The 140774-nt window shown below is 52.1% G+C and overlaps 5 protein-coding genes and 1 pseudogene across 6 annotated transcripts; 5 read left to right on the top strand and 1 right to left on the bottom strand.

The window, feature by feature from the left end:
• The first annotated feature begins 20001 nt into the window (after positions 1 to 20001).
• ZNF688 (zinc finger protein 688) lies at positions 20002 to 22942 on the top strand. The gene is made up of 3 exons (XM_075564764.1): positions 20002 to 20485; positions 20770 to 20880; positions 21858 to 22942. The coding sequence occupies exons 1-3, from the start codon at positions 20317 to 20319 to the stop codon at positions 22355 to 22357; spliced, it is 780 nt and encodes a 259-aa protein (XP_075420879.1). The 5' UTR covers positions 20002 to 20316; the 3' UTR covers positions 22358 to 22942.
• Positions 22943 to 31189: 8247 nt separating this feature from the next.
• LOC142462665 (zinc finger protein 764-like) lies at positions 31190 to 39882 on the top strand. 2 transcript variants are annotated; one of them, XM_075564762.1, is made up of 3 exons: positions 31190 to 31573; positions 31713 to 31826; positions 32456 to 39882. In XM_075564762.1, the coding sequence occupies exons 1-3, from the start codon at positions 31378 to 31380 to the stop codon at positions 33355 to 33357; spliced, it is 1212 nt and encodes a 403-aa protein (XP_075420877.1). In that variant the 5' UTR covers positions 31190 to 31377; the 3' UTR covers positions 33358 to 39882. The 2 variants fall into 2 exon arrangements, with proteins under 2 accessions (XP_075420877.1, XP_075420878.1); XM_075564763.1 differs by having other exon boundaries at positions 32459 to 39879.
• Positions 39883 to 41236: 1354 nt separating this feature from the next.
• ZNF768 (zinc finger protein 768) lies at positions 41237 to 43820 on the top strand. The gene is made up of 2 exons (XM_075564760.1): positions 41237 to 41514; positions 41754 to 43820. The coding sequence occupies exons 1-2, from the start codon at positions 41427 to 41429 to the stop codon at positions 43286 to 43288; spliced, it is 1623 nt and encodes a 540-aa protein (XP_075420875.1). The 5' UTR covers positions 41237 to 41426; the 3' UTR covers positions 43289 to 43820.
• Positions 43821 to 49337: 5517 nt separating this feature from the next.
• On the bottom strand, positions 49338 to 96879 carry ITGAL (integrin subunit alpha L). Its single transcript, XM_075528131.1, has 32 exons — positions 96822 to 96879; positions 95468 to 95570; positions 94694 to 94785; positions 94521 to 94588; positions 93847 to 93964; positions 93561 to 93691; positions 92135 to 92280; positions 86666 to 86798; positions 86354 to 86504; positions 83813 to 83886; positions 83593 to 83725; positions 76729 to 76880; positions 76221 to 76358; positions 75424 to 75621; positions 75147 to 75277; positions 73302 to 73465; positions 73050 to 73201; positions 70269 to 70339; positions 65891 to 65903; positions 64031 to 64093; positions 63862 to 63935; positions 63456 to 63597; positions 62236 to 62325; positions 61770 to 61849; positions 61567 to 61653; positions 60252 to 60327; positions 54120 to 54233; positions 53821 to 53883; positions 53633 to 53731; positions 53136 to 53228; positions 52118 to 52228; positions 49338 to 49523 (listed from the first exon to the last, which is right to left on the bottom strand). Exons 1-32 carry the CDS (start codon positions 96877 to 96879, stop codon positions 49338 to 49340), a joined length of 3504 nt encoding a protein of 1167 aa, XP_075384246.1.
• A 21651-nt stretch (positions 96880 to 118530) lies between these two features.
• LOC142422917 (dnaJ homolog subfamily A member 1 pseudogene) lies at positions 118531 to 119380 on the top strand (annotated as a pseudogene).
• A 13401-nt stretch (positions 119381 to 132781) lies between these two features.
• SEPHS2 (selenophosphate synthetase 2) lies at positions 132782 to 135028 on the top strand. The gene has a single exon (XM_075564758.1). The coding sequence runs from the start codon at positions 132917 to 132919 to the stop codon at positions 134240 to 134242; it is 1326 nt and encodes a 441-aa protein (XP_075420873.1). The 5' UTR covers positions 132782 to 132916; the 3' UTR covers positions 134243 to 135028.
• The last annotated feature ends 5746 nt before the right edge of the window (positions 135029 to 140774 follow it).

Genomic DNA, 140774 nt, shown 5'->3' with positions numbered 1-140774 from the left:
GTTATCACAATCCATACATACATCAATTGTGTAAAGCACATTTGTATATTCATTGCCCTCACCATTCTCAAAATATTTGCTTTCCACTTAAGCCCCTGGCATCAGCTCATTTTCCCTCTCCCTCCCTGCTTCCCCCTCCCTCATGAACCTTTGTTAATTTATAAATTATTATTTTGTTATATCTTATACTATCCGAGGTCTCCCTTCACCCACTTTTCTGTTGTCCGTCCCCCAGGGAGGAGGTTATATGTGGATTATTGTAATTGGTTCCCCCTTTCCACCCGACCCTCCCGGTATCGCCACCCTCACCACTGGTCTTTAAGGGATCATCTGCCCTGATTCCCTGTGTTTCCAGTTCCTATCTGTACCAGTATACATCCTCTGGTCTAGCCAGATTTGTAAGGTAGAATTGGGATCATGATAGTGGGCAGGGGGAAGGAAGCATTTAGGACCTAGAGGAAAGTTGTATGTTTCATCACTGCTACACTGCACCCTGACTGGTTCGTCTCCTCCCCGTGACCCTTCTCTAAGGGAATATCCAATTGCCTACAGATGGGCTTTGGGTTTCCACTCCACACTCCCCCTCATTCACAATGATAGGATTTTTTGTTCTTTGATGTCTGATACCTGATCCCTTCAACACCTCGTGATCGCACAGGTTGGTGTTCTTCCAGGTGGGCTTTGTTGCTTCTGGACTAGATGGCCGCTGTTTACCTTCAAATCTTTAAGACCCCATACGCTATATCTTTTGATAGCCGGGCACCATCAGCTTTCTTCACCACATTTGCTTTTGCACCCATTTGTCTTCAGCGATTATATCGGGGAGGTGAGTACACACTGATATGATATTTTTTGTTCTGTGATGCCTGATAACTGATCCCTTTGGCACCTCATGATCACACAGGCTGGTGTGCTTCTTCCATGTGGGCTTTGTTGCTTCTGAACTAGATGGCCACTTGTTTATCTTCAAGTCCCCCCACGTCAAGACCCCAGACACTATCTCTTTTTATAGCTGGGCACCAGCAGCTTTCTTCACCACATTTGCTTATCCCATGGATATCTTGCTGAATGCTTCATTTTCACCTTACATTAGTTTTACTGGGAGCCCGGGTGGCATAGTGGTAACTAGTTGGTGCGATCCGCAAGGTCAGCTGGTCCAAGGGAGAAAGACAGGGCTCTCTGCTCCTATAAATAGTTACAGTCTCAGAGACTCAAAGGGGGCAGTTCTACCCTGTCCCACAGGGTCGCTGTACGTAGGCACTGACCTGATGGCAGTGAGTTTGGTTTGGTTTTTAGTTTTCCTACTTCTTTTTGTTTTGTTTTTAATTTTTTTTTAGTTTTCCTACTTCTTAAGCTCTCTACTCATTTAGCTTTTACACCGTATACTGCCCTTGGCTTCCTAAGGCCCTCGTGGTTCCTCTTAGTGTTTCCATGTGGGAATGCCTTCCCAATATTTCTTAGAATAGTTACATTTTTTCCCCAAGTCCCAAGAGCAGTCAATAAGAAATTGAGAAAATATACCCAACTATGATAATTCTGCAAGAATTGAAGTTTAATAGTCAACCTAAAGGAGTTACTGGTTTGAAGGACATCACGGAGCTGAAGAGTGCTGACATGAGTCCAAGGTTAACGTCAACGCTCCTGGGAAGGGGCAGGAACCCAAGAAGAGAAGTGGCCGTGTCATAAGAGGAAGCCATGTTCAGACTTGTGGCCATGTCAGAAGTGTGTGTGTTCCTGGCCCTGTTTGCTGCTAACAGTGAATTGTTCTTGTAAATACATCTATTATACTCACAGATACTTTGTACAAATTCTATCAGTGGTGTTTTAGAAAGAACATGTTTTAGAAGCAAGATAAGTTCTTGATTTGGCAATTTTGAGTCTGTGTAGTATGGTTAACCTTGGTGGTGGTGGTGGCAGCTATTGCCAAGTTGGCTCATCCTGTGTACAACTGAATAATACACACCTTAGTCCTGCTTCGTTCTCTCAATTGCTGTTATGTAGGAGTTCCAAATATTATGCTATTCAACTGATCCATATGATCGAGAGATCAAATGACATATTGTATTGGGTAAGTCTGCTGCACAGAACTTCCTTAGAGTGTTGAAGAGCAACGATGCTACTTTGAGGACTACGGTGCACCTGACACAAGCCATGGTGTTTTCAGTCATCTCATATACATGTGGAAGTTGGACAATTGTATTCGTCTGGGTCAGTCTTACACACAAATTCATATGTATGTAAGAGAGAACTTTATGTCAAAGAGAAATTGTACATTAAGAAAATATCCCAGCCCAGTCCAAGTTAAGTTCATAAGTCCGATATGACCCCATATGTCGATACTAGTCCATAAATTCATCTTTAGACTCATACAGCCATGCAATGACCGTGAATGCAGGGAGATCACAGGCCAGTGGGTGGAAAGTCTTGTGGATCCAGTGGCAGTGGAAGCATCTCAGCGCTGGTGTGGTCTCCACATGGCTCCTTTAACTCCAGGGCTCTGGCTCTACCAGCGTAGCTCCATGTGGCTTGTCAACAGGAATGTCTCACAGGCAGTGAGCCTTTATCTGGCCTCCAGTGAGCTATTTATCTCTGTGTGCGCCTCCCAAACAAGATAATCAAGCCACGACCTGATTGACAGGCTAGACTCCACCCCTCCGCGAGTTGACAGGAGATGATGTAACTGCCACACAATAAATAAAGGAAGACCGAGGAAGAATCGATACATTAGAATTGCGGCACTGTCTTGAAAAGGATGGGGGCAGCAAATGTACACATGTGCTTGACCTGATGGGTGGATGCATGGATTATGATAAGAGCTATAAGAGCCCCCCAAAAATGATTCAGGAAAGAACTGTGGCGCTCACAAAGAACACTGAAAGCACTGTGGGCGACCAAGCGAACAAGCACCTTGGTCTTGGAATAAGAACAACCAGCGTGCTCCTTGGAGGCAAAGATGGCAAGAATGTGTTGCATCTGTGTTGGACAAGCTGCCAGGACAGGGCATCCTGCTTGGCAAAGTAGAAGGACAGTGAAAGCCGCAGAAGACTCTTGACAAGATGGATTGACACCATGGCTGCAATAATGGGTTCGAGCGCAGTCAAGATGAGGACGGCTCAGACCTGGGCAGTGCTTTGTTCGGTGTCCACAGGACCGCTATGAGTGGGAACCGACCCGGCAGCACGTAACGGAAACATTTCTCCTAAAACCAGTAGCCGTTGAATTGATTCTGACTCTGCTGACTCATCCCTATCACGTTAGAACCGGACTCCGTTGGAATTTCAGTGGCTCGTTTTTGCCAGCCCTTTCTTCCCAGGTTCCTCGAGGGGAGCCTGAACATCCAACCTTCTGGTCAGCAGTCAAATGTGCTGCTTGTGCCACCCCGAGGTTCTAAAGAGCACATATGAATGGCCAGACTTTTTAAAAATGAAAAGACGTTTAACATCATCCACTCTCAAGGAAGTGCAAATTAAAATCACACTGAGATACCATTTCACACGCACCAGGTAGCTATAATTTTAAAACAAAAAAAAAAGGAAAGACGTGATGGGGAGGATGTGAAGAAATCAACCTTCATCTACTTCTGGGGAGTGTACGATGGTACAGCCACTGTGGCCAACAATTGGATAGTTCCTCAAAGTATTATATCTGACCCAGCAATTCCATTTCCAGGCATCTACTGAAAACTGCAATTACGGGTCTACTCCAAAGCTTATGCATGAATGATCATAACAGTATTACTCATAATAACAATAAAAAGTAGAAACAACCCAAATGGGTGAACGAATCAATAAAATGTGTTCTACCCATACAATGGATTCATCAACGCAAAGGAATTAAATACCAATCTGTGATAAAATATGGAGGAGTCTTAAAAGCACAATGAAAGAAACAGGGCATTAAAAACCCCACATAATGTACGACTCCATTTCTATGAAATACTCAGAAGGGGTCATTCCACGGGGGTTGGGAGGAGGGAGGACTGGGGTGTGCAATGGGGGTAATGAGTGTTGTTTTTTCTCTATAGAATGAGGAGAATGTTTTGGAATTTAATAATGGCGGTGGATGCACAATAGTGTGAATATAGCAAAATCTACTGAAATATACACTGTAAAGGGGTGACCTGTAAGGCATATAAATTATATCTCAATACACCCCCAGGGGCAGTCAACTATACCTTCTATCTGGGATATTAACATGTACACATCCATTCCCTTTTAATTCCATTTTCCCACAAACTTTTTTGAGATATCATCATCTAAAGTAAGAATGGATTTCCAGAAACGGAACTAAAGTGAAAACCCTGGTTTACACCTGAGTATGGACTGAATCTCGAGTCAACAAATGAGCATAAAGACTGGTCTCGGGCCCACGAAACTCCTGCAGCTCTAGCAGAGGCAAAGCTCCTTGTTGGGGTCTTTCCAAAACCCAGAAGCCATAGGACTCCCACCGGGGCAAAAATAAAACCTGCTAAAGAGGCGCGGATAGAAACGATTACGAGGGTTTACCAGCAGACATTACAGAAAAGCCAACATTAGATGACAAAATATGCTTTCAGTGCTGAAAGACTCACGAAGGCTTGAACAGAGGCATCTGATGGGTGCACTCTGCAGTCAGGAAAACACACACGCGTTAAATGGCAAAGTAATCGTAATAAATGCTAAACGGGAAACTAGATCCGAAGAAACCAGCTAGCATGTAGCCCAGGCAGATAAAGAAATGGAATACATAACAGAGATAAAGGGGGAGGGCAGTTGCAAACATATACCAATGAGAATTCCACAGTAAATCCTCCTGTAGTCATAGCCTAGCTCCAAGGATCAACATCGTAGTACACTGGCTTTATCACAGAACTAACCATCTCTCCGTCCCTCTAGTAACCAATTCATCCTCCCATGTTACTTTTGGTGCATTTCATGGCACTATGGGTACATTTCGCTCTTAATCATATATATATGTATATATATATAAACGTAACTTGTTCTTTGTTCTGCCATGTAGTACTCCCCTTTCCTGCTCCCGGGGTCCTTATTATCAGAAGAAAATACTGTCTGGCCATGACCATGGCCATGATCTGTTGCAGAAAAAGCCATTGTTACCCGTAGAGTTTCCAGTGGTTGATCCTTTGACATAGACCACCAGGCTTTGCAGGCAGGATGCTCCATGGAAACCTGGTCAGAGTCCCAGCAGCACAAAACCCTCCACTGACAGGCAGCTGGTTGGCTGCACTTGAGGTGCGTTGGTCGGGAATTAAGCTTGGGTCTCCTTCATGGACAAACAGACGGTCTACCACTGAACCCCCGCTCGCTGCCCCTCACACATTGGTGCCGTTAGGGGTCGCCCCATAGTTCTGATTCACAGCCCACCTATCTACAATGAAATGAAGAATTCCCCAGCCCTGCACTATTATTCTAAACTGCCCTATAGGTCCATTCCAACCTCTAGCAAACGTAGAGGGCAGATTAGAGCCGCCCGTGTGGGTTTCCAAGGCTGCGCGTGTTTCCAGGAACAGACACCCTCATCTTTCTCCCGCCCAGTGGCCGGTGGGTTAGAGTGGCTGAACTGGTGGTTAACATGCCACGTGCCACTTGGATCCTTATATCTACCACTAACTTGCGTGCAATATTTCACATGAGATAAAAACCACATCAAGCCTTGAGTGAAGTTATTGAGTGGCAAAGGCATACAGTTGTCAGCAGAAGGGATATGTACCCAGTACTTTACCTCAAGTACTCAGTATGGGATCTGTGAGGACCTGGGTCCCACACAAGACTGGCATCCCCAGCTCATCCTGCCCCTCCAAACCCCAATCATCCTATCTCCAGAAAGGTTCCAATCCCATTGCAACATGACCCAACCCCCCAAAACCCAAACCCGTCGCCATTAAGTTGATCCCAACTCAGCCACCTTATAGGACAGAGTAGAACTCTCCCTTCTGGTTTCCCGGGACTGTCAATCTTGACAGCTGAAGACAGCTTCATCTTTCTCCTGTGGAGAGGCTAGAGGTTGCGAGTTACTGATTCTATGATTAACAGACCAATGTATAGTTCACTATGCTATCTGGGCTTCTGTAAAAATGACCCAGTGTTGTTGTTATTGACTTGGTTCCAGCCCATAGCAACCTTCTGCACAACAGAATACTGCCCGGTCCTACATCATCCCCACAATTGCTCCGATGACCGAGCCTCTGGTCGCAGCCACAGTGTTGTTGAGCCATCTTCCTGAGGGCTTTGTCTTATTCACTGCCACTCTATAAAACACAATGTCCTTCTCTAGGGACTGGTCTGTCCTGACAACATGTCCAAAGTATGTCAGACAAAGTCTCACCATCCTTGCCTCTAAGGAGCACTCGGCTGTACATCTTCCAAGACTGATCTATTTGTCTTTTAGCAGTCAGTGGTACATGAATATTCTTCTCCAGCGCCCTAATTAAACTGCGTCCATTCTTCTTTGGTCTTCTTTATTCAATATCCAACTTTCGCCAGCATATGAGGCAATGGAAAATACTGTGGCTTGGGTCAGGTGCACCTGAGTCCTCAAAGTAACATCCCTACTTTTCAATCCTCTAAAGAGGTCTCGTGCAGCAGACTGACTGAATGCAGCTTGTCTTTGGATCTCGACTGTTGCTTGCATGAACGTTGATTGTGGATCCAAGCGACACAGAATCCTCGATGTTATCTATTGGTCCAGGTGTGAGGATTTCGGTCTTCTTTACATTGAGTTGGAATCGATAGTGAAAGCTAAAATTCTTGATCTTCATCAACAAGTGTTTCAAGTCCCCTTGATTTTCAGCAAGCAAGGTTGTTTCATCTGCATATCTCAGGTGTTGATGAACCTTCCTCCGATCCCGATGCCACGTTCTTCTTCATAGAAGCCAGTTTTTCTGATGAGTTGCCCCGCATCCAGATTGAGTAAATCTGGTAAGAGAAAAGAGTGTCTTTCAATAAGAGAAATTTGTCTCTAACAAACATATTAAAATTAAATTTAGAAGAAACCAGGTTTCATATGGTTGTTATAAAGGTTAAAAAGGAATCTGAGAGGATCAACTTTGTGCTAGGGATCTTATTCGACTCGGGGAAACCAGAGTTTCACCCTAATTCTTAATATTCTTGATAATTAACCCTGAATTTCCCCCCTATCAAGAAGCTGTTTCAAAATTATTATTTTAAATTGAACATACTATTAATCACTTAGAATTTCAGTCACCACTTTGACAAATGAGTTTGTATCTGCTCTTTAGCTTCCCCATTTTAGAAAAATGTGTTCTTGTTTCTGTTGCCTTGTCTTTCCCCTGAGTAACTTTTGCTGAATTCTCAGGTTTCATCAGAGGACTTAATTGCCCTCCTTTGAAGACTTTGGTAAGTTAATAAGTTGATCTAGAGCCTGTTTTTGGTTTTTTTCCCCCCGTTAAGTTCAATCAATCTCATGCCAAAAAAAATTGCTATATACATTTAAGAAGCAGGGTTCCCATAGTACTGTGTAAATCTGTTTTATTTTTGGGTGGTCCTCACAGTGAGTGTGTGTGTGTGTGTGTGTGTGTGTGTGTGTGTTTCTGTTCTGTTTGTTCGAAGAGTTTGCTCCTAGTTCATTTTTGTTTAGGTTTCTGACCTGTAGTGAATTAAAAGCCATGACTGGTAGATACTATTCTCCCCCTCCCTCATTTTTGTTATTCTAATGAGGCTGTCTTTTCTCTTTCAAGAAAAACTACTTCCTGCACTTGGGCATTTAGTAACGATTCTGAGAATGTTTCGTATAAATTGGTCTATTTGAAAAGCGCACTAAGAAAAAAGTTGAATTGTTCCTTTTTATTGGCTTAACAGGTCTTAAAGTGATAAATTGTTCTAAATTGCTTCTCTGGAGGAGCCTATGAAGCATGCAAAATGAAGGATTATGCGATATTTCGTGGACGCTAGGCATGCAGGAGTGGAGGCAAGCTGGAGAAGACCATTCAGTAAAGCCTCTGCGTCGGCAAGATGAGATCTCAAACAGCATCATGATTCCCGTCCACTGGGCTGTAAAGTACATGTAAGTCACCTTGGGAACACTGGCAACAAAACTGCATTGGTACGGGCGTTTGGATATGACGGCCACTCTGAAGTGTGGGGGTGCTAGACACACCCCGGCTTTGCTTTTGTTGAATTTGAAGATCCTCAGATGCAGCTGGTGCTGCCCGAGACTAGGTGAAAGGACACTGGCTGTGTGGCTGCCAAGTAAAACTGAACTGTCAAATGGTAAAAAAGGAAGTGGGAATCGTCGCCCACCTCCCTGCTGGTGATTATGGGAGAAGAGTCCTCCACCTGGCAGCAGGTCCCCAAGGACGAGGCCCCTTTCTAGAGACGGAGAAGAGGGAGACCACCGCCTCGTGGGAGAAAGCACAAGCGCCTTCTCCAGGTCTCGGCGCCGATCCGGGTCGAGTGGAAGAAGAGGGATTTGCAGACGGAGTGTGGCATGCACAGGAAATGCGTCATTGGACAGGGCGTACAGACAAGCCACCTCCTGGCGTCTTCAGAAGCCCTGGTGCGTTCAAAGATGGTTAGCTGTTGGATTTTGTTTATTGTCTCCTGACAGTCTTGAATAAGACGGATAATAAACTTGCTCGGCGATAAAGCGTGATGTTTTAGTACCGAGGAAACAAAACTGGCAACAGGTGAACATTTTGTTTGGTCCCTGGCTGGGAAAAAGCAGGTGGCTGTAGTGGAATGAGCAGTCTTTCAGAGCAGCAGAGAACATAGAAGCCACCGATAAAAGTACGTAGCTGCACCGTTAAAGTAGGTTAGAGGTTTTAAAAAATCCAACCTAGTCTTCAACCATGCGCAGAAGAATTGACTTATTGATTTAGGATTTGATAGGTTTAAGGAGTTAATTTTGTTTTACTTTTGCTTTAGGTCCTAAATTCTTTGGGATTGCTGTGTTCAGATAGATATTTGTAACATCATATATTTGGAAAATGGAGGCAATCCAAGGTTATGCCAGTGTCCTGCGAGTTTAAAGGACCCGCTCTAGAGCTGAGCTTTGAGGCACGGTGGGAGATTTGCTTATGTGCTTGTCATTTGTAACATGTTTTGTGAGAGTCTTGGGATTAAAGTTTTGTTTATTTTAAAAAGTGAAGGATTATCAAAATAAAAACAACTTCCTACATCCTATGGCATTATTAAATTATATTTCTAAAGAATTTCTCTTGTTAATCATAAATACTTATAAAAATTAGATAGTTCTACTAGTCTCTGGAATCAGTGAAAATAAATGTGTTCTTATAAAGGCTTTTCTAAGTTTATGTTAACTTCGAAACCAAAATCTTAGAAACAAAACCTTTTAAAAATAAATTAAGTTAGATATCATAGGAAATATATTTTTGTGGTGCATTGAATTACTTGAGACGAGTCTTGTAGCCATAGTCCTCCAGTGTATGATGTGTTGTGAATCTAGCCTCTGTGTTTGTGGCTATTGCAATGTACGGTCTGTTGCTAATTGAGTAGGATTAGGGTGGGATGCATCTGGAGCCACCACCTTCCTAAGGAGTGAGACGGAAGTCATCTCCTAGCCCAGTCACCATCCTTCATACCCGGGCACTGCCTTGCACAGCCTGCATCCAAACTCAAAGAACCTTGAGAAGGAGCATGGCTTAGTTCCCTGAAGAATCCCCAAACTTCTGTTTTGATGTTGTGTGTGGGGAGCAGAGAACAGGCAGAGTGTATTCGGGGGAATCCTTTATTCTCATGTATTAATAGGCCTGGCAGGCTGGGTCCATTCTGGGGTGGAGGGAGGCCTTCACCCTTGAGTTGGAGGTGAGTCCCATATTCTCATAATTAATAGTTCCCCAGTATATCCTCCCACTGTAGTGCTACCTTAAAGTCACCTCTTCAAGCACCTGGCTGACTGCTATGTAGCCGGCAGCTCTAACTAGAGGAGCAGACTCGGGCTAGCGCTCTCTAGGCTCTGAAGACAGCCCCCCCCCCTTACCTGCCCTGGGTACTGAGGTTAGGCTACTCCACCAATGTGCTCAGGGACCTTTAGGGTTAGGGTACAGCCCACTTTGTTACATATGTGGCTACCTGTAATTAGGGGGGCTTGCATGTCCCCTGTGTTGGACAGGGTTCTCTAGAGAGACAAAACCAGATTGCTAGTAATTATATATAAATATATTTATAAAGATAGATATATAATACAAGAAATGAACCGCTAAATTATATACAGATAGATAATACAAGAAATTAACGGTTAAATTATAAAGCAGTGAGACACTAGCAGTCCTTTAAGGCTTGAGAGCTGCCAGTTGCCAGTCCCCTTCTGTAGAGAGAGCTGGGCTATATATACCCAGGCAGCAAACAGCAAGGCAGGTCCCCAACTGTCATCAACTGTTGGTCCCCAGCTCCAGAGATGAACATTCCAATCTTGTGGGATTAAAGGGACCTCAACTTACAGCGACACAGTCCACAGGCTAGGCGTCCCACAGGTAGTGTACCCCTTTAAATTGAGGCACAGAACAAGCAAGGCGAGGCTCACCTAGCCATTTATCCCTCTGCCCTTCACTTAATCCTACTTGTGCTTATCGGCCAGGCTGGCAAAATAAACTATCGCAAGTGTATATAAGTCTTGGTTGGAAATATATTCTCTCTCTGCATGGACCTGGCTCTGAAGTCATGGGGTCCCGGAGGTGAGACTTGCACGCTTTATCTTGTCTGGTGTCTCTTTAATTTTACCCCTCAATCACACAGATGCCCCTTGGGTCCATTCATTGTGGGGCTAGTACCCCACCGTTGCGTATACGACAGCACATGCCATTCTTTGCGGGAAGGACTGGTGAGATAGAAACGTCAGCTTCAGAAGTGCATAGACCTAGATGGAGGAGATGTTGAGAAATAATAGCTTCATATTTTGCTATTTTTGTTTAATAACAGGTTTTATGATTTTGTAGTAATACTTTTTTACTTACCCTCCTGTGTGTGTGTGTGTGACTTATATAAAGAAGCTTCCAAAAGTTCATGGGAATGTGGAATTAGAAGGTAACGGTATTTAAACCATTGAATAATGTGATACATGAATTACATGCCAACCAAAACTGCTAAGAAAGATCATGGAAAACCTATCAAATCACCACTTGTCTGTCAGCTCAGTGTGCTCTGGTGGCCTGTCTGTGGCTGGGATGCTGGAAACTGTGTCGATGGTATTTCAAATGCCAGCAGGGTCATCCGGAGTGAACAGGTGTCAGGAAAGCTCCCAGGCTAAGAACAGACAACAAAGAAGGAATCAGCTGCCACTTCACAGGAAGTAACTGCTGAACACATTACCCATGGTCTGGCAGCTCCCTAATCTCCTGTCAACTTGAGTGAAGGGGTGGAGCCTGTCAATCAGGTCATAGCCAATGGTGCCTCCGTGTGGCATTCTCCTGAGGATTCTGGGAACTCTGGTCTTCCTCCCTGGAGATGGGACACACACACACACACACACACACACTCTCTCTCTCTCTCTCTCTCTCTCTCTCTCTCTCTCTCTCTCTCTCTCTCTCTCTCTCTCTCTCTCTCTGTCTTCTCTTTACTGCTTTGGAGACACTCAGAGAGCTGCAGGAGCCACATGGAGACCCATGCCAACGCTGAGATACTTCTACCACCACGGGATCCACAAAACTTTCCACCCACTGGCCTGTGATCTTCCTGCATTTGGCGTCATTGCATGTGCTGCATGAGTCTAAAGAGGGATTTATGGACTAGCATCAGACATATGGGCTAATATCGGACTTATGGACTTGATCTGGACTGGGTTGGGATGTTTCTCAATATATAATTGCTCTTTTATATAAAGCTCTTTCTTATATACATATGAGTGTAAATGAATTTGTTTCTCTAGTCGACCTGGACTCACATACACACAGCTTCGAAGCACTGTCAGATACAGAAAGCTTAATGAATGGATGCAGAACATTGTCAGAGATAATGACAGACATGACAGGGGTAAAACATGTATGAAAACAGGTATGAAACCTGTATGGAAAAAACTCCATGAATGGAGTGAAGCCTTTGGGATCCTAATTTGCTGGTGGTGCACAGCTCAAGGTAAGGAGAGACAGCTGCAAACATCTGCTAATGATCGTAACTTTGTGCAAAGTATACATCTAGGAAAATTGGGAGTCATAAAAAATGAAATGGGACACATAAAGACTTATATCCTAGGCACTAGTGAGCTGAAATGGACTGGTAGTGGCCATTTTGAATATGGTCTACTGTACTGGGAATGACACAACCATGAGGAACGGCGTGGCAGTCATTGTCAAAAAGGACCTCTCAAATCAACCGTGAAGTACAGTGCTGTCTGCAGTAGGATTTTATATCTATCCACTTTCAAGGACATCCAATCAATACAAGTATTATTTACATTTATGCATCCGCCACAAAAGCTAATGATGAAGAAATTGAAGAATTCTATCAAAGACTTCAGCTGGGAATTGATTAAACATGCAATCAGGATGCCTTGATAATTATTGGTGATTGGAATGCAAAACTTGGAAACAAATAGTAAGAAGCAGTAGTTGGGAATATGGACTTAGTGACAGAAATGAAGCTGGAGCTTGCAGGAAAGAATTTTGCAAGACCAACGACTTGTTCATAGAAAAAACATGTTTCAATAACACAAAGGCAACTATACACATGGACTTCTCCAGATGGAAGACATAGAAATCAAATCAACTACATCTGTGGGAAGAGATAATGGAGAAGCTCAATATCAGCAGCTAAAACCAGACCAGGGGCTGACTGTGGAACAGACCATCAATTGCTTCTATGTAAGTTCAGGATAAAGATGAAAGGAAGTTAAAACAAATCCATGAGAGCCAGAGTATGACCTTGAGTCTACCCCCCTGAATTTCAAGAACAGATTTGACACATTGACCACTAATGACAGAAGACCCAATGAGCTGTGGGAGGGCATCAAGAACATCCTTCATGATGAAAGGAAAGGGTCATTAAAAAGACAGGAAAGAAAGAGAAAATCAAAGTGGACGTCAGAAGAGACTTCAACCTTACTTCTAATCCATTTGCTAAAGCAAATGGAACAAAAGATGAAGTGCAAGAACTGAATAGAATTTTCAAAGGGAAGCTCAAGAAGGCAAAGATTAGCAAGATGATTGAATCAACATTTATGATTAATAAAAAAAATCCTTAACGAATCTCATCACTGTCTAGTGGCTGTGAAAGCATGGTTTTATAAATGTGAACTCACGGGACTGAGTAAGAGATCCAAGCCAAGACTTGTTCCCAAAACAAGGATATCATGAGACAGAACAGGAGCAGCACTGAGACTGGGAGGCACAGCAGCGGGCCAGCTCCTGGAGGCAGAGGCCAAAGGACCGTAGGGCTGAGAGGTTAATGTCTGGAGAGAGCCTTGGCTACTGGCTGAGAAGCGTGGACCAATGACTGTATCCTTACTAGTTACGGATTCTGACTTACAGTAGCCCACCATTGTAAGTACTGTCTGTGAGTTCTGTGTGGCCATTGGAATGGATGATCAAACCCAGCAGAACGGTTGGCGTCAGAATAGGGTAAAGAGGGGCGGAGGGTGGAGGCCTGCCTGACTGCTGCCTTGTGGCGCTGGAGTTGGGCTGGTGAGGAGTTGGGGTCTCCTTCTCCCCACACCTTCTCGCACTTGCCAAAAGCCTCTTGTCAGTGTCAAAGGCCACACCAGCCCCTTTCATTCAAAACTGCCAATCGGGAGGGTGCAGGAGGCTCTGCCAGCCTGAGCCACAGGTCTCCACCCTTGAGGGGATATTTGCTCCTGCCTTCTTTGTGTCCGGCTACTCTTCCCATCCTCGGAGTAGTCAGCAGGCTGCGCTTCCCAATAAAGCCTGGAACTTGATACCCGCACTTCCGCTCAGTTCTTTTTCTGTCATTTGGTGCTGAAACCCAAAAGGTTGCAGGTGGCTCTCTCTTGGATCAATTGGTCTCCTGGCCCCACTCCCAGACCTTCTTTGCTTGCCATTTTAGACCCTGCATCTACATCCCAGCTGATTCTTGGTGAGTGCCCGTCGGAGTTTCCTTTCTCAAGACCTCCATTGTCTCTCTACACAGTGGCTCTCAACCTTCCTCATGCCTCGCTCCTTAAATACAGTTCCTCATGTGGTGGTGACCCCCAACCATAAACTTATTTTCGTTGCTACTGCATAACTGCAATTTTGCTACTGTTATGAATCATAATGTACATATCTGATGAGCAGGATGTATTTTCATTGTTACAAATTGAACATAATTAAAGCACAGTGATGAATCACAAAACAATATGTCATTATATATTGTGAAGTATTTGTGTTTTCCAATGGTGAAACGGTTTGACCCCCAAAGGGGTTGAGATCCACAGGTTGAGAAACGCTGCTTGCTCTACAGCCTTTTGGAAAGCCCCTTTCCTGGCCCCGTCTTGATATCCTGCTACCTGATCAGTTGACTCTAAGCCCCTGGGGCTTGATGGTGGACTCAGTGGGAGGGAGGGGGCACGCTCTTGATTTGGTTCCTATTTCTCCCTTCACAGGATCCCGAGTATAACGAACTCACTGAGGATGATCCCTGAGCCCGTTATTCTTCTCAGGAGCTCAAATTTCACCCACACACCACCACCCCCTACCACTGCGGGAAGAACTCTATATAAGGCGCCCCCAAATTCACCTCTGGGGTGTCTACTTGCTAATCCTAAATCTCTGAGTCTACACACAGTCGTTAGATCTAAATGCCTAATTTTCTTTTGTAGCCACATTTGGCCTCAATAAAAATGATACAATTACTCAAAGTAACCACAAGACGGCACACTTGATTTTTAAATCATCTGGGACTTTGATCATCTCGGTGGACACAATAGCAAATTCCTAGAAGTCCCCTATATACAGGCGTGTCTCTACCTTGGTTCTCACCTCATCTCTGCCCAAACCCCCCCACCCCCCAACTCCGACTATGCCCGTCTGGCCAGAGATGCATATGCTACCCCACCTCCTCCGTCTGCTCCAGATATTCCTCCTCTTCCTCTTTATAATCCTCCTCCAGTCTGGTCCTTAGCCCCGCCCCCTCCTTCTGACTCCTCCCATCTATCTGCCATCTGCTGTCTTCTCCTCCATTGTCTCCTCCCTCCTCCAAGCAGCCATTCTCTGATTCGACACCATCTCCCCATTGTCCCTGCCCCCTTCTTCTTCGTCATCATCTTCCCTCCCACCACTCACTTAATCTCCCTACTCCCCTCTACGGCCATGGTCTCCATCCCACACTGACAAGGCTGACTCCCTGTGAAACATCCCCAAGGAGAAGCCACATGGACCTACCCTGATGCAGCCCTGGGAATTGCAGAAGCCACATGGAGACCCCTGCCAGTGCTGAGAGGCTTACAATGCCACTGGATCCACAAGACTTCCCACCCACGGGCCTCTGATCTTCCTGCACTTGGCATCATTGCATGTGTTGGGTGAGTCTGAGGAGGACTTCATAGGCTGGTATCAGACATGCGGGCTAATATCAGACTTATGGACTTGATCTGGACTGGGCTGGGCTGTTTTCTCAATATTCAACTGCTCTTCTATGTGAAGCTCTTTCCTATACCCATATGAGTGTCTTATGGGTTTATTTTTCTAGTATAACTCTGCTTCAGGCCTGGTGTTTTCAACACTTTTTACAGAAATGCATGTGTGCCTTGACCAGTCGAATCTACACAGAGTTGTATATGGCTAGGGTTCCACTCCCTAAAGTGTTCACCAGACTACGCCTAGACAGGACAGTTGTAAGCCGCTCATCACCCTGCCCAGTTACAGAAGATAAGACCGTTGGTCCTAATCCCTATGATCAAAAGGCAGGAATGATGGAGCCAGCTGCACCTAGTCGTCATTCCAAGCATTTCCTTCCCATGTTTCTGGCTCAGACTCTCTCTGACCCTTACCCCTTCTCATCCTTGGAGTAGCCGGCAGGCTGCGCTTCCCAATCAAACCTGTTCCTTGTTAGCCAAGTTTGGGCTCCGTGCTTTTTCTAGCACAGAAGCGCAAAGGGAATCTGGAAAGTACAATGTTGGATGAGAATGGAAACAGAATACAGCATGACGTGGGCGGGGATAATTGTTTCCACTTTTCATCATAATGTCGTGGGTTAACTATGTTGGGTTGGAGAGAGGTGAAATGGGACTTTAGCTGCTAGGATTGGAGCAGTGTGAACACTGATTCAATCCAGGCAGAAGTCGGCCAGGCCTCCAGCCATTTTTTTTAAAACCAATTCTGTTGCCAGCTGTCCATCCCAAGGCACTCTCTCCTCCACTGTTGGGATCGATAATTCATTGTCATGGCAATACAGCACTCAGACAAGATCCATGATTATGAGGCTTCTTAGGGAAATAGCAGGTGACGATAGTCAGGAAGATTTAGAATACAATTCTTTGATGGAACAGCTTGTTCTTAGCATTGCCTGCAGCCATGCCTTTCAAAGCCCCCACGCCTCTGCCCGGCTTGGGCAATAGCACACAGTTTTTAACTTTGTCAATAAACGTCCAGAGGCACCGTCTCCCACCAGTATGCCTGGACCCAAAGGCACTTTGCTCCAGCCCTGTGCAGCCGTAAACTTAGCTCCACCATCTGCCCAGGAGAACCCTGTCCGCCAGTAAGCTGCCCGTACACAGCACTCAGCTTTCTGACCCCCGGGGTGCAGAAGCCCAGCACTGCCTTTCTCTGCCACGGCTCCTTGCTGTCTCCAGTGTCACAGCTCCGGCTCCTGGAGTGAGGGAGATTACCAGAACAGGGATCCCAGGACCAAAACACAACAAAAAGCTCACTGTCACTGAATCAGTGCTGAATCGCAGTGACCCCCTGTGAGGTTCCAACACTAACTGGAATAGAAAGCCCAGTCTTTCTCCTTTGGAACTGCTTGTGGTTTTGAACCACTGACCATGGGGATCCCAGTTCAACTTGTAACCGCTATGCCACCAGAGCTCCCGGACACACTCTATTCCAGGCGCTGTTTTCATTTGTTGGTTGTGAGATCCACCTTTCTGCCTATGGGATCGTTCATTTTCAGTCTGGCAAAGCTGACCAATCACCACACTAGAGTTCCATCATACATTTGATCTACATGCTTCCACCCCCACGAGCGCCATGCACCTTATTTACATTATTAGCAAGCTATCCAATCCCCTTGTAGAGCACACAGCACCCCATATTTGCATAGTCCCACCCAGTCATTCGGTGGGCGTTACAAAGCCTAGACATATTCATTGCGCTGCAGACTGACTCTGGTTTCCGGAAATAACGCCGGCAAGCCTTAGTTTTCCACTCTAGCTGGGCAAGTAGGGACCACGCAGGCTCCATATCTATCTAATGGATTCCAGGAATGGAGGTGACCTCATACAATCATGCATATTAATTGATTGCATCAAGGTCCAGATCATGCATATTCATTTTGGTCCCAAATCATGAGGGGACCTGAGACCTTGGAATGCTTTCCTCTGTGGCCTCAGGGATTGATCAACTCATCTATGCACAGAAGAGAGAGAGGTATGCTCCTGGAAACAGAGAAAGCCGTGTGGGGCGGGGGCCTCTTCTAGATTTCATGATCGGCTCTACACTTGTGTCCTTCGGGTAACATAATAAATGAGTAACTGGACGTATTGCATCCATGAGTTGTATGAGTAATTTTATTGACTCAGAGAACCCACAGGGGCGATGAGTCAGCAGACACTGGCAGAGCACAGTTGATCTGTATAGAGAAGCTCTTGGTGGCTGGTGACAAGGACTGCAGGGACCTCAAAAGGAGTGACGCCTTCTAGCTTGCGACCTAGCCTCTGGGTATGAGAGTGAGAGTCAGAGAGAGACAGGCCAACTGGTCTGAAGGGCAGGAACTTGTGCAATCTGGGCTCCTGACAGCCTGGCCTCAGGTGGTTAAGGGCATTTTCATCTTGTTCAGTCAAGATAGCTGGGTAAGAGATGTGATGTAACTCTGGGCAGTCAGGGTGGGGAGCAGGGACCACCAGGTAAGTGACTGGTTTTGGAAATGGAGAAGTGGGAGGTCAAAAGCATGAATGACCTTCATACTTTGGGGATCTGATAAGCTTTGTGTCAATTCTTTTTGTCCCCCTTTTAATCATTTAATTGGGGGCTTATTACAATCCATCCATTCATCTATTGTGTCAAGCACATTTGCATATTTGTTGCTATCATCATTCTCAAAATATTTGCTTTCTACTTGAGCCCTTGGTATCAGCTCCTCATGAACCCTTGATAATTTATAAATTATTATTTTGATTTGTGTCAATTCTTATCTTAACACTCATATAGAGTGTCTAAAACGAGTATCCCAAGACTCTTGTATATATTTAAGACTGAAAGTCCCAAAGGCAATATCTAATAGTGAAAAGTCTATTGACTGAAATCCAATCTTTAAAACAACGGGCACCAGTTGAAAGAGCAGTTCTTGAAAGACGCTATCTAAATGGCCAACAAGCACATATATAAAATCTCTAGAACTGGCAAGCGTATGAGACCAAAGCTTATTAGTGGTTCGCAGAGTGGGCAGGAGGGAGGAGAGGTGGAAGACTCAATGGGCAGAGACACTGAGCTACTAAGAGCCATGATTTAATCTGGGGACAGAGAGTAGTGATGCTCGAACAATGCGATGCACACAGTAAAGACTGCTGAAATGGCAAATGTGTTGTTACACGTATGTATAGATGTGTGTGGACTATGAACATTTGAAACATGCTTATCTTCTTATTTGGAGCCCTGAGAGCTATTGACTACACACTAGGCTGCTCACCACAAGGCCAGCGACTCAAAACCACCAGTACCTCTGCAGGAGAAAGATGAGGCTTTCCATTCCCATAAAAAGTTAGTCTTGGGGTGGAAAGGGGAACCGTTTACAAGCATCTATATATAACCTCCTCCCTAGGGGACGGACAACAGAAAAGTGGGCGAAGGGAGACGTTGGACAGTGTAAGATATAACAAATAATAATTTATAAATGATCATAAGATATGACAAATAATAATAATTTATATTTCATTAAATTATCAAGGGTTCATGAGAGAGGGGGAGCAGCGAGGGAGGGAAAAATGAGGAACTGATACCAAGGGCTCAATCGGAAAGCAAATGTTTTGAGAATGATGATGGCAACAAATGTACAAATGTGCTTGACACAATGGATGGATATATGGATTGTGATAAGAGTTGTATGAGCCCCCAATAAAATGATTTTAAAAAAAAGTTGGTGTTGGAAACCCACAGGGGCAGTTCTACCCGATCCGCCAGGGTCCTTACGAGTCAGAATCGACTCGATAGCAGTGAGTTCTATCTTGTTTGGGATGATGGTTACAAACGGTGTCCTCTGTCAATAATCAATGCATTTCACACTAAAGATCTGTGTATCATTCTGTAAGTAAGATATAGCTTAATACATAGAGTTGTTTTCAGGGAATAAAGAGTACAGTGGGGCTGACTTTCTTTTTTAACAAATCCTAAGGATTAAATAAATAAATATATACACACACATACACATTAACTAATTTGGCAGCGAACTTAATGTGACTTAAAATAGCATCCCCGAGCTCCACTCTCACCCAGGGCAACCCTCGGCGGGCAGCTCCTACCCGGAGGCAAGAAGTCCCCGCTGTTCGGCCGCGGTGGGCAGTACGCAGGCGCCCGCTTTCTACCGCGGCTGTGCCCAGCGCGCCGCGTGGGTGCGGGCGTCTTCCAGATGCCCGCGGGGCAGCAAGCGCGTCGCGGGGCACGATCCCGAAGGAGCTCAGTGGGCCAATGGCGGGTGCTTTTAAATCCCGCAACCAATCACGGCCCAGCGTCAGCTCGCCGGCAGCCAATCAGCGGCCGCTCCCTGCTCCGGGCCGAGACGGGTCCTGGGAGGCTGGCGAGCCGCTTCTCTGCCGTGCGCTGGCCGGCGCCCCGGTCCCCCCGAGGGCGGCCATTGTGTTTATGGGCAAGCGCGACGCTGAGGCCGGGGAGGCCCGACAGGCGCCGGATTTGTTGTGATCAAGGAGTCGCGTCACGGTAGACGCTGGTGACAACTGAAGCCAGGCTGTCGCCATATTTGTGCAGGCACCTTCCGGCTCTCTGAAGCGGACTCCCCAAATCCAGGCGGGCGTGCAGTGCACAAACACCCCCCGCCTTCCCTTGTCTCGCACCAGAACCCCGCATTCCCAGCCACCCGTCCCGGGCCCTCGAGGTCCCCGCAGCGCGGTCGGACCCCAGGCTGGGCGGAGCCCCGGCCCGGGGCAGCCCTCCCCGGGGACCACGACCGCCCAGGCCGGCAGCGGGGCGGCAGGCGGTGACCCGGGGGCCCGGCGGCCGCCGCGCGGGGCTGGGACGTCCCCATGGCGCCGCCTTCGGCCCCGGGGCGCGGGGGCCCGAAGGCGGGGGCCGTGCGGTTCGCGGACGTGGCCGTGTACTTCTCCCGCGAGGAGTGGGCGTGTCTGCGGCCCGCGCAGAGGGCCCTGTACCGGGACGTGATGCGCGAGACCTACGGCCACCTGGGCGCGCTCGGTGAGGCCCCGGGTCCGAGCCCCCTTCACTGGCACTCACGAGATGCTGAGTCCCGACCACCGCCCATCCACCTCCCATTCCCAGGGATTCAGATACCCCTGGGTGGGGGTGGGGTGGGGTCCATTCCCGCACCCACCTTCCTCAGGCAGGGGCATTGCTGGCCCCTTGGGGGTTGAGTCTGTTTGCTCCCGGGAGACGCCCTCCCTCCCTCTGGCGGGGGTGGGGGACGCCATTGCCTCAGGACAGCCTCTCGGGCCAGAGCTATGACCCCCGTTCTCTCTCAGGACTCCTGGGCCCCAAGCCAGCCCTCATGTCTTGGATGGAACAGGAGCTAGAGGCTTGGAGCCCCGCCGCCCAGGAACCTGAGCAGAGGGAAAAGGGAGGAGCTCCGAGAGGTGAGGGATCGTCCCAAGTCCCCCCTCCTGGGCTCCTGGGGCTTCCTCTTGAGCAAAGGTTTCTTTCCGATTCCTTGCTTCCAACAATTGCATTGCACAGCAGAGACGGAAAGGCGGCAGACCGAGCCCCACACGTTGAGCACGTGGGACAGTAGCCATGTGGAGACGTGTCTGAGCTCAGAGGATCCGGAGCACAGCTGCAGACCCCAGGCCTTCCACAGACCTCTGGGCACGAGCCCCATTCATTCTCCTTTAAGGCCCAGCTAAGAACCACTCAGACGGAAAGAGGAGGCCGCTGGCCTGCCTTTCGTCCGCCGCAAGGAAGGCAGAATGAGTCCCAAGAAAATGCCCTGTAATTGGCAACCGATTGTTTTTTTTCCTCACGACCAACCAACTACCATCCCCGCCTCCAAAATAGTGTCCTCATTTGTAAAGCAGTCTTCATCAAAATCCAAAACGAACGCCCCAGGTCCTCTGCCTTTGAATCCATTGAGAATCCACAAGACTGACCCACACAAAAGAAACCAAACGCACAGCCAGCGAATCGATGCCAACTCCTTAGTGACCCTTTATGAACAGAGCAGACCTGCCCTGGGGAGAGTCAGGGTCTGTAACCGGCCCAGAGTAGGGAGCCTCGTCTTTCTCCCAAGGAGTGGCTGGTGGTTTCGAACTGCCGCCCAATGTACAACCATTCTGCTAACGGGGCTGCAGTACCGACAGTCGCCGCTTAGCAAGCACTTAGTGAACGGTTAGCACGAGCCTTGCGTCTTGGGAGGTAAAGCCGTGATTATTCCCACTTTAAGACCCTTCCTCCAAGTTCCTCACTGGGCAGTCCCGTGACTCAAACCACCTTATCACCGGGGCCGATTCAGGCAAACCGGTTTAAAAATGTAACGTCTCCAGTTACATTTGTAATGTGGAATGTAACGTCTCCTGTTACATTTGTAATGTGGAATGTAATGTCTCCTGTTTCCCAGGAGACGCGGCAAACGAACAGATGGAAAGGGCCGGAGTGGAAGGATCCGGAGACAAGCCATCTGAAGGGCTGGTGAAGCCCAGTCCTGACCCGACTCCCCACCGAGCCCGGCCAGGGGCACAGCCACCCCCGCTGAAAGCTGCCTGGGACCAGAGCACCGGTGCGCAGCCCTCGGCCTCGGAGCCCAGCGTGGACGCCCCGGCTAGCCAGCGTCGCCACGTGTGTGCAGACTGTGGCCGGCGCTTCACCTACCCCTCGCTGCTGGTCAGCCACCGGCGCATGCACTCTGGCGAGCGGCCCTTCCCCTGCCCGGAGTGCGGCATGTGCTTCAAGAGGAAGTTCGCTGTGGAAGCCCACCAGTGGATCCACCGCTCCTGCTCCGGGGGGCGGCGGGGCAGGAGGCCTGGCATCCGGGCTGTGCCTCGGGCCCCTGTCCGCGGTGACCGGGACCCGCCGGTGCTGTTTCGCCACTACCCAGACATCTTTGAGGAGTGTGGCTGATCGGCTGCCCGCTGGCCGGAGCTGCGCCTGAGCAGTGACCTTGGCGGCGCTAAAGAGGGACTTGAGGCCTGGAGGAAGGCTCTTGAGGTCAGGAACTTGGAAAAGGAAAATTCATTCCCGAGGCTTCCTTCCAGGAGCCGGCAAGAAGTGCCTGTCAAGACTGGGACAGATTCAGCCTCCTCCCCAGTCTTCCCCAAGAGGAGGGTGAGATGCTGGACTTTTTGAAAGCGCATCTCAGCCCCAGGTGTTCTCAGGAAATGGCCCCAAGTTACAGGCGAATGCTGAGGAGGTGGGGGGGCGCAGGGGGACTCAGGCCTGGGGAGAGGGACCCGCATGAAGGGCCGACAGCCCCTCCTCCCCTGGGACCTGAGCCAGTGGAGTGGGTGGAAAGAGGCCATAAGCACCTGGCACAGATCTAGTCTGCACCTTGATGCAAGTCACATCCCCGCCCTTGACCTTCCTGAGCCCTAGTTTCCTTGTCTGTAGAATGAAGATTGATATTATCTACCTCAAAAGGTTACTCTGGACACGGACACTTTTACAAGGTATGTATGGCACAGTATGTGTGCAATAAACAGCTGTTGAGCGAGGGAGTGATTGCTGACATGGCCACACGCTTGCCCCGGGGTCTCAGTGGGCTCAGAGAAATGAAGAGAGGGCAGCGACTGACCAGAGGGGTGGGGCAGGTCTACGCTGCCCTCGAGGGTCGCTCTGCGTTGGGATTGACCCGACAGACCAACAGTTTGGGCTTTTGGTTTGGATCTGTGTCGGCAGAGAGCAGGGGAAAAGAGAGCTCGGAAGTCAGGCCCTGGGGTTGTCATGAGGAGCTCTGTAAAGCAAATGCCAGCCCCCACTCCCGGTGGGGGCAAAGGTGAGTGGGAGGGGCTGCCAGCTCAGCGATCTGGCCATTCAGGTCCACCCACTCTGACACCCTTAGCAGCATCGTGTGTCAGTCATCGTGACAACCGCTAATGCAGTGGACAAAGCAGGTAGCACGGGAAGGTGATGAATGTGTCACGTGTAGGTCCAAGTGATGAGAAGGAGCCGATGACAAGGACATCCGGATGGAGGGAACAGCACGTTCGGATCTTTGGAAGGGCCGAGTTAGAGGTGGTTGAAACATGAAAGCACACTTGTGGCTGACCTGGGGAAGTGGCACTGAGGACTCACACAGGCGCTCCGAGGGAACCTGCCTGCCAAGATGTGACGTCTGGGTGTTGTCAATGGCTCCGGGGAGCAATACCTGACCTCCCTTGGCTTCCCTGTTGCCACCAGGCAGAGGCCAGGCAGGCCTCTACCCTTCATCTCTGTCACCAACCATTCCTCCCACGGTACTCTGCTTCTCCGATCGCCACACAGGGCTCACGGTCAGCACTCACAATGATGGGGTTTATGTTAGGGGAATTCACAGGTCACCACAAGCCAGGATCATAAAACTTGAAGGATACAGTCATCAGTCCCCGGCGACACCTGGTCTCTCATCAATCCGCAGTCGCTCCGCCATGTGGCTTCTTGGTCTAGGCCGGTCCGTGGACCAGGACGCCTGCCTGTGACTCTCTCACCATCCCGTCGTCTCGACGCTGCTCCTCTGCTCTGTCTCATGGTCTCCTTGCCTCGGCCTCTGGCTCCTGCACTGTTCCACAGTCTCATGCCACCGTCTCTGGAGCCACGTCAGATGGAGATCTCCAGTGTGCTCTTCTTCTGTTGGCCCTGGGATTGCTCTCTCGGCTTTTGCTTCAAAGATGGCTCATCCTTAGAGCCAAGAGAGTGGTCACTAAAATGGGACAGTCCCCTTACTAGTGTCACACATGACAGACCCTATTCTCCCAGTCCCACCCAGTCATTAAGGAGCCCTGGCAGCACACAGGTAGAGTGGCTGCACAGTGGGCTGCTAACAGCGAGGTCAGCAGTTTGAAGCCAGCAGCTGCTCCCCTGGTTAAAAGACAAAGCTTTCTGCTCCCATAAAGAGTTCCAGGCTCGGGAACTCACAGGGCAGTTCTACCCTGTCCTACCGGGTCACCACGAGTCTGCATCAACTCAAAGACAATGAGTTTGGTTTCTGTGTGTTTGGACCCAATCATTTGGGAGTTACCGGGTGCTGGGTGAGGAGAACCCTATTAAGAAATTGCTCTCCCACATTGGGATTCTAATTAGAATGGGAAGCCGCTGGAAGGAGAGTGTGTGGATGTGATGTGAGCTACAACATGCAAACACAACCCTGGCTGCTCGGAGGGCCACCTGTAGAGGTGACAGTTGAGGAAGAGTGGTGATGGAGTGTCGTGGATGGATTGGAGGTTACTTCTGAAAGTTGAATGGACAAGAGACCCCAGCATGAAGGCTAGGTTTTTGAGGTGAGAATGGAAGAGTCTCTGGGCATGGCGCTGGCGTGGGGCAGGGTGAGGCAAGGTGGAACTTCAGAGCCAGAAGGGAGGTCCTGGAAAGATTTCAGAACGGATTCCTTGCAATAGATGTTTGGCAAAAGAGAAAGAGGATGGGGGAGGGAGTGTGTTCTTTGTTTCCACGAGACTGGGCCGTGGTGGATGGAATATGTTTCTTTACTAGGGTCTCCTGATCAATGTGCAGAAGGAGACTCTCCAAAGGACACAGGAAAGAACACTGGGGTTTTTTTCCTCATGAAATACTGCTCTACAGAATCCACCCTGAGAAAGGCTGAGGTCTAGGAAGGGGCATGGGTTTGGCCTGGTGATCATGTAGTTGATGGGCAATCATTTCCCTACAGGCCCCCCCCCCCCCCCGCCGAGCTCCTTATTCCCACAGGAAGTGAGTGTGGAGTGGGAGTTGGTGCCGTGGCTCGGCCGTGGGCTCTGCCCTGGTTCTTTGGCAGGTGGGTCACAGGTTCCCGTGAGTGTCAGACACTACCCAGAGTTCTCCTTGTGGAGGATGGTCACCATGGTGGGAAGTGAGGCAGCCACATCCATCTTTGGCAGTGGGTTTTTATAATCACCTCGTGTGCCCTTCAGGCGTTTGAGGGGCCATGAGGGCTAGGGCCGGGTCCAGACGCCCTGGACAGCTTTTCAGCCTCCCCGTTTTTCAGCCCACCCTCCAACAAATCTTTCCCTTGGACCAGGCTGACTCCTCCCAAGTTTCCTGTTGCCGTCCCTGCTGTGATCCACTCTTCCTCCTCCAGCTTCCCTGGCTGTGGGAAGAAGCACTCATTAGGTGCAAGATGTCAGGCTGCAGGCTTAGGAAGGCCTTTGAAAGGTGGCCGATGGGCAGACAGGAGCTCCAGGCTAGACTCCAGATGTGCTGAAGACGTGAAGCTCTTCCCCGGCATGTGCGCGCCATGCTTCCCTGGATTTAACTGTCCAAAGGAAAGAGAACACACGTGGTCCTAAACCAACAAAAAAACTCCCCGCCATTGAATCCATACGGGCTCATTCCTAGGGCAGGGCATTCCTGAAGGTTCCTAAGAGCAGTCAGCACACGTGCTGGCAGGAGGCTGAATGCGAGAGGACTGTGGGTAGAAATGGGGGAAGAGTGCCATGCTTCAATTCACCGAGTGTGGCTTTGCGTCTTTTCTCCTTGGCATCTTGATTCTAGCTCCCTCCCGCTGTGAGGCTGTGTGGTCCAGAGAAACAGAACCAGTGACCCTGGTGGAGGCAGAAGAAAGAGCTTCATACCAAGAAGTGATTGTATTATCAAGGAAGCCCCTGAGCCCAATCCAATTCAAGCCCATGAACCCGATGCCAGCTGAAGCCCTCTTCAGACTCCCTTAGCTGCAGGCCATTGACACAGCATGACGGAATGAGAAGCGGGCCTTCACAGGCCTGTGGGTGCAGGGTCTGGTGGAGACATGGCAGGGGGCTGACCTGTCCGGGTAACCAGCCCCTGACAATATCACAGGTCTGTAGGCACAATTGTACGGCGATAACATATAAAGATTATAGTAAAGTCATAGAGAATAAAAGAGATAGGAGCGAGAGTGAAACACAGGAGTCAGACACATTTCACGGTAGCATGCTCACCTCCATGATCTCAGGAGCCAGGTCTGCAGGAGAGGGGAGGAGAAGGAGGGAGAGGGAAAGAGAGGAGAGAACTCTTTATTGTTTGGGGGCTTTTATAGGTAGCATTAGTCATGCATAGTCAGGAGTTACATCCCTTACAGGTGATCACAGTGAGCTCACAGGTGAAGAAACCTAATACCTGTGTTGGGGGAAGGCATGAGTGGGGCTGGGCGCCACAATGGGAGGAACTAACGAGAATGCCTGCTTCTGTAGGGAGACAGAGTCAGCCATGTGCTCACTGTAAGGAGGCACAGCTGTCGGGATCTCTGGGAATGACGTTTGTTAGTTTCCCACACTGACCCAGGTCGGCAGTTCTCCAAATCAGCAGCCCACCTGGGGGCAGACCCAGAGTCTCAGTGAGGCCCCACAAGCAGAGAGCTGCAGGGAGAGGGAGGGAGGGAGAGAGAGAGAGACATGCTCCCAGCGTCCCTCTCATAAAAAGACCACACCTCCCGGGCACCATTTGGTCCACAGGGTGGACTCCACGCCTCCACGAGTGCCAGGTGACATAAAATCTACTGACCACACTCCCCTTGGATTTCTCATGCCAGGACCCACGGCGCACACCAGCAGGGTAGTGTTTGTGAGCATGCAAACAGGTGAGAATGCCGGGGGCACATGAGGACCAGAAAGAAGAAGTCATCTGGGCACAGGTCAAGGGCAGGCTAGTTTGTGTGGTTGTCTCTTTCTCTTGATGGACCTGGAGAGGCAGCTGGTTTCCCCAGGGACCTCCCCAGTGCATCCAAAATGGGCAGGTTCTTGGAAGCAAACCGGCTGCTCTGCCTCCAGAAACTAGCACCAGCACGGAGAGGTCTTCCATTCCAGCATCTTTGAGAGTCCAAGTGAGAGGCAAGCACTCCCGGGGAAAGCCGAAGAACCAAATCAGACCCATCTCTACCGTCCCAATGACAGGATCAAGTGCTCCTGCTCTGTGCCCCAGGGGAGGAGGTGACATGTAGCGGCTTCCAGAGGGAACAATCGCAGCTGCCACGTGAGGCTCGGTGAGGCATGGAGGAAGATGAATCTGAGTTGGGTCGGTCATTGAGGTCGGCAGTCAACAGAGGGCATTTCAGAGGAGCCAGAAGGACTGCAGACAGGAAGTGGGGGGGGGGCGGGTGTTGATGGAGTCTTTAAGGAAGCTTAGGAGAAGATCACAGAAATCCTCCGTGGAGGAGACACAGGTGGCAGCTGTGGTGAGGTTGCAGAGAGGAGGGAAGAGGTGCCAGCCAGTGCGAGCCACTCCTCTTTAAAAAAAAACAACATTGTGCATTTGTTGCCATCATCATTCTCAAAACATTTGCTTTCTACTTGAACCCTTGGTATCACTTCATTTTCCCCTCCTCCCCCCACTCTTCTCCATCATGAACCCTTGATAATTTATAAATTATTTTTTTCATGTCTTACACTGACCGTTGTCTCCCTTCACCCACTTTCTGTTGGCTGTTCCCCTGGAAGGGAGTTATATGTAGAACATTGTGATCGCTTCCCCTTTTCCCCCTTTCCCCTTACTCTTTCTGATTTCAATACTCTCATTATTGGTCCTGAGGAGTTTATCTGTCCTTGATTTTCTGTGTACTGAGTTCTTATCTGTACCCATGTACATGCTCTGGTCTAGCTGGATTTGTAAAGCAGAATTGGGGTCATGATAGTGGGGACGGGGAGGAAGCTTTAAAGAACTAGAGGAAAGTTGTATGTTTCATCAGTGCTACACTGCACCCTGGATGGTTCATCTCTTCCTTGTGACCCTTCTGTGAGGGGATGTCTGACTGTCTACAGATGGACTTTGGGTCTCCACTCCCTCCTTTCCCCTTGTTCGAATCAATGTGATTGCTTGTTCTGGGTCTCTGATACCTGATCCTGTCAACACCTCATGATCACACAGGCTGGTGTGCTTCTTCCATGTGGGCTTTATTGCTTCTCAGCTAGATGGCCACTTGTTTATAGTCCAGCCTTTAAGACCCCAGACGCTATATCTTTTGATGGTCTGGCACCATCAGCTTTTTTCACCATATTTGCTTATGCACCCGCTTTGTCTTCAGCGATCATGTTGGGAAGGTGAGAGCCGCTCCTCTTGTATTGTTTGGATTTAAAACCCCAGCAGCTGTCATAATCTGACTCCTCTAACACCAGTCCTCATCTCTCCATTCAGGAAACATTGACCCCTGAGGCATGCGATGGGCCAGGTTGTCCAGGATCTCATTTTACTGGAATCCATGCTCAACGCCCCTGGAAACATTAGTCTAGAGATCAAGTGATGTGTCACATTGGCAAATCTGCTGCAAAAGACCTCTAAAGTATGAAAGAACAAAGATGTCATCCTGAGGACTAAGGGGTGCCTACCTCAATCCAGGGCAGTTTCTATTGCATTATAAGCATGTGAAAACTGGACAATGAATCAAGAAGATCAGAGAATTGGTGCCTTTCCATTATGGTATTGGTGGGAACATTGAATTTCAGAATCTTGAACATAACTACCTTGGAAGAAGTATAGTTGAAATGCTCCTTAAACATGAGAATGGGCTCTCCCTTTCTCCACCATCCTGAGTGCGGCGCGTTTCCGACTTCACCACGTCGTCTCCTAAGACTTTCTAGATCGAGATTCTTGGCCAAGAAACAGAAGTAGAATCGGCCTATTCCCCAACGCATGCGAGTGAAAACCGGTGATAAGATCAGGTAGAACTCCAAGAGAAGACACTGGAGAAGAACATAGCTGGGTCTGTCAGGTGTCCCCCGGCTGATGGAACTCACGGCCACATTTGCCCAGGCTCCCTAGCCGTCTGTCATGCTGAGCTGGATTAAGACCTGCTACCATCTGATCAATCGAACTGGTATTGGCAAATACCTAGTTTCTTCCTTGGTTTTTATAGTTCTGCATTGAGAGCTTAACAAATAATGTAAGGCCGTTGGTTTGAGAAAAAAAGCGAGAATGACAAAATTTCATCTCATAATCTTTGGCCATGTCATCAGGATGGACTGACGCCTGGAGAAGACTATCACACTGGGTCAAACAGAGGGTGAGCAAAGAAGAGGAAAATCCTCAAGGCGATGGAGTCAAACAATGGGCTCATCCGATGTGGTGCCGTCCGCGCTCTCCCGGTCCAGACCACAGCTGTGCCAGTCAATGGACAGACATTCACGCGAATGGACTGCTCTTCAGCTCTGCCCTTCTGTCAGTGGGCCCCTCACCTCTTCCTGCCATCTGCTGGTGCAGTGTGGGAGGGCAGCGGTGTGGAATCCGGCTCAGCCTCACACACTCGCTCCTCTGCTTCCTGGCATGGGCCCTGAGGTGTGCGTGTGTATCTGTGGACCGAAGCGCCATTTCATTTCTTGGCGATGGGGATTCCCTGTGGCAGGGAAGTGATCTAACAGAATGCTCAAATTACAGAAGACTATCAATGTCAGATGCAAGTAAAAATTTACTGAAACTGACTCACTGTCCATGTGGCTCCTCAGTTCAGGACACTAATGTAGCTCCAGGTGTCTTGTCAGCGGCAATGTCTCCCAGGCAGTCAGCCTGTGTCACACCTCCAGCGAGCTCTTTATCTCCTTAGTGCTTCTGAGGTCATCAAGCTGCTACCTGATCTATAGGCTAGACTCCACCCCTTCACTCTTAATCCTCTCAAATTGACATTTTATGTAAGTACCACAAGAACTAAGGTGTGCCTGATGCAAGCAGGGATATTTCCACTGCCTTATATGCATGTGAAAGCTGGATATTGAATAAAGACTGAGGAAGAATCGATGCGTTTGAATTGTGGTGCTGGAGAAGAATACTGAAAGTACCCTGGGCTACCAATCTATTTTGGAAGAAGTACAATCACAGTGCTCCTTCGAAGCAAGGATGATGGCAAGACACATTTTCAGGAGCTCAGTCCTTGGAAAAGGACATCCTGCTTGGTAAGTAGAGGGGTGGCGAAGAAGAGGTAGACCTTTGACGAGGTGGATTGACACCACGGCTGCAACAATGGTGAGGATGGCGCAGGCCTAGACAGGATTTTGCTTTGTTGAACATGGGGTGCTGTGGGTGGGAGTCAGCTCGATGGCACCGTACAACAACTACAGCAGGTGGTGAACAAGAGAAACCAAGGCTGACAGTTGCAGTGCCCTTTGCGGAGACACCCCAGGAGGGGCCAGTGGGGGTAGAAAGGGATGCGATCCGTTTGGGCCACACCGAGTCTGGGGGCCTTTCTGACCTCTATGCAGGGAGAAGGAAGCAAGCAGGTGACTTTATTAGCTGCTCCTGCCCGACTCCTAAGTGAAGACACACAGAGGCCTCAAACTAGTGACCTGCAGGGCATGGCCAGGCCCTGGTGAGCGGGTGTGAAATAGGGTCCCCCTGACCTTCTCCAGGCCACATTCCCACTCCGTCAGGTGCCCCTCGAGTCTAGCCCCTGATGGAAGGTGCCAGGATTTCTGGTTCAACCAGCATAAAATGGAGAAGGTCCTTTCGGATTCACTTGGATCTTGAGTTTTGTGAAAAGGTTGCTGTCACCCAGCTTTTTGCAGTAACGAGACAACCACGATAAGCGGTCGATCAACGCTTCGGGCGCCGAAAAATAACGGTGAGTTCACAGCGGCAGGGCCGGCAGGGCCAGAGCTCCCTTCTCCTCTGGGCGCTTCTTTGTTCCCTCGAGTCGGGGCCCGGGGTCCAGCCATGCTGCGTGCCCCGTCGGTTTCCGGGTCAGCCGCAGTCGCCTGAAGCCGCCGCGGCCATTTTGACTGAGGGCAGACGGGCGGGCAGCGCGACCGGGCCCGGCGGTGACGTCATCGGAGGCGCGACGGCGTGCGGGCCGCGTGCGGGAGCCGCGCGCCGCCGTACGTGGGGAGGGCCCCTTCCACCGACGTCCTCGTCCACTCCCGGGGGTCCTCGGCGGCCGGCGGCCCCGAGCGCACCCCGACCCCGCGCAGGGAGGCGCCCCCAGGGCTCGCGAGGCTCCGCCGTGCCAGGCGCGCCCTAGGGAGGCGGCGGCGCCGGCACCGGGGCTGGGGGTTCCCATGGTGCCGCCGCTAGCTCCGCTCGCCGCCCCGGAGTCCAGGGGGCCCGGGCCACCGAGGGGGAGCCCCGAGCCCGTGCGGTTCGCGGACGTGGCCGTGTACTTCTCCCGCGAGGAGTGGGCGTGTCTGCGGCCCGCGCAGAGGGCCCTGTACCGGGACGTGATGCGCGAGACCTACGGCCACCTGGGCGCGCTCGGTGAGGCCCGGCGTCCGCCACGCCCCCCGCGCCGCCCGGCGTCCTGCACGCGCCGTGGGCGGCCTTGGGCCCCGCCTGTCGGGACCCGAGTGGGGTGCCTTCCGCTTAGCGTGGCCTCTGTTCCCCCCCCCCCCCGCAGGCTTGCGAGGCACCAAGCCAGCCCTCATCTCCTGGGTGGAGGCCGAGGCCGAACTGTGGGGTCCCAGTGCTCAGGATCCAGGGACCGGAAAATGTCTGACCCAAGCAGACACAGGTAAGGTGTTGGGTTCTCTGCCCCTGGGGAGTTCCTCTGTGCCTGACCCATCCGCGTACCCTGCGTATCCGTGGCTCCTGCGTATCCGTGGCTCCCAGCGTTGCATTCCCAGCGGCCCGTTTGGTTCCTGGCCTCCGCCTGGAAAGGGGCTGTGATGGTGATTCCGTTCGTAATGGAATGCGGGAACCAGGCAGAGCCCCTCCAGCCAGTTGGCCCCTAAACTCAGTAGGTGTGCATTCAAGCATCCCTGCTGCCACCCAGGTGCGCTTCTTCCTTTTTGGCATTATTTTGGGAGCAGCCTTCTTTCTTCACTTCCAGCGTCTCTCCACCTCGACCATCTTTTCAGACCTTACCCAGTTCCCGGGCCATCTGAACTCGCCCTTGTTCAGCCTTTTCTCCTTGCTGCCCTGATCCAGCTCGGAGCCCTCCATGCCCCATGCCCTTCCTTCCTTCACCCCACTTTTTGGCCCTGTAGCTGAGGAGGTGTTACTCCATCCAGAGCTGGGTAGAGTTCCAGAGGTGGCTGTGGGCCAGGAGGTGGCTGTATTTGAGAGTCTTCTTCTATGGCACTGTGTGGGGTCTGGGACCCCAGGAGGCTCCACAGTCTGAGCTCTGCCTCTATCTTCCAGCAGATTCCAGAGGTGACCAGAAAAGACACAGGGAAGAGGCTGGGGCTCTGGAAACGGCCCTTTTTGTGACTGCTTGGCCACTCAAACCCTCTCCTGCTGGACCCCCTGACAGCGTGGAGCAGCCACCCAGGGCACCTCGCCGCGGCCGCCCCCCACTCTGTGCCCACCCTCCTGTCCCGAGGGCAGACCAGCGTCATGGCTGCTATGTGTGCGGGAAGAGTTTTGCCTGGCATTCCACCCTGGTGGAGCACCTCTATACCCACACGGGGGAGAAGCCCTTCTGCTGCCCTGAGTGTGGAAAGGGCTTCAGCCAGGCTTCCTCACTGAGCAAGCATCGGGCCATCCACCGTGGGGAGCGACCCCACCGCTGCCCTGACTGCGGCCGGGCCTTTACCCAGCGCTCTGCCCTTACCACCCACCTGCGGGTCCACACGGGCGAAAAGCCCTACCGTTGTGCCGACTGCAGCCGCTGCTTCAGCCAGAGCTCTGCTCTCTACCAGCACCAGCGGGTCCACAGTGGTGAGACCCCTTACCCCTGCCCGGACTGCGGCCGCGCCTTCGCCCACGCCTCGGACCTGCGGCGCCATGTGCGCACCCATACGGGCGAGAAGCCTTATCCATGCCCGGACTGTGGGCGCTGCTTCCGGCAGAGCTCCGAGATGGCCGCCCACCGGCGGACCCACAGTGGCGAGCGTCCCTACCCCTGTCCCCAATGCGGCAGGCGCTTTGGCCAGAAGTCAGCTGTGGCCAAGCACCAGTGGGTCCATCGGCCTGGTGCTGGGGGGCGCCGGGCCCGCCAGGGGGTCACTGGGTTGCCCATGGCCCTGGTTTCTGGCCAAGGGACCCTGGACCCACCTGTGGGCTTCCAGCACTACCCCGAGATATTCCAGGAGTGTGGGTGATGGGCTCGAAGGTGAGCAGGTAGGTGAAGGTGAAGAGCTAGATGTTGCCCGAGGCCCAAGGGGGGTCCTCAGGGCCCAAGCCTCCCTGGCAGCCTCCAAGGAGGAGAATGCCAGGACTCCAGGCAAGAGCTGGGCCGCCTGCCCGATGAGGTCAGTCTTGCCCGCAGCCCTCACCAGTTTGCTGCCTCTGTGCTAGGACTAGCCCCATTGGCTGAAGAGGTGATACCACCTGCTGAGGTAGGCACCACCACTGGCCTCAGCTCTGGGGAAAAGAGGCTGCTCAGCTCAGCAGGTTCGAGAATCAGAGCAGGAGGGGCCTTAACTCACCTATTGTCTCCTTTATTGCAGAAGCTAAAAATGGATGGCTCACATACTGCATCAACCTTGAGCTGACACCCTGCCCACCCACAGCCCCCCCCCCCCCCCACACACACACACAGCCCATGGCCTCGATGGTATTTTTAAATGTGGCAAATTAGGGATCCAGGTGTAAAAGTTGCGCTATTTCACAAAATCCAGGGATCTGGCTGCCCTAGAAATTTGGCCAAAACACAACTCGTGGGAGCTAAGTAGCTGCTGTTCCCCCATGCCCGTGCCTGGAGGAGGGACAACCAAGTAAAGTGGATGGCCCAGTCAGAACTCCCGGGGCTTTCAGACCAGGTGGTATTCCTGCCTTCCAATAACCCCACCCTTTCGCTGTAACACAGCGAGGAAGGCTCCATCAACGTTTAGAATCGGAGGACCCCCTACTTTACTTTTTCCATTGGTGTCCGGGGCCTGAGGTCAGGCCCAGGGCTTGTAGTTCTCGGTTGCTTTCCCCATCTCTCCTGAGCTACTTGGAAGTGTCTCATACCCACTCTGGGATGATGCCAGGACTGACCTGAACTTGGACTGACCAGTTCGTTGTTGGCAGAGATCAGATACAAGAGGGGTCAAGATGAAACCGCCTCATAACAGGCTACAGCGAGGGAGACGCCAGCCAGCCTTTGCGTTCCAGAGTGAAAACAAAAGTCTAGGTGCCCCTCCCCCCATCCTAAACAACAGGGAACCGAGCCAAGAACATCGCGGTGCTTGGATCAGTAGCCAGAGGGACTGAACCCGTCTTAGCTCCAGCTCTGCACAGCATCCCCGCTGCCTCCTCCCTGATGAGTAGCCTGTCCCCTCTGCCACTGAGTCCATTGTGGTCAGAACCCAGTCTTGTCCATGTGACGGGACCAGCCAGCCCTGTGTGTGCCCTGCCCTGTTTGCCCAGGATGACCCTTCATCACACCACAACCGTACACCGGTCTGGTTCTCAACACTGGGACCATCTTGTGCCATCTCAGCCTAGGAGGTTCTCTGGGCAGGGACCCCCAGGTCGAAAGGATACACTGTAGGCCCCCCACTAAACTCTGAGATGGTCTCTTTAAGCTCAGCTGATGGCAAAACAAATTGGTCCCCCAGCAGGCCTCCGTCACCTATATGCTTGGTAGTCAATCCTCGTATGTACCTTATTTGCATAGTAAACGGTCCAATTCTGTTGCAAACTTAAAGCAAATTGTCCTGGCAGAACAGCAGACCAATGCCACAGAGGCCACGTCAAAAGAGGACCCCATTGTGCTGCATCCGTCGACCTGGAGAGACTTCTAAAGAAAAAGGTAGAGCTTTTCAGGTGAAACAGTGAACTGATTTGACTCGTCAAACCTAGCCCCACCAAGGCCTCCCTCCCCCTAAGCTTTCCTGAGGAAGATTGCTCCATGTGCCACTTGGTCACGAAGGGGCACCCTGGCAATAGGTACTACCTCAGTGCCAGTTCTTAGCCCCCAGCTCGCCCTGTGGAAAGCCCAGCCTGTGACCCCAGTTCTCAGCCTGGCATCAAAGCCAGATCTGGGCCCCACCCTCCGCTTGCCAATTAAAGGTGCCATAAAGTTTGCAATTAAAAATGCTTTGAATTTTGCAAGGTTTAATTACAGCCCAGAAACCAGGCCCAGCTGTGTCCTGCCCTCCTGACCCAACTCCTTGTCATCCGCTCAAACTGCGTATCGGGAAGCCTGTCAGCCGCGTCCCTCATTCCTTTCTTGACCTGGGAAGGCTACCACAGGCTTTGGAGGTTGAGACCCAGAAGCAATTGAAACTAGGACATTCTCGATGTTAGGACCAGATTGGGAGAAGGCTGGTCTGTATCAGGCGGAGTGCGTGTTATCTACACGACCAGGTAGTGAGAAATAGAGGGCATGACCACATGACCTCCCCTTAGCTTGTTCAGCAAAAGAAAGGGCTGTTCGTCTGTGCTCTTAAGGACCCTTGCACCCCCTGGGATGTTTTGTGTATGTGTGTTTTTCTAGAAACTGGATGTGAGAAGTTCAAGTTCAAATGCTGCTCTAGTCTCCTGTTTTTCAAAGGCCTGTGTCAGAATCACCTGGGGTACCTTTCACACATTCCCTGGGTCCTGTTCCGTCTAGTGAACTGAAGTCCAGGAGGGATGACTAGGGGTTGAGCAGGGAGATCTTACACCTGTTGAAGTTTACTTATACCTATTAAAAGATTAAGAACCACCGCTCTGGAACGAAGTCTTGCACCTCCTGTAGGGGTTGGCTGCAATACATGTCCCAGATTGTCAGACCAGGGGATGCCCTAGCCATACACAAAGGGCTTCCTGGGGACCTCCAGTCTTGTCGAATGTACATGGGTGAGTCAAAAAGTATCACTGCAGAATGAGAGAAACCTTTATTAAACAAAACAAGTATCTCAAAATGTGAAGCTAGTTTCTCGACATATTCTTCATCTTGGTCTATCCATTTCTGAAGACAAGCATTTCCATCCTTACCCTAGAATTCTGTGCCCTGGATTTACACCACATTCAAGCAGTTTTGGCATTATATTAGCCTGGGTGCTTTAGAGAAACAAATCCACAACATGTACAAGAGAGAGCTTTATATAAAGGCTAAGTGCGCTTCAAGAAAACATCCCAACTCTGCTGCCCAAGCCCACAAGTCCAACATTAACCCGTATGTCCGACACCAGTCCACAAAGTCCTCCATCTCACAAAACAGACGCAATGATGCTGACTGCAGCAGGAAAGCGGAATCAGTGAATGTGTAAGCATCTCAGCGCTGGCAGGGGTCTCCACACGGCTGCTCAGAGTGAGTAGGTGCATTGTGACAAAAAAAAAAACATTCCTGAGCACAATTGTCCTGGCCTCCCCCCACCCCCCAATGCAGTTTTCCATTTTCTCAAAATCACCTGATAAGCCCCCCAAATTATACCTTGGGAATCCCCCAAAATGATTGCCATAACATTCTGAACTGACCTCTGCCTGGAGTTTTCCTGGCCAGCAGGTCCCCTCAGAAACCATGGTTCTGAAGGGACCATGTAGGGGCAGAGCACCTACTGAGACCTCAGAAACACGGGGAGAACTTGTCTGTTCAGACATACCTGGATAGACTGGGCATGTATGGACTGGTAACCTAGCAGCTTATTTTTTTTTGTTTATGGTTTTTAAAAAATGTTTTATTAGAGGCTCATACAACTCATCACAATCCATACATACATCAATTGTGTAAAGCACATCTGTACATTCATTGCCCTCATCCTTCTCAAAGCATTTGCTCTCCACTTAAGCCCTTGGCATCAGGTCCTCTTATTTTTCCGCTCCCTCCTCCCTCATGAGCCCTTGATAATTTATAAATTATTATTCTGTCTTATCTTACCCTATCCAACGTCTCCCTTCACTTACTTTTCTGTTGTCCACCCCCCAAGGAGGAGGTCACATGTAGATCCTTGTAATCGGTTCCTTCTTTCCAACCCACTCACCCTCTACTCTCCCAGTATCGCCACTCACACCCCTGGTCCTGAAGGTATCATCCACCCTGGATTCCCTGTGCTTCCAGCTCCCATATGCACCAGTGTACGTCCTCTGGTCCAGCCAGACTTGAAAGGTAGAATTCGGATCATGATAGTTGGGGAGGGGGGTGGGGAGATGAAGCATTTAGGAAGTAGAGGAAAGCTGTATTCTTCATTGGTGCTACATCACACCCTGACTGACTCATCTCCTCCCCTAGACCCCTCTGCAAGGGGATGTCCAGTGGCCGACAAATGGGCTTTGGGTCTCCACTCTGCACTTGCCCCTTCATTCACTATGGTAAGATTTTTTTGTTCTGATGATGTCTAATACCTGATCCCTTTGACACCTCGTGATCGCACCGGCTGGTGTGCTTCTTCCATGTGGGCTTTGTTGCTTCTGAGCTAGATGGCTGCTTGTTTATCTTCAAGCCTTTAAGACCCCAGATGCTATATCTTTTGATAGCTGGGCACCATCAGCTTTCTTCACCCGCTTTGTCTTCAGTGGTTGTGTCCGGAGGGTCAGCATCATAGAATGCCAATTTAATAGAACAAAGTATTCTTGCATTGAGGGAGTACTTGAGTGGAGGCCCAATGTCCTTCTGCCACCTTAATACTAAACCTATAAATATAGACACATAGATATATTTCCCTTCCCCATCCTCACATATATTTGCATAAGTACATGTCTTTGTCTAGACCTCTATAAATGCCCTTTGCCTCCCAGCTCTTTCCTAGCAGCTTATTTTGACTTGCCTCGGTACTGGGGCTAACGGAGGGCCTCTTAGAAGGCTTGCCCTTTGCACTCAGCAAGGGAGAAGCTGCAGAAGCCCCTCAGAGGACCCCTGTGAGAACTGGCCTGAGGGAGGCCTTGGCCAGGTTGCCTAGAGCCTAAACCCTGGGTGTACAGGGCATGGCTGCACTTTCCCTGCACTAACGGCTGTGGGCTTGTGTTAGGCAAAGGCCGGCCATCTCTCACCGGCCTGTTGAGTAGACAGAATCTAATGGAGGAGGCTGGCTGGAGGGCAGCCTTCCCTGTCCCCCCCCCCCCACTTGGCACTCAGATCAATCCCAACTCAGCCCATTCCCAATCACAGAGACCCTACAGTACAGAGCAGAGCTGCCCCACAGGGTTTCTAAGGCTGTAACCTTTCACAGAAATGACTGCCTCCTCTTCCTCCCACGGAGCAGCCGGCAGGTTTGCACCATTGACCTTGTGGTTAGCCGGGGCCCTTCACTAGACACTCCAAATCAAACTCACTGCCATCAAATTGAGGCAGACTCAGTGACCCTTTTAGAACAGGTAGAACTGAGTTTCTGAGAACTATGGGGGTAGAAAGCCCTGGGGTGGCTGGTGGTTTCAAGCTGCTGACTTTGCAGATCACAGCCCAGTTCGTAACCACTGTGCCACGAGGGCTACTTTCACCAGGCACTAGGTAAGGCTGAGTTTCCACGTGGAAATGCTGGTGCCCGATCAGTGTGAACCTCCGGCCCAACTCTGACACACATGGGCCTTGAGGCCCCTGACATTTAGTGTGCAGAGGACCACAGACTTGGCAGCTCCGAGTGCTCCTGGCCTGTCTTCCCACCATCAGTGCACTTGGTGTTCTGCCTAAGCAGGCCCCCTAGTGCTGGGCAATAGGAGCCATGCTTGGTGAAGGCTTGAGGACAACCCCACAGCACAGATGTGGAGTGGGAGAGAGACCTAGTGCCCCAAGCTGTTTTTCAGGCGAGCAGCAAGATCCCCCAGCTTCAGGTGTGGAAAAATCTCTGGGCTTCAACTGAAAAGATTCTACTGCTATCACTCCAATCTTTACCACCCAAACCTAAAACAACAAAGAAACCCACCACCATCAAATTGATTCTGACCCATAGTGCCCCTATAGGTCAGGGTAGAACTGACCCTAGGAGTTTCTAAGACTAACTCTTTGAAAAAAAAAAAAAAAAGACTAACTGTGACTGTGAGGCCTCTTTTTCCCACGGAGCGGCTGGTGGTTTCGAACTGCTGACCTTGTGGTTAGCAGCTCAATGTGTGGCCATGACTTCTCCAAATTTCTGTTCTCACTTCTTCATAGAAGAATGGCAGGCACCATCATTCTCCCACCCAGTTTCTTTCCTTTGTTCAGGTACTTCTTGTTGGTTGCCTTGAGAGTTAATTCTGTTTATGTAGATGCCAAAATACACATAACCCCTGGCTCCACTTACATTGGGGAATTTAGCACACTCTCTGTGAAGAACCCTACAAAACGTGTTTGGTTAGGCAGGAAATATAAAAGAGGGTCAAGAGTCGGATCTTAGGAAGTTGGCCTCCCAAGAGGTCTTTCTCCTGGATTCACAGGTTCACCTGGGGCAGTGTTTGAAAGGTCTATCCTCCTCCCCAACAAGCTCACTCAAGACACACAACTATGGAAATTCTGACTCCCTTAAATGCTAGTTCAAGGGTGGTAAACTGGGGCTCAAGATGGAAGGAGGGGAAAAAAGAAGAGCTGATACCAAGGGTTCAAGTCGAAAGAAAAGGTTTTGGAAATATTGTGGAGTCCCACCCCCACCGTAAAATGATTAATAAAAAAAGAACCGAATGTAGCTCCTTTTGGAACATACATGTGGTTCTGAGATAAAATTGCAAACGAAAACAAAACTTTCTTTTCTATTCATTTAATATTTTACATTAAATTTTCCTTCTTTGTAAAACTATATTTACGGTTCTCAAGTAATTTTTAAATTGTTGTGAGGTGTAAGATTGGTTCTTCGGTCTCAAAAGTTTGCCGGCCTGTGGGCTATAGTTCTCTCTGCGTTCACTCACCCTCCTGACTCTTCTCAATCACCATCCCCTTGGAAAGAATCCCTATAGGCTTTTGGCCTCCTTTTGAGAAAATCCAAGGACCAGGGCGCCCAGGGCTTGCGTTAAACTCAGGCTTGGGGACAGATAGGATGGAGAGGACAGGTAATAGAAATAGGGCAGCGGGCTCCCGTGGGACGGTCCCCTCCACCACTTAGGGAAAGGACAGGGGAGGGGTGTCTGTCTTCAGATCCTCTGACTGCCAATCTTCAAAAAGATAAGGGCTAAAGGAGGGTAAGCGGGGCTGGGAAGAGGCGCTGAACTCGCCGGCAGAGCAGCGGCGCCCCGCACCTGGCTCCAGCACACCTCCGCAGGCGCGTCCGGCGGGCGAGGAGGGCGGGGCGGGCCCTCAGCCAATCAGAAGGGCGCCTCGCCTTCCCTGGGGACCTTCCCCGCCTCGCAGCCGGCGAGGTGGGAGGGGGCGCCGTGAGAGCGCGAGCTCTCCGCCAATCGCAGCGCGGTGGGGGTGGTGCCGCTGGACGCTGGGGGCGGGGCTGTCTCCCTGGCAACGATCCCAGCCCACCCCGAGGCGGGAGGGCCAGGAGTAGCAGGGGAGGGAGGGGAGCCCGGCTGCGGGGGCCGAATGGGCAGGGGTCCCAGGCTCTAGGGCCTCCAAGCGTCCGAAGGAGGTCTGTCCAGGTTCCCCGGGTGTGGCCCGAGTTGACCTCCGGGCCTGGGCGGGGAGGGGAGCTAGCGGCCGCCCCCGCTGGCGCCGGGAAGCGTCGCTCCTTCTCGCTGACCTTGGTATCGCTTGTCACCTCGTCCTTGGCCGCACGCGCTGACGGACGAAGAAGGGTCCGGGGGACAGCCCGACGGGCTCCTGGACTGGCAGCGACCGAGAGCATGGGCGCACCAACGGCCCCAGCCCGGCCTGCTGGCCCCGGGGCGACGCGTCGGCCCCCGACCCGACGCCCGGGCCATCCTGCCCAGGGTTAATGCCAACGAGTTTCCACCTCCAGCCGCTCCTAGAGAGGCCACGGCGCTAGCCAGCGGGGGGAACTGGCCGCGGACGGACACTTCCTGCGCGGGGGGAGGGGAGTCCGACCGCCGCAGCCCAGCCCGGGCTGGGGGGCCTGCTAGGGGCTCGGGTGGCGAGCAGCGTCCCGGGAGGCAGGGCCAGTTGTGAAGCCCCTCTCGCCCGAGGTCACGACGCGTGGGGTCCGTGGGGGCCGCAGGCCAAGCCCGGACCTTGCCAGGGGGCGGGGCCGTGGGCAGGGAGGGAGGGGGGGCCCGGCGGGCGGGAGAGGCCCAGGGTCAAGACGTCCGGCCCCGGGGGCCCGGGCTGGCCGGCCGGGTCCCTGAGCGGCGCTGGGCGAGCGGGCGGCGAGGGCCCGACGCTCGGGGCACTCGGGCTGGGTCTCAGGATCGTCCTCCATCGCCGCTGCTGCCACCGCGCAGGGAGCCGGCGGGGATGGAGCGGGAGGCGTCGCCCTGGGGCCTGGAGCCCCAAGATGTGCACAGTGCCGATGAAACGGGGAGCCTCGAAGGGTCCCTCAAAGGTGAGGGAGGGGTCGCCCCTTGGAGGAGCGGGAGAGGGAGGGGGCAGTGGTTTGTGGGAGGGGAGGAGGGCCTCTAGGGTTTGGACCCCCGGGTGGGTGGGGGCTGGGTGGTTTGGGTGGGCTGAGGGCATGGGGGTGAGGGTGGCAATTTCAGCGCCTTCCTGAAGGTTCAACCTGGGCTTGCGGTGACCTTCACGTCTCATACAGGGTGGGTTTTCTGTTACCCTCTGATCCTGCAGGCGACCTAAGTGATCATGAGGAAGAGGAAATTTCTCAAGATGGTCCTGGGGACTACGAAGTTGAAGAGATCCCTTTTGGACTTGAACCCCAAAGTCCAGAGTTTGAACCCCAAAGCCCCAGATTTGAGCCCGAAAGCCCTGGTTTTGAGTCCCGAAGCCCTGGGTTTGTGCCCCCCAGCCCCGAGTTTGCACCCAGAAGCCCGGAATCAGATTCTCAGAGCCCAGAGTTTGAACCCCAGAGCCCGGGCTTTGAACCCCAAAGCCCCGGTTACAATCCCAAGAGCCCCGGCTACGCGCCCCGGAGTCCAGGGTACGCGCCCCGGAGTCCTGGATCCGAGTCCCAGAGCCCAGGGCATGAACCCGAAAACCCTGAGTTCAAAACCCAAAGTCCCAAATCTGAAGCTGAGAGTTCCAGATTCCAGGATGGGGGGACAGATTTGCTTCTGAACCCCGAAGGAAAGAATTCTTTGAGCATCCCCTTGGGAGTCCACCCCCTGGACTCCTTCACCCCGGGGCTTGGGGAGCAGCCCGTGGGGGACCTGCCCCTAGGGCCACCGTTCGAGATGCCCACGGGCACGCTGCTGACCCCGCCGCAGTTTGAGATGCTGCAGAACCCCCTGAGCCTGACCGGGGCCCTTCGGGCTCCGGGCCGGCGCGGCGGCAGGGCCAGGGCCGGGGAAGGGCCGCGCCCCAACATCTGCGGCATCTGCGGGAAGAGCTTCGGGCGGGGCTCCACCCTGATCCAGCACCAGCGCATCCACACGGGGGAGAAACCCTACAAGTGCGAGGTGTGCAGCAAGGCCTTCTCCCAGAGCTCCGACCTCATCAAACACCAGCGCACCCACACGGGGGAGCGGCCCTACAAGTGCCCCCGCTGCGGCAAGGCCTTCGCCGACAGCTCGTACCTGCTCCGCCACCAGCGCACCCACTCGGGCCAGAAGCCCTACAAGTGCCCGCACTGCGGCAAGGCCTTCGGCGACAGCTCCTACCTCCTGCGCCACCAGCGCACCCACAGCCACGAGCGGCCCTACAGCTGCCCCGAGTGTGGCAAGTGCTACAGCCAGAACTCATCCCTGCGCAGCCACCAGAGAGTGCACACCGGGCAGAGGCCCTTCAGCTGCGGCATCTGCGGGAAGAGCTTCTCCCAGCGCTCTGCCCTCATCCCCCACGCCCGCAGCCATGCCCGCGAGAAGCCCTTCAAGTGCCCCGAGTGCGGCAAGCGCTTCGGCCAAAGCTCCGTGCTGGCCATCCACGCCCGCACCCACCTGCCGGGCCGCACCTACAGCTGCCCCGACTGCGGCAAGACCTTCAACCGCTCCTCCACGCTGATCCAGCACCAGCGCTCGCACACGGGCGAGCGGCCCTACCGGTGCGCCGTGTGCGGCAAGGGCTTCTGCCGCTCCTCCACGCTGCTGCAGCACCACCGCGTGCACAGCGGCGAGCGGCCCTACAAGTGCGATGACTGTGGGAAGGCCTTCTCGCAGAGCTCTGACCTCATCCGCCACCAGCGGACCCACGCGGCCGGCCGGCGCTGACCCGGGACCCTGCGCGGCGTGGGGGGCCGGGCGGCTTGGGAGGTCTTGGGTGGACCAGAAGGGAGCAGGGAGCTAGAGGAACCATGGCCAAAGGTGGAAGCGCTGGAGAGGATGGAGGCAAGGATTCTAGGAGCCGCGGGGGCCAGCCTGGAGGAAGTTACACGCCTTGGCGACTTCTGGGAAAGGGGCTATGAAGAGGGGCTGGAGGGGGGCCAAGCCAGCAGCCAGAGGCTTTGGGAGGGATCCAGAAAGGTCAGCAGAGAGCTGGCCTCAGCAGGAACGTGCCCCTCAGTGGGTGCCTGGCTTAGCCAAGTGTGAGGAGGGGGTGGGGGGAGGGAGAGGGTGGATTACTTCCTTAGAGTGGGGTAGATTAGACTGGTAGCTACTGAGACCTTCCCTGAGTCAGGAAGTAGGTAAGAGGGTAGGTGGGGTGGGGAGTGGGGCCCCAGGGTTCAACCCCCAACCTCCCTTGTCTTTCTCAGGCTTTGGGGCCCCTGCATTTTGAGTTCAATAAAAAAACACGCAAAAAATCCCTTGTGGTGGTAAAAGAAATTTGTCCTTAAAATGTCTGCATGGGCAGTGCCCTGGGCAGCGGGTGACTTGAGGTCATACTGAGACTAGCCAAAGGCGCCCCAGGGCCTTTTCTGGGAAGAGGGCACCGTGGTCAGTTCCTTCCTGCGGCACAGGCCTGTCCCCGAGCGAGCGAGCACACCTTGGAAATCTCAAACTTGGGGGCACGCTTTGTCCACGTCTGCCCAGGTCCTTCCCCTGCCTGGGACTCGGCACTAACAGAGGGCAGGCCTAGTGAAGAAGCGTGAGGTAGCCCACCTCTTGGCAGGGAGCTCCCTCCTCACTGGCTAGAATTAGACCTTCAAGCAGAGGGTTTGTCCTTGGGCCAGAAAGCAGACCCAGACGCTCATGCCCAGATAAGAGGTCCCCTTTCCCGTCTGCTCTCAGAGTCAGCTCCGCTGCAGTGGGTGGGATTTGGTTTTCGCTTCTGACCCTAGATGTGCCCGTCCCTGGAGAGTCTAGCCGTGGTGTGAAGACCCAACTCGAGGCTCACACCTGAGCCTTGAGGAACGCCTGTCATGCCAACCCCACCCACGGCGAGTAACTATCTGGGTATGAGGTTGGCTCAGTACGTAGGTCTTAGGGCTGAGGCAAACCCCACAGCCGGGCTCTGTTTGCTTCCGCTCAGCCTGCGTTGACTCCTGTACGCATTTGTGGGAGGAGGCTGAGTGGTGCCTCACAAGGTCAGGGAACCCACTGAGGGAAGCAGCCTTCTTCCCGGAAGATGGAAGACCCCCACGGGGAAGTTCTACTCTGATCAAGAGCGTCACTAGGAATCAGACGTGCTGGCAGTGTCTTGTTAGGTGCTGGTGAAGCTCCCCTTCCGCCACGCCGCCTTTATCCCGAGTTCCTCTTCCATCCAGACCCGGCCCTCTCTGAGCACTTGGTCCTTCAAGAAAGGACAGGGCTCATGGAGGAATCAGAGGGGTTCTGGAGTGTGGCCTCATGATCACAGCCAAGGAGGACAGGATCCCTGGCCGCCTGGCACACCCTGAGATGCAGACCAGCTAAGGGCCTGGCAGCAATCCCACGGAAGACGTCTTCATCGGGCTGCACACTTGAGGAATCGTGGGTTAGGAGTTGGGCTTCTCATTGGAAGGTCAGCAGTTTGAAACCACCAGCTGCCCCTCTGGAAGAAGAGGGCAGGAGCATCTGGTTGCTAATGAATCGGAATTGACTCGCTGACTTTTGGTTTCACTGCCTCGGAGCCATCAGGGGAAACGGGTTCTCTGCTCAGTGAGTTGCTTGGAGTCCCTCTGTGGCCAACCATTTGCTCACCTCAGCATGGCCCAAGTAGGTAAGAGGCTTCTGGCTCTGCAAGGTTTCACCCCAACCCATCTTCAAAATTACCCCAAGCCAAAGACTGCAACTGAGTCCATGTCGACTCATAGCGACCCTGTAGGACAGAGGAGAATTGCCTGGTGGGTTCGTTTCCAAGACTAACTCTTGCCAGGCGTAAAAACCTCACCTCCTTCCGGCTGGCGGTTTGTACTGCATTTGTAAAGAGCTAGTGGTTGAGCTGAGCGCGGCTTATCCCCACCCCTCCTCGGTCAGTCGGTCTGCAAGCTCTGGAAGCAGCCTGAGGCGTCCGGTCTTTCATGGCAACGTGGCTGCTTTAAAAGTTCTCAAAGTTTAAGTTCTCTTTGGGAAGCAGAATATTTTGCTTCCACAGGAAACCCTTCATTTTATTTATTTGTAAGCCCTTTTGTGGACTTGGGAAGGGAAAGGGAGAGAAAGAGAAGGGAGGAACCGAGAAGTCTCGCTTCTGTGTGGTGGAGAGCGAGTTTTCAGCTGCTCAGGAGGGGAGGAGGGCAACGCAATAAAGGGAGTGTGGGTAGAAACCACAGGTGGCTGAATAAGGAGAACAGAGAGAGACAGAGAGAGAGAGAGAGAGAGAGAGAGAGAGAGAGACAGCTGCAGGAGCTGTGAGCTGCCTCCATAAAGATTCCAAGGTAGGGTGGTGCTCTGATCCTTTGGCACCGAGGCAGAGAGCTCATTGGTCCGATAGGGGCAGGCAGGTTTCTTCTCATGTCCTCCAACTGATACCTGACCCAACAGGAAGTGCCTTGAACAAAGGAAGATGTTGATCTAATGCAAAGGGAGAGGGGAGTAGGGCATGCCTACGCAAGGGTACTGAGGTAGGGAAGTCCAAGTGCGCATGGGGGAGGTGGGAGAGCTATTCCTGGACATGCCGATGGCAGTCCTCAGCACTGCTCCTCGGGCACCCCCCAGGTTCCCTGGACTTTTGTTTCTGAGCTGGACACACACACACACACACACACACACACACACACCACGGACTGGAGCATGGCCTCCAAGAGTTTCCTGACCTCGACACTGGCACAGGCCTCTCCATCACCCTTCACTCACCACCCCACTTGACTTCCTGCTTTCCCACGGGAGTGAGAGCAGGGACTTGGCCCTCTTCTTCAGCGCTGCGTCCTCAGAGCCCAGAACAGACCCTGGTACAAAGTAAACGTTCCCCCCAATCCTGGAAGACTGACTAGTTATGGACTTAAGTTTATGTTATCGAGAGATGGCTGAAGGAGCCCTGGTGGCGTAGTCGGTTCCACGTGGGACTGCCAACCTCAAGGTGAGCAGCTCGATCCCACTAGCAGCTCCGAGGGAGAAAGGTGAGACTTTCTACTTCCATGAAGAGTACAGTCCACTCAGGGGTCACGGGAAAGGATGAGTCAACCAGGGTGTCGTAAAGCACCATGAAACACTCCATAGTCCTCTGTGGTTCCTCATGGTTCATCTCAGTGGCAAAATGACAGTGACGAAGTAGCAATGGAAATAATGTGATGGTTGGGAGGTCGCCACCACGTGAGGAGCTCTCTGAAAGGGTTGCGGCGTGAGGAAGGTTGAGAGCCACTGCTTTAGACATTCTCCCCTTCCCTGGGAAAACGTGCCTCCCTTCTCCCTTCCCAGGAGCCTTGTCAGTGTAGTGGTTACTCATCGGGCTGCTAACTGCAAGGTCACTAGTTTGAAACCACCAGCCAGCTGCTCCTTGGGAGAAAGATGGGACTTTCTATTCTCATCAACAGTGACAGTCTCAGAGCTTCACAGGGGGGCCGTGTTACCCCGACCTGTAGAGTCACTCTGAATCAGCATTGCCTGGAGGGCAGTGAGTTTGATGTTGTGTTCTCCTTCCTGATGTCAGGCCACAGCCAGCTGTGGTTCCTCGGAGGCTGGGCCAGGCGCCAATGAATCTGGAGAGGCCAGCAAGAACTATCTGGGAAGATGGTTCTGGGCTTGGCTTGCCAGGCTGGTGAATTTTCATTTATTCTCTGTGGGCAGTAGGGGGCCCTCAAGGGTCCCTGCTGGGAGGGACATGTTCCTTCTCACCTCCCCCTTTACCTGTGGCCTCGAAGTCTACTGGCCATAAGAGGGCAGCAGCGGCTGGCCTTCCCTGCCTTATGAAGGCAGCCCGCCAACCCTCAGTTGAATGTTCCCTCCTACGGCCCTCACCTCTTCTCACCTGGCCTCTTCTCCCTGCTTCTGTTTGAATTAGCTGCACATGGTGAGGGGTCAAGTGCAGGCTGGTCTCTGAGGATCGTCCAGGGGAGGGAAGGGAAAGGAAGTGGAGGGGGAAGGAGAGAAAGAAAAATAGAAGTAGAAAGAGCTGATTTTATTTTTTTAGTGAAAGTATTGAGAAGGAAATGTTTATTTAATTTGGCCAGGCTGGATGCTGCATCAGTACAAAATAAATAAAAATCCCAACATTGGGCAGATGTTCACATTTATTGGGTAAATCGATGCAGGCACTGTGCTAGGCTCTGGGGATCCAGGCACACACATTTGTCCCCCCCCCCCCATCACAGTCTCATGAGGGCCACGGTACCCAGCAAACTGGAGTCTTGGGAGAGGCTGTGGAGCAAGGGACGCTGGGAGGACAGGGATGACTGCACCTTAGAGGAGGCAGCTGCCTTGGGGCCACCCACATGGTTTTCCTGCATCTGTCCACAGGCTCCCTCGTTAATCCGTGGGGGTGTTGTCAAGCATCTGCGATGGTCTAGCCCATGCCTTCGGCAGGAATACCGAAGTGAACAAGGGCAAGGCTCCCACCTACCCTCAAGAGGTTCCCGTTGAGAGCCAGATACCGCACAAGTCATCTCAGAGTCGATCCAAGCAGGATCCAAGCAGCACAAGGCAAAAGGCAGACTGTTAGAAGCAACTCTAGTAGGAGAACCCAGGTAAGCTGGGGTGAGAACCATGCTGCAGGGCAGCTCTGAGCCTGAGGGCTGAGTGAGAGCTGGGGGGCGGGGAGGGGCAGGGATGTTCCAGGCAGAGGGAGCAATCTGGGAGTGAGACTGTGGGGAGATTGGCACAAGAGCAAGTGTTGAGGCGCAGGTCCCCAATGTCGAACGGGTCCTTAGGAGCGACTTCGCGATTGTGGGGAACAAGACAGACAGTGGGACACCAGGGTCTCCTTGTCCCTCTGCTGGGACCAAGAGCGTGAGTGTGTTTTCCAACGGGCATATAGAATGGGGCTTACAGAGCTTACAAAGACCTTACATAGTCAGCGGGCAATATCACAAGCGGGTAGCATAATAAATGAGCCATGAAGTGCATCGTCTTCTTGACTCAGTACTACTTGACCTTGGATGCCCCTGAACCCTCCCCTGGGAGCAACCTATGATGTGCATCAGAAGGAACCGGAAACGGCGGGGGAGGGCTTGCTGCACTTCACAGTGGGTTGGGCTGTAGACTCTGCTTACCCTCATCTACAGTAATGCTCTACAGAATGATTCATCTGTTATGGTGGCTTCTTTGACAATTCCTTTATGGGGTGGGGGGGTTATTAGAGGAACTGTGCTCAGTGAAGCGAATGTGTATTAAGATTTATTTATAGCTCATAACCACGAGGGTCTTTATCCACTGGAGTCGGCTTTCCAGACCCGTCATTATGAGCAGAGAAGATTTAACTGAGTTACACTCCCATCCAGTCCCCCCATTTTCCACAAGCAAGGCGGAGGGGGCTGGACGTTAGAAAGGGGGAGAGGTGTCTCTGGAGGAGGCTGGGGAAGGGAATGGGGCCCGCCTCTGCAGGGGCTTGGAAGGCACATTAAGAAACGTGGGCGAAATTTAGCCAAAGAACCAGGGGGTTACCACACATCACAACAACCCAGATCAGATCCTCTTTCCAACAGAAGAACAGAAAGCCCGCTGGACTCCAGGTAGGAGTGAGGCCACTGTGGGCATCCAAGGGCAGGGGGTGTGGGAGCCAGAAGTGTCATCAGGTTCTCCAAAGTTCCATGGTTTTCCTTCTGCGGAAACCAAGCTGATCTGATCGTTCCAAGACCTTGCCTGTGTGGCCTTCCGGGCCAGTCCCTCAGGCCAGTCCTCATTCGGCGCCTCCAAGGGAGGCCATTGGGAATGAGGTCTATGTTTGAGAACAGGACACCGAGGCCTAAGGGAGGGGCTGGGATGCAGGTCAAGGAAGACCAGGGGTCCAGAGTCCAGCTTGGCCCCTCTGTCAGTCCTGGTCCTCAGTCTTTGCCTCTCCCGCCCCGGGCTCCTCCCCATTGAGGGGCTTCAGGCAGCCTGGGTCAGCGTCCTCTTCCTTAGATGCTGGCGACTCAGAATCTTCTCCAGGAGTTTCACTTGGGGCACCGCGGTCGGCCCCCATCTTCTCCTTCAGGTTCCTCTTGAAGAAGCCAACCTGGAGGGAGACAAACATTGAGCAAAGAGACCCGATAGACCCCTGGGCCCGGCTGGCCTGGCAAAACCTGAGGACACTGTACGCGGCTCAGTTCTAGGTGCTGTGGACCCCCGGTGTCCCAACGGAGTGACAGAAACCATGGCCCACAAGTCTCAGTGATATGTTGAGCGTTTGCTCTGATCAAATATCATACACCAATATGCCAGGGTGGGTGCCCCAGCTGCAGTCCGAGGAGCGCAGGAACGCAGGACACTCGGAGGGGAAGCAGCGGGCAGGGAGTCCACGGGGACTTGCCTTTCTGCATAGTTTTTCGGCCCATCATGAACAGCTCTAGAAAATAAAGTCTACTTAGAGAAAGGCCAGGTACCCCTCCTGTAGGCGGGCGGACTGAGCACACGGCACTCTCAGGAGAGACCCCGTCACCCGGCCAGCGCTCATCAGGTGCCGTGTGCTTGTGACTGAAGGTGTAAACACAGATGTGTTTTGGACAAAAGCACAAAGATATGGGCAGGAAGCATGTCCCCCTGTCCACGTGTTTGAAACGAGGCGTCTATGAAACAGTCCCCGTGTCCATCAATACTCACTCACTGCCGTCACGGCCAGGCCCCCAGCGACCCCATGGGACCGGGTGGACCGGTCTCTCCGGGTTTCTGAGACTGTCATTGCTTATGGGAGCAGCGGCCTCATCTTTTTCCCGCAGAGCAGTACCTGGGCTCAAACGGCTGACCTTGTGGTTAGTGCCCCACCTGACCACCCACTACTCCATCCGGGCTCCTGGTTCATCCATAGGAAGTGCCTCGCATGCCGGAGGGACATCCTGACTAGTCGGGGATTAGCATTCAGGACTGTGCTTTGACGGAGAGGCATCAAGAGCTACGAGCAAGACCAAGCCCAGCAAGAGCTCCACGGTCACAGGGGCAGTTGGAGTCTGTCCTGGAGGGTCACCGTGAGTCAGAATGGACCCGGTAGCAGGGAGGGTCTTTTGTTTTGGGAGGGGCGTGGCAAGGGGGGTTGGGAGGAAGTAGAGAACCAACAACAACAGGCACAAGAAAGAAGACAATATGCTAAAGCCGATTGTGATAATGATTGTACAACCCTTTCGGGTAATAGGACTGAACCACTGAATTGTAGACGGAGCCCTGGTGGGGTAGTGGTGATGGGTTAGGCTGTGATCCTCATGGTCGGCAGTTCGAAACTACCTCCAGCTCCGAGGGCCAATGACTGGGCTTTCTACTCCTGTGAGCAATGATAGTCTCGGCAGCCCGCAGGGGGTTGTGATGAGTCAGCATTGACCCGATGGCAGGGCGTTTGGCGGTTTGGGATTTTTTGGTATTGAATCATATAATATGTGAGTATATGTCAACAAAGCGATGTTGAAAAGCAAATAGCACAAGTTGGCTCACATAAATACAGAATATCAAGTGGAAATTCCTTAGCAAGATCGTATACCCGACTTTTGTTTTCCAAGTATTTGCACATAAATTGACTTTCTCTGGCACAGATTTGGAAGGGGTTTCAAAAAGTTCGTGGAAAAGTGGAATGGAAAGATAATGGGACTTTTCCACAAACATTCTGAAGGGTCCCCGGGTACATGTTACAAAGACCTTCGACCTGGAGGAGCAGAGACAAACGACAGTTAATGACCATCCTCTAGAAAGAAGTTCAGCAGGGAGAATATTTTGCTTTTCTGTAACGTTTGGGTCTTTGACAGCCAGTGCCTGACCCCTACTCTTCTCTTGGCTGGTTTTTTACCCTTCCAATGCCCCTTCCCTGGATGCCTTCCTGGGGCGGCCAAGCCTAGGCTAGTCCCTCTGTTCCAGGCTCCAGGGCACATAGGCCCCCTTTGGTAACCCTCATCATGTGTATTCCTGCCTGTCTCCCCCCCTCCCTCCCACCCACCCACCGTGGGCTCTACCAGGATAGGGACCATGCTTATCGTGTGTACCTCTGTCTACCAGTGCCCGGTACACTGCCCGGCAGACAGGAGGCACTCAATTATAAGGGAATTTCTTCCTCTCCCTTAGGAGTCCTGGGCATACTGGTGACACAGTGGGCTAACTGCAAGGTCACCAGTTCGAAACCACCAGCCTCTCCTTGGGAGAAAGATGAGGCTTCTGAGTCCCATCAAGAGTCCCGGTCTCGGAAACCCACAGGGTAGTTCTGCCCCGTCCTGGAGGGTGGCTGAGTCAGCATCGACTTGATGGCGGTGAGCTTGGTTTGGTTTCCCCTCCACTGGTACCCGGCCCGGGCTCTGTCAGGGCTTTCTGAGTACTGGTGGAAAAGTCTCTCATTCTCTGGGCTGAAGGCTGGTGGAGGCTCTTTGTGCTCAGACCTCCCTGGTCCTTGGATCCTCCTCTCAGGCTCTCTCTGGTCAATTCTCGCTCTCCCTCAGGGCCGTCTTTGACAGAAGCTCCTACTTGGTATCGACACAAACCCCACCCTGCTGGTGGAGTCTATTCTGAGTGTAGCCCACCCCCAATGGTTTCCAAGGCTGTGAATCTGTCTGGAGGCAAAGGACTTCTGTGTTCTCCTGCTGCTCCCCTGGTGGGCCCGAACCACCGACTGGTCGGCTATCCCTGGGCCGCTTAACCCACCTTGTACAGCACCAGAAAAATCAGCAGCAGCAGCAGCAGCCCCCCGAGGCCGCTCAGCACGTGGACATAGAGCATGTCCTTCTGGAATATGACATCCACCTTCATGATGACCTGGGAGGAGGGCAGAGGGAGGGCACGGAGGTGTCCTGGATTCTGAGGTCTCCTTTGACCCCCGCTCCCAGCCCGTGGGTTGTGTCCTGACCCACCTGGACTGTGTCACAGACCCTCTCCCTCCACAGCAGTCCCCCGAGTGGCCCGACAACCTCTCCCTCATCTACTCTGAGCCCTTACCTGGCTCACCCTTAGCAGCCAATGATAGCCCTAGAGCAGCGGTTCTCAACCTGTGGGCCGTGACCCCCTTGGGAAGACAGAACTGTTTCACAATACATAATCACATATTGTTTTGTGATTCATCGCTGTGCTTTCATGATGTTCAATTTGTCACAATGAAAATACATCCTGCCGATCAGATATGTACATGAGGATTTATCACAGTAGCAAAATGACAGCGATGAAGTAGCAAGGGAAATAATGTTATGGCTGGGGGTCCCCACCACACGAGAAGCTGTCTGAAAGGGTGACGGCGTGAGGAAGGTAGAGAACCACTGCTCTAGAGTCTCAGATCAGCAGTCACAGCCTCCCAGAGTGGATTCTGCTTACCCCTCTAGCTCCATCTCCCTGGCTCCTGCTCTGGCTGCCCGCCCCTCAGAATGTCCCCCTCTTCAAGCCTGTCCCTCCCATCTTGCCCTCCCTGGCTGCTGCCCCCCCACCCCACAGCTCTCCCAGCTCTTCCCTCCCTGACTGGGGGGCTGGGGACCCTTTGTTGAGCGGGGGATTGATCTTTGCTGGACACACAAGTTGACCACATCCCGGTCTCTGGGATCATCGGCTCCCTTTCAGAGAAGCGTCTCCGACAGGGACGGCTCTGCTTGTTGGGCAGTTCCTAAGTGGACTGAGCCCTGACTCCCCCCCCCCCGCCCCGCCCCACGCTGCCTGTGGCCTGTGGGGGCGGGTGTACCTGGGCTGAGGAGGCCCTGCCGTAGAGGTGGAAGTGCTTGCTGCTGTTGAAGGAGATGGAGAGGGAAGTGCAGAGGCTGACCATGGAGGAGGCCTGTGGGAGAGGGCGGGTGGGCATCAGTGTCGTGGGGACAAGGACTGACGGCCTTGTCCCCACGGGGAAGTCGTCAAAGAGAAGGAACCCCAGGCCGGGGCACGTGGCCTCCGTTCAAGTCCCGCTGCCGCTTTCTCTTGTGCCCCCTCCCCGTGTGGACAGACGTCCTGTTTCTATGTGCTTGACAAGAAGGGACAAGCAGTAGCTGCCCACGGACCCACGACATGAGACCTGCACCTTTTCAACAAACCGCCCTGCAGCTTCATCGGCAACTGTGTAGACGTTGGGAGTTTTTCATCAGGATAGAAAAAGAAACAATGCGGGGGGGTGGGGGAGCCCAACCACCATGGCATCCCCCCCGGGCCCGAGAGCCACGTGCGTCCCTGTGAGCACGGTGGTGTTACCTCAATCTCTCCCACCAGCTCAAACTCTCCGGCTATAGTGATGAGGGCCTCCCGCTTGAAGACAACCGGGCAGCGGAGCTCAGCTTCTGGGAGGCAGGCCTGATGTGGACAAGGAAGAGCAGAGGGGTCTGAGCAGCCCAGCCCGGCCCCTCGACGCCCTCCACCCAGGCCTACCTTCTCTTACGTACCTGTGCCTCACTGGCACTGGGCAGCATCTTCAGAGACTCAGGGTGGCAGGTGACAGGAGACTCCTAAGAGTGATGGGTGGGCGCATTGGTTAGTCCAGAGCTGAGAGAAGACACTGGCCCCTGGAGGTCAGCACCTGGCTTTCCTTGTCCCCAGTCCTGATGAGCCCTGGACATTCCAGATCTCCTCCCTTGGTGGATTCAGACGGCACCGAATCCTACAGGCTCCATCCATCCTCTCCCCCTTCCCACCATCTAACCCTGCTTCTGAGCCCACCGCTCACAGATCCAAGCTTACTCACCATCTCCACCCTCCACTTCTGTGTGATGGGCCCCTTGCTGTGAGACTGGGGAACCCCAACCAAGGCTTCCAGGGTGGGCAGGTGGTGGTCATGGAGAGAAGGCTGAATCTTCACCTGAGCAGACAACATGAGACTGCAGAGCGCTACACGCCAGCCCCCAGAGTCCCAGCTCACCCCAGACCAGACTCACTGGCGAGTCGGCGTCTCCTCGTCGGGACCCTATAGGACCAGGTGGAACTGTCCCGTGAGTTCCTGAGATTGTACCTCGTCGTTCTTCCACAAGGAGCCTGGTGGTTTTGAACTACAGGCCCTGAGGATCTAGCATGTGAGAAGCCTCAAGCAGTTGTGTGGGTGAATGGCAGTCAACGGTCCCCTGGTGGCACAGAAGGAGCCCTGTGGTGTCGTGGTCATGCGCTGGGCTTCTCACCGCAAGGTCAGTGGTTTGAAACCACCGGCTGCTTCCAGAGAGAAAGAGGGGGCTTTCTACTCCCATAAAGGGCTTTAGTCTCAGAAACCCACAGAAGCAGTTCTACCCGTCCTATAGGGTCACTGTGAGTCGGCATGGGCTGGATGATGGTGAGTGTCCTGGTGGCATGTGGGTAAGGGGCTGAACGGCGACCAGCAAGGCTGGCAGTTCAAACACACCAGCTCCTCTGCAGGAAGAAGACGAGATTGCTCCCTTAATGAGTCCCCGTCGCGGAGACCCTCAGAGCACTGCCCTCTGTCCCAGAGGGTCCCGATGAGCCAGGGCTGACTCAATAGCAGGGGATTTGGCTTGGGCCCGTGCTGGAGTGGCTAACTGCAAGGCAATGGTTCAACCCACCGCCGTCCAGCGTAGGCAGAGGTGAAAGCCTGAGAGCCCTTTGGGGGCCTAGGGGACCTTTGTCTTTTTTATGTTGTCCGCATCGTTTGCATCACACGGGTTGGGAAAGGCTCCGTTTGGCAATCATGCATTTGAATTTACTAAAGAGACCTTCTCCAATGGTTGTCCAGCGACGAGGATCCCCGCGGCAGAGTGGTTACTAGCTGGGCTGCTAACGGCAAAGTCAGCAGTTTGAATCCACCAGTCGCACCCAGGGAGAAAGACGAGGCTTTCTCCTCCCAGAAGGAGTTCTAGTCTCAGCCAACAGCCACGAGTATGTGAAGACAATATTCTGAAACTGATTTGGGGGATGCCTGCGCACATCTTCTTAACATGATTGAACGATATGTGAAGCATCTGCCAACAGAACTATTTAAAACAACAACAACAAGAGTGACAGTCTCGGACACTCACAGGGGCCGTCCCACCCTGCCCTGTGGGGTCTCCGTGAGTCAGGATGGACTCGATGGAGGTGAAGTGTTTGGTTATTAATTTATTCATTTTTGAGTTCTCATTGATGAACTCAACAAGCATTGTAGACATTTGGAAGACATCAGTTAACTCAAAAAGGCACGGTGGTGTGTGGTTTGTTTCCACATTGGGTGGCTAACCACAAAGTCAGCAGTTCAGATCCACCTGCTCCTTATTAGGGAGAAAGATGAGGCTTTCTGAGCCTTGACCATTCTTCTCTATCCTGCAGGGTTACTATGAATCAAGGGCAACCCCAGGGCAATGTGTTTTTTTGTTTTTTTAACAGAAGAGCGAAATCCCTGTGTGTTACAGAGTTAAGGGCTCGACCATTAGCTGACAGGTTAGTGCATGGAACCTGACCAGACGCACCTCACAAGAAAGGCTTGGCAATCTACTTCCGAAAGGTAAGGAACCGTGGGAACCCCATGGAGTGATTCCACCCTGACACACAGTGGGGTGACAGGCGTCAGAATCCACTTGTTGGCAACTAAGAACAGATGAACGAGGCAGCGACTGAAGTGAGCGGTGAAAAGCAGACAGGTTCTGCACACAGAGCAGGATGGTGCCGGGAGAGAGGACCACATTCTGGAGGGCAACGTGGGGCTGGGGAGAGAGGGTATCTGGGAAGGAGAGGGGAAGACGGGGCTGGACAGGAGTACTGGGGTCACTCAAAGTCCAAGGGCAAAGAGTGGAGCATCATGTACCAGGCATCCGGGAGCCGAGGAAGGACGTGGCTCCAGGGAGCTGTGTCCACTGCAGGCACGGGACAGAGAAGCTGGGAAAGAGGACTCACGGCCCCAAATGAAAGCCCATCCCAATGGTTCAGGAGCAAGAAGGTGAGCGCAGAACCCAAGCAGGGGCAGGGGCGCCCAGGATCGGGGGAAGCACGCAGCAGGATTCGAGGAGGTGACGGGGGCGCGGCATGGAGGAAGACATCACCCAGAATATCCAGGAGAGATGCCGGCCCAGGGGAACGATCACAAGTTTGTTTATGAACACGTTTCCAAGAAGGCGTCAAGAGGAACAATTCTATGCAAATCAAACCACAGGGAGGTCCCGCTCTACCCCGCTAAGGCGGCACACTGGTGACGCGTGGGCCGCTCACCGCAAGGGCAGCATTTGGTCACTGCCAGCTGGTCCAATTTCTTTCATTTATTTTTTTAATTAAATACTTTTATGGGGGGCTCTTACAGCTCTTATCACAATCCATACATTCATCCAGTGTGTCAAGCACATCTGCACATAGGATGACATCATTTTCAAAGCATTTTCTTTTCTACTTGAGCCCTCGGTATCAGCACCTCATTTTTCCTTCCCTGTCTCCCCCACCTGCCCTCCCTCATGAACCCTTGATGAATTATAAATTATTATTTTCATCTTTTACGTTGTCCGCTGTCTCCCTTCACCCACCTTTCTGTTGCTCGTACCCCTGGGAGGGGCTTATCTTGTCGATCCTTGCGATCGATTCCCAAGAATTACAATTTCTTATGCTTACAAAGAGCCCTGTCCTAGAGAGATGCTGTGAGTCAGAATCAACTCGATGGCAGTGAGCTTGGTTTTGGAAGACGGCTAAAATAAAATAAATAAAAACACCTCCGGAAGCAGCAAGTGCAGGTGCTGGCGTGGGGAACCGGAACCGCAGAACATCGCTGGTGGGAAGAGCAAAGTCGGTGGCTACTGGGGGTGAGTTTGGATGTTTCTCCAAAGGCTGACTGCAGGTGCCTTTGAGTCAGGGCTGACTCATATCAACCCAAAATAGAATTGTAACGTATGACCGGCCAAATCTACTCCCACCCCGGTGCCCCAGAAAACAGGTGTTTAGACAGGTGTACACTCACGTGCATGTTCACAGCAGCACGATTCCCAAGAGCCAAAGGATGGAAATAGGCAAATGTCTCCCAATAAATGAGTGGATGAGGTGCCTGTGTCCCTGCATAGATGTCCGTCCGCACTGGAAGGTTGTTCAGCCATGGGTCGGGATCACCTCCGTGACCCCTAACAACAACAATGACAACAACAACAACAGGAGTCCCAGGGTGGCCTGACGGGTTGGCCACACACTCGGCCACTAACTGAAAGGTTGACGGTTCAAATCCACCCAGAGGTGCCTCAGAAGAAAGGCCTGGCGTCCTGCTTCGGAAGGACACAGCCACAGAAACCCGATCAAGTGCAGTTCAGCTCTGAAACTTACGGGGGCGCCAGCAGTTGGCTTGCTTCTGTTCGTTGCTTAGGTGGGAACAGAGGCAGGAAGAAGCTCAGTCTCTGGCTCTGGGACAGACAGCTCACAGCTGAGCAGGTCTTTGGATCCAGGCCTGTCGGAGTCTTTGCCACAGCTCTGGGTGGTGGTGGTGGTGAGGATCTACCTGCCTAACCTCTGCAAGGCACCCAGGGCCTCGGTGAACAGCCGAGGAGCGACTCAACCGCTGCTCCCACATCATCTCTCTCCGTGCCCACGAAGTTCTAAGCGCCACAATATCCTTGGGGGGAAGGAGAGAGCCCTGTTCTGCAGTCACCCCACTGATAGGGTCAATCTGCTGCTGGGCTCCTTCCTGCAGAGCCCTGCTTCCAGGGTGTCCTCCGGAGAATCAGTTCCCCTTTGGGGTTCTCTGTGCCCTCCCTGGTAAGATGCACATCCACCCCCTTCTCTGAGGGGACTTGGTGGCTTGGTGGTGGTGGCTTCTCCCCAGGAGCCCCTGCAAGGAAGGCAGGGGAGTGCCTGGCATTCACTGAGTGGTTTCTGGGTTTGCTGTGTAACCCGAGCAGATGCCTTACCCGGCCTGTGCCACCGTGACCACACCTATCACAGGAGAACTACCCCGGGTGGTAGGAGACCCGCAGGGGTTGACAGTGCCCCAGACTCGGGGAGGTGTCTGGGAAGGCTACGTCTATGATTCTAGGTGGGCAGATGCCCTGTTAGCGAGTTCTGCCCCCAGCAGTTAGCAGGGCAGGTGCCTATACCGAAGAGCGTCCCATTCAATGTTTGGAGAAAAACAGTGAGGTTCTCTGATGCCCAAAGCACCGAGACCAAGCAGATGAAAGCACTGTATCGAGGAAGCGAAGAGGCAACCCCAAGCTGCCCACTGATGGGCGTCGTGATACCCAGAGAATGCAAGGCACACAACTCACTGCCGTTCCGACCTGACAGGACAGTGCAGAGCTGCCCCTGCAGGTTTCCCAAGCCGGAGGGCTTTACAGGAGCCTCGTCTTTCTCCTGAGGAGCGGCTGGTGGTTTCAAACTGCTGACCTTGAGGTTAGTAGCCAGTGGGTGACCCGCGACACCACCAGGGCTCCTTGGACTATGTAAAGAACACTTACAATCAACCACCCAAAGACAGACCAGTCAGGTGCAGAATGGGCAGAGGGCACAGGTAGGCATTCCACCAAAGAAGATGTTCAGAGGGCCAGCACGCACCTGGGAAGATGCCCAGCGTCTCAGGGACATGCAGGGCAAGACTGCCTGGAGGACCACGTTATCCCGCTGAAAACCAAGCCCAAACGACTACCTGTGAGACACACTCTACGTACAGGCTTACGGAGCAGATTTCTTGACAAGTCTTTCTCTGGGGTGAGGATGGACTGGGCTAACCGCCAACTTTCTGGTTAGTCATTGAGTGCAAACTGTTTGCACAGCCGAGTCCTTTCCCCCCTCCCTTCCCCCAACGCCACTCTAAAACCAAACTCACTACCATCAGGGTTGACTCTGGTTCCACAGGGTCGAGCTGCCCCTGTGGGTTTCCAGGACTGGAATTCTTTATGGGAGTAGAAAGTCCCATCTTGCTCTGGAGGAGCGGCTGGTGGTCTTGAACGGCTGACCTTGCGTTTGGCAGCCCACTGAGGCCCGTGGGCTCCCTTGAAAACTCTATACTCGGTGAAAACAGGCAGGTACAAAAGAACAATGATTTTATGTCCCTATTTGTATGAACTATCTAGACCCGGCAAGTTCATCATGCCAGAAAACAGATGAGAGGTTACTACCAGGTGCTTGGAAAACGGGCAGTAAAATGCATGGCTCGGCGGGTCCGTTTTGTGGGGGGAGGACATGATGACAAAGTGGTCGCCCAACATGGTGAGTGAGATTCCTGCTACCAAAGGCACTTAAAAGTGGTCCACCGGGTCACTGTGTGTCAGCACAGTACAGCAGCACACACGGGGAGCCTTCAGAGACCTTCCTGTTGCCAACGTTCTGTGATTCTAGAAATCATCTATCCTAGTGTTTCCCAAAGAGGGGCACACCCCCTCGGCGGGTGGGGGAGGCACGCTGGAAAGATCCAAGAAGCAGATGCCTACACCTCATCATGGATTACGGGCTAGAGTACCAATGCTTTCCATCACCAGGAAAGGGCTAAGTCAGAGGTTCTCAACCTGTGGGTCGTGACCCCCCTGGGGGTCAAACAACTCTTCCACAGGGGTTGCCTGATTCATCACAGTAGCAAAATGACAGTGATGACGTAGCAACAAGAATCATTTTATGATTGGGCATCACCCCCACATGAGGAACTGCATTCAAGGTCCCAGCGTGAGCAAAGTTGAGAACTGCTGACTGCTGGACTCTTTTTTTTTCTGTAAATTGGTTTGGGAACCTCTGGTCTATCCCGGTTGGGGGTGGGGGGAGAAAGGAGTGAATGGGTATCCAGCCCCTGAAAGCACTTAAGGGAGGCAGGACGCTGCAGAGACAGGACCACAGAATGGGGTGGAGGCCCTGACTGGAGGCGGATGAGCCCGTGCCTGGCTGGTCTCTGCATCCCCGCTCTCCGGAAGAGGCCTGGCCCCGGACAACCTGTTCACACGGAGGCTCCTACCTGGTAGATGTGTTTGACGTGCTGAGTCTTGGGACCTTTGGGTGTGAAACTGATGTAGAGGGTGGAGTCCTCCTGGCTGTGAAGGGGAAGGAGAGGCAGAGGAGAGTGAGGAAGGATGCGGTACAGTCTGCCCAAGGGCCGGCCTTGGCCCCCTGCCTGGCCTCCTTTAATCCTGATGGCAAACTGACGTCTCCCCAAGGAAACTGGGCCAATGGCAGCCCTCCCCGCCCCACAGTGGAGCAGGTGTGACACCTGTGCAGTCCCCACGTCACCTTCCCAGCTCCACTGCTCGGCTCTTAGAGAATCGCACCCAGCCTCGCTGGGTGTCTGTGGACTGCCCCCTCCATACTTCCGGAGGACACAGCTAGACTGACCTCACTCATGAGGCCGCTCACCTGACCCTGTCACTCACCTACGCAGAACCCCCCAATGGCTCCCTGCTGCCCACAGGGCCAGGTCCTGACCCTCCCAGGTCCCGACCCACTCATTTCCCAAGCTGCTTTATCACGGCTCCCATCGCACACTCACCCTCTGCCAAGCCTGCCCACTCTGCTCCTCAGATCTGCCCCCCTTCTCCATGCCTCTGCCTAAGTCATTCTCTCGGACCAGAGAGGTCTCCCTCCCTCCTGGCCCTGATGCCCACGCCCCCATTCCCCCATCCCAGGCCCGTGGCCCTCCCTCTCTCCTCTGACCCGCACGCGTCTTTCTGGGCTCCCATCTCAGGCCCTCCTGTTTGGCATTTATCTTAGAGCTGGAGCGCCGGACGCGGACACGGTCCCCTGTGCCCAGCAACCTGGGCACCTTGAAAAAGCAACTCTGCCACAGCCACGTGGCCCTTCTTGTCACAACCTTCTGAGAGCCCCAGGGTGCTTGTGCCTGAGTGTGCCCTCCAGTCTGACTGTCAGTTCCCAGCAAGCCAGGCCCAAGGGGAACCCTTTTCTAGAACCACTGAGAACAGAGTTCTTCTGGGGCTTGGGGGGGATCAGAACGTCCTAGCTGTGTGAAAGCGGGCAAGTGTCTCCCCCTTGCCAGTCTCCCGTTGCCCCGGGAGTAAAACGGCAGGGAGACCCGGCTGGCTCACGGAGGCGTTGGGAGCTCCACTGAAAACCTCCACCCTGCAGAGAAGCCGATTCGATGATTTTGTTTCCACCTGAAAAGGTTGACCTGACAACAGCCTGAAAGGGTGTCCCCTCTTGAGTGTGGAAGGCTCCTGGGAGGTCACCGGAGTGGGTCCCAATGACTCCCTGGAGACGCAGCTCCAGGACAACAAAGGGGCTTGAGGGGCACTGGGTGGGAAGAGGAGGTTAGGACTCACTCTTCGATGAGGATATTGATGGGGTACAGGACTGGGATGCTGCCGTTGGCCGTGTTGTCCTGCAGGAAGCCCGAGTCCTCGTTGTCACTGCCAGAGCAAGGGAGAGGTCAGTGTGGAAGAAGGGCGTGGCTGGGACAGGTGTGGCTGGGGCGGGCGTGGCTGGGACGCAGGAGCCTGGCGAGGGATGCAGGTGGGAGCCTCACCAGGTCACGTTGGCTTGCAGCTCCAGCATGTCCCCCCAAGAGCTGTTGGGCAGTGTGTGGAACCTCACCTGGATGACAACCTGACCAGGGCGGAGAGGGCATTTAGGAGGAGAGGTTCCTGGGGCTGGGCCACCCTCGTATCTCACCGTCCCCACCCCCAGTCTCCACAGTAACCGTTTCCACTAACATCTCCAGCCCCGGGCTGGGCTTTCATCCCCACTATGCAGATGGGGAAACAGAGTCTCCCTCGGTCCAGTCAGAAGTACGAGGCCACAGAATGAATAAGCCATGCTCAGGTGGGTCTGATACCAAAAACATGGTTGGCAACCTGCCTCTCAGGGCAGAGGGCCGGGTGAGCCCTTCCTTGCCAGTCCCCTGAAGCCCTTCCCAAGGCCAGGGGCTCCCCTGCTCTCTGCCAGCTCACTGTCCCTTGGCTGCTTGGCGCCGAGGGAGCTGGGGCACTCACCGAGCTGCCTCCTTTAAAGATGGGATTGCTCACGTTGCAGGAGAGGCTGCTGGTCATCTCCTCGCAACTCACAGGCATGTGGCTGTGGGGCTAGGAGGGAGAAGAGGGGGAAAGACTTCCAAAGGTGCCCTTGAGGCCCTCAACCCATCTCCTCCAGGGGTCTGTCCCTGAATTCCCAGTCAAGTCCCAAGAATCAGACCAAGACCGGGGTTTCGTACAAAGACGTTGGCTGTGCAGGTATTTACAACAGGGGAAAATGAGAAGTCGCCGGGCAGCTGAAGGCGGTGGGAGTAACTCAGAGGAGATCATATCACGAGAGCATTAAAATGCTCCAACATGTACAGATTCAGCAAGTATCTGGGGGGAAATGCAGCTGTGAAATTGATGAGTGGGTTGCCCACTAGGCTGCTAACCACAAGGTCAGGGGTTCGAACCCAGCACCTGCTCCTTGAGAGAAAGAGGAGGCTGTAGAGAAGCACAGCGTGAAACCTTCCGGGCAGCTCTTGACGGCCCTGTCCGGTCGCTGAGGCAGAGTTGGCTTGATGGCAGAGGTTGGGCTGGGTTTTGAGACCCTGGGCTCTGTCCTAGGCTAAACACTATCACCCCACTTCATTTTCATCACAGGCTTGTGGGGGAAGAGATGTCTCCCTCCAATGAGAGACTCAGGGAGGTCAAGTGACCTCCCCGACGTCTCACAACCAGGTATGATGAGACTCTGGTAGGGACTTGGGCCCAGATCTTTTTACCGCTAGCTCTCAAGTTCTCTGTCCCTCTTCACGATGTCCCCCGCCCTCGAAGAAGCATTAATTGCTGCCACCTAAGAAACATCCCTGACCACGAGGGCCGTGCGTGACACGATGGGGCCTGGGAATGGCAGGCTGCAAAACGCGGACAGAGGCCCGGGGGCGTGAGTGCCACCTGGTCCACAGTCTCATCCACGTCTTTTCAGGTGGCCTTCTCCCCACTCTGTGAGTAAGGGTCACCCGACCTCTACTGCAGGCAGACCACGTCGTCTGATGGGGCCACTGGGCTAAGAACCCATTTCGACACAGGGCCCCTGAAAGCCAGTAGCAACCCGAAGGTGTGGGATCTGCCTGCTGCTTGCACTCAGAGCACAGTGGAGGCTGCCCTGCCTGGACGGGGGGGGGGGGGGGGGGGGAGGGTTGGGGGGGGTAGAGGCTGGGGGTGGGGTGGTGGGAGGGCACTGCCTTCCGGCTCACCTTCAGCATCTCTACTTTGCGGAAGGACAGTCCCCGAGGGAAGCTCAGGCCCAGGCGCACCCAGTAGGCGTCTTCTCCCCTGTTCTTCAAGGTCAGCTCCACGGACAGGCTGGCGGAGGGGGTCAGGCGCAGACCTTCGGATCTGGGGAGATCAGGGAACAGTTCTGGGGTCAAGAAGAGGTGGGGAGTTGGGGGACCAGAGGATCTGTTAGGGCCAGAGGGAAATAGACACCAATAAATCCCGATGGGCGGGCATTCGGCCAGGCTGGTGCCAGTCCTGTTTCTCAGGAGGAGATGGAGCCCAGAGACGGGTACTAGCATTCCCCAATCACTCAGCCAGGGATGGGGTGGGGAGTGGAGGTCTTCTCAGTGAAACACCGGGGGTGGGGCCCCGCGCCGCACTGACCTGGCCTGGGTGAAAGACAGCCCCAGGTCTGCCTCACACTTCTTGTCCTCGCCGCAATTCTTTTCAAAGGGGATCTGGAGGGCCAAGGAGAAAACCCTAAGGAGGCTGGGCCCCGAACCCCGGAGGGTTCCTGTCCCCGGCATCTCTGCCTGGCCCACACCCCTCTCACCTCCTTCGTCTCCAAGTGTAGAGAGGGTCTCAGGATGGGCCGTGAGTACATGTCCTTGCCCTGCTGTGCAGAGAGTTGGGAGGGCCGGGGGACAGGAGAGAGGGCTTGAGGTCATGGGGTTCATGGAGCAGGGCGGGTGAGTGGGGCTCAGGGCAGGCCCCACTCTCCAGCCTCCATCTCAGCTCAGCAGTCAGGACAGATGTCCACTCCGGGGACAGCTCCCCGAGCCATGACGGCTATAGCCCGGGTGGGTGTCTCATCCCCTCTTCTGGGCAGAAGAGCAGGGCGCTGGGGGAGCAGCTTCCAAAAGCCCCTCCCACCCACGGCTTTTCTTTCCATGGCTGAAGCCCCTTGCTCCCCAGTCTCAGAGCTCATCTGTCCACCGATCGCTCTCCTCTGAGCCATCTCCCACACCCCACACCCCCATAGCTCACTATCACCTGTCAGAGCAAGGTCATTGTTTCCCAACATTTCTGCTCTGCTCGAGACTCGACCTTGGGCGGCCCACTGGGTATCCACGCGTGAGCACACTGGACATGCAGTCTCCCTTCCAACATGGTGGCAGCAAGGTGCCGGCGTTTATGATTGAGGGATGAAGGGTCTCATGCTGGGGCGAGTACAGGCACCTCAAGAGCATGTCAAGGGGACCCTATCCCAGAAAGGGTCCCCTAAAGAAATGCTCTATCCCCGCCACATGCACCAAGCCTCTGGTGAATCCCCTCTGACCACATGGAGGGGTGTGAACGGCTGTGCTCTCCCACAGAGCACCTTGCAGAGTTGGCTGTAACACCTTCTCACTGCCTCCCTTTTGGTCCATTTTAAAGCTGTTTCAGCAAAGAAGATGGAGACATACACGTGGACGAAGCCTCCAGTGACCGCCCCCGCCCCTTTCCCCCTGTGACCATAGACCGGGGTGGGAACTGCCCTGCTGTCCTGCAGATGCCTGGGAGCCGATCGTTGCAGATGCAGTCAGGCTAAAATTGAACCCTGATCATTTGACCTGTCTTTTGAATCTGTTCTGATTTTTAGTGTTTTCTCCTTTCTTTTTGATCGAGGTTTCTCCTCTATTTTATTTTGGTGGTGGTTTCTGTTGTGGTTGATTTTGGGTATGATTTTCCGTATAGGAAAACCAGGAGAAGAATATCTACAGAGACAGTACCTAGATGAATAGTTCCTTTGTGTGTGTGGGGGGGGGTTCTGGAGGGGTGGGGGGAGAGAATGAGGAGCCAATAACACCAGTATAAGAAAGAAGAACATGAGTGGGTTGGAAAGGGGGAACTGATTACAAGGATCCACATGTGACCTCTTCCCTGGGAGAGGGACGGCAGAGAAGGGGGGAAGGGAGACCCTGGATAGGGCAAGATATGACAAAATAACAATCTATAAATTATCAAGGGTTCATGAGGGAGGGGGGAGCAGGGAGGGGGAAAAAAGGACCTGATGCAAAGGGCTTAAGTGGAGAGCAAATGCTTTGAAAATGATGAGGGCAAAGAATGTACAGATGTGCTTTATATAATTGATGTATGTATATGTATGGACTGTGATAAGAGTTGTATGAGCCCCTAATAAAATGTTAAAAAAAAGAAAGAAAGAACATGTTCTAAACTTGACTGTAGTAATGATTGTACAACTCTCATTAACAGGATTGGACAACTGAATTGTGTGACATGTGAATTACATGTCAATCAAACTGTTTTAAGGAATGGAACAGGGGAAAAAAAGAGAGGGAGCGAAAACGCCATCATACCAGAGACCTCAAGGATGCGTGGGAGGGAGGTGGCTGAAGAGACAGACAGGAAGGTATGCAGGGGCCACGCACCCGGGGCAGCGGGGTGCTCTGGCTGGCTGGAGGGAATATACCGGGTCCCTGGGCCTTGGAAGACATGTTAGGAAGTGGGGACTTAATCCTGAGCGTGACGGGGACCAGGGAAGGGTTTTACAGGTGGTGAACTTCTTTTATTAGAAAGACTGCAGCCTCCAGACTCCTCTTTGCGAGGTTGGGGTGCTGGAAGCCCCCTGCCGACTGCTCATCGCCCCCCCTCCGCATTCCCACCCACGCTGCCCACCTCCAGCTTCCAGGCAAGCATCCAGAGAGACACAAGGACTATAATCAGTGTCCCCGAATTGTACCCTTGGAAATGGTCGCATCAGCAGTGTTTTGCTGGGTATATTTTTACCATAATAAAACCAACAAGCAACCAAACAAAGGACGCCAACCTCCTGTGGTGCACGAAGTTCCTTCATGCGGCCTTGTGTCTTGGTTCTTTGGGAAAACCACCCGCTCGAGAGATTTGCCCTTAAACCCTGAGCAGAGACTGGCAACCAGGGGCTTGGTCCTGTTGCCCAGGGCTGATGGACAGTTCCTGGGTCATTGGAAGGAAGTTGAGGATCGATCCTTTTTGTCTGGCCCGGTCTACAGCCTGTCCTGTGGTAGGTGTGCACCCAGAGGGATTAGTCAGTAGACTATGCAGATGAGGTCAGGGGTCGCCTACTATGCAAAAGCAAAAAAAAGTATCAGGAGAAGATTGGTCAGTCTGTGATCCCCCCTCCCAGAGGGCCCCGTGCCTTGCAATGGATAAGGAGAAGTTGGGCCTCTTACAGAGGTTTCAGCTAAAAAGAAGAATGAGAAGCAGAGCCAGCGGGCTGGAGAAGGCGTAGCCCTTATGAAAGAGCTCACGTGCCGACAACTCGTCCAGGGGACCACAAGACCACGTGACCATCCGCTGTCCCTACCCTGAGACCAGAGGAGCTAGATGGTGTCCAGCCACCACAACTGACCATTCTGAACAGGATCTGAACAGGATCGCCTTCGAAGGTCCTGGATCGAGTGGGAGAACTTGTGGAGCAGAACTCAAACTCGTAAGAAAGAAAGGCCAGACTGCCGGCCAGATAGAGACTGAGGGAGCCCCACCCCCACCCCAAGGCTGTGACGGCCGGTCACCCTTCAGGTCTGGAATTGAGCTCATTCCTGTGGCCCCATGTGCAGCCACACAGCAGATAGGTCTACAAAGGGGACCGTAACACACGTGCCGTGCCCGCACGGTAGACTGATTAGCCATTTGAAATCAAAAGGACAGCATGTACCCACGGGAAGGGTCAGGCAAAAAGGAGAATGGGGACAGGAAGCACAGAAGGGAGGAGCATAAATGGTGCTACACTGGGGAGATGGCCGTGCATGAGGGGAACAAGAGATGCGTGCATCGCTGGACGTAAACCGAATGCTCTGCCCTGTGAAGCTTCCCCCAAGTCACAATAGAAAGTTAAAAACTGAAAGAGCTGGAACACAGGGTCAAGGGCTGGTACACTGAAAACAGCACACAGCCTGGAAGGGGCCCGACTGGCAGAGACAGATGGCAAGAGAAGCTGTGCCCAGGGGACCCAGAGGAGGGCTGCAGGGCCCAGGGAGCTGGTCTTCCCTGAAGGTGGGAGACTGCGTCCATGCTTCCTGAGCCGAGTCGTGAACTGCAGCCCCGTCGACCTTGATCCCAAGCCAGACCCCATTCCTTAGTGAACCACTTCACCGTCAGTATGACCTGCGAGTTCTGCGCTGTATTGCAGCCTTCGGTGTGAACTGCGACTCTGTGTGAGCTGGACTAGCAGACGATATCAGGCTAAGTGGAGCGAAGATCGAGGTGGACAAGAATTTCCTTTTTCTGGGATCCACAACCAATACCGGTAGGGGCAGCAGTCATGAAGGGGAATGCCACACTGCGCCGGACAAACCTGCTGCACAAGACATCTTTAAGGTGGGTAAGAGCAAGGACGCTACTTTGAGGACGAAGGTCCGTCTGACCCAAGCAACTGCCTTTTCAGTCACCTCGTACGCAGGTGAAAGTTGGACGTTGGACGAGGCATTTGGATGATGGTGTGGGCTGAGAGTGTTGGAAGGACCGTGGACTTCCAGAAGAACCAACCAATCCGTCTTGAAGGAGCACGGCCGTAAGGATGGCGGGACTTCGTTTCAGGGACTTTGGACATGCGATCAGGGGAGACCAGTCCCCGGGAAAGGACCTCACGCTTGGTAAAGTGGGAGGGGCAGCAGAAAGGAGGAAGGCTCTGCAGGAGAGGGGTCGACACAGATGGCTGCAGCCATGGGCTCAGACGTCACGTTTGTGCAGATGGGGAAGGCCGGACAGTGTTTCATTCTGCTGTGAGTAGGGAGGGCCGCTCTGGGTCAGAACTGGCTCAATGGCACCTAACAACTATAGCAACATTTCTTTCCTCTGCTTAAGAAGCCCTTTAAGCAGTAGGGTGGAGGGAAGGTGGAGGAGAAAGGGGAATCAATTACAAGGATCTACATATAACCTCCTCCCTGGTGTACGGACAACAGAAAAAGTGGGTAAATGAAGATGTCGGACAGTGTAAGATATGACAAAAATAATAATAATTTATAAATTATCAAGGGTTCATGAGGAAAGCGGGCATGAGGAGGGAGGGGGGAAATGAGCTGATACCAAGGGCTCAAGCAGAAAACAAATGTTTTGAGAAGGATGAGGGACATGTACAAATGTGCTTGACACAATGGATGTATGTGTGCATTGTGATAAGAGTTGTAAGAGCCTCTAATCAAATGATTTTGAAAAAATCCTTTAAGAAACTGCAGGGGACGGGAGACAGTGGTCGGTGTAAGATATGAAAATAATAATGTATTATTTATCAAGGGGTCATGAAGGTGGGAGGCAGGGAAGAAGGGGTAAAAAGAGGAGCCGATACCAAGGGCTCGCACAGAAAGGAAATGTGTAGAAAGTGAGGATGGCAACATATATACAAATGTGTTCGATACAATTGATGTGTGGATTGTTATAAGAGCCAGAAGAGCCCCCAATAGGATGATCTTTAAAAGGAAAAAGAATTATGAACTAGCATTGAACTCATGGACTTGAATTAGAATGGGCTGGGATGCCTTCTTGATATGTAATTACTTCTTGATATAAAACTCTTTCTTAGACATAAAAAAGTCCTTTAATGATGCCTCAGGGCCCTCAAAGAAAAGGTCACCCCCTTTCTTCTCTCTCCTCACCCCCCCTCCCCCCGTCCCACATCCCTATGCCTTTGCGCCCTTGACATCTTCCCTCACTGAAGGACCGTCAGGTCCACTTCTCTGTGGGAGAATGTTCTCCTTCTCCGGGTCTGGTGCCCCTATGTCCACTGAGCCCTGTGGATTGTAACTGTCCTTTTTATGGGCACCCCCTTTTCTCAGAACAGGGCTCCAGGCAGGGAACACGTTCAACCCTCTTCCTGTGTGCATCAGGAGCGTCTGGGGGGCAGGAGCTTTATTTTTATTTTTGCAAGTCACCCCATGGCTAGCTCTAAATCTCAGAAGGGTGAGCCGGTGTGTTCAGGAGCACACACTCTAGACGCCACTAGCAGGCAGCAGGGCCCAGTGAAAGCAAGAAAGAGCTCGTCAGCAGTCGCCACCCGGGAGCGAGAAGCTGCCCGCTCTGAAAGAGGTCTCACAGTATAAAGCGGTGGGACCCGTTTTCTAAGCTGAGAGAGGAGACCCAGAGAAGCCCCAGGCCTGCTCCCCATCCTGTACCAGGGACCAAATTCCAGTCTGTCTATGAGATCGTGCCGCTGGCCAGCAGAGAGCACACTCTGGCCTGAGAGCCAGCGATTGACTAAAGGAAACCAGGCTTTTGACCTTGGGTGGGGAGCGTGTGATCCGGCAGGTCAAGTAAGGCAGGTCCTAGAGGGTTTAATTACCCAATAGCTTTCCATTCGTTCACTCCCCCCAGTTGGAAGTAACTATCTGCTCCCAATGGAATACAATTTGGTGAGCAGGTTAGTCCCGGTCCTCTGTTCTCCCACTACTGAGGGTGGTCCTGGGCCCACAGCTAGGCCTTCTGGAATCCTCTCCCTGGAATGTGCACCTTGAGGGATGTGTTTGGAGACTGGAGAGGTGGGAAGCAGATTCACTGCAGGGACCAGGCCCTGGAGAGTCAGTCTACCCAGGTGCCCTTGACGTCCCCCAGAGCACCCACCCTGGCTCTCTCCCCCCCTTCTGATAACAGGGCCAGTGAGGTGATCAGATCCCCAAGGCCGTGGATACAGATCCCCTCATAAATGCCGTCCCTGCTTAAGGAAGCCGTGTGTAGTCTCTGATGCTGTCCACAGACTCCTATGTCACTCTGTTCAACTGGAACAAGAGGAAGTCCTCCTGTCCTCTCCCCTCTCCCACCCACCCCCAATTCTGCAGCTACAGCCTGCCAGCCTTCTTACCGTCCGACGGTCTCTGGACATCCCCTCCTCCTCCCCAAGTGAGAAGTTGAGGGAGACGTTGATGGGAGAGGTGAGGTCTTGGATGCACACCTGAGGGCGACAAGAAGATGATGACCTGAGTCTCGATGACCTCTGAGGAGCTGTGTGCCTGTGGGAAACTCACACTGAGGGGAATGTGGTGAGGACTATGTTCCCTAACTTATCACAGGGAATCCGGAAAGCTGGGAGTCCACGGTAGGAAAGCCTCCACTTTGGTAAGTTAGAGATAAAGCCCAAGTACATTATCCTGCTTTAAAAATCATTCCCACAGATTCTCCCCTCACAGCTGTGCTGCCTTAAAGCAAGCACATGGTTGATTCTGTCTCCCTACCGAAGCAGACATCCTGTGATCTCCTCCTTCCTCAGCACCCAGCCCCCCTCATGCCTTCCCCCAATGAGGCATTAAGTTTCCTCAGCTGTGAGCTCAGGGATTTACTGTGATTACTGTCACCTTGTGACCCATGTAACTCCTGGCTATGCATGTCTTATGGTTCCCTGTCTAGATCCCAAAACAGTAAAGACGCGCTCTCCCACTCTCTCTTCTCCCATCTCCACGTGGACCACCAAGAGGGCCTGAGGTGAGCATGCGACCATGAGATGTGTCTGCCTCCTCTATTTTATTCTCTCTCCTACCCTCTGTGACTTTGCTATCACCTGTATGTGTTGTCCCCGTGCATCTGTGCCTGCGGACCCCTGGGTCGTTAGAGGCTGGTTTCCGCCTCGTTCACATTTCACGAGCCATGGAATTCCAGATCTTAGCTGGCTAGGCTCTGGCCAGTAGTGAGGATTTGTAATAACTACAGGTTACCGCTTCTCAGGGGTTCAAGGATGTACTCGGCGTGGCTTCTCAGCACAGACTGCCACGCCTCAGAGCCAAGTCACGGGAGGTGCCGCACTTTACTGACAACACTTTTCTCCATCGAGCGCTAACAACAGCCATTAGCAATCAACGGATGTTTGCAGAAAGAATGTTCTAGAATAATTAGTGAATCCTCATTCTGCGTATTAGTTCTTTGAGACCGTGAGCTCTTCTCAAGATGAGAGCAGAGTCTCCGTCTTCTCTGTGAGTCCTTTGGCACCCTGTAGGTGCACTCAACCTTATTTCACGACAGTTCCACCAACCCAACCCACAAGGGAGCCCTGAGTGTGAGCCACACGGTGTCTAGGGAGCTGACATCACTTGACTAAAGTAAAGAACTAGGTCGTGACAGAGGCAGGATTTGAACCCACAGCTCCTCCAACCACCGAGGTCTTCCCACTGTGTCATGCTCCCCTCTTCCCCAGCAAATGGATGTTCAGATGTCCGAAATCATGTTTGAAAGTAAGGGGGATGGGCAGGAGAGGTCGGAGGGCATTGGCTGAGCACTGAGTTATGAATGAAATAAGATTAGTTGGGAGCATAGAATTGTGGAAATTTTCAATAGCTATATGGGAATTCATTAAACTACTCCCTCCCCCACGACTTGTGTGTATGTTTGAAATTTCCCAACATAAAATGTTTCAAACAAGTTTCAAAAATCATAAGCCACAGTGTTATTCGTGGTCTCCTATGGACTATTTAAGAGGCCAGAATGACTTTGTATCAATTCCATTTTTATACAGGACTGTCACCAGGCAAGGTGAATCCGAATGTTTCAGCTGTCATTGAAACTCAGGCTTAAAAAACTCCTTCTGGGGCGGGTGTTAATAATCAAGGATCTTTTATACTTGCCAAAGAATGGTTCAGCATCTTGGCGGAATACTCTGTGTGAGAGAACATTCTGTAGTTATTAAAACTAGGAAGGAGCCCTGGTGGCGGAGTGGGTTACGTGCTGGTCTGCTACACACACAAGGTCAGCAGTTCGAAACCACCAGCTGCTCGGGGGGAGAGAAACGAGGCTTTCCGAGTAGGAAGCCCTGGAAAGAATTGCAGTGTGGGAAAACCCACGGGGGGGTGGTACCCTGCTCTATGGGTCGCCACGAGTCGGAATCGACGTGGTGGCAGGGACTTGGTTCTGAGTTTGGGGGACCCTGCAGGACACAGCACACACTCGGAAAGCTGTGCCTAGCAGCAGGACACGTGAAAAAAGCCGTCAATAGTTTACCATCAAAATCATGCTCGAGGTGCAAGCAGCGGTTCTCAACCTGTGGGTCTCGACCCCTTTGGGAGTGGAATGACTCTTTCACAGGGGTCACCTGAGACCCCCGGAAAACACATATTTCTGATGGTCTGAGGAACTGAGACACCGCTCTTCCATCCGTCTCCAGGCGGGTCCGCCCACATGTAGATACGCCCACATATGAGTACCCGGTGTGAAGACTGTTACCCATGCTACACCATGCTTCAAGACAAAAAATTTCATTGATTTGTCACTAGAAATAAATATTTCACCATATAGAATGACATCTTGTTTTTGTGATTCATCTCGAATGATGCTTTCATGATGTTCAATTTGTAACAATGAAAATACATCCTGCCTGTCAGATATTGACATGACTATTCATAACAGTAGCAAAATGACCGTGATGAAGTAGCAATGAAAATAATGTGATGGTTGGGGGTCAGCCCGACATGAGGAGCCGTATGAAAGGGTTGCGGCCTGAGGAAGGTGGAGAACCGCTGACTCAGAGGAAAGCAGACTCTCCGTAGTAAGTCCTGTGATCACGACTCTACAGTGGAGGGAATGTTGACCCAAGAGCTGGGGAGTCACAGGCCCCCCAGCGTGCATGCCTGGCACCCAGCCCCTCTGCCCCTGCCTCAGTAGCAGAGCCTGCTCCTTACCGGGAAGTGAAACCAGAAATGGAAGCAGGACTGGTCTGGGGTGAGAGTTGTATTCCTGCTGAGCGTCGACCTCCCCCCGGGGAACAGCCCCCGGCTCCTGGTCCGATGCCCATCGAGCTGCAGGGTGTAGGTGAGATTGACGACCAGGGGCCCTGGGCAGGGTCAGAAGGGCAGAGTTAAGCAGAGGAGGGTCCTGAGCCATTAAGCAGAGGTGGGGTGGGCAGGGGCTGTAGGGAGCCAAACAGCGCTGACCTCGGAACTGGGGAACGAGAGACTTGACCTGGAAACAGATGGTGATGTTCACCCCTTCCTTCTTCCCCCCGGAGGAGGGGGAGGGGGAGCATTCCACCTCGTGCACCAGGATCTCAGCCGGAGAGTAGGCCATGGAAGTGATGATGTCCACCACCGGCCGGGAGCTGCGGGGCAGAAACAAGCATGGCCTTGACCTCCACCTCAACCAGGAGCCAGGGTGCACCGCTCTGGGCCCTCTCAGAGCAGTCTCTGTCCTAAAGCAGGCTTCAAAGTCAATACTTCCTCCCAATAGTTGTAGCTATTACCCATGACAGTTCCCCTCTGACCCTGGCGTCCTCTGAGCCACTTCCCTCTGAGAGTTTATAAAGAGAAGTCATCTGGAGTTTCTAGTCCTACAACCCTCTAGGGAGGGCACATGATACTAAATAAAGTCTAAACATTCCCTGCTCAAAAGTGTCAGCTCCCTAGTTCCAGCCACAATGGAGTACTCAGTTCTCGGAACACATCACACTCCGGCCTGCCTTCCTCGGGTGTTTATACACAAAGGACGCTCGCCCCTGATTTCTGCAGCCATCTCCTCTTGCAAGTCCCAACTCAAATATCACCCTTTCAAACAGGTTCTTTTGTCCCCGCCCCTCCTGCCCACCTCCCAATCTATAGCAGGCGCCTCCCTGCCCGTTATCTCTTACAGTACATGGTTCACCCCCCCACCCCCCATAGCACTTCCCATAATTAGGAATTACCCATTATTGGTCTTACTTTAAATGACATCTTACCCCACACACACCCCATGTGCTGCCCAATGCCTAGCTCAGGTTCAGGGTTAATGACTGAGTTCTTAGCCAGTTGTCGCAAGTGCAAGTCCATGCACAGCCACCCACGGGTTAGAGTGGGAGTGTGTGCTGCAGGGTGCTCAGTAGCTGGTTTTCTAAAGCTGATTTGCCAGGCTTTTCTTCCGAGGCATCTCTGGGTGGGCCTGAGTCTCCAATTTGGGGGCTACCCACTGAGAGTGTTGGTAACCTGTCTGCACCAACCAGGGACTCCAAAGACTGCAGGTGCTCCATGCATATTGATTCCCATATGATGTCATGGGAACCCCGGTGTCGCAGTGGTTAGGTATTGGGCTATTAACTACAAGGTCAGCAGTTCGAAACCACCAGGCAGCTCCGAGGGAGAAAGGTGAGGCTTTCTACTCCTATAAAGAGGTACAGTCTTGGGAGCTGATATCAAAGTGTTCCAGAAGAAAGAAAGTGTTTGGAAACTGATAGTGGTAGCAATTGTACAATCATGCGTGATCTATTTGCATTATGGAATGTCGTGACATCTGTAATATGTCATGACATCCCAATGAGATAATGACCAAGAATCATAAAAGGAGTCACAGTCCAGGAAGCTCACAAGGCCGGTTCTAGCCTGTCCTATAAGGTTGCTGTGAGTCGGCATTGGCTTGATGGGAATGGCTTTGGCTTTGGTTTACCTAATGTCACCTGTTGCTCTCAACAGTTCTGAGATGTGGGGGGTGGGGGGAAAGGGGATGCCCCATGGTTTCCGGGAGGAGGAAACTCAGGTCTGGAGAAGGTACGTGACTAGAGAAAGGTCATTCAACTGTGAACGGCACCCTGTATCAAGCATGAGGTCCGTCTCCAGGGCCTGGTGTCAGGTAGGCCTGAGCTAACCCTGGTTCTGCCCCTGACCAGCACCTGTGCATGGTGAGCCTTGCACCTGAGAAGCAGAGCCTCCCTCACAGGGTGAGGAAAGACCAGATGAGCCTAGGACGCTAGCACCTCGTTCAAAACGGTGGCAGCTGAAGTGTCTTGTAGATGAGATTCAGAAGGCCCATCTCACCTCAGTACGATCACCTGGCCCTCAGCCCCCACGACCACATCCGGTAGACCATCCCCTCCAAGGTCCTTCCCTCCGTGGATGGAGCGCCCGAACCACCGAATTCCTGAGAACACCTGGATCCCCTTTATTCGCTGAAGGCAAAAAAACGTAAAGTCATGCCACGCTGGGAAGAGGACGGACTGAAGGAAGGGGAGAAGCAGGCTGGAGGATGAGGCTGGGCTTGGGGGCCCCAAGGGGTCTGGCTCTGGGTTTATGATTGGCAGGCAGGGTACTTCACCTGGCTTGGCTGGGGGCTGAGCCCACCAGGCTGCCCGTTGAAGATGTACAGAGCGCCCTGCTCCTCCAGGGGGGCTCCCACAGCAACGTCCATCAGGAGATCCCCGTTGATGTCCGGAAGAGCGGCGATGGCTGCTCCAAACCGCCCCAGGGGGTAGCCAGGGGCTCCCTGCAGCTCCAAGACCGCTTTGAACCCCAGCTGGGAGGGAAGCAACAGACGGGTCACTGCACACTCTACCACTCAGCCACCGCCACCAGAATGTGGTGTGTGTGACGGTGAGGGAGACCGACAAAATCAAAGGGGCGCCATTCAGTGCCACTTCCATCAGTGGGACTTGGTGGCTTTGGAAAGCAACCTCATCTTGCTGAGCCCGAGGGTCATCCTTCTGAAAGCTGTAGTGTCTTTGAAGGTGACTCTGAGGACCAAACGAGTTTCTGTTCAAAGCAAACCCACCACCATGGAGTTGGTTTTCATTCTTAGTCACCCCACAGGGCAGCGCGGAACTGCTCGGCCGGGTTTCCGCGGCTGGTGGCTTCAAACCGCTGACCAAGGAGTGACCAGTGAGGCCGTCGGGGCTCATTCAAAAGAGGTTAGATACATAGACATATAACAGGGTGGGTCTGGGGCTTGCCCGGCATCCATTCCCAGTGAGAATTCTCTACTGCTGGTCTGTGGTTCTAAACGTTTCATTGAACACACGATCCAACGGGACAAGCTGTTCAGAACAACTGGAACCCGAATGGGCCCAGGAATCTGCTTCTTCCCACCTCCTGGACTCATTGTCCTCTGGCCCCCACCTGGTTTTTCTGGTGGACGAACACGCGGCCTCCCCTCTGCTCCCCGTAGAACAGCGGGGCTCCAATCAGCAGCAGCTCTGTCTCCCCATCTTGGTCCATATCAATGCCACACAGCTCCCCACCAAAATAAGAGCCAATCTGTAGAAAGAGCAATACGTGTGAGGAAGAAGAGGCAGGATCTCAGCAGACGGCACACCACCTCCCTCGCCATCAGATGAAGCCAGTCCATCTTCTAGCCCCTACGTGGTACGAATATCAATTCAAATCCTGGCTCCACCCTTTCAGGAGCCTATAGGAGCAGGACAGGTTGAACTCTGCCGTTCAGTTCTGGCAACCAGAACTCGGCAATGGCTAAGCTTCCCTCAGAGGTCTCTGGGAGAAGCCGATGTAATCATGTCTGTACCGCACGTAAGCCATGCGGTAAGAGGGTGAGTGGGCACAGAGTGGCAGGGATGATGGTGAAGGCTGCGTAGCCCCTGGTCTGCAGATGTCCCTTGGCTGTGCTCACCTGGGTGCCATTGATTTTTTGGACCTGACTCCAGTTTCCTCTGCCCTCCAGCTCTTGGAATAGCAGCACCTGCCCCACATGCTGGTACCGGGGGGCTCCCACTGCCAGCAGTGACCTGTTCTCCTGAGAAGGCAGCCAGGTCACAGAGTAACCTGAGGAGCAAGAAAATCAGGGACTCGGAGTGGGGAACACAACGGATATTCAGAGAAGGCAAAACTCAAAAGGAAAGGATGAGAGGTCCTGGGAGGGTGGGCTGGTGGCAGAGGACTTCTGAGACAGCCAGGAGACTGCCCCCTAAGACAAGGAGCCACAGGCTGTAAGCAGTTCAGCCTGCACCCCTGGAAGAGGCAGCCCCGAGCCACAGGATAAATGGGGTGCTCCTCTCTGGGGTTCATCAGCCGGTGAGAGAGGCTACGTGAGCAGAATACATTCTTTTTAAATACTAAAATAAACCAGGGGTATATCAGTAAGAAGAATCTAGAGTTTGCATAAATATTTTAAACCCCAAATATGGGTTGTGCATGGTGACTAGGCAGGAGAGAAAAGCGAAGACTCGATGTCCCCGCATTGCTCACGCGAAGAGGGTGACATGGCAAACATTTTGCTCATCAGATGTCTGCCACGGAAACAGCCCGAGAAACAACTGCAAGAGAAGGGGACTCCCCTTGATTCCTTATGGCACCCCTGCAGTTGGTCTTCACACTTCACCCCCCCCCCACTGGGGGCAGGGGCTCTCTCCTACCCTGGGCACCACACTGGCAAACAACTCCAGGACATGCTGTAAGCAACTGGAGCAGGGATTGGGCTCAAGCCAAGGGCCTCCCAATAGGAGTGTTCTCATGCCCGGGTCCCTTCTGATTTACCCTGCTTAGAGCAGCAATTGAATGTGAGTGAGGGGGAAAGGGGGAAGGGGGGCAGGGGAGAGAGAGGGGAGATGCCCACCCTATGACACTAGACTGCAGCACCAGCTGCTCACCCATCAGCTGCTCCAAAGGAGGAAGCGGAAGCCTTCTGTTCTTGTACAGAGTTCCCGCCCTGGAAACCCACGGGGGCGGCTCTGCTCTGCTCCAAAGGGTGTCTCTGAGGTGGAATTGACCCAGTCGTGGTGAGCTTTGCTTTACTTTGTTTTCAGTCTTTATGAATGTGAGAGGAAGGGCATCGAGACCCGAACCCCTTACCTGCTCACCAGTGGGCATTTCTCAAAGCATTTGCTTTTTGGAGAAACAAGGCTTCTGTCCTAATTCTACCACTTATGTGTGTAATCTTGCACAAATTATTTGATGCTTGTGAACCTGTTTCCTTATGTAAAGTATGAGGATATCCTATCAGTCTCCTAGAATAGTTTGGGGGATGAAGTAAGACCTTAGATATTATATATATATATATATATATATATCTACCATTTGAATATCAGTTTGTTGTAATATGGTGGCTTGTGTGTCGCCATGATGCTGGAAGTGATGTCAACCGTATTTAAAATACCAGTAGGGAATGGGTTTCAGTAGAGTTTCCAGAGCAGCAACAGACAATGAAGAAGGACTAGGCTGTCCATTTCTTTGCAAGTAGCCACCGGACACTTTAGACACAGCCGTGGAAAATTGGCAGATCTAGTGTCGGAAGATGAGCCCTTCGGTTGAAAGACAGTCAACATTGGACTGGGAAGCGCGGCCTCCTTGAGGTGGAGTCGACCACAGTGGACCACAGTGACGTGGATGGAGCAGAGCCACCGAGACCCTCACCTGAGACCCTCACCTGCCGACGAGGCGCCACTCAAGATGAGAAGAGACAGCCCAACACACCTCTGAGTAATCAGAATGTGGCGTGTGTGGAATCATCAATCTAGGAACATCGGACGTCATCAAAAACGAAATAGGAAGCATGAAGATCAATATCTCAGGTATTAGTGAAACGGACTGATAGTGGCCATTTTGAACCCGATAATCGGATGGTTTACTACCAATCAAAGAGGAACGGCATCACAGTCACCGTCAAAAAGAGCATTACAAGATCTATCTGGAAACGCAGTGCTCCCTGTGATGGGATAACAGCTGTACCCCCACAGTGGGCGCCACGTAAGAGCAATCGTGAGGCTGGCACAGGACCTGGCCGTACTTCCTTCTGCTGTGCACAGGGCTGCTATGAGTCAGAACCGACTCAATGGCACCAAACATCAACAACAACAAGGAAGTCTAGTTCATAAGATGTCATTCAAATTTCCTCACCAACCCCTAAGGCTAGTGATGAAGAAAGGGAAGGATTCTTCAACTTCTTCTGTCTGAAGTTGATAATACATGCAATTAAGATAGGTTGATAGCGATGGGTGACTGAGATGGAAAAACTGGAGGCAAAGAGGAAGGAACAGTCGGTGGAAAGAGGGGCCTTAGTGATGGAAGCAGAGCTGGAAAGCACGTGATACAATTCTGCAAGATAAAACCTTCATCAGCAACTTCCTCATTTCAATAGCTCCATGATGACAGTGCACATGGGCCTCTCCGGGAGGAATACACAGAAATCACGCTCACCACCTCTGTGGGAGGAGATGAAGGGGAAGTCCAATCTCAGCAGCTAACACCAGCCCAGAGGCTGCCTGCGGGACCGACTGTCAATGGGGCGTGTGGCAGTTCAGGCTGAAGCCGAAGCAAACGGAAACAAGCCCAGGAGAGCCAAAGGACAGCCTTCAGTCTCCCCCACCTGATGCTTGAGACCATCTCCTGCACCTGGCTGACTTGTCGAAGACTGACGCCAGCAGACCTGGTGAGCTGCAGGAGGACCTGACCACATCCTCCACGAAGAAAGCAGATCGTTCCAAAGACACGAAAGAAAAGGCCACGATGGAAATCAGAAGCTCCTCTGAGACTTGCTCCTGAAAACAGAGCCGCTAAGACAAACGGAGGGAAGGAAACAAAGGAACAGAAGCGAAAGCTTCCAAGTAAAGCATCAGGGCGAAACGTGCAAACACCTGAACCGACAGAGGGAAACGTACAAGCCTCACGCTTCCATATTGAGGAATTTTGGGGGACAGCAAGTGAACGATGCAGAAAGCATCAAAAGAAGGTGGAAGGAAGGCAGGGGTATCAAACGAACGGACCGACACATAGTCATTTCGAGAGGTAGCAGATGATCGTGAACGTTGGCCTTGAGGCGCTGAGGGCGCCAGTGAAACCAGGCTTCGGGAACAGACCGGATATCGGCGGAAATGTCTCGCCACGTCGAGGGAGCCCCGGAAGCACTCACTCGTCTATGCCAAGACATCTGGCCAACTGACTGGAAGGGAATCTGGCGTGTGCCCGTTCCAGAGAAAGGCGACCCAACGGAAGGTTGAAAGTCTCGAGCAATTTCATTAATATTACATGCAAGTAACACTGTGTTAGCGACAGTTCAAAAGTGGTTGCAGCAACCCCGTGACAGGGAGCTGCCAGAGGTTCAGGCTGGGTTCGGAAGAGGACCTGGGCCAAGGGTTATTATTACTGACATGGGATGGATCTTGGCCCAAAGCAGAGGATATCAGAAAGCTGTTTGCTTGTGTTCTATTGACTATGCAAAGCCATATGACTGTGCGGGTCATAACACACAATAGACAGCCTTGAGAAAAATGGGAATTCCAGAATTCACAACTGCACTCCCGAGGAACCTGATCCTGGACCAAGCGGCAGCGGCTCAAACAGAATGCGGGAACACCACAGAGGTAACCTTCAGGAAGGTGCGCCCTTTCACCATACCTGTTCACTGGGCGCTGAGTCAGTGAGCTGACACGCTGGGCTTCACGAGGAAGAACGTGGACTGGGCGTTGTTCACAACTCACGGTCTGCAGGTGACACAGCCTGGCTTGTGACAGGGAGGAGAACGTGAAGCACGTACGGAGGCAGATCAAGGATGGCATCTTTGGGTACGGATTCCAACCCAATAGAAAGAAAGCTCATTCTCACAAGTGGACCAGTGCCCCAGAGCGTGATAAATGAAGACGACATTGAAGTCATCATTGAGCACCAAGGCTGTGGAAGCAGCAGTCAGAAATCAAGCCAAGTGTTGCGTTGGGTAGATCCGTTGCACAAGACCTCGTGAAAGTTGACGAGCAAGGACGTTACTTTGAGAACTAAGAGAGCCTTGTACGCATGTGAAGATTGGACCGTGAATAAGGAAAACCACAGAAGAATCGATGCATTTGATTGACGGTGCTGACAAGGAACGCTGAGAGTACTGTGATCCGACAGAAGAGCCAGCGAGTTAGCTGTCTTGGATGAAGTGCGGTCAGAGCGCCCCTTAGAAGCAACCTGGCCACACTCTGTCTCGAGTACTCTGGGCATGCGAGCAGGGGAGACCAGTCCCTGGGAAAGGACATCAAGCCGGGAAACTTAGGAGGGCCGTGACAAAGAGGGGGGACCCTCTCTGAGCTGGAGAGACACGGCGGCTGCAACGGTGGACTCAGACACAGCAGGACCAGGTGGCGTTTTGTTCTGTTGTACATTGGTCACCATGTGTTGGAGCTGGCTCAATGGCACCTAACGACAAGAACATGCCATCTACATGCACAGCCCTGTATGCATGTGTATATGCATGCACACGTCTAGGGACGTACATATGCATGCATCCATATGAGGCTACCAAAAGTTTGTGGCAAAGGGAGTTTTCCCACAAACGTTGGGAAACCCTGTGCGTGTGTGCACGTGTGCGCGCGTGTGTGCACGTGTGCGCGCGTGTGTGCACGCGCGCGTGAAATCAGTTGCTGCCAACTTAACGAGGACCCCACGAGTAGAGGAAACTGTGCTCCCCAGGATCCCCATGGCTGGCTTTGTGGGAAGTAGGTTTCTCGGTCTTTCTTCTGAGGCACTTCTAAGTGGACTCAAATGACCAGTCTTTTGGTGAATCACAAAGAGCTGACCTGTGCTGTCCAGGGAGACTAAGTCTCTCTATGTCTCTCTCATGCAGATTAAACCCTCCCTGCCACCAAGTCTGTTCCGACCTATAGCAACCGTACAAGACAGGGCAGAACAGCCCCTATGGGATTCCAGGACCGTAACTCTTTGCAGGACTAGAAAACCTCATCAAGAGACGGTGCTGGTGCATCGGCTGCACAAGGCCTCTTCAAAGTGTTGAAAAGCAAGGTGTCACTTTGAGGCCCGCGGTGCACCGGACCCAAGCCATGGCGTTTTCCATCGCCTCAGATGCATGTGAATGTCGGACACTGAGCAAGGACGACCGAAGAACTGACGCCTTGGAATCGTGGAGAAAGAACATTGAAAGTACCATGGACTGCCAAACAAATCCATCAATGGTCAGAGTGGTCCTTAGAGGTAAGGACGGAAGGGAGACGCCGGATAGGGTAAGATATGACAAAATAATAATTTATAAATTATCAAGGGCTCATGAGGGAGGGGGGAGCTGGGAGGGAGGGGGAAAAAAGAGGACCTGATGCCAAGGGCTTAAGTGGAGAGCAAATGCTTTCAAAATGATGAGGGCAAAGAATGTACAGATGTGCTTTACACAATTGATGTGTGTATGGATTGTGATGAGAGTTGTATGAGTCCCTAATAAAATGTTTTAAAAAAAAGAGGTAAGGATGGGGAGTCTTCATGTTACACACTGTGGACTCGTCAGGGGAGACCTGTCCCTGGGGAAGGACATCCTGCTTGACAAAGCGGAAGGCCCCTCAAGGAGCTGGACCGACTCAGTGGCCGTAACCACGGGCTCTCACACAGGAACAATTGTTCGGATGCTGCAGGACCACCGGGCAGTGTTTTGGTCTGTGGAGTGTTGGGTTGTTGTGGGTCAGAGCCAATTCCGTGGCATCTAACAGCGACGACGAGGACAAAGAGTTGTCATCTAGGAAACCCTCAGGGCAAGCTCTACCCTGTCCTAGAGGGTGGCTGTGTGTCGGAAGGATTTCGATGACGGGATTTTTGGTCTGGTTGTATTCCTGCCCCAAGGAGTTGCTCGCACCCCGACAGAGCGGTCACCATGGGGCAGGGTGGGGAGAGGGAGGGGGGCTCTCCGAGCATGAGAAGAACGAAGTAGTCCTGCTGCCGTGCTCTGGGGGAGCTGGTGCCTCCGATGGGTTGGCGATAGGAATGTGAACTCAAAGGCCTACAACCTCAGAGGAGGGTGAGGCCCCTCTGCCACCGAGCCTGGCGTCACCTTGACTGGACCAGCCTGCCCAGGGCGGTGAGGGACAAGGCTCCCACAACGCGGTCACGAGGCAGAGGAAAGCACGAGCCGCTGGGAACGATTGAGACACATTCCCTCCATGCTTGCCATCCAAGGTGCTTTTGAAAAAGAACAAACCGCCGGAGTGTTCCTGGACGTGTCCCGAGGACGATTCAAGAAGGAGCCATGGGGTAACGAATGTACACATGTGTTTGACCCAATGGATGGATGGATGGCTCGTGATAAGAGTTGTATGAGCCCCAATAAAATGATTAAAATAAATAAATTTAAAAATATATATTGAAATTCAAGGATGTTAAAAAAGAAGAAGGCGCCATTGGGCCTCCTGCGAGTAAGGCGGGGGAAGTCTCCTGTGACTCACATTGTACATGTGACACCAATATGAGTTTTTACTCCTGGTGGCCCCACTGGTGACAAGGTGGAACTGAGTTCCAGAGGATGCTAGGGGGCTGTTTTTCAGAAGTCGATCACCAGGCCTTGCTTCTGTGGTGCCTCCGGGTGGACTGGGAAGCTCCAGCCGAGAGCACTAACTGTGAGTCTTCCCCGCTCCTCCCAAATGTCATAAGCATAATTGAACTCTCAGTGGTTCTTGCTGGTGGCTCGGTTGCTGCCATCATTGTTTGGAGAACCCCCATCTCCACCCCCAGGGACTCTCTGGCCCCTGAGAACCAGAGGTCTTCAGCAGAAGAGAGAGGCACTCACCCAAGTATCCCGCTCTTGCTTCCTGCGTCAGTGGCTCATCTCCAACAAACGTGTTGTCCCGCAGGTCCGCCCTCAGGTCTAGAAAGCCCCCGGCCCAGTCTTTGGCTCCAGCTGCCCCCACAACTGCGTGGCCCTGCCCAGAGGAAGGAAGTGGGGATCAGCCTCGCTCTTGGAGTGGACAGCTGGCTCCTATCCCTCCTGCTTCCGCCTGAGCGCTCACCCTGCTGAGGTCCGCGCTGATCCCGCTGGAGGACAGTTCCATGTTGAAGGACGTCAGGTCCTGTTTGTTGGTGCCTGGGGGAAAGCAGAGGAGCCTGGGGCTGAGACTCTGGGACCCTAAGACAGGGAGACTAAGGAAGGGACAGGGGAGACCAAGTTTTGGCTCTAGACAGATCTTAACTCTAATTTCACGTTCCCAACAACAACTCCATGTATCCCTGAACACCACCTCGAGCAGCGGTTCTCAACCTGTGGGTCGTGACCCCTTTGGGGTTGAACAATCCTTTCACAGGGGTCTCCCGATTCATCACAGTAGCAAAATGACAGTGATGAAGTAGCAATAAAAATAATGTTATGGTTGGGGGGGTCACCACCACATGAGGAACTATATGAAAGGGTCGGGCGTGAGGAAGGTTGAGAACCGCTGACCTAGAAGGGATCTTTTTTAGTGTGCCTCAGTTGGCGTGGCCGTTTCTTAAAGACGTCATCCATTCCCATGGCTGTTTAGATGAGACTCGAGCCTCCTAGTCTCTGATCTGTGGGTCAGCCACCAGCCATGTTTTTTGTGATGGCTTCCTTTGACCTCCCGTGTCCTTTTCAAAGCTCTGTCTCTCAGCCACCCTTGGACATGGTGTCCGTGGACTATGGTCTCAGCATGTGGATGGCCTATCTCTAGGGTCCTCTTGTCCTTGTCCTACTTCCCCAACCAATCTAATGGCCATAGCGTCCATGCTGACTCACAGTGACCCTAGCTCCTATGGGCTTCCGGGACTGGAACTCTTTCCATGAGCGGAAAGCGTCATCTTTTTCCAGAGGAGAAGTTGGTGGTTTCGAACTGCTGACCGTCTGGTTAGCAACCTAACGTCTAACCATTACACCTCCTTTGTCCCATTTAGGACGTAATACATATTTCTATAATAAAAATAAACAAGTCCGACCTTCTCTGTCCCTTGCTGTGTGCTCTTGTCACACTGATATGTTGAATTGAATCCCTCCGACCCCACATGCTCCTGGTCTTGTTTGCACGTCTCTTCTCCCTGTGTGTGCTCAGCACTTTCACGTGGCTTTTGCTTTTCCATCTTCATGTCTCAACTCTAAAGTCCCCTCCCAGAAGCCTTCTTTGGAAAGTCACCCTTGGGTGGCCTCTCCCAGGTTACATCTATCCGATCACTTTATTGGGTGTCTCCATCTCACGTGTCACCATCTTTGTCATGTTGGCTTTTTCTATCCAGTGGGCACATGTCCCGTTTGCTCGCTGAGATCCTGGTAAATGGAGAAAAGCTGGAAATTGTCAGGATTTTGTCTTGCTTGGATCTACATTCAATGCTCACGGAGGCGGCCGTCCGGAGGGTAAAACAACACGTTGCATTGGATAAATCTGCCGCACGGGACATCTTGAAAGTGTTGGAAAGCATTGTGACGTTACTTTGAGGACTAAGACGGGCCTGACACTCCCCAGGGTATTTTCAATCGCCTCCTATGCAGGAGAAAGTTACCCGGCGATGAAGGAAGACCAGGGAAGAATGGATGTGTTTGAAAGACGGGGCTGGAGAGCAGTGTTGGAAGCACCATGCACTGCGAGCCGAGCAACCAAGCTGGCCTGGAAGAAGCTCAGCCAGAGTGCTCCTGAGAGGCAGAGGGCGAGACCTCGCCGCGTCCACTGTGAATATGTTCTCAGGAGATCCCGGTCCTTGGAGAAGGAGCTCCTGCTTGCTCAACAGTGGGACAGAGAAACGGAGGAAGACCTTCGACCGGACGGACCGACACTGTAGCTACGTCACGAGAACCACTGTGAGCGTGGCCCGGGACGGGCAGCGTTTCCTTCTGTGGTGCAGAAGGTTGCTGTGACTGCGAGGTGACTCGGTGGGACCGACCAGCATCAGTGACAACACAACGTCACAGGGGACTTGTCCGTGGGAACCATGTCTCCGAGTGGACTAAGCCTCCCACTGCCAGCCATTCTCTTGACAACAAGAAACACCTCCTGTTCTGGGCCAAGGAGGAAGGCCTCTGAGCTCCTTGCACTGGGCTAGCCTCTACAGGCATGCGGAGCATCTCGCTGCCATCAAGTCCGTGCTGACTCATAGCGACCCCTGTGGGTTCCCGACACTGTCACTATTGACGGGATCCGAAGGCCCAGGCTTGCTCCTGCAGAGCTGCTTTGTGGTTCCGATCCACCGACCATGTGGATCACAGCCACTACACACCGGGGCTCCTACTGGGACCCTAGGCTGAGTGGGAGGAGAGAGCGGAGTCTGGGTGGGAAGGACTGACAGTCATTCTGCAGGGGCCCGTGGGACACCAGCGAGATGAAGGTCAGCCCCGAGCCTCACCTTGGATCAGAGGCAGCTCCCAGAGGAGGATCGGGTTTAGGTGGGAAAATCCGAGGCCCCTTTTATCACCCTCCCCGAAAGTCCCGCCAGAGCCTTTCCGTCAGGAGCGCTAGATCCAACGCTGCTGGATCAGGATGATTCACCAGTCTCTAATCCAAGGACCCGGGAGAAGGCTGTCCCAGCCCTCCCTCCCCGTGCCTGCCACTCACCCTCAATGTCGTACATCTTCTTCTGCAACTCCGTGAACAGGCCTTTAAGCTTCTCAAAGGTGTCCAGAATCTTGACAAACTCCTCCGTGGGCTGTGAGGCAAATTTATGGAGCGCTTCCTGATTTTCCTGTGTCTTAAAGTGCTTCCCAATCTGTGAGGGAGCAGACAGAAGGGCGTCTTCAGAGTCGCAGACCCCAGTGGGTTTCTGTGATTTCCGCTCACGCCCCAGGCAGTCAGGGGAAGGGGCTTCCAGAAGAGGGGAGGGATCGAGATGAGACCCAAGAAGGAGCCGGGGGCCTGGGGGCTCCGTACCCCAATGATGTAGCGGACGATATCTTGGGCCGCGTCGATGTTGCCGTTGTCGGTGGCTTCCCCGTCGGTGATGATGATCAGGACCTTGGTGGCGTCTGGCCGGGCCCCCAACTCTTTCCGGAACACCTCTGTTCTGTGTCCAAGAAGGAAGGTGAGAGGCTACTCAGAAACCTGGACCTAAGGTCTCCCCGTTCCTCCGCCCTCCGCCTTTCTCCCATCTCTCTTCCACCCCCACCCCGCAGCACGCTCCATCAGGCCACTGTCCCCGCACTGCGCGAGAAAGCCCTTGCTGCAGTTGCCCATGGGACACTGCAAACCTGAGCTGGTCTCCAAGCCTTCCACTCCACCTTTGCAGCTACGCATCTCTAGCTCAAGTCCCCCAAAACAAAACAATCCAAAAGCCTCGCCTTCAGTCAGTTCTGACCCCCAGTGACCCTACAGGGTAGGGTAGGACTGCGCCTGCAGGCAGAGAGATGTCCCTTTCATGGGAAGAGAAAGCTTTGCCTTTCTCCCCTGGAGCACCCAGGGGGGGGTTTGAACTGCCCACCTGGAGGTGGGCAGCCCAGCTCGTCACCACTGCGCCCCCAGGACTCCCCCTTATGGCAGTGGTCCCCGCAGTGAGACAAAGCTTTGTCAGAAGTCACCCGGGGCTGCCTGGACTTCAATCACAGAGCAACGACTTTTGAATCTTAAACCCGTGAGGTAGGATGGTGCGATTTCAAAGAGAAAAGAAACAAGCTGGACAGGTTCCGGACCAAAGCGCACTGACTGCGCGCCCTCTTCCAGGGCACGCTTAGACAGGGCCTGCTCGGCCTTCCCCACCATGGAGCACAGGGCTGGTGTTTACCCCGGCTAGATTCTGGGGCTGTTCCTCCCGCCCCCAAACCCTGAGATCCTCCAGGAAAGGCCTGTGGTCCCTGTGCATTGTGGCTCTTCCTCCTGGCCCAGAACCCGTGCAGGTGACATAAAGGGAAGGGAGGACTGGACACTGCTCCCAGAGGGCTCCCAAGTCCTGCCACAACCCCTTATGAAGCAAACTGAGCAAGCCCTCCAGGGCTTCCACCTTCCCACCCCCTCCACCCTCATACACACAGAAACCAGAGGTGGAGAACGCATCCTTGGGGACGGCCAGTCTACAACCCAGGCCTTAGGCTAGGGCCTGACACAGTCGCAGAAGAAGGTGGGAAGACATGCTGAGCGTGGAGAAGCCAAAGTGAGAGAGGATGAGATCCCGGGAGGAGTCGGGGGGTGGGGGGGCTTCTTAGCACCGCTCTGATGCACAGCGCCCCAGAGGCCTGCTGTCAAGGCCTCTTGCTCTATCTTGCCTCCCAAACGTCTTTCCCACGTGGGTCTGTGCGCATCCCCGGCTCTGGATCAGGACCATCACCTCCCATCTGGACTTTTCAATGGCTGCCCTCCCAGCTTCAGCCATCCTCACTGCCGCCTACTGCCCTTCTCTGCAGACAAAGATCGAGAAGGTGATGCCACGCCTCTGCTCAAAACCTCCCAGAGTGGCATCGTGGTTGGAGGAGAAGCCAACCCTCCAGTCCCTACTGCTCCTGGCTCCCAGTCGCTCCCGTCTCATTTCCTAGCACTGTCCCCTCGCCAGGGAGCCCCTGGTGGCCCAGCGTTGATGGGTCAGCCGCTAAGCTTTCTGCTCCCGTGGAGAGTAGAGAGACTGACCCTGTGGGGTGGCCATGAGTTGGAATCAACCCGATGGGGTGAGGGTTTTTGTTTTTCCCTCTCCACTACTTCTCTCTAGCCCAGCGGTTCTCAACCCGGGGTCTCGACCCCTTTCACAGGGGTCGCCCAGTTCATCCCAGCAGCACAATGACAGTGATGAAATAGCCATGAAACTAATCTTATGGTTGGGGGTTACCGCCGCATGAGGAACGGTATCTGAGGGTCTCTGCATGAGGCAGGTTGAGAACCACTAGTCTAGCCACTGGCCTCCTGACTTCTTTGACGGCCCTAAGCCTGCTCTCCCCTCGGGCTCTTCACAAGTCCCTTTGCCCGAAATGGCCAGCCTGTCACACGTGTCTAGTTATTGATCTTGTAGATGGCTTTTCCGTTGCTGTGAGTTTCATCTGCTCGGGTCGCTGCCTTATTCCTCTGGCATCTTGAAGATGAACATGCCAGCAGGGAGCGAATGGAGCCAACAAGGTCCATAACTAGACACGCGTGACAACAGATGGGAAAGCGACATCCAATGAGAACAATAGAGGTTCTATGGGTGCCGAGATTGGTTGGCCAAGCTCACTGCCATCGACTGGATTTGGACTCACAGTGACCCTCTTTGGCAAGGTGGGTTTCCAAGATCGTGACTCCTTATGGGAGTGGAAAGCCTCATCTTTCTCCCAGGGAGCCGCTGGGGGTTTCAAACTGCTGACCTCACAGAGAGCAGCCCCACTCGTCACCACTCAACCACCAGGGCTCCTCAGTGCTGTCGGAGGGCAGCGCACACGGGCAACCAGGGGCTGAATCGACCTCGAGGTGCCTTGGCAGAAAGGCCTCGGGGATCAACGTCCCCCAAAATCAGCCTGGGAAGCTCTATGGAGGAGCATTCTACCTGGACACACGTGGAGTCCAAATCAATTCATTGGAAACAAAATTTTAAATATATAATACATATAGATATTTCCAGGGCTCATAGCACAGGCCAGCAAACAACAGCCCCCCACGCCAAATCCCTCTCATGACTTGTCTTAATGTCAGTGGTTCTCAAACTGTGGGTCAAGACCCCTTTGCGAGTCGAATGACCCTTTCACAGGGGTCGCCTGAGACCATTGGAAAACACATATTTCCGATGGTCTTAGGAACCGAGACATGGCTCCTCTATCCCTCCCCAGGCGGGTCCTCCCACATGCAGATGTGCTGTTCTGGTGAGAAAGAAGCTATCTCAACCTTCACACTGATGTTGGCTTTTTACGCATACTGTCCCAAAATGTAGCAATGCAGTTTACTGTTGTCATATTAAGACTGTTACCCATGCTACACTATGCGTCAAGACAAAATTTAATTTTTTGTCATTAGAAATAAATAGTTCACAATATAGATTTATATATTGCTTTTGTGATTCATCACTGTGCCTTAATGATGTTCAATTTGTAATAATGAAAATCCATCCTGCCTAGCACATATTTACAAGATGATTCATCACAGTAGCAAAATGACAGTGATGAAGTAGCAAGGGAAATAACCTTATGGTGGGGGGTCCCCACCACATGAGGCACTGTATGAAAGGGTCGCGGCATGAGGAAGGTTGAGAACCACTGCTTTAGATGATCCCTGACCTGCTGATCCGTGAAGGCTTCCCATCTTTCTAAAGGGTCTACCAGACAAAGGACTGAATTTAGCCTTTGTCTCTCTGGCTTACCCAAATGGACCTGGGAATTTCCCAACCACCCACGGGGTCTTTCATGTCATAGAACAGTCAGGCAACACTGAAATGTGTGCAGCGGCTGTGGAGCCAGAGACCGCAGCCGGAGAACTTCAGGTAACGGGCAAGGGGGGGCCTGACGCCTCGGCCATGCGTACCTGGGCCTGGCTCATCTCTGAGAACATGAAGCTCCACCCTGAAAACTCTTCCCAGAATGCATCTGTGCAACCCTTCAAGCACATCTGTGGGGTACAGAAAGGTTTCTCCCAACTTGTCTCCCCCAAATATATGCCAAACTTAACTGCTTGCAACTAATGGGAAACGATGTCAAGCTCTCTCCCTGAAGGCATCAGCATCCAGAGCAAGCCGACCCTACTGTCTGCCCACCATAGATGGGGCTCACTCCTTGCTGTTAGCCACAGTGGATGGCTTCCCCTGAAAACTTAGACTAACTCATGTCCCCAGCTCAAGGGCAATCAAGGTTTGGCCGCCATCTTGAATCTAGGATCCGCCCATCTTGCCACATGTGTACCCTTAATCCCTCCTCCTCCTCCCATTACTATATTAGCTATAGTACAACCCCTTCCTGTGACGTATGTCTTTACCTGTAATTAGGGGGCTTGCAGGCCCCAAAAGATATATAAGCCTTGGTTAGAATAAATCACTCTCGGCCTGTGCTGTGCACGGACCTGGCTGCTGAGATCATGGCCGTCCAGGAGGTGAGCATGCTACCATGACATGTGTCTGCCTCCTTTATTTTACCTTCTCCTCTATCCCTCTCATTCTCTATGCCTTTACTACCATCTTTACATGTTATCCCTGTATAATTGTGCCTACTGGACCCGTGATTAGTGGTGGTGGGGGGGGGGGGACTGGCTTCCCCCACACATCCTTTTATGACTATCTTTAAAAGGTTACGGTGAGTGTGCCTTTCACCCCCCACCCCCGAGCTCTGTGAGTCATTCCAGTGAATTATTGAAAACCACTGGGGGGTCATGAAAGCCAGCAGGGCCTGATAGTTTCCTACTTGGCAACTGATTAGAAGGACAGAGTTCTAACTTGTCAGGAGTCAGCTGTGGGTGGCTGGTGGAGAAGGCTGTGCAGGCAGCTGCTTGGTACAGACCTAATTCCCCCCTCAGTGGTACCCCATTTCTCCCACAGAGGCTGCCTCTAGACTGTGTGGGTGCTAAGCACCCCTATGTGAGAGGGTCTACCAGCTCACAGTTGGGTGGACCCAGGGGCACCTGAGGATCAACCAATCAGATTTTGTCAGTGTTTGAGGCTGGAATTCAGGTTGTTCCTCTGAATGGAGGAAGCGAGGCTGCCGTTTGACCCTCTCCATCAGAAGAAAGCGATCCCATAGGAAGGAGGGAAATGCCCATGAAGCATCTGAAGGAAGTCTATACCACAGGCATGCTTAATGTATGCGAATTCAACGAGGCATGCTTGCTGACGAAATGAACATGAGGAAAGTAAGTAAAATAGTGCCTAAGATCCTTCCTCTGTCACTCAGCGGGGCTGGTCTCATGTTTAGGGGTACACGTGTGCTTCTTTCACTGAGGAGCCCCTGGAACACAATCAGGCAGACCCTGGATTGAAACACAGCAAGCCGATCCAACGCTGGGGAGCAAACACCTTCTGTGTTGACTTTAGGAAACCAGGGTCGACCCATTTCCGACCTGGAACTTGGATGCACTTTTAGAAGCAAGCCCAGGGCTTCCTCAAGTATCCCTTTGACTATTTGAGATGTTGGTTCACCGGCTGCCTTCACAAACGGACCCCACTGGCCGGAGTTGCCTGATGCATGATCCACCCTCCCCCCCCCCCCCGGGGCTTTGTTCTAGGGTGGTGGCAGGAGGCCTGGCAGCACTTGCTGTTTCAAGTTTCTTGCTCTATCGCTGCATTGTCCTGTGAGTTTCCCTTGGGGATTTAGTCTGCACAGTGGGATTTTCTGCTAGTTACCATCGAAAGCGTGCTAGCTCACATCATTCCATTTGATTTCTCACAATAAGCTGATGTGCAGCCCCCCACCTCGACCCACCCCGAGGAGGCTAGAAGGGGGAGCTTCGCCCTCCCAACCAGGAACTCACGCGACGTAATTGATTGCACCGAACGTATTGGTCAGATGGAGCATGTGTTTGACGTTAGCTAGCAGGGCATCCGGATCCTTGAGCCGAACATAATCCAAGAAGTTAAATTCTGTCTTGTAGGTTGTGGAAAACTGAACGGCAGCAAACTGGAAAAGAAGGGAGAGATGAAATGGTGTTTCCCCTGACTTTCCATCTATTCGTTCCTATCACGACCTCTTGTCCTGGGTCCAGGCAACTCAGCTCCACATTCCCGCCTCCAGTCAGAACGCTTCCTGGAGCGGCCTGAGGAACCTGCCAAAATGGTTCGCTATACACTTGACCCAGAAAACCCCACAAAATCCTGCAAATCAAGAGGGTCGGATCTCCGGGTCCGCCTCAAGAGCACCCGCGAGACTGCCCAGGCCATCCAGGGTGGGCACATCCGGAAAGCCACCAAATATCTAAAGGACTTCACTCTGCAGAAGCAGTGTGCCCCCTTCCCATGTCACCATGGTGGCGTTGGTAGGTGAGCTCACGCCAAACAGTGGGGCTGGACCCAGGGTCGTTGGCCCCAAAAGAATGCTGAATTTTTGCTGCACATGCTTAAAGATGCAGACAGTCATGCTGAACTTGGGGGTTTAGATGTGGATTCTCTGGTCACTGAGCACATCCAGGTGAACAAAGCCCCCGAGATGCACCGCCGGACTGACAGAGCTCATGGTCGGATCAACCCATGCGTGCGCGCCCCCTGCCACACTGACATGACCCTGACTGAGAAGGAACAGATCATTCCCAAACCAGAAGAGGAGGTTGCCCAGAAGAAAAAGAACTCCCAGAAGAAACCGAAGAAGCAAAAATGTATGGCTCAGGAATAAATTAAGCTTAAAATAATAAAAGTTAAAGTAGAGGGAGGGGGAGGAAAATGAGGTGATATAGGCATGAACCTGGAAATGAAATGAACTACGTTTCTGCTTCATTACACAGCCCTGTTTACCGCTGGCTCTCCCGTCACCCGGGTCATCCGTAGGGATTGTTCCAGGTGCCAGAGTTTTGCTCAGGGACCCCGCTCACCTGGATACAGCTGGCTGAATCCAGCATGGTCGCCCAACAGAGATCAAGTCAGCCAGAATCCCTCTGGGAAACTTTTGACGTTTATGGAGGGAGGAATTGATTGAGCAGAAGGGAAAGAGCCTTTGGGAATTTTAACCTAGGAACCTGTTCAGCCGTGTGCCCAAAGAAGCTGAGCAAGCTCATCCTCAGACACGGAAGGGGATAGACGCCCAGAAGCGGGAAGAGGAGAGTCCTGGTATTTTTTTACTTCCTGATGCTTTCCTGCTCCTACCGGAAGTCTGGTCGTCACCCCACGCGGAGGTTCCGGATACACCTCGTCCCCATTTCCATCGAGGCTAAGCTGGTTCAGGTGGGCATCTGTGTTTGCTGCACTGACCTGGTAGGAAGAGTTGCTGAGTTTCTTCATCACCTCCTTCATGAAGTCGAGAATTTTCTGGAACTCGTCTTGCTGCATGCTCCGTGAGCCGTCGAACAGAAAGACCAGGTCCACGTTGCCCTTGATACATTCTGCAGAGGCCCGACATAAAGGCGCCTGGTGAAGGGTCTTCCAGGTGGGGACGCGGCCCACGCTGGCTTGCTTTCATGTCGGGCAGCCGCCTGGAGGTGTGATTACCCCCCACCCCCCGGATCCCCAACCTCGTCCCTGGGGTGGGGTGGCTTACCCTGGTAACCAGGACGCCCTCGCAGCACAGGGTGCCCCATGTTCTGATGGAAGAGGTAACACTGGCCACTCAGATACATATTCTGGTCACATGTCTGAGAGAGCCCAGGGTCACAGGCCTGAAGAAAGCAAAGGGGAAAAGGTGGGGCACCCTCCTGCTCCGTGTCTGTTGGGCATCAATTAGCGCAGAGCAACCTCTCCCCCTCACCCCACCCCAGCAGCACCAGAGCCCCTCCTCCCTCAAGCCTTATGTCTCACGGAAAGGCTGCCAAGTCCATTCTCATTCATAGCAGCCCTGTGGATAGAGTAGAACTGCCCAGTAGGGTTTCTAAAGCTGTCGATGTTCAGGAGAACAGACAGCCTAATGGGTCCCCCAAAGAGCAGCCGAGAGGCCCCAACCCCCAATCCCTCAGTGGCCACCCTACGCTTCCCCCACTGAGTGACCACTGTGGTTTTGCCTCCTCGCTGTCTTGCATCTGAGTTAAGTGTCCAGCTGTGAACCACCAGGTCCGTGGTTCAAATCCGTCCAGCTGGCTCTCGATCCACACTGAGGGCATCGGACTCTCGCTGCTGCCTTGGAGCTTCCTGGGGCTCTGTGCCCCACTTCTTTCTTCTCACCCACCCAGTGTTAAGCCCCCCGCCCCCGCCCTGATGGCGCCCTGCACAGCATCTTACCAACAGGTTTCCGCTCGAGGGGTCCACGGACAAGGTCATTCCCAAGTACTTGGAAGTATAGTTGGAACCTGTAGGCATCAGAAGATTGGTCTGGAAGGCCTTGGGCAACCCAGCTATTGGGGCCACCCTGATTCCCCCGAGACTTCACTCCTCCCTCACCAGGGACTTACCACCCAGGCTGACTGGTAGGCAGTGCCCAGTGTCCGACTGGCATCGATAGAGGCTTCCCAGCCTGCTCCCCTCACCTGGCGCTCCGACAAGAACCCTGTGAGAAATCTCACCTGTGAGATGAAATGCCCAGGTCTTCACCCACCCACTCCTGCTGAAAAGTGGGGTTCAGTTCCCCCAAAAGGTATCTCAAGGTAATACAGTCACTCTCTTTAGAGAGTGCCCCTCAGCCCGCCCCCCCCAACTCTTCTCTGTTGCGTTGGAGATAATAATCCCATGAAACCAAACTCTAGAAAATTAAGGATCATTTTAATTTGTAGGACAGAAGTGAGGACCAGCCAATAGTCTGCCAGAGAGTCCCATGCCATCAGTCATCATGTGTGGTGCAGCTGCTGTGCGCTCGATGATGGGGGCAGGGGACGCTCAAGGGACAGAGGAGAACACGAGAAACAAAGACCCTGCCTTCAGGCCACTCACTGTCTAGTCAGGGAGAGAGTCGGAACCCCCAGGAAATCCCACCGAGGGGCTTAGGGACCCGGCGATGCGTCCCTTGAGCTTAAGCACGTGAGTGGCAAGATAACGAGGGGACTGTCCCCCCAGCCTATTGGCCTTGGGTGCCCCGTGTTTCCAGGGAGAGGCCATTGACACACTCAAGACAGGAAGGTCCTCCTCCACAGGCCAACCTGAGAGGATGGTTGGCACTGCCGGGAAAGCACTTGGGTGGCATTAAGGGCACCCACCCAAGGGGGGGCCTGGAAGACTGGGAGGGGGCTGCTCACCCGTTTCCAACCTGCAGTACGCGGTACCCAAAATGCCTCCCGGACTCTTGGAAGGAGAAATTTTGTGTGTACAGCACATCCAGGTTGTAACTCAAGGCAGGTGCTGAGGGAGACAAAGGGGCATCAGTCAGGTTGGCTGGAGGGTACCCTCATGTGCCCCAAGTACCGTGGGCACTGAGCCACAGGCTTCCCAGAGATGGGACTCCAATAGATTCATCCCAAACCCAAACTTGCTGCCACCAAGTCGATTCCAACTCATAGTGATTCCAGAGGGCACAGGGACAGACAGACTCACCCTTCTCCCAAGGAGAAGCTGGCAGCTTGGATTGTGTGGTGAGTAGTCACGTGGGTGTGTAACCCACGACACCACCAGAGCTCACAAGCAGGTGCAAAACAAGCCTGCCTCCTCCAGGGCCCCCCCCAGCTGGGTGAGGCCGAGCCGAGCCTGCCCCCCAGGAGCCTGGTCTCTGAAATGTGGAAGCAGCAACCCGATTCCACCAAGATCCCTGGCAGTTCTGGGGTCTGGGAAGAACCCAGAGACTTCCTGGTGGCCCCTCGGCAAAAAAGGAAAGATGCTAACACTCTGGAGAGTGGGGCAGCTTGAAGGGCCCCCTCCTCCCTGACGCCCAGAGGGGCCAGGTTCCCCAGCAGGGACCGGGAGGAGGACGCCCCAGGGCTAGGTGCACTTTGCACACACCCACTTCTCCTACTCCCAGTCCTCACGCTCCTGAGCGGTCAGGCAAGTGGCTGCAGCCTTGCTCGGGCATCCCTGGGGAGGCACGATGCCCCGGTCCTCACTCAGCGGATGCTCCCACCCTCCCCGCCCTCCCCACGGGAGCCCAGACTCCTCCATCCCAAATCCTACAGCCTACAGGCGGCATCCACAAATGCCAAACTGTTCTCATGGTCCTGCCTTCCTCCCACGGCCCAGGTTCCTTTCACTGCATCCGAGGTCCAGCGAGAGGAATGTCTTCCCTACAATTGCAGGATGGTAGGATTGTCTTCCCGACGATTGAATGTGGGGGGATAGGACCATGGACAGGAGCGGGATCCAGCACCCTCCTCCAAGGCTAGATGTCCATTCACCGTCTGCCTGTAGCCCCACCTCCTAACCCCCCCCCACCATCTCTTGTCCCCCTGCTCTGTGTGTGTCTCCCACATCTTGCCTCCAGCTTGCTCTCTCTTTCTTTTCCCCTTTCCTCCTCCAGGACCTGGGGACTCAACAGTCCCTCTGGCCAGTGACACCCTGACGGCAACAACTCGCCTGCCCGAAGCCACCCAAGCCTGCGAGTTTCTCAACTTCACAGACACCCGATCTTGCCCCATCCTCCCCCTCCCGTTCTCCTTCACCTACCCAAAAGAAGCGCTGCAGCCAACAGCAGCCTCATGGTGATGATGCGGCACGTCTTCATCTCTCCAGGTCCTCAGGGACCAGCGGACCCAGGGCCCAGGCTTAGAGGGCTCTTGAGGTTGGGCAGCAAGCTAGGCAGGGTGGAAGAGGGAAACGGCAATGCCCTGGGGCCTCTCACACAGACTTTCCCATGAGAAGCTGGTGACACTGGGGGTGGGGCGGGGGCGGGAGGGTGCCTGTAGGGTTGTGAAACCACAGGGTCTGAGAGGAAGTATAAGCAGGTTAGTGGTGTTTCCTGTGCCTACTTACTTGAATGTTCCTATCATCTACGAGCAGGCAACTCATCAGAAGACGCCCTCTCCTGCCCCAGACCTACTGCATCACAGGCCCTAACCAACCCATGCACATAAAGCTGTTAAAAGCTCCGTAGAGTTCTGGTCAAGTAACGTGAAGTACAGCCAGCACAGAATGCTATGTAGTCTTTAAAAAAAACAGGTTGGGTGGGCAGGGATGGTAGAGAAAAGAAGCAGAGGCTTGAGGTAGCTCTCTGTTGACATTGATGGGTGTCCACGATTCTCGGTTAAAAACAACAAGTGATAGGACGGTAGATTTTGTAACTCCGCTTGGTTCTAAAAAGCAGTCAGTATAAAAAAAAATAAAACACACAGATCGGCAGAAAACAATTGCAGATCGTATATCTGATATGAGACGTGCGACCAGAACTTCTTATGATAAACAGATATGAGCAAAGGACTGGACGAGACAGCACATTGCAGTTGCTACCAAGTCAGTTCTCACTCAACGCGACCCTACGGGCAACAGCTCGAAGCGCTGCCCGTCCTGCACGAACCACCCTCTCAACTACTGCCAGCTGTGAGCCCATGGCGCAGCCAGCGTGCCTGTCTGTCTCGGGGGCCTTCTTCACCCTCACTGACCCTCTCCGGTACCAAGCAGGGCGGCTTTCTCTCGGACGGGGCCGTCCTGACAGCATGGCCCCCGTTTCGGTCATGAGGTCTCACCCTTCTCGCTTCTAAGGAGCTTCTAAGACGGAGGGAGGTGCTGTCTGCCATCCAAACACGAGTTTAAAAACGGTTTCCACGAACAGAATCGCAGATTTGACAAGTGTGTGCAGTGTCAAAGGAGACTCCTTTGAACGTGATAAGGTTGTGTTGTTAAAATTTTTTTAATACATAGCTTTGAAAAAAAATCCTTGCTCAGGACCAATAATGAGAGTAGTGATACCAGGAGGGGAAGGGGAAGATGGGGGGAGAAAGGGGAAGCTGATCACATGGATCTACTTAGAACCCCCTCCCTGGGGGACAGACAACAGGAAAGAGGATGAAGGGAGACATTGGATAGAGTAAGACATGACAAAATAATAATAATTTCTAAATTAGCAAGGGTTGGTGAGGGAGGGAAGGGAAAATGAGGAGCTGATGCCAAGGGCTCAAGTAGAAACAAAATGTTTTGAGGATGAGGGCAACAAATGTACAAATGTGCTTGACACAATGGATGGATGGATGGATGGATTGTGATAAGAGCTGTACGAGCCCCCAATAAAATGATTTTTTAAAATACTGGTTATGTTTAGACACCTCCTCCCTCGTCTATCCTTGACACCTTCAATATTGTCTCCATGTATGTTGTTGATGGAGGTGTGAGGGTTTCACTCCACCACGAAAAGAGACAGAGATCTGGTTCCTACTGCAAACTCACTGCCATCGAGGCGCTGCTGACTCACAGTGACCCCTGTGGATTTCCGAGACGGTCACTCTTTATGGCCCTCGGAGCTGCTGGGGGATTTGTACTGCCGAACACGGGGATCGCAGCCTCGTGAGTCACCTCTGTACACCAGGGCTCCTGCACTACAGCCTACATAAACCTTGAAAACATCACCCCAAGTGAAAGAAAAGAGACACCAAGGCCACACATTGCATTCAAAAGAGATGTCAAGACAGACAAACCTACTGAGGGAGCTTCGAGGTTGCCGGGAGCATGGGCGTGAAGAATGGGAGAGGGGGTTGAGTTTTCATTAGCTGGAAGAGCTAGAGGGTGGCCTATGGGGCTGCCAATCACTGTGGACTTAGGAGGCCAGGGGGTGCAGTGGCTTAGGAGTTGGACTGGTAACCCCAAGGTCAGCAGTTTGAACCCACCAGCTGCTCTGAGGGAGATGAAGGAGGCCTTCTACTCCTGTAACGATTTAGTCTCAGAAACGCACAGCGCCGGGGCCAGTGGTGGGCTTCGGCCAGTTCTCATGGGCTCAGTGGAACCGATGCTTGGTTTGGCTGTTGAGTTTGACGAACCGGTTGTTACAGGGTTCGCACCGAGGTGGGCAGGTAGAGGGCCGCTCAAGGTGGAAATCACAAAATTGCATTCTGTACTCTTTTTTAACACGTCCCTCTTTAATGGTTCGTTTAAGTATTAACTGTATGAACTAATAAACAACCTTTCGGTTTGTCTTTTTTATACTTGAAATGGTCATCAGGGCAGCGAGCTGGTTGTTAGAGGACTTGAACCCCACCCCTGGGCAGTTCTACTCCCCTCCCTGGGGTCCCCATGACTTGGAACTGACAGCCAGCAGCTGGGAAGGTCGTCTTCCTGACTCCCCCACATTGACTGGGTGGGCCTATACAAAGGAGGGGCCTGGAGTCCATCAAGAGGATTGGACAATTCACTGCTGATGCAAATAAGGTGCCTGGATGCTTTGTGGAAGTGGGACCATGCAAATAAAGTGTCTGGCACTCGGTTGAGGGCATTGGTCGGTGTTGCCAGCCCAGGAGGCTTACAGGGAAAGACGCTAAGTGAAGAGTTGTGCTACTTGTCCAAGAAGGGCCCTGCCAGAGGGCCAAGAAGAAGCTGTCTCGATGAAGATCGACATCCTGCGTTGTCCCTATTACGTTCGGGTCAGGCCTGGTCCTGAAGCGCACCTTGCTACTTCCCTAAGAAACCGATTAACTGGGAGATGTGAAGGAGAATTCTAAGGGGATGAGGGGGAGCTAATGCCAAGGATGGTTTGGAAAAGTTGGCATGTGGGACATCTTCAACCTTTGCCTCACAGGAACTATCGTTGAACGTTCTGGAACTAGGGGAGGGAGTGACAGTATGGTGGATGTACAAAACCCACAGAATTTAATAAAACAACAACCACAGGATTGTATGCTTTGAAATGGTGGCTTTTATGGTATGTGGATTATATCTGAATAACAAGTAATTTAAAACAGAAAAATAATTGTGTGTGTGAGAAAATCTTTAAAGGGCCACACCACCAAAATGCCAGATAGCAGTTCCTCTTGCAGACAGGCACGTATACATCTCTGTTTTGTCTGAAGTTATTTTTCCAGTGAGCATGTGTCATTTGGGGAATTAAAAAATAAAGCTGTCTCGAGCGGCACAAAACAGAAGAGCTGCATTTGTTTATAGGAAAATGAAAGGGACATTCTGAATCTGAGTTATTAGGAAAGCCTGTTTGAACTGCAAGGTCCCTTCTCCTGCCGTCGCCCTGGGAGAGGCTTTCGCCGAAGATCGTGATCGGTGCTGCCAGCGGCCACATGACGATTAGTAAAGGCTGATACCAGGCAGTCTTCTTCAAAGTCAGTTAGGATCAGGTGACTCCGGCTGATCGATTCAATTCTCGGATACGCTGAAGAATAGCTCCAGTTTACAGTCAATCAAATCCTTTGGTCTGAAATTACAGAAAGGACATACCTTTCTCAAAAGTCAAACACGACAGAAGCCTATAAAGCAAAAGGCTAAAACCCCTCTTGACATCCTACCCTCCTGGGTCCTAATAACCATGGTTCACAATCTGAAGCCATCTCTGTGCACCGGTTATGACAGTGGGTTATGCATTGAATTGCTAACCATGAGGTTGATGGTTTGAACCCATCGCCAGGGAGAAGGAGAAAAGTGAGGCTGTGTGTGTGTGTGTGTGTGTGTGTGAGAGAGAGAGAGAGAGAGAGAGAGAGAGAGAGAGAGAGAGAGAGAGAGAGAGAGAGAGAGAGAGAGAGAGATTTAAAGTCTTGGAAGCCCAAGGGCGGTTCTGCTCTATTGGGTCGCTGCGGGTGACAGTGGACCTGGTTTGGTCTAAACGGTCTGCTGTGACAATGAGAACAATGCAGTGGGGGCTTGTCGAGAACAGAGAGTTACTGCCTCACTTTTCTGAAGGCCACAAGTCCAAAGCAGGGCTCCGCTATGTGGATTCTCTCTGGGGGCTGCCTATACACACACACACACACTTTTCTGGCCGCTGCCAGCAATCTTTGGGGTTCCTCTACTTGTAGACACGAGACTCCCTCCCCGGAATCCATTCTGCTCCTTGCGTAAGACACTACTCAGAAGTGAGTCCTTCATAACAAAAGAAAACTCTTTTTTCCAAGTAGCGTCCTATTTAGAGGTTCGAGGCTTAGGGCTTCCACATTTCTTTTTGGGGTACCATCCACAACAGAGCCAGGTCATTCTCTCTCTTTTTTAAAAATCATCTCTTTAGTATTACTTCTGCTTCCCGTCCAGCCATTCATACATGTTGTGTCTCGGGTAATTCATCACAATGTCCATACTGCACCTCCTTTATTTCACTCGCTCCCACTGTCTCCTGACTCCATTCTTCCTTCTTAACCCCTCTGAACTTGAACCTTTAGGAAATGCTGCCCTTGGGTTCTCAAGTGGTGGGTAGAGCTATATCTTCATGCCAAACACAAATCCCGAGTTCTACCAGCAAGGCCGTAGAGATGTGGCTTGTTGAAAAAGCTAGGATTCGCTCCCCGCAGACGATCTAATTCGGACTTAATAGTCAAATTAGTCATCACTGGCATGAAGATTTCCCCTCGGGCGTCTTCAGACCATGGACACTGGGGTTCAGTTTGAAATGGATAGAAACTAGAAGTCTGTCAGAAGTCAGGAGAACACCTGGGTAAAGGTGTTCAGGAAGCCATCTAAGAGCCTCCAATGCTTGTATCCCACATATGCGTGTGGGTCGATTTCAGCAGGCAAGTCTGCTCATTTGCATAGTGACTTTTTCTATTTTGAGCACATGATTGTCGTTGGGGCGAAAGTTTACATAGCAAATTAGTCCCCCACTCCACAAATGATACGCTGTTTCATAACATTAGTCGCAATCCTCCAGATGTGACAATCCTCTTTCTGCTTCCTCTTTGGAGTCCTCGTTTTTATCCAACCATCTTTCCCACCCCCTCTTCCCTCCGAAGCGGGTGTTGGCGAACAAGCTGCCCTTCGGTCTCATTCCGTGGACTGCGCTGAGGAGCAGTCCTCGTGGGAGCGATGGTTCACTTTAGATACCCATCCCTCGTTTGGTGAACAAGCCCTGGTGGCTTAGCGGTTATGCGTTGGGCTCTGATCCCCAGGGTCAGCAGTTCAAAACCACCAGCCGCTCCTTGGGAGAAAGACAAGGCTTTCTACTCCCACGAAGAGTTACAGTCTCAGAAACCCACAGGGGCAGCGATGCGCTGCCTTGAGGATTGATGTGAGTGGACACTGACTGGATAGCAGTGGGGTTGTAGTTTGGGGTTTTGTTTGGGCCAGAGTCCCAGTGGCCCAGTGGTTATGAGTGACGCTGCTAACAGCAAAGTCAGCAGTTTGAAAACTCCAGCCGCTCTGAGGGAGAAAGACGAAGCCCACAGGGGCCATTCAACCAGGGATCGGAACGGACTCCGCGGCACTGTGAGTCCCCTTACTGCCGCATGGTGGGCGTCACAGTGCTAACCACTGCTGCCTTTACCCTGTGCGCCTCTTAGTCTATAAAATTATGAACAAAACAAAGCAACAACACTTTTTTTTTTTTTTGAGGACCGCAAGGCTGAAAAAGTTGGCGAGGGCTCTAGTAAGCCAGGGGTCAATAGAGGGAAAGAAGGCTGGTGCTGCCCACAAGAACGTGGCTGCAAAGCTGCCTGGCTGGCCCGGCCTGGGGAAGTCTCGTGGTAGGCCACACCCTTCACACATTCAGTTCTCCCTTGGTCACAGGCCTGGGCTGCCTTCACCACGCAGACAAGCAGTTCTGATCCACGACCTGTCAATTCTGTTTCTCTGCTGTGAATTAGAGCTTACCTTCTGAGCAGCCCAGTCTTCAGGAGGCGTTGGGTGACAGTGATGAGCCAAATCCATTTATAAGCAAAGCCTCCAGATAGAGGCAGCCTGCATTGGATTCCTCCTGAGCATTCACCAAGGATGTGGACAATCTTGGCCTCCAGTCTGAAGACCCTTGATCGATCTTGCAAGTCCTTTTATCTAACAGTGTACGATGGGTCTCAGTCATGGTCCTGTACCTGCTTCTCTGGTCTCATCAATAATGATGAATTATTGATCTACTCACACAGTGACAGACTCGGAGACCCCCAGGGGCCATTCTACTCCATCCAGCCCTCAGTCGGGATCGGCCAGATGGCAGTGAGTTTTGGTTTGGGTTTGGGATCTGTCACCAATCATGCTTTTATGACGGTTTCTTTTTGAAGCAAGCCGGCCACAGAGACTCCATTTTGTTGACTGAATGACCTGCCTCCTTCCCCCTCCCATGTCAGAAATCCCTGCTGGTGATTGATTTTAGAATGTCCTCTTCCATCTGTAGAGAGCTGGACATCCCTTCCAGAGGGGTAGTGGAGAGGAGATGAGTCACTCAGGGTTCAGTGTAGCAACAATGAAACTCAAAATCTTCCTCTAGTTCTTGAGCGCTCCCCCCGCCCCCCAAATTATCATGACCCCAATTCTACCTTGCGGACCTGGTTATACCAGAGGATGCACAGCGATGCAGTAGGGATCTGGAAACACAGGGAATCTAGGACGGATGGACCCCTCAGGACCAGCAAGTGAGAGTGGCGACACCAGGAGGGAAGGGGGTGTGGAAAGGGGGAACCGATCTCGGGGATCTACATGTAACCTCCTCTCTGGGGGATAGGCAGCAGGAAAGTGGGTGAGGGGAGACACCGGGCAGTGTAAGATAGAATAGAGTAATAATTTATAAGTTATTAAGGGTTCATGAGGGAGGGGGGAGCGGGAAGGGAGGGGGAGGGAAAAAAAGGAAAATGAGCTGATTCCAGGAACCCAACTGGAAGGCGAATTTTGAGAATGACGAGGGCAACGAATGTATAAGGGTGCTTTACTCAACTGATGTATGTATGGATTGTGATGAGTTGTATGAGCCCCAATAAAATTATTATTTTTTAAATAGCATGTCCTCCTATGTTCCTGGGATCAGAACATTGTAATTAATATTGTTCCTTTTGGTGTTGTAACCAGGATATCACTGGTCTTCGTTTACTCAGCAGGATGTCACCATCAATCCTGTACCCTGAGACTGATCACATCTGCTTTGTCATGCCTCTTCGCTATAGGAAAGTTTCTGATACATGGATTTGTGCCTACATAAGCTGGCCATTATCTCTATTCCAGACTGTGATCGATGAGTCACTTATTAGATTCTAGCAGTCTGGTTATAACCGGATAAAGACTTCTACGTGATCCAGACAAGACAGAGGCTGTCATTTATTCAAACCCACCACACGTCCCCCTCCCATGGAAGGCAAATCTCGCAACAACCCCCCCCCCGATGCTATTTTGACGTCCAGCTAATGGCCTCCCTCGTCCGGCCAGGAGGTCTGTCTGTCCCTTTCAGACTTGGTGAAAGCTCTCCTTAAGTTAATATTGAGGGGTCCCGGCCATGCTGCTGGCCACCGCTGTCCACCTTTCCTCCTGCCCGCAGGCAGCACGAGTGGCCTGCACGTTGGTTCTGAGAAATCAAGTGCCAGGTGCTTCCCATTCAGGACTCGGGTCCAGTACCAGCTAGCAGACGACGTCTCCCAGGACCACGCCCTGCGTGCTGGATGAGATTAGAACCATGGCGGACAGTTCCAAGGCCATCCCGCCCCAGACTGTCAACGGGGACCAGGACTGTGGGCTCTTCCTGCAGCAGAAGACACTGCAGGCCTGAGCCAAGCCCACCACACACACACACACACACACACACACACACACACACACACACACACCATCACCGCCCCCCAGCACATTCCCCAGCCCTGGCCTTCCATCGCAGTGAAGGACGTAGCGACCATTTCCACCTCTCCTAATCTTCTGACTTTGGCGCCCCTTCCCCCAGCCCAGGACCCTCCTCCCCTCTCACTGTAGCCCCTCTTCCCACTCAAAGGCCACCTGCCAAACCCACTCATCTTAGGCCACAGCCCCAGGGCCGGCCAGCTACCCCTGCCAGGCCCGAGGCGGCCACCTGCCAGTGCTGGCCCACGCCCGGGCACTTGTGCTGGTGCCAGCTGGCAGGGCTCTGCCGAAGGCCCCACAATCTCCCTCACGGTCCGTTAAAATAATTAATATTGAGATTGGGGTCTCTTTTGGGTCCTGACACACTTTAAACCCCATGGTTTCTCTCTAGAACGATTTCTTGCCGTTCCCGCTCTTTCTTCCCTCTGCCTTCTCCTCCAGCAAGGTTCTGACTTCTACTTGAACCTTGAAAACCCTGAGCGTTTCTCCCATAAGCATTGTGTGTGCGTGCGTGTGTGTGTGTGTGTGTGTGAGAGAAAGAGAGAGAGAGAGAGAGAGAGAGAGAGAGAGAGAGAGAGAGAGAGAGAGAGAGAGAGAGAGAAAGAGAGAGAGAGCAGCCAGTGGAGGGAGGGAGACAAAGGCAGCCATGCATGACTGGAGACACATATAAGTCCCTTAAGCTTTTTTTTTTCTTCAGTTTTAATCATCTATGTATTTATTTTAAAGATCATTTTATTGGGGGCTCTTCCAGCTCTTCTAACAATCCGTCCATCCACTGCCTCGAGCCCAATTGTACATGAGCCGCCATCTTCGTTTCCCGGACATTTACAATCTCCTGCAGCCCGACTTGTCACCCTGCACCGCGGCTCTTCCTTGTACGGACGAGATCAAGCCCAAATTCCTTAGCATGGCCCTGGGCCCCGGGGGTCTGTACACTAGCCGTATCAAACGTCCGGTTGACGTGCAAATAGACGAGGCGTCCTAAAGTGGGGCGCATGAAACTTGAAGCACCCCTCTCTGTGGAAAGCCACCTCTTGGCTGTGTCCAGCGGACAGCGCGACATGGATGCTGCCGTTGCAAGGCTGGCTGAGTGAACCCGGGGCCCTGGGCCCAGTGCCCAAGCATCCAGGGCGAGTGGGAGACCAGGTCTCTTCACAAGCATCTGGGTGGCTCCTTCATTGAACAGGAGCTGTTCTGCATCAGGTGATGACCCGAATGCGATCGTGTCAGCCGACAGGAGAGGGACAAAGGACACCCTAAACTTGGAGCAAGTTCCGGGGTGCACACAATCCGTGCACCCAACGAGGAGTTGGCAGCCTGGATGCTTCAAATCCTCTCTCTCCTTTGTGAGGCAAAACCCATCTCAGTCATGTCTTGGATTTCTCTCGAGGTTTCTCTGAAATGCAGGAGAGGGAGTTCTCTCTGGTCCTGCTCCCGTGGCGCCCAACCACTTTGATGCCTCCCCAGGCCTCAGGGGCCTGCTTCAAGCCACCACCCACTTTTGGAGCAGCCTCCCTGCCCCCCACCCTGCTCCTGCGAGGCTGTTCCCCCCACAAAAGCCACAGGGAACCTCGAAAAATAAGAGCTCCTTTGAAAATGGCGTTCCCTAGCTCAGAATCCTCCAGCGGCCTCCCATTTCATTCAAAATACAAGGCAGGCCTCTGTGATAACAGAGTGCTCCCCTGGGGAGGACTCAGGGGTGTCTGAGATCAACTGGCACCAGTCAAGATGATGACTCACCTCAGTGCTCGTTACCCGCTCATGATATGACGAATTGACTGTGTAATATGCTCGCTGGATGACATGTATGCCTTTCGATAGACCTGTGAGCCCCATTATACATACCCATGGAAAATACGTTCCCTCCCCTGGTCCTGACATGGGACAAGGAGCCCGGGGGTGGGGTGGGGGATACAAGGCAAGGTTCTTACCCACAAAGCCTTCGCCTCTAAGTCTCTCATCACCTCTTGGACCCTCCTCCCTCTTGTGCAGTCCTTTCCATCCCTCAGCGTGATCCTTCCAGGACACCCTAGCCTCAGGGACTCGGCTCTTTCATGAGAAAATCTCATGTTCATTTCCGACTCTCCCTGAGACCTTTGCTTCAATGTCACCTTAAACACCCCTCACAGCCACCAAGTCGATCCCGACTCATAGAGGCCCTGCAGAACAGGGCCGAGCTGCCCCTGTGGGTTTCCTAGACTGTCACTCTTGACGGGAGTACAGAGCCTCTTCTTTCCCCCATGGAGCAGCTGGGGGTTTCAAACTGCTGGTAGCAGCCAAATAGGTACCGACTGTGCTGTCAGAGCTTATTCCGAGTCACAGCGCCGCCTGCAGAACACGGTGGGACCGCCCCTGTGGGTTTCAGAGACTACAACTCTTCAGGGGAGTAGAAAGTTTGTCTTTCTCCTGCAGAGTGACTTGTGGTTATGAACTACTGACCTTGTAGTGAACAATCCAACAAATAAAAACTACCCACTAGGGCTCCTTAGCATAAAGCTTTCTCTCGCCCATGTGAGCCCTCGTGGTGGAGTGGTTATGTGTTGGGCTGTGATCTGAAAGGTCAGCAGTTCAAACCACCGCCACTCAACGAGAGAAAGATGGACTTGCTCCTCCCCTCAGGAGCTGCCATCTCAGAAACTCACAGGGGCAGTTCTGCTCTGTCCTGAAGGTTCACGGTAGTCGGTAGTCGGAGTTGACTTGATGGCAGTGAGTTGATTGTTTGTTTGTTTGTTTGTTTGCTTCCCGCTCATCTACTCCCTGTTGCAGAGTCAATTCTCACTCATAGCAGCCCAGCACAACACGACAGAGTGGAGTTGTCCCTGTGGGTTTCAAACTGGTAACCTTCCAGTTTGTTAGCAGCCCCACGATGCCATCTTAGAGTTTTCTACTCTATTTCTTAATATCCCACTTATTTCCTGTCTTCCCTACTAGAAGGTAAGCTCCACAGAACCAGGATTATTTGTATTTTTGGTTGCTCACTGCTGTCTCTCCAGGACCTACAACAGTGCCTCTCACACCAAAACCAAACTCACTGCCACAGAGTCCATTCTGACTCAGAGAGAGCCCTGTGGGCTTCTGAGACAGTAACTCTTGACACGGGTAGAGAGCCTCAGCTGTCTCCCTTGGTGACACTGGTGGAGTCGAACCGCTGACCTTGCAGTTAGCAGCCCAATGTGTAACCACTAAGGGACAAGGGCCCCTTGAACAAAGTACGTGCTTGATAAGTATTTACTGAATTAGTGACTGCGCCAGTTACACAATCTCCTGTCAACTTGCAAAGGGGTGGAGTCTAGCCTGTCAATCAGGTCATAGCCAACAATGCCTCTGTGTGGGAATGCCTCCTAAGGATTCTGGGGACTCCAGTCTTCCTCCCTGGAGGCGGGACACACACTCTCTCTGCTTTGTTTTCCTGCTGACAAGACATCTGGAGCTACGCTGATGGAGCCAGAGCCCTGGAGCTGGAGGAGCCACGTGGAGACCCACGCCAGCCCTGAGATGCTTCCACCACGACTGGATCCACAAGACCTTCCACCCACTGACTTGTGATCTTTCTGCATTCGGCGTCATTGCATGGGTTGCGTGAGTTTGAAGAGGAATTTATACATTGGTATCGGACACATGGGCCAATATTGGACTGATGGACTTGAACTGGACGAGGCTGGTATGTTTTCTTTTTTCTTTTTTTTTTTTTTTTGGCCCCCCCTGCCACAGCTCGGCTGTTTTCTTAGGATACAATTAATCTCTGAGCTAAAGCTCTTTCTTATGTGCACAGGTGTGTCTATGAATCTGTTTCTCTAGTCTACCCGACTAACACAGTGACCTTGCCCCTCAGGGTAGTTAGGAGGCTTTTGCTTTGGGGGCCCAGGTTCTCCAAACGAAAGGTCTGTTTTCCAAAGGGAGCAGGAAGAGGCAGCTTGGATCGTGACCTCCAAGACAGTGGAAACCAGCTTCCCACTCATTTTTGGACCAGACTAGCCCTCACCAAGACTCTTCTTTTTAAAATCAGATCTACTGAGGTGTCATTTACACAAATGAAATGTGATGCTTAAAGTGTGTCGTTCATGAGTTGTCTGACAAACAGACACGGTTGACTAACCACTACTGCAATTAAGACAGTGGTTCTCAACCTGTGGGTCGCGATCCCTTTGGGGGGTGTGTCGAAGGACCCTTTCACAGGGGTCGCCTAAGACCATCAGACAACACATCTTCCTGATGGTCTTAGGAACCAAGACACTGCTCCTCTATCCATCTCCAGGCGGGTTCACACACATGCAGATACGCCCACCTATGAGTACCTGGCATGAAGACTGTTACCCATGTGACACCATGCTTCAAGACAAAATGTCATTTATTTGTCATTAGAAATAAATATTTCAGGCTCAAGTAGAAAGCAAATGTTTTGAGAATGATGATGGCAGGAAATGTACAAAAGTGCTTGACACACAATGAATGTATGGATGGATTGTGATAAGTGTTGTATGAGCCCCCAATAAAATGATTTAAAACAAAAACAAATAAACATACATGTTCAAAACAAAAATAAAAGAATATTAAATCTCAACATTACAGAACATCGCTCAGGAATAGATTTGTGGGGCAGCTTGAGTAGTTATGAAAATTGGATGCTATTTGCTCACTCCCCAAAAACTGAACTTTCAGGATTGTGCAGTAATAAATGAACTTTTGTCTTTGCAAAAATATATATATATATATATTTCACAATACAGAATTACATTTTGTTTTTGTGATTCGTCACTATGCTTGAATTATGTTCAATTTGTAACCATGAAAATACATCCTACCTATCAGATATTGACATGACGATTCATAACCGTAGCGAAATGACTGTTATGAAGTAGAAACGTAAATAATGTTATGGTTGGGGGTCACCAACTGGATTCAAGGGTCGCGGCCTGAGGACGGCTGAGAACCACCACTGTAATATAAACAGCATTTTTGTTAACCTACCTCACTGGCATCGAGTCAACTCTGATGTAAGGAGACCATTGAGGCCAGGGTAGCACTGTCCCTGGGGGCCTCTGAGATGGTAACTCTTATGAGAGTAGAAAACCCCATTGTTCTCCCAGAGAGCGCCTGGTGGTTTCAAACCACAGACCTCGTGGATCCCAGCCCAGTGTGTAAGCACCACGCCCACCACCAGGGGTCTTCTGCCCGCCCAAAAGGTCTCTGTAGCCTCATTGTAGTCAATCCCAACTGTGGGGCATCCACTGAAACAGAACTGTTATAAAGTCATAGCAACTTTAACAAAAATATCAAAATGTGATGCTCTGGCTTTGCCACCTGTCTTCCATCTAGGTCTATAAGCTTTTTTTAAATTAACTTTGTACTGTGACGTCGTGATGCTTTAGAGAGCAGACCATCAGTTTTCCAATCCACAATTAGTGCGCATGTCCTTTCCGCTTATCCGTTGCAAGCCCTTCAATTATCGCTCTGGTCCTAGCCCTCCGTTTGGTCCTTATGTAAATGCGGCCCTTTGGATCTTTTTTTGGGTGGGAGGGGTTTAACATTTTTAAAAACATTTTATTAAGGGCTCATACAACTCTTATCACAATCCATACATACATCAATTGAATAAAGCACATCTGTACATTCTTTGCCCTAATCATTTTCAAAGCATTTGCTCTCCACTTAAGCCCTTTGCATCAGGTCCTCTTTTTCCCCCTCTCTCCCCGCTCCCCCTCCCTCATCCTTTGGATCTTAAATGCTTGGTTTAAGATCCTTTGGATCGTAAATGCTTGATCTAACACCGGGAAAGATCAGTTCCAGTCGTGGGGTTTCCTATCAGTCTGTATCTAATCCTTAATCCTAGTCTTTTATGATTTTGAGGTTTGTTCCACGTTTTCTTCTCTATCCAGAACCTGCTAATGTGACCCTTTTTGGAGCAGTGGGTGGTGGTCGTTAGGCACCAGCTAGCTCTTCTGATCTCAGGGTTGTGGAGATGGGTGTCTGCAGAGTCCGTGAGTCCACTGGACCAGTTGTTTCCGTCTGTCTTTCGTCTGCATGGGGAGAGATCCCTAAGTGCCTCTGAGATGACATCTCATAAGGTTTTCACAACTCCCCAAAGTACGTAAAGCATTGCCTGGATCTTGGTGCCCCTGAGACTGTGGTTCTGAGCCCCCAGGCCCAGCAACTCATTCCTTCAAGACGTGTGGTTATGTCTAAGAAGTTTCCATGGCTCTGCCTCTGTAAGCTCCACCACGTTCATGCACACAGCTGCAGCAAAGGTAAGTACACCTTTAAGGAACCCCGGTGCTGTAGAGGTTACGTAATGGGAGGAGATCCGAAAGGTAAACCCCATAGGATACACATAGAGAAAGGTGTGTGTGTGTGTGTGTGTGTGTGTGTGTGTGTGATATAGAAATCCTTCCACTCTCCCTCTCACACTGGCTCTCCAATCACACGCTCACGGATTGTGTCTATATCAGTATTGGCCTCCATTATCTTTAACTCTGGCAAACTTCCCAGTCTCCTCCTGCCTCCACCATCATTTGCCAACCCGCCGCTAACTGTGCATCGGCCCCCTTCACTCAATTAACACGTGGCTTCCCTGTCGCTCAGGACTTCCTGCCCTCACCACCCCCCTTTCCCACCCATGGTCACCATTGTAGAATGTGTGGGGGATTTTTCAGGGTGAAATCATTTCCTTGGCTTTTCACAGCAGTGATCTCCTCCCATACTTGTCCTCTGGTGATGGAGGGATTTCACTCGGCATAACGGTCCCAGGTTCATGCAGTGAGCAGGTCTTTAGCACCGCAGCAGAGTCGATGGTCCCCACTCTCCCTCTGGTCAGCCTTGAGGCTGCTCCCCTCTTGCCGCACTTGGGATTCGTGCTACAAGGACCATGGTGTGCAGACATCTGTCGCTGTTGTGCTTCTGATTTCCCGACAATCTCACCGAGCGGAGGGATTGCTGGGTCCTCTGGGATTTCTACCTGTTGGAGGAGGACGCACTCTGTAGGTTCATTCATCTCTGGGACCCTGAAGAAGCCTGGAATTTCTTCCACCCCACAGCAGTGGGGCATGCAACCAAGAAGGGCTCATCTGGTACACCTTGTCAACTTTTTTTTTTAAGTTTTAGGACCACAAGTAAGTCTGTAGGGGCAAGCTGCGGACTGCAGGCTTGATGGGGTCAGATCTCCCCTCAGATTCCCAGAGGACAGCCCTCGCTAGCCTCAACGGATGAGCAGGGCCTTTGTCACCATGGGAAGCAACGAATTCCCCGGTGCAACTTTTCCTGACCAGGGAGTTCTGCTGCCTGAAAACCAAGAAGTCCCTGCGGTTGTCCTTACGGTCCTGAGGGTCTTTGTGCTGCCTCAGCCGAGTGGCAAACTAACCAAGCCCTCATCAGAGCCCTCTCCCCCTTACCTGCATGCTCCCACCCAGCCACGGGGCAGGCTGGACTGCCCAGCCCCCAACCCCCATCAATCCACCCAGTCTGATCACCTACAAGCCCAGGACATCGGACTATAAAATCACAAGCCCAGGACATCAGACTATAAAATCTCTTCTTTGGATACACACCGAAGCTTTGTTGCAACCAATGCAGCTGATTAATCTCAGCTGCTACGCCCCCCACCTCACCCCCACCACAACCCCAACTCCTCCCACCCACCACTTCCTTCTAGCTGCAGGCCTCCTTGCTTAGGATGCTTTTTCTCAGTTGAGAACTATGGGTCATCACCTTGCTCCCCTCCGTTCCCTTCTCCCCAACATGCCAAGAGGTCAGAAGCAGAAACTTCCCAGGGCAGGCGTGTGGGCCTCCTGGGAGAGGGGCCCATGGTGGGCAGAGCTTGGAGCCCCTTGTGATCTCATGGCTCCCCTCAGAGGTTCTGAGAGAGGGCAGAGCTGACCACACCACAGGAGGGTTGACACCCAGTCCAATGGGGACTCCGTTTGCAGGCTCTCATTCTGTGCTTGAGTTTTGTGTCTAATAAATGCAAGGAGTTCGGGGCCAGAGACCTGGAAGCTGGTTCTGGGCGGTGCTGTGTGGTTGAATCTCTTCACCCGGTGATTCCTTCCTCTGAATATACAGCTTTGATTGCTGCGGCCTCAAATAGGATTATAGTAACCATGACACTGCCGTGTTTCTATGCTGTTACCTCCACCTGCTGCTACCAGGTCTCCTGCTGTCGTTAGGTGTCACTGAGTGGGTTCCGACCCATAGCGACCATAGGCGCTACAGGACAAACACTGCCCAGCCCCGCACTGTGCTCACAATGAGCCCTGTGCTCGAGCCCATGGTTGCAGCCACCATAGTAATTTAGCTCCACAAGGGCCTTCCTCTTTGTCACTGCCCCTCCACGTCACCAGCCAGGATGTCCTTCTCCAGGGACTGTTCTCTGCTGACCACATGTCCGAAGTACGTGAGACGAGGTTTCACCATCCTTGTCTTCTTTGAAGGTCTCTAAGTCTTCGAGTGAACCAGCCTCTCATACCCCAGGGCCCGTGGGTGCAATTGCACAGCGATAATCTCCAAAGACGGTGGTCAAGTCATAGAAGAAAGGAGCGATGGGAGAGAAGATGAAATAAAGGAGCCAGACACATTTTATGGTCACATGCTCACCTCCGCCCTTCTTGGTGGTCCATGTGGCGGTGGCAGGAAAGAGAGCATATTTATTATCTTGGTATGTGTATAGTAGCCATTGGTCATGCATATTCAGGAGTTACATATGTCACAAGGTGGATGGTAATCACAATAAAGTCCCTGAGCTCACAAGTGAGGAAACCCAATACCAGCACTGAGGGAAGGCAGGAGGGGGATGGGTGCCGCAGTGGGAGCTCATAACGAGAAGGTCCGATTCCGTAGGGAGACAGAATCAACCATGTGCTCGCTTTAAGGCAGCACAGCTGTCAGGGAAGAATCTCTGGGAATGGTATTTAAAGCAGGATCGTGCACTTGGACTTTACCTCTAGCTTACCATAAAATCCTCTCCGTGAGTCTGAAGAGGACTTTATAGACTGGTATCAGACATGTGGGCTAATATCAGACTTAAGGACTTGATCTGGACTGGGCTGGATGTTTTCTCCATGTTCAATAGCTCTGGTATATAAATCTCTTTCTTATACACATATGTGTGTCCACGGATTTGTTTCTCAAGTCTACCCGGACTCACACATGTGCCAATAAGGTGCGCTTGTGAAAAATGGACGTACAAGGAAGACAACAAGACTCCTAGTGACATATGTACAAGTGAGTTTGATACAACTGATGCAAGGATTGTTGTAAGAGCTGTAAGATCCCCCAGTGAAATGATTTATTTTTTTAAAAAGAATCCCACTGAGAGGATTAGTCAATTTTGCCATTCCTCTAGGCTTACACTGAGAAACCCCAGACATGAGAGAGGGTGCCCCTCACTACCATCTAGAAGAAGAGACTGGTGTTATAAGAGCTGTAAGAGCCCCCAATAAAATGATTTTTTTTTTTAAAGAAGAGACTGGGGAGGAAAGGGGAACCAATCTCAATGATTGACACATAACCACACACCCCATTCCAGGGGGACAAACAATAGAAACCGTGGGGTAAGGGAGACAACGGTTGGTGCAAGATATGAAAATAATTTGTAATCTATCAAGGGATCACAGGGTGTGGTGAGGGAAGGAAAAATGAGGAGCTGATACCAAGGGATCAACATACAGTCAATGTCTAGAAAAGAATGATGGCAAATATGTACAAATATGCTTGATACAATTGATGTTATAAGAGCTGGAAGAGCCCCCAACAAAATGATCGCTGAATAAAATAATAACAAAGTTTTAAAAAAGAAGAAGAGACTGGAGTAGAACATGTCCGTTGCATCTGAGGTCTCTGCGCTGAGAACCTTCTAGAAGGCTTACAGCAGACAGCCAAAGGCAGGGGGCGACCCAACAAGGCAATGGAGTGAGACAGCTGTGCTGGGGCTTCCTGACGCATGAAACTCAGAACTGTAACATCTGCCCAAGAAGGCGCTGGGCAGGACCCAGCAGGAGAGAGTGGGAAGCGGTCCCGTTCAAGAACTGTATCCTGAGTTGTTCCGATCCCCAGTTGTACCCGGGGGGCCTCCCTAATCAAGCTCATAATCTGGAGGACGGGCAGAGAGTTTTGTGGGGGCTTGCAAGGAATAATCGAACATGGCAGCAAAGTGTCACAACTGGTCAAACGATTGATGGCCGGAGGTATGGCTGGTCTTCTCCTCCTTGGGGTCAGCCTAGAGCTGGTGAAGATGGAGGAGGACCTCTGATCCATGCTGACCCATTTTTACAAAGGCCAGGGGGCTGGGGAACCAGAGTCCTAGAAAGGGACGGGATGCCATGGGCTGTGTGTCCATCCTCCTTCCTGGGATTACAAAGAGAGTTTTCCCCACCTTTGTCTCCCCAAAGACATACAGAACATTAGAGGCTATTTGCCAGCATATGGTGGGAGGTCAGATGCTTAGAGACATGTTCCCTGAAGGCAGTCAGTTGCCAGACTACTGTCTGGTCCCACCACAAGAAGGCCCCACCCCTGCTGTTAAGGACAATGGGTTATACCTCCCCCTAAAGGCTGTGGTCATCAGTCTGGCCCCTGGAGGTGGGGTTTACACCCCACTGATAATGGTTTCTATAGAGATCCAGAGAACAGGTCAAACCGGCTCAGTGACATCCAAAGTTAAGCTGCCTCCCTGAATCTAGGATCCTCCCATCTTGTCACATGTGTACCCCCAATCCCTCCCCTTCCTATTATGTGGATACCCTAGATCACCCCCCTCCCATTACTGTATTACCTATAGCACAACCCTTTCCTGGGACGTATGTCTTCACCTGTAATTAGGGGGCTTGCACGTCCCCAGAGAATGTATAAACCTTGGTGAGCAATAAATATCTCTCTCTCTCTCTCTCTCTCTCTCTCTCTCTCTCTCTCTCTCTCTCTCTCTCTCTCTCCCCACATGGGCCACCAAGTGAGGCTGAGGTGAGCATGCTACCACAAAATGTGTGACTCTATTATTTCAGTCTCTCTTCTGTCTCTCATGCTCTCTATGACTTCACTATGATCTTTACTTATTATCGCCGTACAATTGCGCCTACCGGACTGATGGTGATGTGTTAGGGGATGGCTCCCCTGACAGAACTCTGACCGGCTGTGTCAATGTTCATCAACAACACACGGAAACCTCCTAGCCAAGCCTGGAAGCTGGAACCCATGCCAGGACACCGGTCAGCAGAGGAAACCTCGAGTATTTTCAGTGAAGATTGGTGAGCCTGCCCCTGTGACCCGGGGAGAACTGGCAAGATCAGGGATAAGCCAGGCGGTACCAGGCAGGTTTGCTGTGGGTCTCGGCCTGTCGGTTTCGCTGCTGTTGTTGCTTTTGAGTTTGGAAAAGTTTGCGAAACGTAACCTTTATGGCTTTTCCCAGCGTGTGTGAAATCCAGCGCCATGAAGTCTGTTCTCGAGGTTGTGCAAGCGCGCTACAATGCATTTTCAGACCATTTCTTCATCCCCAACAGAAACTGTAACCAGGAAGGCGCAGTTCTCCCCTCAGCCCTCCTCCCACACTGTGACTTTTTGTGCCTCCAGGAACCTGCCTCCTTTCCTATAAAGGGAATTCTGGCAAGTTCACAGAAAAATAGAATCAAAAGATAACGCAATTTCTCCAAAAAAAAGTTTGCAGCCTCTCAGCACATTTTCAAGCTTTCAGTTCTAAAATATATTTGGATTTTACATTCCTTTAAAAAATTTATGTATTTTTTAAATCGTCAAGGAGCCCTGGTGGCATAGTGATTAGTTGTTGAGCTGAGATCCCCAAGGTCTGCAGTTCAAAACCACCAGCCGCTCCTCGGGAGAAAGACAGGGCTTTCTACTCCTGTAAAGAGTTACAGTTTGGGAAACCTACAGGGGCCCTTCAACCCTGCCCTCCGGGGTCGCTATGATTTAGTACTGACTTGATGGCAATGAGTTTGGGGTTGGGGGATAAATTTACATATAAATTATATATATTATAGATAAACTCATACACACACATTTTGTTTATCCGTTCATCCGTTGATGGAAATGTAGGTTATTTCCGCCTTTTGCCTCCTGAGAGTACGCTGCTGTGAGCATTGGTGGTCGGGTATCTGAGTCCCTGCTTTCAATTGACTCAGTAAATGCCCAGGGCTGGAATGGCTGGGTCATTCTATCTTAAGCAGGTTGAGGAAGTGCCAAACTCTTTTGCCAGCTACAGCGGCTTCATTGTGCATTTCCACCTACAATGTCCCAGGGCTTGGCTCTCTCCCCATCCTTGCCGACACTGGCTCTGTCCCTCCGTTGCCGGCCCAGCGGGCGTGCACTGGGGCCTCACTGTGCTTCCCACTGGGGTTCTTGCTCTGCAGTTCTCATGATTAGTGATGGGGCGCTTGCTTCACATGTTTACCAGCCACGTAGGGAACGTCAGTGGAGAAGGTCGGTCTACTCCAGTCCTCTGCTCATGTTTTGATCCTAGTGTTTGTTGTGATTATTTTTCACATTTTTTTATCACCTTACATGGCTTTAAAATATTTTCTCCCATTCTGAACTGGCTTTGCACTTTGTAAAGGTGTCCTTTGATGCATCAAAAATGTATAATTTCAATGAAACCCGAGTTACTTCTTTTGGGGTTCTTGTTGCTTACGGTTTGGGTGTCATATCTAAAAATCTGTGAACAAATCACAGATAATGAAGTTTCCGGGCCCCCCCCCACCCACCCATGTTTGCTTCTAAGAGTTTTAGTTATAGCTCTGAAATTCAGGTCTTGATGTATTTCGAGTTGACTTTTACATATAATGCAAGGCACAGTTCCACTTTATTCTCTTGCATGCATGAGAAAAAAGTTCAGAGGGTGGGGTGTCCTATCTGACTTCCTCTGGCTTTCCTATTGCCACAGGGAGGGGCCAGACATGCTTCCACGCTCCATTCTTCTTGATCCTGTTCCGAGACCAGCCATTCCTCCCACAGCAAGCCACTTCTCTGCTGGATTTGAAAATTGACTGCAGTGTCCACACAGAACCCACAGACTATACTCACGATGAAGGGTGTTTATTAAGGAAGTCAATAGGTCTCCACAAACCAAGATTAGCAAAACATCACTGATAAAATCATTGGTCCCGTAACACCTCCGCTCAGTCAGCAACCAAGTGTCTGCTCCTCAGCTTCCAGCCACCAGTTCCTTGAGTCCTTGCCTTCTTGGGCTAGGAAGCCAGTCTGAGCCTCTGCCTCCCCGTCTCATGGTCCAGGTGCTGCATCTCTATTCTGTCTCATGGTCTCCTCATCCTGGTCTCAGGTGCCCCTGGTCTCAGCCTCCACCACTTTAGACAGAGATCGCCAACATGCTCCGTTTCCAATGGTCCTGGGATTTCTCGCTGTGTTTTTGCTTCAAGGTTAGTGCATTCGTATAGCCAGGGGGCTGGTAACTAAAACTGACCAATCTCCTCTATGAGTGTTCCGCACACCCTATTTACATAGCCCCTGCCAATCATTTGGTGGGTGTGATAGAGACATGGATACAGGAGCCATAGGGAGAAATTTCACTCCACACAATGTAGATACCCAATTTTTCCAGCGCCATTTGTTGAAAAGATTACCCTTTCCTCATCAAAAGTTAATTGACTGGGAACTTTCCGGAATGCTTTGAGAGAGGTGGAGGAGGCTCCGCACACAGCAGACAGGCTCTCTTCTGCTCCCCCACACTAGCCTTGACCCCTGAACGCCTGTTGAAAATGAAATGGTGAAACCCAGAGCCACCCAGGAAGAGTTGGAAAAAGCTTGCCGGAAACTGGCTTTGAAGCACCATCCTGATAAGAATCCAAATGAAGGTGAGAAATTTAACCAGATTTCTCAAGCGTACGCAGTGCACTCTGATGGGAAGAGGAGAAATATATGACAAAGGAGAAGAGCAGGCCATCAAAGAGGGCAGGGCAGGTGGTGGCTTGGGTCGCGGGTATCTTCGGTAGCCTCTTTGTAGGTGGTGGAAGGTTGCAGTGGGAACGGAGAGGGGAAAAACCTGGCGCGTCCACTCTCAGTCCTGTCAGACGGTGGGCATCATGGCGCCCCAGGAACACGAGCTCTGCAGAAGAACGTGGTCTGTGAAGGCCGGGGTGGTAAGAAAGAGGGGTGGAGGGTGGTCCTAGTTTCCGAGGGAGCTACTGGAATGCAAATATGAGTGGAGCAGATAGGGCCCATTCCGTCTGTGCAGTCCCAGGGCCGTGGAGGACAGATCCACCCTGAAGATAGATGCAAAGCTTGCAATGGAAGGGAGATCGATGGAGTGAAGATGGCTCTAGAAGTTCATATTGACAGGGGCAGAGAGATGGCCAGAAGCATCCCATGGAGAAGACCAAGAGCGCTGGTCTGGAGCCGGGAGACGTGGTTATTGTGTTAGATCGGAAGGGCTCAGCTGGGTTCCACCAGATGAGAAGACCTTTGCACATGTGTGAACACACGGCGGGTGACGTATCGTGTGGCCTCCCAAAGACAATGTCTACTCTTGACACCCGAACTAAGTCATCACCTTTCATCCAGGTGAGATGGTCAAGCGTGAAAAATATCAAATGAATGGCAAGGGGCGCGGGTAAAAGCGAGATGGTGTCAAGGAGTCATCCCGGAAGGAAAAGGCATGTTGGGAAACTGATCGTGGTAGCAATTGTACAATACTGTTTGACGTGATTTGAACTATGCAATGATATATGTATTAACTCCCAATGTGTGTATGTGTGTGTATGTGCGTGTGCTAAATGAAGTATGCCAATTTATCATAGACCATATGAAAGGAGGCACAGAAATGGATTTCTTTCCCGCAATAAACTCTCCCTGCTGGAAAGCAAATGTTTTTAGAATGATGAGGGCAACAAACGTACAAATGTGCTTGACACAATGGATGGATGGATGGATGGATGGATTGTGATAAGAGTTATAAGAGCCCCCCAAAAAAGGATTTAAAAAACCCCAAAACTCTCCTGCTGGAAAACCTATTACCTGCATGGAAGGAAGTAGAAGAGACGATGGAGTGAATCAGGTAGAACTGGTGGCCTCTGATCCAAACCAGGCAAGGTGACACCGTCATCATGGGGAAGCACTTGCTGATGAAGATCAAGATTGCAGCCTACCTTCTGGATTAGGACTCCAGGTAGGGAAGACCCAAAGCCACACACCTGCATCAGCAGGTCACAGCCTGCCAAATGGAGAAAAGGTTGAAGTGGCCCAGGGCTTCGGCTGGCTGGGATCCACAGTCAGTGCTCAAGAGATTAAAAGACGGGTTGCATTAGGCCAGTCTGCTGCACAAGGCCTCTTTAGAGCAGGGGTGCTCAAACTTTTTAAACAGGGAGCCAGTTCACAGTCCTCAGACTTGTTGGAGGGCCGGACTATAGTTGTTTAAAAAACTATGAACAAATTCCTAGGTACACTGCACATATCTTATTTTGACATAAAAAACAAATGGGGCAAAAACACCCGGCGGGCCAGATAAATGTCCTCAGCAGGCTGCATGTGGCCTGCAGACCGTAGTTTGAGGATGCCTGCTGTCGAATGTTGAAAAACAAGGCTCTTCCTTTGAGGGCTAAGGCGCTCCTGACCCAAGCCACGGTCTTCCCCATTGTTTCATCTGCATGAGAAAGCTGCACATTGAGTTAAGAAGACAGAAGAGTTGATGCACTTGAATTGTGGGGCTGGAGAAGAATACTGAAAGTGCCATGGACTGCTGACAGGACAAACGGAGCTACCTTGCAATATGTACGGCCAGCGTGCTCCTTAGGGACAAGGATGAAGACACTTCCTCTGACATCCTTTGGACATGTCAGGGGAGACCGGTCCCTGCAGTAGGCCATGATGCTGGGCAAAGCAGCGGGCAGCGAACAAAAGGGCCTCAAAGAGATGGGCGGACACCGTGGCTGCAGCCACGGGCTCAAGGCCAGGAGCAGTGAATTGTGCGGATGGCACAGGCCGGGCAGGGTTTCCTTCTGGTGCGCAGAGGGCTGCCGTGGGTCGGCACTGACCCGACGGCCCCTAACACTAACTAGACCATTTGCAATGATGGAAAACAGGAGCGACTGTCGTGTCCATTGCCTGGTGCGTGTATAAATACAACATGGCATACGCATAATAAAACAATGCGCCCTGGAGTGCTGGTGATGTGACAACACAGGATCATTTAGCAGATACGTTGCACGAGGCAGGTCCGCCGTCCACGTTTGTCCTCTTGAAAGTGCCCAAGAGCAGAGATATCACGTTGAGGACGGAAGGGCCATGGTGAAGTGAAATGGTTAAACTGCCACGCTTCTCTCCCTCTCTCTGTAACTCCCACCAAAGGACGATGGGACCAGGTGAATCGGAGGGAGAGGACGCTGGGTCAGGGATTCGTCCATTTGCCATTCCTCTGAATATGAGAGCCACTTGGGAAGCAGGAGCAGAGAGCTCCCTGAGACCACCAAGAAAGAAACAGCACCAGCAGAGCCTGTTCAAGACCCCTGCCTGAGTAGCAACGATGAAACATATAACTTTCCTCTAGTTCTTAAATACTTCCTCCCCCACCCCCCACCACTATCATGATCCCAATACTACCTTGCAAATCTGGCTAGACCAGAGGATGTACATTTACACAGATAGCAACTGGAAACACAGGGAATCCAGGACAGATGACTCCTCCAGGACCAGTGGTGAGAGTGGCGATGCCTGGAGGGTGGAGAGAATGTGGGGTAGAAAGGGGGAACTGATTACAGGAATCTACATATAGCCTCCTCCCTGGGGGGTGAACAGCAGAGAAGAGGGCGGGGGGAGATGTCAGACAGTGTAATATATGACAAAATAATAATAATTTATGAATGATGAAGGAAGGGTTCATGAAGTAGGGGGATTGGGGAGGGAGGGAGAAAATGAGCAACAGATATTAAGGGCTCAAATAGAAGGCAAATGTTTTGAGAAAGACGATGGCAACAAATGTACATATGTTCTTGACACAATGGATGGGTGGATGGATTGTGATAAGAATTGTACGAGCCCCCAATAAAATGATTTAAATTAAAAAAAAAAGACCCCTGCACCCAAGGCCGCCGAGACCACAGCCTGGAGAGCGGAGGAGCCACCTTGATACGCGGAGGCAGCGAGGCAGAGCCGCAGGCGGGCTCCTGGACCCACAGAAGCAGAAGTCAAGGGACCCCCTGCCCCTCTAGCTGCAGACAAGAGGCTGAAGACCAGAGAGAGGTGTGACTGTTGGCTGGGCAGAGGGGCTGCCGTGGACCCATGACTGGATCCTTCATGCTGTCTCCTCTTGGTTGCGGCTACTTTTTACTTCTCCAACACTTGTTGCGTCTTGTCTGTGGGTTCTCTGTCACCACTGCCAGGGATCGCCTAACCTCAGTGGAGAAGTAGAGGGTCCCGGGAGGGAGGGACGGTATCAGCAGAGGGTACCAGAAGGATGGAGGCCGGGAGGCATATCTGACCTCTCTCTGGTGGCACTTGACCTGGGGCTAGTTGGAATCTCCTTCTCCCGGTGGAAGCCAGCGGAGGTCACAGGTGGCCACCATATCCCTTCCTCTGGTGCACCGGATCCGAGCCACGCTATTTTCAGCCGCCTCATCTGCGTGTGAAAGTTGGACACCGAAGGAGGAAGATCCCGGAGGAATCGACGCTGGGAAAGGCTATTGAAAGCAAGCACCGCAGACTCAAAAGAAGAACCAACCAATCTGTTTGGGACGAAGCACAGCCGCGATGCTCCCTAGCAGGAAGGGTGGGAAGACTGCACCTCATGCACTTTGGACGTGTTGTCAGGGGAGACCAGCCCTGGCAAAGGCCAGCATGCTTGGGAAGGGGGGGGGGCAGGGAAAGAGGACGGTCCTCCATGAGCGGATGGACCCCGATGGGCTCGCACAGAACCACTGTGAGGATGGCACAGGACCAGGCAGGGATTCGTTCTGTTGAGCAGAGTCGCTGGGCGGGGCAGCGGAAGACAAGCAGCTCATTGAGGTTTGGAAGCAGCCTGCTTGCTCAAAAACAGCACCTGCGTCTTACTGGGTAGGGCCACTGGCATGCCCATTCTATTATCTTTGAGGCCAGCCTGGGACCTGACGAGAAATTCCTCCAATGTCTAGCTCTTAAAAGGGAAAAAAGAAAAACAATGTCTTTTTACATCTGTGCCGCAGCAGGGGAGCTGCTTCAGCCGTGGGAGGGGGGCAACATCTGTTTTCCCCGGGATCCGAACAACCAGCAAAACGCACACCTTGACTTTGAGAGAGCAAGGTCTTTATGGGTCTCCTGGGCACCACCCCAGTGCACCAGGAATACAGGCCCAAGTCCCCAAGGGAGTCTGCTGAGAGCTGCTACTCCAAGGGCCCAACGCACTGAGAGGGACCAGCTTCTTGGTCAAGTTCACCCTGGGACTTTATACGTGTGCTGCCGTAAAGATTACACTGTGGACACAGAAAAGCCATTCCCCATAATCTGTGGCAAACCTAAGGTGCAGCTTGCGAGCTCATGGTCACGACTGTACCCTTGGAGGTCAACTGCTGAGGGGTTATCTGCCTGAAGGTGATCAGGGGTGCAGAATTGTTGATCCCGGCAGTTCCTGCCAGCTCCATAGCTGTCTTCGAGAAGGACCTGATTCCTGGAGCTTCCTGCGCTGTCACCGCCCCTCCATTCTCCGCATCCCTCTCCATGTTGAACCTGGATCTCTGTGCAGGAAGCTAAGAGCAGCGGCGTACTTCCGGAACAGTTGCTATCACATAGGAACGATCTCCTTGACGCTGATGACTCAGAAGGAGGTGATGTCAGAAAAGCAGTCCGATGACTCAGATCTGGCTCTGGGTTAAATTCATTCTGAGAGCAGCCTTCCTCCCCACGAGGCGACTGAGAGTCACCTGTGCAAAGGCCCCGCAGCAGGTGGAAGTGGGGTTCTATTCTGTCTGCCCTTCCGTACTAGTCCCCCCTAGTCCAATTGCCTCAGCCACCCCTCACGGGTCCTCTGCTGCTTCTGGCCCCCCCAGACTCTTCCCTGTGCAGCAGCCTGCCTGAGCTTTCAGATCCACAGATCCACCCAGGTCTGTCCCCTGCTTCGAACTCCCCCCTCCGTGGCTTCCTCTTTCTCTTAGACCAGTGGCTCTTGACCTTCCTAAGGCTGCAACCCTTTCATACAGTTCCTCTTGTGGTGGTGACCCCTCCCAAACCATCACATTATTTTCGTGGCTACTTCATCACTGTCATTTTGCTACTGTGATGAACCGGGTGACCCCTGTGAAAGGGTCCTTCAACCCCCAAAGGGGTTGCGTCCCACAGGTTGAGAACCGCTGTCTTAGATTAAAGAGACTCCAAGAATCCTGGACATATAACTCATCAGCGGGTCGCTCAGGGAGAAAATCCCATGGGCTCTGTCCGCAAAATACACCCAGAATCTGATCAGCAATTGCTGCCTCCAGTGTAAGCCTCCAACTTCTCTCCCAAGGACTTTTTCAAGAGCTTCTGCATTTGTCTCTCAGCTGCTACTCCCCGCCCTGCCCCGTACCCCACCCCCCCACCATCCCATCTACCCTTATCAACTCAGGTTTATACCTTTGGATTCTCTGGGCCGAAGATGGCATTACCCTACATGGTAAATTGTGGGAAACAGGAAAGTTATTCTCTAGGTTGCCCCTCCCCCGTAATCTATGCCAAACCTAAAGTGCTGCTTGCTAACACATGGTCCTGTCAGGCAGATAGGCAGGATGGGATGTCCACTGACGCATGCCCAGGGAGCCAAGCACGAGAACAAAGGGCGACGCACTGCACATGCTCAGAGGCCTAGGTTCCCTCCCTGCCCCCCCCCGCCCCCCGCGGTGGGGCATGGGTGGGCGTTAAGCCTGGATCGGCCCATCTGGGCCAGGTGATTGCAATTCAGCCAATGGGGTTGATCTGGGGTCGTTCACCACGCCTCCCCCTGGAATCCTTGAAAAGGCAGGAGCCCAGAGGGAGAGGCCTTTTTACTTGGAGGAGAACTTGGGAGAGATCTAACAGAGAGTCACGGGAAAAGAGATCTTTGCGGGACGCCGAGCAGTCTCTGCCAGGGTGCATGGTTGGGAGGAGTCCTATGGGTGCTGCGTAAAACTTGGAACCTCTTTTAACTCTCGTTAAACTCACTTGGATCACGAGCCAGGCTTTGGCGTGAATTCTTTCTTGTGCGGAGCCAGGAACGAGGTGCAGCTCTAGCTCTGGAGAGATCTAACTGTCATGACTGTACACTTGTAGGCCAACTGCTTAGAGGTTATCTGCCTGAAGACTATCAGCCATCTAGAGCAGTCGAACCACCCTAACCAGAGCCCACTCCCTGCTGGTAAGGGTCCCCGATGGTTCCCCTGGGGAGGAGCTCAAAGACGCCGAAGGTCAAGCCAGCTCAGGGACAACCAACGTCAGGCTGCCATCGTGACTCTAGAGCCCGCCCGTCTTGTTACCTAGGTGTCTTCTTGTCACCTGTGTGCCGGAAGTACAGCCCCTTCCTCTTACGAGTGTGGTTGCCCATAATTAGGGGGGCCGGCACAACCCTAGAGCATACTATATAAGTCTGGTTGGGAAGATTCTCTCCCTCTCCTCTCCTCTCCTCTCCTCTCCTCTCCTCTCCTCTCCTCTCCTCTCCTCTCCTCTCCTCTCCTCTCCTCTCCCCTCCCCTCCCCTCCCCTCCCCTCCCCTCCCCTCCCCTCCCCTCCCCTCCCCTCCCCTCTCCTCTCCTCTCCTCTCCTCTCCTCTCCTCTCCTCTCCTCTCCTCCTCTCCTCTCCTCTCCTCTCCTCTCCTCTCAGTCATGATGGTCCTGGAGGTGAGCATTCGCATATGCTTTATCTTGTCTGACGTCTCTTTAATTTGACCCCTCAATTCCACAACCACCCCTTGCGCCCATTCGATTGTGGGGGCTGGTGCCCCACAGTAAATGTAGGTCAATAAAGATGGATAGGACGCGGTGGCCAGAGAGCGACCATGTCAGTGCCCTGGTCGGAGACCTCCAGGGGCTTCCACCTCACCTAGAGTCACAACCGAAGACCTAACAGAACAAAAACAAAGCCCTGCCTAAGCTCACCTGCCATTGCCTCTCTGATGTCCCTGTTAGGTAGCTAGCATCAGGGATGGGAAAGTCCATTAACGCATGCCCAGAAGAGCCCGCATAGGACAAAGCTGGATTTTCCCGCCCGTGGGCTCAGATGGGTGTTACACCTGGAGCAGCCCACCTGGGCCAGGTGATTGCAATTCAGCCAATGGGATCGACCTAGGGTCGTTCACCAAGCCTCCCCCTGGAACCCTTGAAAAGGCAGGGACCAGAAGGGAGAGGGGTGGTCTGGTCGTCTTCCTGGGAGGAGAGAGATCCTTGCGTGACCTGGGGCAGTCTCTGCCATGCTGCATGGTCAAAGGAATCCTATGGGTGCCGCGTAAAACCTGAAACTTCTTTTAACTCTCATTAAATTCACTTGGATCACAAGCCCGGCTTCGGCGTGAAATCTTTCTCGCATGGAGCCAAGGACAGAGGCTGAAATCTAGTCCAGGAGAGAGAGACCTTACATCCCCTCCTCCTGCCCTCTCTTGGGCCCACACATTACCAGCTACCCTGGTCGCTTTGCTATGCCTCTGTTTGGGTTCCTTTGTCTTGGCCATTTCTCCGCCCGGCCCCTAATGCTCTGCCCCCAGCTTATCACCTCCTCTCTCCCTCAGTTCCTTCACAGCCACCTCCTCATTCTCTAGCTACATGTCCTCTGACCTCATCTGTCCTTGCTCTGCGCCTTTCCCTACGGAGGGCAAGAGATGGCTCACTAGGGCTTCTCACGTTTGCCCCAAACACCCAGCTGACATTTCCTGGGCCGCTTGCAATGGTGGAAGGTGTTAAGGCTGGGGCTGTGGGTGTCACTTCTCAAGTTTTATGGGGTACAGTCGTTTGCTGGAAGCCCCACGGAGCAAGTTCAGGGGGGGGGGGCTGGAACCCAGGGGCAAGCCTAGCCTGGGTCAGGCTCCAGTCAAGCGCCAGCAATGGAGGTACTGGCCTGGAGGTTAGCCCCGCATGGGGGAGTGGGGGGTGGGGGGGCTCGGGCTGATGGGAAAGACTCTTCCAAGGCTCCTTGTGTCTCCAAGTGAGTTTTTATAAAGGATAGAGTTTCAGGTTTTACCCAGGCCCCTGGAAAAGAGGGAGATGGGCTTCTGACTCTGGATTTTCAGGGCCCTCTGTTAGGAGGCATGTGGTCCATGGTCCTGGTTGACCCCATTGGCTGAATAAAGCCCACCTGGGCTCGATTGGGGCCCACCCAGGTGTACTGGTTTCCTGTCTCAAAACCTGACTTCATGCAGGCCCTTTAGCTTTGATCGGCTTCCAACTTCTGGTAAAGGGGGGAAGGGAGCTTTGGCACATAGAGGGACAATCCCTGGTTCCTGCCTCTTCTAGCTACTGAACAATATCTGCATGCTGACTCTTCACTTTAGCCGAGCCTTCGTGCAAAACCGCCTTGGTGGTGAGGCCTTCAATCGCACACATGGGCATCTCACGCCACACTCCCCACATCCCGCTCCTCCAGGCTTCCTCCTTTCGCTTTAGCGTCTCCCCCACTAGCACACGATGCTGCTTATCCAGTGCTGCCCCTCCCCACTTGGAGGCCGGCTCCATGGGCAGAAATGTCCCCCTTGTGCACTGGGTTGCAGCTTACCAAACAGACCAGTTTCCCCGTCAACAAGTCATGGCCATTTGTTTCCTCTCATTGAGTGCAATACCCACAGCGACTTACTCCACGTCCCCCCTGTTTTCCCATCTCCTTCACCACCACCCCTTTCCCCCAGCCCCTCTGAATTCTGTCTTTGGGTACACACTTTTACTCTCAAGCAGTTCATTAGTCTAAGGGGTACGTTTGCTGTTTCCTTTCTACTAAACGAAAAACAAACATACTAAAAAACTCACCTCCATCGATGGAGTTGATGTCAATGCACAGGGACTCGAAAGGACAGGGCAGGACTTCCCCGGGGTGGGGGGTTCCACTCTTGATGGGAGTAGAAAGCCCCCCCTCTCTCCCGGTGCTTTCAAACTGCTGACACTGCAGTGAGTGACCCAGCAGGAACCACGACGCCACCAGGCGGCTGGCTCTGTTCCCCTTACAGACCTGCCTGTCCTTTAGTTAAATATGAGCCAGGGGGGCGAGTTCACTGTCAGGAGTATCTCAGCGTCATAACCTGGGGGTTACTCCAGTCTCCTCCATCTGACCAATAAGCCTGGTCTCTTTTATGAATTTGAGTCTTGTTCTACATTTTTCTCCCATTCTATCCAAGAGCCCTTCCTGAGCAACTGGGGGTGGTAGCTGGTCACCATGTCCTTCCTCTGGTCTCAGATCTTGGGGATGACGTGGCCCACCCATCTGTCCGCTGGAAGCATTGCTTCTGTTTTGGATTTTTATTGCTCTTTCTCCCTCCAGGCAGAGAGACCAGTTGCTGCACCTGAAATGGTCACTCTGCCTGCTTTTAAAACCCAGTCAGGACTCACTGAAGGAGGATGTAGAACATGGTCTTTGTGGATGAAGTTACGCCACTTAACCTGGGTGTGTCCTGAGACCAGATTCTGAGTCCCCGGCCCCGTGACTCATTTCCTAAAGTGTGTCATTATGTCTAAGAAGTTCTCATCACTTTGCGCCTTGTATGCACCATCAGATTTATGGACATGTTTAAAGCAAAGGTAAATACCTATGTATAAATAGCCTCTATTAAATATATATATAAAGAATAACTTATAAACTATCAAGAGGACATGGGGGAGGAAGGGGAGAGAGGGGGGGAAATGAGGAGCTGATGCCAAGGGCTCAAGTAGGAAGAAAATGTTTTGAAAAAGATGACCCAAAAAAGAAATTAAAAAAAGAGAAAAAGACAATGACAACATATGTACAGATGTGTCTGACACAATGAATGTATGGATGGATTGTGATGAGAGCTGTAGAGCTCCCAATAAAATAAAAATAGGAAAAACAAATATATACACATACAACTTGATATATATATCAGATGTCTCTATAGTCCCTCGCTCATGCTGCCTGCTTGCCTGTGTCTGCGTTCCCCGTGGACCACCACTCTCACAGGGTTCTGTGTCTAATTGTCTTCTTTCTGTTGCCTGGAGCTCTGTGCAGCGTCTTCCCCTGCCTCTCTCACCTGCGCTGGTCGCCTCCTGACTGGCTAATGCGTTCCCTTTGCTCAAGTCAGCACACATCTGCCCACTAGCCAGTAACTTCCTCTTCCTTCCCCTTCCACTGCTGTTAGCCCCAAAGAATACTTCTTTGAACATAAAACCTTCTTCATTTAACTTTACAACAGTGTGGGGGCAGGGAATGTATGGATGTGCTTTATACAATTGATGTATGTATATGTATGGATTGTGGTAAGAGTTGTTTGAGTCCCTAATAAAATGTAAAAGAAGAAAAGAGAAAAAAATGATTAGGGCAAAGACTGTACAGATGTGCTTTATACAATTGATGTATGTATATGTATGAACTGTGAAAAGAATTGTATCAGCCCCAATAAATTGTTAAAATTAAAAAAATTTAAAAAAAAACAACAGTGTGGACATGTGGGATTTTTGTCTGTTGTGTTGACTGCTGTGTCTCCAGTCCCTAGAACAGTAAGCATCCGTTTTCAGTCTTTGTTTTATTTATTAGAAATCAATAGGATGGAATATAGCTAACTAACTAACTCACTGCCATCAAGTCAGTGCTGACTCCAGTGTGACCCCACAGGACAGGGTCTAACAGCCCCTGTGGGTTTCTGAGACTGTAACTCTTTACAGGAGTAAAGCAGCCGGTGGTTTCGAACTGCTGACCTTTGGGTTAGCAGCCCAACACAGAACCATTGTGCGTGCATGCACATGCGCACACACGTATTCATTACCCCATAAGGCTGGGGTTGGTGGGGTGATGGGGTGCCCTCTGGAGTTGAGTGTGGGGTGGTGGCCCTACACGCACATAAAAAGAACATGTCTTAAATCATACATGTTAAAGTGCTGATAGTACTTCTCTCTGAAACACAGAGTGTCCAATGATGTTTTTACTTTCTTTCATTTTACCAACCTGTATTGTGTGATTTTCCTACCCAGACTGCCTTTGTAGTAGAAAACAAGCAAACAAACAAACCCAAAGTGGCCTAAACCTCCCGCTCCGTGGTGATGACTGAAAATGACCAGGACCAGGGAAAGCGGAGCCGTCACTTGCCCCAGTGCTTTTGCGGTGTGTGGGAGACAAACGAAGGACCGGCGGGATCTGAATTGTTTTCTTCTTCAAAACCTCACCAGCCTTTCTTCCCAAGCCCTACGTCCAGGTTTTAACCTGTGTCATCTCGGACCCTCAGGCTTCAACCCCAATGGAAAAATGTAGCCCAACGGATCTGTCCATGGAAAACAAGCGACCGCCCCAGCCTGTCGAGGCGTGTCCCGCGGATGTGCCCCAGCGGCAGGCCGTGTGGACGAATCGCTCGCACTCAACTCACCGAGCTGAGGCGGAGACCGATGCATAGGGGGCCCACAGGACAGGCTAGAACCACTGCCGCGGTGGGTTTCCCACTGGAACTGTTGACAAGAGTAGAAAGGCCTGTCTTTCTCCCGTGGAGCAGATGGCGTTTTCAAACTGCTGACCTTTCAGATCGCAGCCCAACACATAACCACTATACCACCGGGACTCCTGAATCCCTCCCACAGCACGTGGATTTGTTCTTCTGGGCCAAGTGGGTGCATCGCTGGCCAACCAGTGATTGCCATGGCATGCGCTAGAGCAGCAGTCCCAGTCAAAGAGAAGCGACCTTTGCACGGACAGTCTGTACCCTGATTCAAGAAGTACACATTGCACAAGGGCTGAGAGGGGAGAGTCCAAAGAACCAAGAGAATATTTAACCAAGGACGCCTTATCTAGTCACTTTTTAACTCAGGCCAGGTGATCCTAGCTGAAACTGAATGTTCTCCTTCAGGATGGGAGGATCCTTTCCAGGGACAAATATGCGGAATCTTTTGAAAATAACTTTTATATGATGTCCATATCATCTTTACCCAGAGGTCAGGGTATCTCATTTTTTTCAGAACTGGAAGCTCCCTCAAGGTCAGAAGATAGGAGATCCAGAAGTCAAACCTAGCTCTTGGCTTCATGTACATTGGTTTTCAGCTACATAATTGTTGTAAATTCTGAAAGAACAGCACATGTTCTTTTCTTAATGTCTCCTAACAGAATTGAAGAATCGTGATCTAAGATACTTAGAATAAGCATGTGGGGGACATCGAAAAGTACCATTTAAAGAACACCACCTCCCACTCAGCACCGGGATAGAGTTTAACACAGCCCAAAGCTCCCTTTACACCTATTTCTCCCCTAATGTAACCAGGATGCTCATTTGTCTTATAAACTATGTCTCTCTTAACAATACACTGTCCTAAGTGCTGTGTTGTTTTGAACTTTCTGTCAGTGGGATCTTATGGAGCTCCAGGGGTGTGTAGTGGGTTGCACACTAGGCTAGTAACCACAAGGTCAGCAGTTCAAAACCACCAGCCGCTCCTCAGGAGAAAGATGAAGCTTTCTGTTCCCATAAGGATTTATAGTCTCAGAAAAAAACAAAAAAAGGCAGCTTTAAATCCTAGAGCAGTGATCTCAACCTGTGGGTTGCAACCCCTTTGGGGGTCGAACAACCCTTTCACAGGGGTCGCCTAAGACCATCGGAAAACACATAACTGTTTCACGATATATAATTACATATTGTTTTGTGATTAACCAGCATGCTTTGTTTAATTACGATCCATTTGTAACAGTGAAAATACATCCTGCCTATCAGATATTTACAATATCACAGTAGCAAAATGACAGTGATGAAGTAGCAACGAAAATAATTTTATGGTTGGGGGGGTCACCACCACATGAGGAACTATTCAGGGGTCTGGGTGTGAGGAAGGTGGAGAACCACTGACTGGAGGGTTACGATGAGTGGGGATGATAGGGAGTTGACTGTGTGAGTCTGGGTAGCCTAGAGAAACACATTCATAAACACACAGATGTGTATAAGAAAGAAATGTAAATACAAGAGCAGTTGAACAGTTGACGAAACGCCCCTGCCCTGGCCAGAGCAAATATCGCATTCTTCACCTGCTGCTGTGCACCTGGCTTGTTTGGCACCACAGGCAGTGTCAGTACGGCAAGAAGGTGGTTGGTTTAGGAGATAACTTGGGCTCAGTCCAGCCCCACGCTACACCGACTGTAACTTCAACCAGACATTTATACTCAGCGTCTCTTACCCTCCATCTGTCACACCGAGGAAAGCTCTGGAACTGTCTTGTCATTTTGATATGGGCAACTTGGATTGGATACACCCCAGATACACCTACGTATCCATTTAAAGAGACACAGACACTTTGTAACCAGAGCGACCTAGGGAAGCCACTCTGTGCACAAGAGCCCAGTAGTGACAAGGGGCTCAGGAATGGCCTCAGCACCCATGGACGTGTCTGGACCGGTGGAGTCCTCAAATTCTCCAAAGTCCATTTTAGAATTGCATTATGCTGATACTACCGTTTTCTTATCTACCGGTAAGAAACGCAGCCACGTAATTTCTCAGTGCTTGTTAGTCTTTCCGACTTTCTCCGCAGACTGTGCCCCTTACCCTCGCCTAGAGCGATGCTGTGCGCCCAGAAGTGACCCTCGGACAACCTGACCTGTCCCTTTTGTCACGTGTCAGAGGCTCCTCTTGGGCTGGGAGAACGCTGGAACTTGGTGAGCGCGCTAATAGAGGCGAGTTTCACCACTCACCCCCCGCCCCCCGCAAGAGACCGTTTTAAATGCAAGGGGAAATTAACCAAAGCCTGCGACGTTTGGCAACCTCCTCGGCGCCCATTTTGCAAGCGGAGCGTTGGTTCGCACTGTCCCTTTAAGGCTGAGGGAGCCCGCCTCCCGGCAGCGAAGCGCTCATTGGACGGCGCGACTGTCCATCACCAGGGGCTATAAATACCGGGGGGCGGTCCGCAAGCCCGTAGGTCTTCCTGCGGGCGAGCCGGGAGCGCGGCGGGCGGCGCGCCGGGCGCGGGCGGCGGCGTTTGCGGGTCGCGGCTGCGGCTTTCTCCACAGCAGCGTAAGCGGAGGAGCAGGGCGGCCTCTGTGCCGCTTCCCTCCCCCGCGGGGCCGGCGAGATGGCGGAAGCGGCCGCCTCAGGCGCCGGCGCCGAGGCCGGGGCGGCGATGGCGGGGGCGGAAGGCTCCGCGGGCCCGGCGGTCTTGGCGTTGGGTCGGGGCTTCTCCAACTACCGGCCCTTCGACCCGCAGGCGCTGGGCCTGGGCCCCAACTGGCGCCTCACGGGCTTCTCGGGCATGAAGGGCTGAGGCTGCAAGGTCCCCCAGGAGACGCTGCTCAAGCTCCTGGCGGGACTGGCGCGGCCCGACGTGCGGCCCCCGCTGGGCCGGGACCCGGCGGGAAGCCTCGAGGAGGCGGAGCCCGGGCCCCCGCCCCCCACCCTGGACATCGGGCTGGACTCGTGTGTCATCCCGCTGCGGCACGGCGGCCTGTCGCTGGTGCAGACCACGGATTTCTTCTACCCCCTGGTGGAGGACCCCTACATGATGGGGCGCATCGCCTGCGCCAACGTGCTGAGCGACCTGTACGCCATGGGCATCACCGAATGTGACAACATGCTGATGCTGCTCAGCGTCAGCCAGACCATGGCGGAGGAGGACCGCGAGAAGGTGATGCCCCTCATGATCAAAGGCTTCCGCGACGCCGCTGAGGAGGGCGGCACCGCCGTGACGGGCGGCCAGACGGTGATCAACCCCTGGATTATCATTGGCGGCGTGGCCACCGTGGTGTGTCAGCCCAATGAATTCATCATGCCCGACAGCGCGGTGGTGGGAGACGTGCTGGTGCTAACCAAGCCCTTGGGGACCCAGGTCGCTGTCAACGCCCACCAGTGGCTGGATAATCCCGACAGGTGGAACAAGATCAGGATGGTGGTCACCAGAGAGGAGGTGGAGCTGGCCTATCAGGAAGCCATGTTCAACATGGCCACCCTCAACCGAATCGCTGCTGGCCTCATGCACACGTTTAATGCCCACGCGGCCACGGATATCACGGGCTTTGGCATCCTGGGCCACTCTCAGAACCTTGCGAAACAGCAGAGGAACGAGGTGTCCTTTGTCATTCACAATCTGCCCATCATCGCCAAGATGGCGGCCATTAGCAAGGCCAGTGGGCGGTTTGGGCTTCTTCAAGGAACCTCTGCGGAAACCTCGGGCGGACTGCTGATCTGCCTACCGAGGGAGCAGGCAGCGCGGTTTTGTTCCGAGATCAAATCTTCCAAGTACGGAGAAGGTCATCAGGCCTGGATCGTGGGCATCGTGGAAAAGGGAAACCGGACGGCCCGGATTATTGACAAGCCTCGAGTGATCGAAGTCCTACCTCTGGGGGCCACGGCGACTGCCCTCGCCCCTGACAATTTCAACACCGCCTCTGAGCCAGCTTTATGAGATGGGAGAGCCGCAGGCAGGTGGCCCCAAGAGCCTTGGTACGCAACACGTGGAAGATTCTCCAGAGTTGCATTTTTTAAAGAAGAACACCTTTCCACAGGCTGCCTCCATCTGCATAGGGGTCCCAGCCACCCTCCATCAGAGTTGAATCCTTCAGCAGAACCAGCTTTGGGGTACATTCCAAGGCCAGGAGTAACCTGTGGGAATCTGAGGGGGATACTTTTCCTTCATCTCCTGGCTAGGAGAGGCACCTCTACTTCCTCTTTTCCAAGAGCGAGATGAGGCTGCTTTAAAAAAAAATTTTTCTTCTTTGCACTGGGTTGATTCATTGCTGCACAAGGAATGAGATTATTTATTAAAAGCAAATTATATGCACACACACAAAGTCGATTGCAAAGGGAAACAAAGAAACGTAGATGCAAACAAGCTGGGATCAATACTTTTGCTACAGTTAAATTGTTCAGAGAGATCTTTATGCACCGTCCTGGCCTTTATTAGACGTTCCTGAAGAATGAGCAAGCGCCTTCCTGCTCTGGACAAGAATTGAGCAGCTTGTCCACTGTCTGGGAAAGGTGGATCCGGAACCATCTGACTTGGTCTCTGTTAATGACGTTTCTCCCTCAAAACCCCCGTGAAGGACCGGGAGAGACAGAGCAAATGCCAGAGCCCAGGCCTTGGTGGTCATTCGTCATTCAGATGTTAAATCGTGTGCCAACAATGAATTCTTGGGTGATTTAATCAATTATAAATTTTTTAAAAAGCAAAAGGAAATAAAACTTGGTTGAAAAGAGATAATGGCTCCTGTTTGGTTCCTTACGGCTCCAGCTCTGTCGTTGACAGCCTTAAGAAAGCGGAGCAAGGGACGCAGGGTACAATCTGACATGTCCAGTGTTTTCCTGAGCCCAAACCAGGAATGTCACCCATCGGTTCAGATTTACACCTGCATCCCACGCAGGGACACCAAAGGTCCGAGAGTAAACCCAAGGACTACAGGGGCGTCAGCAATCTCAGAAGATGGGGGTGGGGGGTGGGAAGCCCTAGAAGTGCTGCAGTTAAAGTACTCAGCTACCAACTGAAAGGTCAGACTTTAGAGCTTGTCCAGCCAGAAGATTTGGCAATCTGCTCCCATACAGCCCGACAGCCCCGGAAGCCCTATGGGACAATTCTACTCTCTTCAGTTGGGTTATTCTGAGTCCATTCGACCCTGGTGGATCTGTGTTTCAGGAAGGTTTGGAGGCCCGTGGAAGAGGATTTAGCAGAATAGAGGAAGCCAAAATGCCAGTGCTTCCCAGTGGGAGTGTTCCCCACCCCCAGAAGCTTGGAGATAGACCCTGAAGGTACAACAGAGATGGGGGTTGGGGGTGCGGGGAGAGGTAGGGAGAAGACAGCCTTTTAAGACCTGTTAACAGGAATTAGGTTTTGGAAATCCTCTCACTGCCACCTACAGCCAGATGACTGCCTCTCAGCTCTGCAGGGAAGGGAAGGTTTTTTCATGATCTAGAAAATAGGAATTTAAAATGACATCAAAGTCAGGGACAGTAGACCCAGGGAGCCTGACCGAAAATGAATTAGAAATGGAAGCAGCGGCCTTGGCACCATTCCTCAGATTTGTATCAAAGCTGACAGAAGTTTCCAGGGGCCCCTGCCTCACACAGGAGAGGCCTGGAGAGTGCGGGCGCGCGTGTGTGCGCGCGCACGTGTGGGCGCCCTCGCGAGTGTGAGTACGTGAACGGGAGTGATTAAAAAACTATATATATAATGTCAGAGGAGCCAGCCCCTAACAAGTCATCACGGGTCTGGCAGGCGCAATTGTACAGCGATGATAAGTAAAGATTATAGTAAAGTCATTGAGAACAAGAGAAAGAGAAGAGAGATTGAAATAATGGAGTCAGACACATTTCATGGTAGCATGCTCACCTCAGCTCCTTGTGGAATTGGAAGAGGAGAGTGCAGGAGGGGAAGGAGGACAAGGGGAGAGGGGGTAGGGGGAGAGAGAGCTCTATTACTAACCAAGCCTCATGTATCTTTGGGGGGCATGCAAGCTCCTTAATTATAGGTAAAGACATACGTCACAGGACGGGGTTGTACGATAGGTAATACAGTAATGAGAGGGGCCAATCTAAGGGTGTACACGCAATGGGAAGGGGAGGGATTGGGGTACACATGTGACAAGATGGGCGGATCCTAGATTCAGGATGGCAGCCTAACTTTGGATGTCCCTGAACAGGTTTGACCTGTTCTCTGGCTTTCCATGGAAACAATTACTATCCTTATCAGGAGGGAGTGAGCCCCACCTACAGTGGATCAGACTGATGGCTGTACGCCTTCAGGGAGAATATCTCTAAGCATCTGACCTCCCACCACGTGCTGGCAAACAAAATGTTTGGCATATCTTTGGGGGAGACAAAGCTGGGGAAAAGTATTTTTATATCATTATATATATATATATATATATATATATATGCATCAAAGGGAGTTTTTATTCTGTTAAGTAATTAGCAGTCTTGGAAAACCCACTTGGGCAGTTCCACCCTGTCCTATTGGGTCACTGAGTCGGAACTTACTAGCAGTGAGGTGTTTCTCTGGCTTGTTTTGAGTAACCAGTGAGCCCAGAGGAAGTAGTGGATTCAGAGCTGGGTGGGAAGCCACCAGTCGTTCTGTGGGAGAAACACGAGGTTTTCTATGCCCTTCAAGATGCGGTCTCAATAAGGTCCTTTCCAGCAGAGCCTGCCTAAAAGCCTCCCTGAATATTCCGTCGTGCCCTTTCATGCTTGAGCAGGCAGCACACTTGGCTCTTTGCTCTGAACCATTCCTACCTCCCCTTTGTTCCATAGACTGGGGAGGAGAAGGTGGAAGTTTTGTTTGTCAGAATGATTATTAAAATCCATCCAGGAAGAGGTAAATTGTCTCTGGGTTTCCCTCAAGATGCCCAGTTATTTTCAAGGCTCCTGAGGTAGCACTCTGGGAGAAAGAAGAATCTGAGAATTGTTCTACAATGAAGATTTCCCCCCCCACGTGCCTGCTAATAATTTCAAAAGATTGAAAGCCTTCGAAGCCCAGAGGCGTGCTAGTCTGTCCTGTAGACTCACTCTGAGCACCAACTGACTAGCTGACAGTGCAGAATGTAATAGCCTCTTACTGTTACCTGAGCCCTCTCTTGGGGGTGGAGATGCCCAGCCAAACTGCCTCTCCTAACGACTTGGAGCTCTTGAAGCTTCCTTCTTACATATGAGTAGCTCAGGATCCGACGGAGTTGAATGTTTCTGCCCAAAAAAAATGGGTGGCGGGGGAAAACCTAGGAGCTAATACAGAGAGCAGAGGAAAATGGAAAGAAACAAAAAAGTCATTCTCTTCAGCAAGATAAAATAATTATAAAAGGACCAAACATAGAAGCCATGGAAATATAACTACACATGTAAAATGCGGAAGATTTATATGACAAAGCTGAGACTTACCAGAAAGAAGAAACGACGCATCCACCAGAAGAGATACGTGAAAATCAGATGAGCCAGGCACACGTTAGAAGTTACAAAGAATTAAAGAACTCTGTTCGTTCCAGAAGGAATACAGGAGGGATATACAATTCATATACAGGAATTATTGCAATTCATAGAAGCAAGTGTTCTCACACTTCAAATTGTAATTCTCACATACTTCTTGAATTTCCAGGGTAGTAAAGAAAAAGAGACCTATACTTGGGAAATTTCAGAATGTCAAGGACAAAGAGATGCTGACAATAAAAGCAAATCTTTAAAACAAAAGGGAGACTTTGCCGGCCTGGAAGGATCAGCACAATGTTTGCATGAACCCGTTGAACAATCATTTTGCAAATACTGAAACTCGGGGTCAGGGAAGTGAGCAGATTTCTCCACGGTGTCCCACACTCCAGAATCTAAACAGAAACACACACCACCATCCAGTCACTGCTGGCTCATAGACACCCTAGAGGACCCAGAAGAACTGCCCCTGTGGGTTTCCAAGACGGAAGGCCTATCTTGCTCCTGTGGAGCAGCTGGTGGTTTCAGACTGCTGGCTATCAGCCTCCACCTCCCCCAACCCCCGTAGCCCCTAGCCCACCACACCACAGGGCTCAATTTGGGGGGTAGGAGCGGAACCTCCCTGCTGCGGGGTCCAGGACACCTCATAGTGAGCCTGCTTCCTGTGCGGCAGGGTGGAACTGCCCCTGTGCGGTTCCCAGATGGTAAATCTGGACAGGGGAAGGCAGCCTCGTCTTTCTCCCAAGGAGAAGCTGGTGGTTTCAAACCTCTGGCCTTGCCGTTTGCCGATGCATCGCCCCCTACTCCCTATGGCTCCTTTTCTACAGAACCAGCCACAGAGAATGAATAATGAAGCGGTTATCCATTCCATTCAAAAACAAAACCTTGCATAACATGGCAGGGGTATGTCATAGCAAATGACAGGATGAGTTTTGATTTCAAAACCGGAGTTGCTTCTATTCTGTTTTCTTCCTGCTCAAAGATCTTTTGGCTTTCCATCAAATGTCTACTCTTTCCCAAGAATCATTCTTCACTGAGCACCCTCGGGTGGATTCCGACTCTCAGGGACCCCTTGGGACAGGATAGAATTGCCCCAGTGGGTTTCTGAGACTGTCGCTCTGTAGAGGAGGAGGAAGCCGCCTCCGCCCCCAAGATCTGCCAGACTGCATATTTCCATGCCAACCACACATCTCCAACTCTCTCACCCCGTTCTCCTTACCCCTCACGAAGCTCTAGACCAGCGGTTCTCGACCCGTGGGTGGTGACCCCTTTGGGGGTAGAATGAGCCTTTCACAGGGGTCGCCTGATTCGTCACAGTAGCAAAATGATAGTGGTGAAGTAACAACGAAAATGATTTTCTGGTTGGGGGTCACCACCACATGAGGACTATATTAAAGGGTCGCAGCATGAGGAAGGTTGAGAACCATGGCTCTTGACCAGTGCTAGCTTTTTCTCTGGGGTGGGTTAAAATGCTACAGGCTACATTGGTTTTCCATTCAACAACTGATACGCATTTTCATTCGTGCCATCGATCACAATCCCCTCAACATAACAGCACGCTTCTGCCTTCTGCCCTGTGTTTCCGGTTTCCACTGCCCTTCCCTTCTCCCCTCCTGAGAATCCCTGGAAAAAGGCTGCCCTTTGACCTCACATCGGCTGGTCAGTCTGCCTTCTTCATGTTTTCACTCGCCTTATAGGCTTGTTTGTCGTTTCGCTGAAAATGGAGTCATGGGGTGAGTTTATTTCTAGGCCAGAAGAGTGGCCGATGGCAGGTCCCAGAAGCTCTGCAAGTCTCTATCAGTAAGTCTGCTTTAATGTGGAGGTTGGCTCCACATTTTTCTCCCACTCGATCCAGGGCCGCCTCTTGTGATTCGGAACACCATGGTGGGAGTGGTAGCCGCGCCACCAGTGGCCACGAGCGTTCTCGGGGTCTGTGAGTCCTTGGAGCCAGTGGCTTCCATGGGTCTTTGATTGTGGGCACTCTTCCTGATGGAAGAGATGAAGACTCTTATCTTAGATGGCCTAGCCATCGAAGGACCTCCTGACCCCCAAGCCCTGATGGGGTGGGTGGTGGTGAGGTGGTGGGCAGCTAACTGAGGAGTCTGCACTTGAAACCACCAGCCGCTCTGTGGGCCAAGGATGAGGCTTTTTACTCCTGTGCAGAAACCCACAGAGACGTGGATGAAGTGCCAATAAAACTACTTTGTTTGTTTGTTTTTTTTAAAAAGGATAGCCACAGGGGGAAGCTCTCCCCTGTCCTGTAGGGTCACTAGGAGTCAGAATCAACTCAATAGCAGTAATTCTGACCTCCAAATCAATGTCTACCTACTCTCCATTTTATCATCTTATATACCATATATACTCGAGTAAATACCAACCCGAATATCAGCCAAGGCACCTAATTTTACCATAAAAACTGCATGAAAAATGTGCTGGGAAAACTCGGCTTCTACACGAGTATGTACGGTACTTGCTTCATAACACTGATCCCAATCTGCTCTTGTTTTGAGGATTTGTTAGCTCACTTTACAACTGCCCCTTTGTCGGCACACAAGCTCCAGCATGGATTAGCTGGACGGCATCAAGAATACCTAGAGCAGTGACTATCCAGTTGTTAGGTGCCATTGAGTCAGTTCTGACCCAGAGACTCACTCTCCTGACAACAGGGTGAAGCACTGCTGGTTCGGCCCCATCCTCACACTTGTTACGTTTGAGCCCATCGTTGCCCCATTGGGTCAGTCATCGTGTTGAGGTGTTGCTTCTTTGTGGACCCTCCACAACCAAGCACGACGGCCTTCTCCAGGGACTCAACCCTCCTGATAGCAAGTCCAACGTATGTGGGCCAGAACCTCCCCATAGTGGATGCTCAGAATGTAGTGAATGAGGTGCACATGGGGGACCTCTTTGCACAATTCCCTTACCTCTTGTCTCCTGGAGGTAGAAGATGGTAACAACAGATTCCCAAAACTAGACTTTCAAGACGAATTCGGCTCCTTGGTCCTCACTGCCCACTTGCTTAGCTCGCTGGTCCATCG

The sequence above is a fragment of the Tenrec ecaudatus genome, chromosome 12 (genome assembly GCF_050624435.1).
Source record: "Tenrec ecaudatus isolate mTenEca1 chromosome 12, mTenEca1.hap1, whole genome shotgun sequence".
In the NCBI taxonomy this organism is placed as follows: Eukaryota; Metazoa; Chordata; class Mammalia; order Afrosoricida; family Tenrecidae; genus Tenrec; species Tenrec ecaudatus.
This window is presented reverse-complemented; position numbering and strand designations above follow the sequence as displayed.

Coding starts and splice junctions, on each gene's coding strand:
- ZNF688 (XM_075564764.1), top strand. CDS start 20,317: ATGGCGCCGCCTTCGGCCCCGGGGCGCGGGGGCCCGAAGGCGGGGGCC. Junction 20,486..20,769: donor CGGCCACCTGGGCGCGCTCG/GTGAGGCCCCGG, acceptor GTTCTCTCTCAG/GACTCCTGGGCCCCAAGCCA. Junction 20,881..21,857: donor AAAGGGAGGAGCTCCGAGAG/GTGAGGGATCGT, acceptor CCTGTTTCCCAG/GAGACGCGGCAAACGAACAG.
- LOC142462665 (XM_075564762.1), top strand. CDS start 31,378: ATGGTGCCGCCGCTAGCTCCGCTCGCCGCCCCGGAGTCCAGGGGGCCC. Junction 31,574..31,712: donor CGGCCACCTGGGCGCGCTCG/GTGAGGCCCGGC, acceptor CCCCCCCCGCAG/GCTTGCGAGGCACCAAGCCA. Junction 31,827..32,455: donor TCTGACCCAAGCAGACACAG/GTAAGGTGTTGG, acceptor TCTATCTTCCAG/CAGATTCCAGAGGTGACCAG.
- ZNF768 (XM_075564760.1), top strand. CDS start 41,427: ATGGAGCGGGAGGCGTCGCCCTGGGGCCTGGAGCCCCAAGATGTGCAC. Junction 41,515..41,753: donor CCTCGAAGGGTCCCTCAAAG/GTGAGGGAGGGG, acceptor CTGATCCTGCAG/GCGACCTAAGTGATCATGAG.
- ITGAL (XM_075528131.1), bottom strand. CDS start 96,879: ATGAAGACGTGCCGCATCATCACCATGAGGCTGCTGTTGGCTGCAGCG. Junction 53,884..54,119: donor AGAAGTGGAGGGTGGAGATG/GTGAGTAAGCTT, acceptor CATCACTCTTAG/GAGTCTCCTGTCACCTGCCA. Junction 53,229..53,632: donor AGCTGGTGGGAGAGATTGAG/GTAACACCACCG, acceptor CCTCTCCCACAG/GCCTCCTCCATGGTCAGCCT.